The sequence below is a fragment of a genome, unplaced genomic scaffold, assembly GCF_019419815.1.
Source record: "Pyrus x bretschneideri cultivar Hongxiangsu unplaced genomic scaffold, Pyrus_bretschneideri_v1 Contig5, whole genome shotgun sequence".
Classification (NCBI taxonomy): domain Eukaryota; kingdom Viridiplantae; phylum Streptophyta; class Magnoliopsida; order Rosales; family Rosaceae; genus Pyrus; species Pyrus x bretschneideri.
The window spans coordinates 7,383,348-7,525,825 of NW_025999787.1; the positions used below are offsets into that span (position 1 = coordinate 7,383,348).

Here is a 142,478-nt window from a genome sequence, read left to right on the forward strand (position 1 = left end):
TTTTTATCAAAGATCTAACCAATAAAATTCCAACTAATGAATAACCCGAAGTGTACTAGGAAATTCTTATATTCTATCTAGTTAATTGGAAAGTACTATGTATGACTCTTCAAATCATGTGATAATAAGTGATGTTAGATGCAAAAACAAACATAGTTTTAATACTCTGGGATTTTTAATCGTTAGATCTTGATTATATATTGTATCTTTGATTAAAGATCTAACTTTGGAAACCCCGATGTATATTTGAAAATCCTTATTCTATCCTGGCAAATGATAAGTGTACTACGTATATGACTCATCAAACAAAATCATGAGATAATGAATGATGCTAGATGAAGAAAACACAAACAATATCCAATGGCATGATGAACTCTAAAATAACAATGATAGACAATTTCTAATGTAATATGGTACGTCACATTTGTCACCGTCGATATCATATTTCGCACGACATATACATATATCACTGATTGAAATAATTCAAAATTAAAGGAAGGTTATATCCATGTGATGCAGATCATGTCATTACATTGCAAAGATATGTTGGTAGGTTTATTGTATAACATATACAGATTGTATATGGCTCATCAGACGGGTATACCATGTCCGAACCGTCCGATTCACCCTCCCGGCTCTCCTGCCATGTTGACCCAGCTCTAAATTTACAGACAGGGCATATGCCTTGCCGGACGAGCCATGGAACTGCAAAAGAAAATGATAGGTTGAAATTAGAAAATATAAACCATATAACAAAATAGTCGAACGGGCCAAAGAACACCGCGTCAGGAAAGCCAGTATTAACAAATTTGGTGAGGAGTTTTTATAGTAGTAGAGAGGGAGGATGGAAGAAAATGTGTACAAGAAAATAATTCAAATTTAATGAATCATACTGATTGCATTATGTCCTGTTAATGATTAAAAACCACAAATCGATATGGGTAAATTCTGAGATTGTGTACTGTGAGACATCAAGAAATGCAGCATCATTCAACAAACTATGGTAATCATACAAATATTAAGGCTGGGAGAATGTTTGTGATATATCGTTAATACCAATAAGCAGAGGGTGTACCTGATGCAGACATTGCAAGCTACGAACTAGGTCCCCTCTGTTAACTTGCTCTAACCAATTCTGCATGTTAGCTCATTTTCTGATCCTTTTAGAGTCATGCTTTGTCAGCTGGAAAAAAAATGGAATTAAGGAATTGAAAGCACTCCACATAAAGTACACACAACACTGATGAGGTGCGCTATGCATTTGGGTCAGAAAGAACGGCCACAGAGAGAGATGCAGCTGCTAGAATATTATACAAAAGTAAACAGTTAAGCTACCCAAGCCGGCCATCACAGATTACACAATGTTTAGCCATCACCATCTAAGTTAGCGCCAAACTCCTTCTGCCGCATGGCAGAACAAAACTGTACACTGAAGCCTCGTTCAATATCTAAGATTGGATTGGACTGGATTGGATAACAACATTAAAGAAAGAAATGGATGCCAACTTTCATGGCTAGTCCATGTTCTACCTTCAACTTGGAGAAAATGGAGCCATCATCCATTTCCTTGGCAGCTAAAAAGGCCCGAGTATTAAAAAATGGAATGTGCTAATAAACTTCTCATAAGAATTCAAGGTTCGTAGTTCCTTTCCCAAGTCTCTTTGGAGGTAGAATGCAGCTCGTAAATATATAATTACAATGTAGTACCTTTAAGTGAGAAACTAGCTGTTTAAATCAAGAAAAAGTAACAATCACCGGCCAATATCTGCTCTAGTCTCTCAGAAAACAAAACTCATGGTTGCCAAACTTCAACGAATTCCTCTAGGCCATAGTCAAGAAATTACTCAAATTAGTATAAAGATAAGTATAGGGAAGCACTCAGGTATTCAACTATCACAGTCTGTATATCTTTCAAACTTGCAACGTCTGCCAAAGCTCCATAGTAAATCGGTTACTACACAAACAAAATGCAATATGTAAATATACAAACGTTCCCCGTTTGGTATGCCTGGCTTGAAAGTACCGAACCAGACTTTGAGTGATGGGTGAGGCAGGCTAAGGTGTGGGACGGAGCTTTTTCGACCCATGTATAAGCTTGGATCAAAAGTCTCCTATTTTTCAGATTTATGTTCAAGATTTGAGTCTCAGGTGGAAATTCAATTAGAGACATCAAACACGACTAAGACTCTTTTTCGATATAACTGATCACGTAATTAACATATAAAATATGATATTATGAGCAAGCAATTATATACAATCGAACAAGAATTTTTCTGATTGTGGGGTGACAAAAGTTTGATTAGAAAAAGAAATAATGCAAGAGCTCCCACAACTCAGCGGGGCACGTTGTTAGTGCCAATCAGCCAGCTATGCCACGAAAAATGTGAAGAAAAATGAATGAAACGTTATTTTTGCTACAAATGATGACACAACTCACAAGATATGGCACTGTAGATAGCTCAATTATTTGAGCCAGCACATATATATTACAAGTGGCATATTTCTTACATAAAATAAAGATATTTGTAGACTGCACACGGATCAGGATACTTTCTTGAGCTAAGAGTGAGGATCCTCTTAAGCAAGCTCATCGGACCATTGAAATTTTATTCAACGGCTACAAACAGGGAGCCTCTCTAAAAATTATAATAATTGTAACCGTTGGTTAGAATTTCAACGGCTCGATAGGCTTGCTTAGAAGGATCATCACCCTTAGTTCAGGAGAGGATCCTGATCCGACTGCACACCACCAACAATTCCATAATTTGGTGCTTTCCAGCCACAAATTCCAAATTTTGGATCACCGCTTTCACTTCGCACTAGGAGTCTAGGAACATATAGGTCTAGATGAAATGTAGAACCAATCATTATACGTTGTAGTTATCTGCACTTACAAAGAATATGAATGATTTATTAATAAGTGCAAGTTCGTAGTATCAACAATATTAACAATTCAAATACTTATTGGTCGCATATCAAACAACGTGTATATTTACAAAACTACAATTAACTGCAACATAAAAACACTTAATGTTATGGCATTTAAACATTACATCAGAGAAACACATGAGATATGAACACTGTCTGAACTATTTTTTTGTGAAGAGAAAAGATAGCTTTCATTAGACTATTGAAACATAACTTACAAGACAAAAGAGCTGCAAACAGAGGCAGCAACCTTAATTAGAACAATCTTCAATTAATAGATCAGAGATGAGCTCCCAGGGATCCTCCAACAACAAAAGCAACCACGTGGAGGGCACATTGCCTTGGAAATGGTATTAGTTTGGCGCACACATCGGAAGAATGGACTCCAGTGATCATAGCCATCATTGATTTAGTATCTTCCACAATAGGCCCAAAGTGGACAAATTAATGGAGGACTCCTTCAAAGCAGCAATAATCTGGAGAAAAATCGCTCTCGAGAGTCAAATTTTGTAAACCCATCCTCGCCGCCAAAGCCAAACCCTCTATAGGCGCAATAACCTCCATAAACAAAGGGGAAAAAGCATTTCCACCCCAACAACAGAAGCAGCCACAAAATCTCCGTTCTTGTGTCTTGATATACAATTCCAATGCGTCCAAACTTTCTGGCCTCATCCCAGTTCTTTTAAGAGATCGAGAAGAAGGAAGGGACAGGCGGATGGACTCTTGCCACCAACTCAGAACACGAGAAACGGTGTTATCAGGAGTGTCCGCCTTCCCCTTCCATAATTGATTATTTCTTGAAGTCTAAACAACCTACCAAATCATCCAACAAAAATCCAAGTTAGTGCCACTTAGGTTGTTAGCTAGATATAAACCACACTCTTTGATGTTCATTTGATGACGGTGTCCTTTTGGAGCATGACCAAGAGGAGAAGCCATCCAAACACAACATGATAAGCACTCCTTACAGTAAACAATTCTTTCTTTCTCAAAATATCAAAAAAATCTATCTTTCAGTTTGCTAAAGCTCAAAGGAATGAACCTCATCAAATCAACTTAAAAATCAGAAAACAATTAGTACATTAGGGGCCTTTTTCACCTCGAGCTACTTGCCATCTAGACCCTTTTTCAATAATAATTCTGGCAGCACATATACTTTTCCAACAATAGGAAACTTTATTTTTCACAGGGGCTTCAAGAAAAACTGAGGTAGGGAAATACTTAGCCTTCAGAACACTCGCCACAATAGAGGAACGATCTCATAGTAATCTCCATTCCTGCTTCTCCAAAAGAGTGAGATTAAAAACATACATGTGTATATTTGCAGGTTTTGATGAAGGGTACTTAGATCCGGTGATTATTTCTTTGTTCGGTGTTTTAGGTGACTAAATCTGGCCCTAGTGTGCTTCTGGTTGTGAGTTAGTAATTTTTGTGCTACGATGTCTTGTTCGAATTGACCACTCGGTCCTTTTCTTTAGTTTTGCTGCCTTGGTGGCTACTGGCGAGACGTTCGTGACGGCAATAACAGGAGATGTTCCAATCTAGAGATTGGGATTAGAGTTTTATTTTTTGTTTTTTTATATATTGGGCTGGGCTTTTGATTTTCAACTTTCCCCAAAGTGTTTTGGGTTATTCTGCCTTCCCTTGGGTTGGTATGGAACCTTCATTTTTTATTTAATGAATGTTACTTTTTCGACAAAAAAAGAAAAGCATACATCCATATATAAAGAGAACACAAAAGGTGAACTGTGTTTTTGATGTCACCAAGCTTCAACAAAAATATTTGTACAAAAATACCTTCAAGACGAAAAACTTCAAAGGCATCCCAAAATAATGCATCAAATAAGATAGGTGTATTTTCATCATTTTAACAGTATTTTTTTAATAGTTAATTTTTGTGTGCTGTTTTATTTTTATTTTTTAATTAGTACCTTATAATAGGCTAGCAATAATGTGATTCAATTTCTCTATTTTTAAACACGTTCAAAACATCTAAAGAGGCGTGTAATGCCGGTTATAAAAAGTCTTTCGCATGCTGATAATAATGTGATTAAATTAGTTGTCAAATGATTGTTTTTTTATTTTTAACAAACGATGTTATCTACACTAAGGGGGAGGGTGAGCTTAGCCTCACAATAGGCTAGCAATAATGTGATTCAATCAGTTATTCATTCAATATTATTTTCTCTATTTTTAAACATGAACAAAACATCTTAAGAGGCGTGTAATGTCGGTTATAAAAAAAGGTCTTTCGTACGCGGATAATAATGTGATTAAATTAGTTGTCAAATGATTTTTTTTTTTAACAAACGATATTATCTATACTAAAAGGGAGGGGTGGGCTTAGCCTCACAATGTGCTAGTAATAACGCGATTCAATCAATTTTTCATTAAATATTATTTTTTCTATTCTTATTGTAAATTCTATAGAGACCGATTTTATTATGTGAATTCAGCTGCTTTAATTGGTTTATGAGAGGTTTTTTCTAGCATGATCTATTATTCATTTACTTCAAATATTTGACTTTCTTTTTGTCATTTACGCATATAAATACATTTAAAATGTGTAAGTTGCGCGTAGCACGTCGTGATTTAAAAAATGGCATGAAGGCTAGTGTGTTTAAAACCAAGTCCTTTTTCTATGGTCAAAGGGTAAATATATTACCAATAAATAGCAATTACAAACATTAAGGTCCAAATACAAAGTTAGCACAAAAGAAAAAAAGGACCATTAAACACAAAAGGGCCCTAAGTAAGCTGCTTTGAAATGCGCATGAGCGCATGCATGAAAACTAGTGTGTTTAAAACCAAGTCTTTTATTTTATTTTTTTTTCAAAGGGTAAATATATGGGAACTTTAATTAAAAGCTCAATGTACTATTCACTTTAACGATAAAAATATATTTTTACACTAAAAAGTCAATCATAGGTACTATTCATTTTACCCTTTATTTTATCTTATCGTTAAAACTCAAAGTTTTCAATCCCATTTTCATTAGTTTTCCTTAAATATATTACCAATAAGCAGCAATTACAGACATTAAGGTCCAGATACAAAGTTAGCACAAAAGAAAAAAAGGACCATTAAACACAAAAGGGCCCCAAGTCAACTGCTTTGAAGCGCAACACACAGAAAACACTAAACAGTGAATCCCTAGAGAAGCTCCAGTCTCTGTAGCTACTGCCTCCGCCGCATCGCTAAGGCTCTACGCCACGATCAACACACTCCGTCACTGCCTTGACTGCCTACGATTCCACCAGCACAAACCCCATTGTTGAGTAAAAGAAAGGTCGCAGCATCCTCCTAGGACCACCATAACAACGATTGTCGCCACAAGACATAGAAGTCCACAAGAGAAAGATCCCATGGGCAACATCACCAACGAAGGCGAACAACAGGAATGACCAACAAGGGCCAACAAAGGTTGTGGTGTGAACACACAAGCCGAAGCTCTAAACATTCTCCCTAAATTCCGCGACAAATCGCGTAGAACACAAACTGTAATCGATCGAACTTGTAAATGAATGCAAAATTACACAGTTAATTAAGAATTAAATTTCAAATTCTATAATCTTCATAACACGCAGAACCAAAGATGCTTTGCTACAAATTGAGCCAATTTTGTACTACTTTTTTTATGAACACGGAACCCCAAACCGGCAAACCTGAAAGTTCTTCGAAACTCAGCTATAATAATAAAAGTATTTACACTGATGTATATTTCAATAAATTAATAAACCAAAAAAAAAAAAAAAAATGAAGCCAAAACTGTGGTCTTTCTAATCATCCAACACCCACGCCCTCCGACGACGGTGTACGAACCGCCCAAATACCGAACTTGACTGACTTCTAGTCAAACCCGGCCCGGATTCAGATTCCGACCCGGACCTCGAAGATGATGAATCGGAACGTAAACGCCCCCAGAACGAAGCTATATTACGAAAAGCACTCCGAATCCCGCGACTTTCGCTCCCTCTACTCCTCGATGCCCATAATACCCTTCTTGGAGCCCCGTTTCCATTGAAACCGCCGTCCATTTCCGTATACACAACCGGTAATTCCCTCTCGCCGGGTCTTCTGCCGCCGGAGAATCTCCCCACGGCAAATCCTCCGCCGGGTAATCTCCAGATAGTCAAACCCATCGTCTCTTCCTCGAGACCCGGATCCGAATTACGGTTGTTTTGGTCAGCGGGCAGCTCGTGTCGACAAACCGGGCACGAGTTACGCATTGAGAGCCAGGGGAGGATACAATCCGGGTGGTATATGTGCTTGCACGGCATTTCTCGGGCCTCCGACCCGAGTTCGAATGCTTCTTTGCAAACGGCGCAGTGCGAGTCCGACCCGACGTGGGTATCGGCGATTTGAATAACGGGCATAGATTCCACGGCGGATTTAGACGCAGGCGGGTTTTCAGGTCGGCCCAAACCGTTGATTTCAATCTGGGAGAGCTGTTCAAGTAAGCGGTCGAAGCCCGAACCCATTAAAAGCTCGGACATGGTGGGCGGAAGTGGTCGGAGCCCCGACCCCGCGGCGTCATTATAGTAGAGTTCGAATGTGTTGGACTCGGTATCGGCCTCGGTGCCACGTAAGACGATGACCGGGTTGAATAGAGAAGACCGGTCGCCGGAGGCCCGTCGTACCCGGCGGGAGGTCGGAATCGGGTTTTGGCCCCGTTCTTCCTCGTGGCGGTGGGAGGACGGGAATCTACGGCGGAGATGGTTCGGCTGCGGTAGCGGCTGTGGCATCGTCTCGATCTCCTCGAGGAAGCCGGTTTCGCAGTGGGGGCACAAGAGGGCGGAGTCCAGAGCAAACACGCGGACGAAGCGAGTGCATCTGTAACACCAATACGACGTCGTCGGTGGCGGTGAAGGCATGGCCATGGAGGTTTAGAGATCTGAAGGGGAAGAGAGAGAAAGAGTTCTAGTGAGAAAGGGAGAATGAGAAATGAAAGGTGGAAGGGAAGAAGGAGAGCATTTTATTGAGGTACGCGTGGGAAGGTGGAAAAGGACGAAATAGGGTTCGTTGCGTGGCGCGTGGAGTCACGGCACTGATTAAGTGAATAAACCACATAATTTGGGTTTTTAGTCCATTAGGAAAGTATTAAGACAATAATTAAGAGTAAATATCATTAAACACAACTGCTCCACTATTATAATTTTTATGATTTTTCCAAGTTGGAAAGAATATGAATTACCTTAAATTTTTAAATAGTTATTTAGAAGTATTTGTTTTATTCTTATTCTCAATTTTTCTATAAGTTGTTATTGAAAATAAATGACAAAAAACAAAAACGTGCATCGATTACCTTTGAGCGAAATAGCAGCTATACAAGCGTTACTGAGGATTAGGAAAATGAATTTGAGACCTTGAGTGCATGAGTTCTATTCGCTTAACCAACTATGCCTCAAACTACAACTCTTTTATTAATTTTAGTTTAGTTATTAAGACTTTGTTTTTCAACACTATTTTTTCCTATCTCTCTCCATTAGAAAAAAAAAATTATCACGAGATGAGATAATAAAAACACTATAGAAACTTTCAATAGGTTAAAATCTTGATTGTGTCAGACAAATAAAAAGGTTAAACCTTCTACATATATAATTTTTTTTTTTTTGAAAGAACTATTATCATTAAATTCAACTAGAAACATTTACATCATAAATCAAAACATTAAACAACTACTCTGACTCAAAACAATTCCACGTATGGAAGTCACCCTCTCGCGAGACAAAAGAAGCTACTAGATGTGCAGCCCTATTACAAACACAAGGAGTAAAAATAAATTCTAATGACCTTCTATATATATTAATTGAGCTTGGATTTGAAAATCAAAAACAAACATGAAGAATTTTAAGGAGAACAACCATGAAGAATTAAAAGTATATTCTCCTTTTCTTTGTTGGAAAAAATAATTTTCTCTTTTAGTTAAATAAGAGTACCTTAAGCAAAAATACTAAAAAATAATTAAATAATTCTTTAGTACTTTTCTTTTTATTTTATATGGATTAAGAAATTTCTTCTAAGCTACCATAAAAGTGTCAAGAGTCCAAGTGGGTAAATTCAAAAGAGAAATAGGCATGTGATTAAATTGATAAAGTTGAAATATGAACATAACGAGAAATTTAGTGGGGGTTGGCTGGCGCGTAGGTGCGAGACGTTGACTTAACACGTGGGACGCCGAGTTTGAAATTTAAATTGGAGACCAGTTTTCGGCAGGAAGATTCCGAAACCAAGGCGAAGGCGCGTCGGGGGTTGCCTTCACTCGTCTACGAAGACCACATCAAATCAGTGGACTCCATGAGATTGGGTCCCACTCCTTCTGTCCAATCATACTATTTTTAAATTTTATTTTATTTTTAAATTAGGTGTTGAGTAGAAATTCAATATTTTATTCACTAGAGTATTAGACCACATATAAATAGATAATGTTTAGTGATATTTCTCTTCACTTGTAAGTTTGAGATTTTAAGTTTGGCTGCGACAAGTGCGAGTCCGATATTATTATGGTTGGAGACTTTCTTAGGTGCTTCATTGTATTTGTTATTCCATGTGTTTTAACTGCTAATCTTTTTGTTTAAAAATACAAAAATCAAAAGCTGGTTCATTGAGTGACTTATGGCTTGTTTGAGAAGTGCTTTAAAAAAAAGTTTTTAAAGTCAATCTTTAGTAAAAAGTAATTTAATCTTGGAAAAACACTTCAAATGTTTTGGAATCCAAAAATATTTCCTATAAAAGCTCTTTTTATTAAGGTTTTATTAAAGAAAAATAATGAAAATGATTTGAAAAGTTTTAGTTTTAATAAAAAAATCATGTTATAAGTTTTGTTTAATGATTAGTACAAGACCCATATTAAAGTAGTCCAATCAAAAATTGCCCAACTATAATAAATTATGATTTGTCGATTTTACCCCATAACTTTTTTAATTGAGTTCCAAATTTTTGTCGTTAATGGGGTTCATCGTTGTTTTGCAGACCTTCTTCTTTTTCTTTAAAACAAAAATATAGATCCTCACGCTATTTAATTTATATTTTGTATTATTTCGTTAAAATGTGATCGTCGTTATTATTCATAGTGTATTCGAGGTACTATTTTTCAATTTTGCTTCGTCAATGGAGTCCATCGCCTGTTTCTCCAGAAAATAAATTTGAGATCTGCATGTTATTCAATAATAACGATGGGTCACTGTTTCTAGACTGTAAAAATAAATTGTTTCTGGATTTTAAGTAACAATGTTTCTGGAATCTAAGTCACTGTTTTTGAAATCTAAGTTACTATTTTTGGAATCTAAATCACTATTTCTAGATCCAAATGAAATAAACGCACTGTTTTTTAAATGTAAGCAAGAAAAGAAATAGTGAAATTCACTATATTTGGATTCAAAGCAAAATAAGCATCATGTTTCTTAAATATAATCAACTGATGCAAGAAAGAAAAGAAACAATCAAAGGTTAAAACATAGATTGTTTCTGAAATTTAAGTCACTGTTTTTGAAATTTAAGTCAGTATTTCTGGAATTTAAGTCACTGTTTCTAGATTTTTGTGACATCCCACATCGCCCAGAGGAGTGATCCTTAAATGTATATTCTCATCCCTACTTAGCGCAAGGCCTTTTGGGAGCTCACTGGCTTCGGGTTCCGTAGGAACTCCGAAGTTAAGCGAGAAGGAGGCTAGAGCAATCCCATGATGGGTGACCCACTGGGAAGTTGCTCGTGAGTTCCCAAAAACAAAACCGTGAGGGAATGGTAAGCCCAAAGCGGACAATATCGTGCTACGGTGGTGGAGCGGGCCCGGGAAGTGGTCCACCCCGGGCCGGGATGTGACAATTTTGGTTATTTTATTTCCAAATACAGTGTTTGTTTGTGCACAGACAAAACAAACACTATATATGATTTTTATTTTTTTTTCCAGAAATAGTGTTATGTTTTGGGTTCTCCAAAAACAGTTTTATATTTTGGTTCTTTTTTTTTTTCAGACACTTTTTCGTCCGTTTTTGTCATTAAACTTTTTAAAACTTGTTTCGGCGACTTTGTTCCGATGAATGCTTCATTTTTCAACTTTAATTTGGTTGATTTTGAAATGGGGGAATTCGATTTGATAGGAAGACAGGGAGTTATTATGGTGGTTTCGTGCTGGGTTGAGGTTGGTGAAAAGTCAGGTCAATATCGAATCATTTAGGGGTATTTACGGAAGTGTAGATTTGTAGCAGGTTAGGCTTGTATGTTTGACCAATGGACAATAGTTTTGGATGGTTTTTTTATTAAACTTTGAGCCATTTTGGTTAAATAACATTTTACGATGGTTTTGGGTTAAATATTTGTTGGCACAAGCCATTTTCATTATAACTCCTTTTTTATTATTTGATAGCATTTCCCAAACGAGCCATTAGTTTCATTGGTGACCTTCCTTAGAAATTTAGAATATAACCTTTTTTTTCAAACAAACGATATAATCTACACTAAGGGGATAAGGGAATGGGCTACGTCTCACACTGGGCTAGCCATAATATCAACTTCGATTTTGGCGAGAATCTAACCTAAGGCCTCTCACTTACATGTAAAGATGAATACTACTAGACTGTACTACTAAGTGGCAAAATATAACCCATTTTTCATCTTTTGCATGTGGTCCAATATCCTAGTGGATATGATGTAAGAGTTATGAACTCTCCCCTTTACCCTTAATAATAATATTTTAAAAAAAATACAGAGTAAGAGAGAACATGAGATAGATAAGATGAAAGTGAAGGAGAAATTAAGGTGTCTTTTCCTTTTCATTACATCAAAAAAGTCTGTCTAATTACATATTGACCCAGAAGTGAACAACTACATAATAAATAATGGGGTGTGATATCCACATACCCCATTTTACTTCTCACACACCCTTTTAATTTTCGGCCGTTAGATCGGATTGATTGAAGAAGATCAACGGACAGAAATGAACAAAGGGTGTGTGAGAAGTAATTTGGGGTGTGTGAATATCACACCCCTAAATAATATTTACAACTAGGGGTGCAACTTGGGTGGGTTGGAAGGTCAACTCAATCCTAACCCTTTACAATTCGGGTTAGGGTTCAGGTTGGGTTTCATTCGAGTTCATTTGGGCTCGGGTTTAATTGGGTTAGTGTTTACTTGAGTTGGGTTCGGGTTGCTCGACTTTTTCAAATTTAATCTTGTAACAACTTAGTTTCCAAGAATTCCTAAAAAAAATTAAGCCAAGTAGCCTTAAAGCTAGCTAACTTTAATTTCATAAATCAATCTACTATAAATATGTTGACTAATCAAAGCCTCTTATTCACTAAAAGCTTAAGTAATTATAAAGGGTAATTTATTAAAAAAATATATTAGAAAGGGCATTGGTTTTTGGACTTGGCTCACTTGGGTGTAGTATGAGTATTAATTAATATGGGTTACAATCTGGTTAGATTGGATTTAATTAGTGGGGTTGGGTTAGGTTGGGGATGGACGTGCAAATCATCAACCCAATCAATGAACGGGTTGAAATTGAGTTGGGTTCGGACGGGTTATAACTAAAAAAACCCACTTATTCGGGTTAAAGTCGGGTTCAAATTGGCCCAACCCAAGGTGCATACCTATTTACAACGATGTATTTTTATTAACTAACTTTTAGTCTAATGATATTCTCTTTTAAATATATAAAACATCCTAATTTAAAATTTCCTTCTCATTTTAACAAAAAGATGAATATGTATATTCTTATATTGTTACTATTCAAGATATGTACGTGATACCCAAGTTTGTCGGTATTGCGATAGGCTATAGTCTTGCGTTCCATAACGTGGACCTAGCGGCATTACAATACAAGTTTAGATACCAACAATGATGATAGGGATCTAATTGTTAATTTGGACGATGACATTCCAACTTAATATGAAAGATAAAGTATCCTTATTAGTTTTTTATTTATTTTAATCTAAAGTAATTCATTAAACAAAGTTTAAACGGACATATAACAACTTATACCGAGCTTTAAAAAGAACTAGCATACAAAAAGAACACCACTGATGCAAAGAAAACATGAATTTCTTTTTGCATCAAGCACAAAAATGATAAATAATAGATATGAATAACGAGTTTGAACCCAAAAGTAAATACATTCCTAATTGTTTCAACCAATAGTGGCCCGAAAGTAGCTAGCAGAGAAAAACCTAGAAACCTATATGAGGGATGGTCAGCCGCAACAGCTCGGAACTTAGGGGTGAGGAGCCACCACACTGCCAATATTGCACCACAAAATAAATAAAGGTATATGTAAGTTTTTGTTCAGATATTCTTGTTTGAGTAATGCTAGGTAAATTAAATTTGGAAACTAAATGATGTGTCATCAATAAAAAAAAGAAAAAATTAAGTTCTCATCCTTATTTTTCCTACTCTATTGATTAAAACCTTATTCATTTTCGGTTTTAATTTGCAACCATTTTTTTTAATTCGTGCTAATTTTCTTTTCAATTTTAATTTGTACGGATATGTTAATAGGAAAACTAATGAAAAATGGCTTGAAAACTTTGGGTTTTAACGATAAGGACAAAATAAAGGGTAAAGTGAATAGTACCATGATTGACTTTTTGGTGTAAAAATGTGATTTTTCATTAAAGTGAACAGTACCATGAGTTTTTTTGTTAAAGTTCCCATTATTAATTCCTTTTTGTGCCCATATTTTTTAATTTATTTGTACCCATTTTGATTTTTGCTAAATGTACCCATGCTAATTATATGTATTTATTTTATGTTTTAAAATATATCAATAGTTTTTTTTTTAAATATGTTAATAATTATGTGGGTAAATTATTTTTTTGCTATAATTTTTTTTTTTGCTATAATTTTTGTGAAGAACAATATTAGTCTAAAATTGATTTTTAAGTACTTATTATAATTAAAAATATTATTTGAATTTGTTTAAATTTCATAATTTGTGGGACATTAAATGCATAAATGCATTAATTAAATCTCTTAAATGAGGCTAAGGGCCTCAATCAAAATATTTAAACAAATAAGGTTTCAATCTAACAATTAGGTTGAGTAGGGACAGGAACCAAAATGACCCATAAAAAAATAAACACGTTAATCAACACTTAAGTAATAATTCAATCATTAACTTTCATGTCATTTAGTTTACAAAATTTGATCTACAAATTTAGTCTCCCTTGCATTACCCTTCTTGTTTTATTAGCATGAGATGTCACTTGATGGTGTACTCATGCCATGTAAGTTATTTTATAAGTTTCAGAATTCTTTTATGTGTACCCGAAACACAAGATGATACACCACATGTTATAACATAAGTGAATGACATGATTAATATGTCCTAATTTTAAGCTATATTTCTTAATGTCTCTCTACTTATATATCACATTGTATACCACATTTTATTTTATTCCAACTCCAAGTGTATTGAAAATCGCTCATTTGTGAGATACTGCGTTGATACAACAAGTATATGATCATAGGTGTGACAATACATAAGTTAAAATATAAGCTTAATGTAGGCAAGAAAACTAGGAAAAGTAGAATAATATGGTTGGTTGGATTAGAGTAATTATATGGTAATTCAATCATGGATGTACATTTTTGTGGGGTGACCATATCGGCTCTTGGAAAGTGATTATGATGCATGTTCTCCAGTACGCTCCCCTTCTTTAAGGGGTAAAGCAGAAGAAAAAATAGGGATGAATTTAGAAATATAAATATTAACATCATATATACTAAAACTGAGTTTTCCCCCGGCACTGTTCATCATCAGTGTCCGGACGGATTTGCCCTCGGTTTGTTCTGGGTTCCCACTGTTCTTTTCGTTTTTGTACGGTGAAAAGTCTGGGTTGCCCATGTTGGGCGCTTGTTAACACTATATTGTCCTTTAGTCATTACAAAAATTAGTTAGAGCAAGCAGTGGCAGAGTTAGAATTTTAGCTTAGAACAACCCAAAAGTCTGATTCTGAAACACTCTTCTAATCTTATAAAAATTACTTTATCATATGGTGAGTAGTCGGCCATTATCATCCTAATTATCCTCTTCCTTAAACCTAAACTCCAAGCATCTCTGACTTTCTTCCTTTCTCTCCCTCCTCCTCAAAGCTCACAATTAATGGATTGCTTACAATCCATAGGATGTCGGATTGGGCGCTAAGCCTACGGAAAAACCTCGAAAATTATAAGCATAACACTAAAATTTTATGCGTGAAAAAAATGTCAAGGTAGGCCTTAGATTATCGTGATTCCTTCATGGCTCCGCCTCTAAAAGCAAGTGTTGGATTGAAACTCAATCCATTCCGCAGTCAAACTCTTCCTCCTTTTTAATATAATGAGAATAATACTATCACTTGTAATAAAAAAAAACATCAACAAAAATATATATATATAATTTGAGAGTTGATAAAAGAAGGGGAAGAGTTTGACTCCCTAAAGGTTGGTAACACATCAGCCAAGAAACTTTTTTTTTTTGGTTAACTACAAGAAACATTATTAGGTACGACTGATTTGTCTGTTTTCTTGGCTTCCATCCATAAAAATCATGGTGAATAATTTTCAATTTGTTCAGTTGCATGCGTGAAAAGTGAAAATCGCCTGTATGTATACTTCATGCTAATTTGTAGTTAAAAGAAGAAAATTTTTAGTATATTAGAAACACGGCTTGATATACTAAGTATTATAATACAAGTGTTTAAATTTTTTTTCCATAAGCATCCGATCACTTGTATTGTTACACTTAGTATATTGACCATGTTCCCGACATATTGAAAAATTCTCATAGTCAAGCATCATGGTGCTTTACATGATAAAGATAAAAAGAACCATGAGTGCATTACTATTTTAAGATCCCCGTCCAAAACATTGCATATTCAACTTAAAATTTATGAATAATGATCATTATAGTAGAGAATACACGAGAGAAAAGATAGATAAAATATAGTAAAAGATGAAAGAAATGTAGAAGACATGTATATGAACGGGTACATATTAAGAGCCGAGCACGTCCATGCCCACTTAAGTTTGCAACTGTGAAAGGCGAGGCTTCGGATTTGGTGGAACTCGAAGTAGCTAGGTTGAAGGCTCTCTTTCTCTCTTTGAGTAGATTCTGCAAAATGAAAGGGATGGTCACGTAACACCATTTGAGGGGTTGAGTTTTGATCATTTAGAGCATGATACTTGACATTTTTGGTTTGTTTGGGAAGCTGATGTCGGGGTTAAGTCTTCAGTTTGGTTATCCCCCCATTGATTACAAATAAAGTCAAGGTGTAGATAGTTCAAATGTTGGATTTAATCAATATAAATCAACTACCAAAACAGTTTCGGTATTTTACGATTTGAAATATATGGCGTACAATACTAACATGTCTTAAATAATATTATTCACGATATTTATAAATTTCATGTTGTAATACTTGCGCATAATCTCTCATTCACGACATTACTTTTGTGTGAGTCGTTAAATAAAAGTATTTAAAAGCGTTGTGTGTCATATTTGATAATTTACACGACACATTTTCCTTCTCTTTTAAGGCTTCGAGTTATGTCATAAAGTGAATGTCCATATATTTGGGTCCCTAACTTAAATGGTCTACACTGTAGGTGGCAATGAAATAATAGAGATTAATGCTAAGATTGTGATTTAATCCCTTTATGTCAGCCTTATGAATGTGTGTCTTGAAATCCAAATAAGGTTGATTGAATCCTTGATAAACATATAATTATGATACCAAACTTGGAGACTAAGAAAGCTACTGAACGGAACCCTTTACATCAGCCTTATGAAAGAAACATGTAATTATGATTGAATCCTTTATATCAGCCTTATGGACAGAACCCTAGTCTTTTAGCCAGTATAAATGTTGCGGGAAAACAAACCATTCCCATTGAGTAGTTGTATAAGGCTAGGAGCTTGTAGTAGATCTTGATATTTCTGTAGTTGTTTTCGTGTTCCGATCGACCCAATGGTTGCTGTTGGAACTACTTTCAGGCCAGTCATCTTTCTTTCATTGTTGTGTTTTAATCGTATAACCATATCAATCTAACATCAAGTACATGTCTCTTTATTTGTTATAGTTATATTGTTAATCTGAACACTTATAAGTTTTACGATTTTTATCCCAAATGTCATTCGTATTTGATAGAAGAGAGCGTTTTGTCGGATGACTACTCAAATTAAAAGCACAAAACTGCTTAAAAAGCACAAAGAGCCTAAAAAAGCGAAAGTAAATATGATTTCTCAAACCTTTCCGATTGCCATTTCGTCTTTGAGTCATCGATAATGGAATTATGCTACTTTCCTATTGTTTTGGCCAAGAATAATGCTACTTTGAGTTGAGGCTTTCTCTAACTCTCATCACTTTTCCAACAAAAAAAAAAGAAAAAAAGAGGCAAAGTTGTTTGTTGGAAGAAAATACAGTGCTTTTTCATCCTAGTATTGGGCAAAAGCCAAAAAGCAAATATTCTCGTGACAAAAAGAAACACATTTTGCATATAAAGTCTTTTTTTATTTTTATTTTTATAGCCAAGTACCATCAAATTTGTTTTTATCGTTGAGTAAAAAAGTTTACGAGGAGATTGGTTACTTTCACCGTCCAGCGTTAAGTATATCCACAACTTCAAGGTAAAAGTACTTTACGCATGGCACCTAACTACCAGGCTATTATTGGTATAGATTTTACGTAGGAATTTCATAGATCACGCACCAACAAGAACTGCTGGCAGCAGAGATTGACCTTGAATTGGGGACTAACTAGTAACCACAAGCACGCTCTTACCAATTTAACCAACACTCATCGGCTAGTACCATCAAATTTGTTGGTTTGGGGTCTAAGTTGTTTGAAAACTCTAAAATAGTGTAAGATCATGGGACATGTGTAGGGCCCATTTTATTATAAATCCAATTTTACAGCCCAAACTAATTACAAACCCACATTTAGGGTTAACTTTGGGTATTGTCCAAATTTGGTATTGGGTAGGGCTGAGTTGTTTTGCAGTGTCACATTAAACCACAAAGCCCAAGTAAGTTAATCCAAGGCCCAACTAAAACCGTAGAGAATCTCACACACATTCTCCTCCGAAAACGTCCGTTCTAAAATTTTCAGACGAAAATAAAACGGAGGTGCATTCTTGGAAGAATGAATCGTAATTTAATTTGGGTGTTTAAAGAATGTGGATAATATAAAGTGGATGTCCGGAGAAATAAGAGCGCTCATAAACAATAATTTTGACAAGATAATTTAACTTCCTCTAATGTATAAGAAAGAAGATTCGACTTGAGTGCAACAAAACAGACATACTGCCCTGACTAAACTGACCACACGTCGGAAAAACAAGAATCAAGTATAAAGTGAGTTTGTCGGTCGCAAGGGCGATGAAAATGATCAAGGCCCAACTTAAACCCAAGGAGGCTAGGGTTTGAATATGCCTTCTCCTCATTTCTAGATGCAATCACAACCCTACAGTTGGCGAGCTATCAATGCAGACAACATAACTGAAGAAAGTAGGCAGAGAGAACAGAACAGAGCAGAGCAGATAATGTAATCAAAGTGTTCCACGTGACTTGGTCATTCACTTCAAACTAGCACATGACCTTTCCTTTTCTAAAAATAGCAGTAAAATACGGATTTGATCCTCTCGGAGTCCAAGGAGAGCATTCTTCTAATCAAACATTGTAAGTTGCTTGAATTTTTATCCAATGGTTACAAATAGGAGGATTTTTAAAAGTTATATTAATTATAGTCGTTAACTAAAATTCCAACGGTCCACACTACTTGATCAGGAGGATTCTCTCCTTATGCTCAGGAAAGGATCCAAATCCGTAAAATACCTAATTGCCATCATTTGCTGACACATAGAATGAATGATGTAAGACCTTTCCCTTCCCAAAGGGTTAGGGTTAGGGTGAAAATTAGGGTTAGGGTTAGGGATTTCCTCAGGCAGTTGGCATCCAATACCAAAACTGGCATACTTCAGGACTTGTCACGCCTCTTATTATACCCTTTATTCCTTTATGTACGGGGATTTATTAGGAGAGTAGATTCTTTCTCCTTCTATTTCTATCTCATTCCCTTCTCTCCTCTCACATATTATTTTTTGTCGTATTATCTTTATAAAAAAAATCAATATAAGATGTTAACATGGCTAAATTGTAACCGTTCAAATAAAAGAGGAGATAATTCTCCTCCATTATTAGGGGCTTTATGTTGGAACAATGTTCAATTTGGAGTAATATTAACCTTGAAACCATTTATATTAGAAAACTTTAACGAAAAACTCCCGGTATTATTCATTTTATCGAAAAATCACATTTTTACTTAAAGTTTTCAAGTATTTTTCATTAGTTTTCCTTTTATATTATGAAGTGCTTACTTATAGGGAATTTACTTTTCTTTTATAAAAAAAGGGAAAACTAATAGTAATTCACGGTTATTCACCCTTTTCGTGGGCCGGAAATGCTCACTAGCTTTGAGCCTCTAACCCAGGACTTCCCTGTCACATCCCGACCCGGGGCGGATCACTTCCCGGGCCCGCTCCACTACCGTAGCACGATATTGTCCGCTTTGGGCTTACTATTCCCTCACGGTTTTTGTTTTTGGGAACTCACGAGCAACTTCCCAGTGGGTCACCCATCATGGGATTGCTCTAGCCCCTTTCTCACTTAACTTCGGAGTTTCTACGGAACCCGAAGCCAGTGAGCTCCCAAAAGGCCTCGTGCTAGGTAGGGATGGGAATATACATTTAAGGATCACTCCCCTGGGCGATGTGGGATGTCACAATCCACCCCCCTTAGGGGCCCGACGTCCTCGTCGGCACACACGCGACCAGGGTTAGGCTCTGATACCAAATTGTCACATCCCGGCTCGGGCCGGATCATTTCCCGGGCCCACTCCACCACCGTAGCACGATATTGTCCGCTTTGGGCCCCGACTACGCCCTCACGGTTTTGTTTTTGGGAGCTCACTGGCTTCGAGTTCCATGGGAACTTCGAAGTTAAGCGAGTAGCGCACGAGAGCATTCCCAGGATGGGTGACCCATCGGGAAGTTCTCGTGTGGGAAGTTGCTCGTGAGTTCCCAAAAACAAAAACCGTGAGGGAATGGTAAGCCCAAAGCGGACAATATCGTGCTACGGTAGTGGAGCGGGCCCGGGAAGTGATCCGCCCCGGGTCGGGATGTGACAATTTGGTATCAGAGCCTAACCCTGGTCGCGTGTGTGCCGACGAGGACGTCGGGCCCCTAAGGGGGGTGGATTGTGACATCCCACATCGCCCAGGGGAGTGATCCTTAAATGTATATTCCCATCCTTACCTAGCACGAGGCCTTTTGGGAGCTCACTGGCTTCGGGTTCCGTAGGAACTCCGAAGTTAAGCGAGAAAGGGGCTAGAGCAATCCCATGATGGGTGACCCACTAGGAAGTTGCTCGTGAGTTCCCAAAAACAAAAACCGTGAGGGAATGGTAAGCCCAAAGCGGATAATATCGTGCTACGGTAGTGGAGCGGGCCCGGGAAGTGATCCGCCCCGGGTCGGGATGAAATAAGGACATATAATTTATCTCCAACTACAGCTCCACCCCGTGGTTGTTTAGGAATGTGGGATATAGTACTGTATAAGCAAAATTGTGACAAAATTACATGATGAATCACCGATAACACCAACCAGATTTCAGTTCGACTTTCTATTGTGACCAAGGCCCTTTCACTTCATATGCTACTCAACAGTTATCGCAAATAAAATTAATTGCCCGGCACAAAAAGGACAAATAAATGGACCTTGTATTCATTTTTACCTTTTGATAATGACTTAACGAGGGAATATCTACAAAAGCATTCGGTTAAAGGTAGGATGGAGAAATTTTTTATTGTTACGGGAATACGGATGGTACATGGCGTGTTTTTACGTAAGTGGTGAGAAATTTTACTTTTTAAGTTATTAACTTTTTAACACACATATCTCACCATGTGTATAGTGACACGTGATGTACCACCTTGAGTGCCGGTCACACTGAAAAATCTCTCGGATAAAGAAATTTTTTAAATCATTTCGAGTCTTTTGATTATCTACCTTATAATTCTTTATCTTGCAAATAAAGATACTGGTCTTCCTTGAATTGAAATAATGATTCTTTATGTATTTGTGACATCTGCACAAATAGAGATGTGCATAAAGATAAAAATTGGGTACATAAATTGTTCCCAAAATCCAAAGGAGTTCGCACTTCATCCAGTATGGGAAATAAGGTGTTTTTGGGTCATAAGAAAAACGAGAAAAAGTATAATTTCATCTGTATAATTGTAATTGAACAACGTTAGTCGTGTACATATGGAGTAGCATCTCCAATTGAGATGTCAAAAGATAAATGTTACTTGTTAATTTGATTGTTGATGTGGTAATGTCAGATTTTATCTTTTTCAAACACAATGTTTTTTTTTTTTTTTTTTTTTTTTATATAAATGATATTTGTAAAACCTATTTTTAAAAAGAAATCAGTTAAATTTCTTTTCAAGATTTATAATTGGTCTATTAATAAGACCCACATAATAAAATAATAGAAAAGTTAATTGAGTGCACATTTCTCATATGTTAAATTTGATAGCAAAAGACTCATAAATCAATCTATGTAGAATTAATATATCGGTTGAAACTTCTTTCTACCGTCAAAATTGATTGCGTGACATTTCAGTTAGAATTTGACATGTCCGTTGGAGATAGTTTATCCTTATCGATTCCAAGTCGTGTAATGTGTTGCAAGTTGAATTATCTCTCTAAATACCTTAAATCTGGCTAAAATAAACGATGTCAACAAAACAAGATCTTTCGCCAAAAACGTTGGTCTATTTTGTTTAAAGATATCGTTAATTGTGGACGATAATTTGTTGGATAATAAAAGAGAAACAGGTGAGATGCCCATTGCCCACCTAATCTCATAATTCATGAGCAAAGCTTGAAGAAATTGTTTTTTGGTCAACAATGTCATGCAACAGCAGAGGAAAGAGCCAAGTTATCGGCCAAAGCTGCATCTTTGGACCCAGCTGAGCAAAAGCCATGCAAAGCTACAAGCAAAATTGGCAAAGCATAACTTAATGACAAATTGGTTCAATTTGGTGACACATTTTTGGATAAGATAATTAAATATAAAAAAACAAAAATACAACCTTCTAAAAAACCAAATAAAAAACCAAAGAACAAAACTTGAATTTTTTGTAATGGTAGCCTTACCCCATAAATACAAAATAAGTACACACATTTATCAATAGGGTTTTTAGTTATGAGGATTATTTTTCAGTACATCAACGTAGATATACATTATCGTTTTAGAGAGATTTAATTGAAAACGTTGTTGGTAAAAATATTTTTGGAATTAATTCTTAATAAAGATGCAAGTACATTTTATAAAAGTAATAAAAGTGATTCCTACAAAAAGTACATAATTCTGCTTCATGTAGAAAGCAATTCAAGTAATTTTGAAATTGAATTTTTTTTTTTTTTTAAAATGCTTTCATTCATTATAAAAGTACTTCCAAATGAGTTATTGTCACATCCCGGCCCGGGACGGATCACTTCCCGGGCCCGCTCCATCACCGTAGCACGATATTGTTATTCATACGCCCTCACGGTTTTATTTTTGGGAACTCACGAGCAACTTCCCAGTGGGTCACCCATCATGGGATTGCTCTAGCCCCCTTCTCGCTTAACTTCGGAGTTCCTACAGAACCCGAAGCTATTGAGCTCCCAAAAGGCCTCGCGCTAGGTAGGGATGTGAATATATATTTAAGGATCACTCCCCTGGGCGATGTGGGATGTCACAGTTATTAACTGTGTATGCAACACATCGTTGTACTCTAGAAATTACAAATAAAACACTCATTGACAAAAAATTACTTGCTCATAGGAGACCTATTTAAAACTTATAATTAGATCAATTTTAGCGTGGATAAATGTAAATTTGAGATATGAAATTTATATTTACATTTTATTTACTTTTGCTTTGATATTTTCAACTTAATACGTGAGGCGTAAATTTGTGATTTTTATTTATTTTTTTCTCTTTTAACTTACGACCAAGAGTTTTTATAAATAGAGTAAAAATGGAAAAGAAAATCTAATGGAAAATCCAACTTATTTACCCATAAAGCAAGGGAGAATGATTTTAATATTTAACCTGGTAACTTTAGCTGGGCGGCGAACTGAACTTTTCCCTTTTTAACTACCTGCATATTTTGGCATCATGGATGAAGCAGCGAATCTAAATAAGCTGACGTGGCAGTCATAGATTCTTCTATTGAAGATGAGGAAATTTTTTATTTTTGTTTTTGAAATAGAAGGGGAGAGGAAAAAAGTGATAGAGAATGTGAGAGTAAGAAGTTTTTTTCTTTTTTAATTTTTTTTAATTAGAGATATGTTAGGATTACATATAGGTGAGATTTAAAAAAAAAAACAAAATTTGATTGTGTGAAATTATATTTTTGCCCCATATTTCTTATTCATGTTCTGTTTTAATTAGATGGATTAAACTGGTAATTTCATAAGATTTTAGTTGACAACTAGTGTTTTATTAATTAGTAGAGAAAATATTATTTTATTTAATATTAGAAAATTGTCATCCGACACTTCAAACTTCTTATTTAAAACTCTAAATTTTCTATATCATTAAAGAATAATACACTTATAAGGAATGTAAAATAAATTTTTAGAGTGCCAATGCAAGTCTACTGATATTATTTAATGTTTTTTTTTGTGAATTTCTTTTACAATTAAAAATTAATCAGTTATCACATGGTCAATTAACTCTATTTTTAGGCACATTAATTAATTATTTTCAAATATTAAAAAAAAAAACTTGAATTCCGTCTCCTCCTATTTATCTCTCTTCCTCTATCCGTGTTTCTTCATTAATTTACACGGTTAAAAATACGTTAAACATCCCTTCCTTTTCTCACCACTGTTCACACCACTACTTACCCTCCTCTCCTACATGCCAGCATTGGTTGGCCATCTTCTGTCTCCGTCAGTGTCGAAAATGTTCAAGCATTTGATGGAAAAATCTGATGTTCATTGTTTGTTGATTCAATTGGGTTCTTAAGTATGTGCCACAACATCAAATCATTAGTTGTTTTAATGACTTGTTTACTTATACGTAATCATAATAAGAGGAATTAAATGGAGAATGATTTGGAATGAGGTAGAATTAGAATTAGATTTCTATTGAAACTATTTACTAAAGTTTTCAGGAATCGAAGTAAGAACAATACTAAACCATGTAAACTATTTACTAATTTAAATGAATCAGAATGAAGATCGATGTGATTACTAAAATGCACTTATTATAATATTCTATTTTATATGATAATTCTTTTTATTTTTATTAACTTTTTCCCTTAGAGAACAAAATATGGTGTTGACTTAATTTGAATGCCAATCTTAAAATTTTAGATATAAGTGATACAATGGGGAAGAAAAATTCATTCCGATTTTTCCAATAACCTGATATTTAATTCATACCAAATTGTAGAGAATTTTAATCCATCGCTTTTTATTCTGATTGATCTTACGAATAACCAGATATTCAATTCACATCAAATTGTAGAGAATTTTATCCCTTTGCTTTTTATTCCGATTAGTTATACGTAAACGTGCTATAAATGTCTAAAATTAAAAAGAATGAACCAGAAGGGAGAGAAATAGGAGACATAATCAGTTCCCAATAAAAAACATCAAAATAAAAGAAGGAAAAATATATTTTTATAACACTATTTTTTTACTTTCCATTTTTGTTACTTTCTTTCGTGCTTTCTTTCTCTAACGCTCACTGTATTTAATCCGCTCCTTGAACTGCAACAAAACCCTAACAAGGGTTCTTGAAAAAATCAATCGCCGCCATGTTGATCTAGCCCGTCAGTTTCCCTCCATCTCTGTCTGTAAATCTCTTCTGATCTCGGACACCATTTCCTGAGCTTTCTCACTGTTTTTTTTTGCTTCTGTTCCTGTTGTTGATGCTGTTTCATGGGAAACGTGCTGAAAAATAAGCGGGTTCAATAAATTTTGAGATTGAAAGTCAGGGAAAGACAAGAACTTTATGAGCTCCGATTGTTGTTATAGGTCGATCGTTTCTGGGTTTGTGGGTTTAAGTTGAGTTATGAAGTGGGTGTTGGAAATTTTGGGTCTTGATCAGTTTGTTAGCAACTTTTGAGGTTGTAAATATGGAGGTTCTAGGTTGGAAGTTTTGATTTTGGGATTGTTTTAGGGTTTAGGGTTAGGTTTCTGGTAGTTGATGGTGATCAATTTGAGGTTTTGAGAAGGGGGTTAGTAATCATAGGTGTTTTTTTGTGTTTTTGAGAATGTTGTCGGAATTAGGAAGGAGGCCAATGCTCGGAGGAAACGAGGGTTCCTTTGGTGATGAATTCGAGAAGGAGATAGGGATGCTGCTGAGGGAGCAGCGTAGGCAAGACGCTGATGATCGCGAAAGTGAGCTGAATATATATAGAAGTGGATCAGCACCTCCCACTGTGGAGGGTTCTTTGAATGCGGTCGGTGGGTTGTTTGCTGGCGGCGGTGGCGGCGGGGGCAGCGGTGGCGGCGGTGGCAGTGCTGGTGCCGCCTTTTCGGAGTTTCCTGGAGCTAGGAATGGAAATGGGTTCGAGTCCGAAGAGGAGCTTAGGTCTGATCCTGCTTATATTCAATACTATTACTCGAATGTGAACTTGAATCCGCGGCTTCCACCTCCTTTGCTGTCGAAGGAGGATTGGAGGTTTGCACAAAGGATGAAAGGAGGAGGGAGTTCAGTGTTGGGTGGGATAGGAGACAGGAGGAAAGTAAATAGGGTTGATGAGGCTAGCGGAAGATCGCTGTTTTCGATGCCGCCAGGTTTCAACTCAAGGAAACAAGAGGGTGAGACCGAGTCGGACAAAGTGCGTGGCTCAGCAGAGTGGGGTGTTGATGGACTGATTGGTCTGCCAGGTGTAGGACTTGGTAACAAACAAAAGAGCCTTGCCGATATCTTTCAGGTGATTTGCATCTATAGTTGTGTTCAATCTACGATTTAGTACACGTGTAACGGAAGTTTGTGCTTTCCTAATGATCGCTTCTATTTGTTGATAACACTTTTAGTATCTCTTTGTATTTGTTCCTTGAATTGTCTTTTCTGACATTGATTGTTTCCATTGATATTTGAGATTGATATAATGTAGTGTTGGAGAATCTGGATTCTTGGAATTGAAAAGTTTCGTGTTAAGCATTAATATTTGTGCTTTGCTGCTTTTAGCCAGGATCGAAATGTTCTTATACTGAATGCCACCTTGTAACTTTATGTTAGTGACTTGATTGTGTACCTACTGTTTGTCCACTCTTTTGAGATGTTGGATATCGCGGAGGCTTACTGATGAATGAAAATTCTCCAACTAAGAAATTTAGTTTATTTATGTAATTATGGCAATTAGTCAGTCTTAATCGCACTCTCTATATGAACTGAGCTTTATGAATTATGTTGATGTCTACTTAGCAGTCCTCTTCATGACTGCACTGCTCATTTGTTAAGTTTGTGTAGTCGTTAGTCATGCAGCCATATGTTAAATCATCTTTTCCCATTTCTTTCTTTGCCTTCCTATCAATATTACTGTTAAGGTTTCACCATATAGTTCGTCTGGAACCTCTGTTGTTGCATAGTGATCTTACTTACAGTTCCTCATTTTTTGTTTTGGACTATTGTGCCGGTGCACAATTTTTTCTGTTTTGAATTGTGTTCTCTACTTCATTTTCTGACAAGTTAATGTTTGGTTGTCCAGGATGACTTGGGTCGTGCAGCTCCTGTTTCTGGGCATCCTTCTCGTCCAGCAAGCCGTAATGCATTTGATGACAATGCAGAATCTGTTGGTTCGGCCGAATCTGATCTAGCTCATTTGTGCCGTGACTTGATGACTTCTGATGCTCTACGATCTAGTGCAAATGGCCAGGGCTCATCTGCAGCACAAAGTATGGGCCCGCCTTCATCATATTCGTATGCTGCAGCTCTAGGTGCTTCCTTATCAAGAAGCACCACTCCTGATCCTCAAGTTGTCGCTAGGGCTCCTAGTCCTTGCCTCACACCTATTGGAGGAGGAAGGGTTGGTGCTTCAGAAAAGAGAGGCATTAGTAGTCCAAGTTCCTTCAATGGTGTCTCATCTGGCAGGAATGAGTCTGGGGATCTGGTGGGCGCATTTTCCGGCATGAACTTGTCTGCAAATGGTGTAAAAGATGATGAGAGCCATTTGCCATCACAGATTAAGCAAGATGTAGATGATCACCAGAATTATCTGTTTGGTCTTCAAGGTGGCGAGAATCATGCCAGGCAGCTTGCATACCTCAAGAAGTCTGAATCTGCGCATATGCACATGCCTTCTGCTCCACACTCTGCAAAAGGTTCATACACAGATTTGGGTAAGAGCAATGGCGGTGGGTCAGATTCCTCTGATAGGCAAGTTGAACTGCAAAAGTCTGCTGTTTCTTCGGGTAACTTGTACTCAAAAGGATCTCCCGCATCCAATCTTAATGGTGGGGGTGGCTTGCATCATCAGTATCAGCAAGTGGATCATGCAAACTCACCATTTCCTAACTATGGATTAAGTGGGTACTCTATGAATCCAGCGTTGGCGTCCATGGTGGCTAGCCAACTTGGCACTGGTAATCTTCCACCCTTGTTTGAATCAGCTATGGGATCCCCTGGAATGGATTCAAGAGTGCTTGGAGGCCGTATGTCCTCTGGACCAAACCTAGCAGCTGTTGCAAATGAATCACTTAATCTTGGTGGCTTGGGGAGTCCGATTGCAGGGAGCGGTCTTCAGGCTCCCTTTGTTGATCCTATGTATCTTCAGTACTTGAGGACATCTGAGTATGCTGCAGCACAGCTTGGTGCTCTTAATGATCCTTCTGTGGATAGGAACTACTTGGGTAATTCGTACATGAATTTACTTGAACTTCAAAAGGCGTATCTTGGAGCCTTGCTGTCACCACAAAAGTCACAGTATGGTGTTCCTATGGTTGGCAAGTCTGGTGGTCCTAATCATCAGGGGTATTATGGAAATCCTGCATTTGGTCTAGGCATGTCTTATCCTGGAAGTCCTCCTGTTATTCCTAACTCTCCAGTTGGACCAGCTACTCCTATGAGGCACAATGAACTCAATATGTGTTATCCCTCTGGGATGAGGAATTTAGCTCCCTGGCACCTGGATGGTGGATGTAACATAGATGAAAGTTTTGCTTCTTCACTCTTAGAAGAATTTAAGAGCAACAAAGCCAAGTCTTTTGAACTTTCAGAGATCGGCGGACATGTTGTGGAGTTCAGGTATCAACTACTAATAAATTTTCTTGTCATCTCTCTCTTTATGATTTCATCATATAGTTGGTTATGATAATTTTGTATTTTTATGAGCAGTGCGGATCAGTATGGGAGTCGTTTTATTCAACAAAAACTTGAAACTGCCACTACAGAAGAGAAAAACATGGTTTATCAAGAAATCATGCCTCAAGCTCTTGCTCTAATGACTGATGTGTTTGGTAATTATGTGATTCAAAAGGTAAATAATGATCCTTGCACACATGCTTTAGTTTTCTTTGTACTTGTTAGTGTATGATTCATGGTAATAATTGGTGTTTTTATTCAGTTTTTTGAGCATGGACTTCCACCTCAGAGAAGGGAATTGGCCAACAAGCTTTTCAGTCATGTACTGACACTTAGCCTTCAAATGTATGGTTGTCGGGTGATCCAGAAGGTAACAATAATTTATGACTAGATCTCTAATCAGCTTTTGACATATTGATGATTAATTGTTCAACCATTTGTTCTGGTAGTACCGGTAGAAACAACTACTGTATCTGTATGCTGTATCCTCTATATTTAACCATTAATTCCATTATTATGCTTTTGTTCAGCAAGGGAGGCTTGATAATAACTACATACCAACGCTCATGATCTGATTGATGTTAATGCTAGTAACTAAGATTCATGTGTTTATCCAAGGCTTGCTATGGTACGTTCTAGCAGTAATGTACTGTTATCATGTTCAGGCAATAGAAGTTGTTGATCTGGACCAAAAGATCAAAATGGTTGAAGAACTTGACGGTCATGTCATGCGCTGCGTACGTGATCAGAATGGGAACCATGTCATCCAGAAGTGTATTGAATGTGTCCCTGAAGAGGCCATTCGTTTTATTGTGTCAACATTTTTTGATCAAGTCGTGACCCTTTCAACCCATCCATATGGGTGTCGTGTGATACAGGTGGAGATACTTCATACTTTCTTTTCTTTTTGTTCTTTGATCTGGTAATTCTTTTCAACAAAGAACTAATGTGTAATATTCAATAATATTTTCATTTGGCAGAGAGTTCTTGAGCACTGCAAAGATGAGAATACAGAGAGTAAAGTTATGGATGAGATTCTAGGAGCTGTTAGCATGTTGGCACAAGATCAGTATGGCAATTATGTCGTTCAGGTTCATACTCTTTCTTATTGATGTACTGTTATTTGTGAACTTCATATTGGTAATGTTTGTCTTCTTTTTCCCTTTGGATATGAGCTTTTGTGCTACTTGTTTTGTGGGATACTGATGTTCTTCAATTATTGCTTTCAGCTTAATTTTTAAATATTGGTCTAAACATTTCTGTGCTACACATGCGGTTAAATCCTGACGTATCTATCTCTACTCCCTCTCATCCTTTTATTCTATTACCATGTCATTGTGAACTTCGTAACAAGATTTCTGTTCTTCTGGCACACCTCTGCCATCACCCTTTACCTTTATTGCTTTTTACGCATCAGGACATACTCCTCTGTTTCTTGCATTATAGTTTCATAGAACATATAGCTGCTAAGCCATCAATGTATTTTGATTCTTTATTTCTTCATCAACATGTATTGATTTTGTTTCGTAATTTTTTGAGTTTGAATGACAACTACAGTGGCTTGTTTTACCATGTACCTATGATTGGCACTAAGGCACTACTGTCAAGCAGTCCACAGCTTTACAAAAACCTTTTGGGGTTTAGCAGTTTTTCTTTTAGATGTTCATTTGTCCAGCTAAGCCATGAGCATGAAGAGCAACTATTCTCTTGCAGTTAAATTGAGATGTTGAGATTGAACTGAGACGATCTTTGCGTAGCTTGAACTTTCCTTTAACAAGCTCAAGTTTTCATTAGAGTTTAAAGAGATAATCTTTTCTTGAATATGAGCTGAGCTTGAATTTTATTCGTGCTCAAAAGATATTTTTCATGCTTATTAGGGACGATTGTTCAACTTGTTTGAATGGGAAAACTTTAGCAAGGTGAACTAAGTCAAGTTTTGAGCTGCATGCAGACCACTTGGCTTATTTTTTGTTTTTTATTTTTTTAACATGACTACTTGAGCTCTTTCTACAATCTGGTTTTTTGATATTTTATTCTTATACACAAGAAATTTTATTTTAGTGCCGTGTTAATACTTCTGACCCATGTTTTTCAGTATCTATATGTAAATGTAGATAGTCTTCAATGCTTTTGTCGTAAATTGCTTGATTTCTTTTATAAACAGCATGTGCTGGAGCATGGAAAACCGCATGAGCGCTCTGCTATCATAAAAGAATTAGCTGGGAAAATAGTCCAAATGAGCCAGCAGAAGTTTGCGTCCAATGTAGTAGAGAAGTGTTTAACTTTTGGTGGTCCTGCTGAGCGTGAATTGCTAGTGAATGAGATGCTTGGCACTACTGATGAAAATGAGCCTCTTCAGGTTTGCTACATATCTATGTGCATATTACGTACTTTAATCTGTTGAAAATAAGGTCGTGGACTCATTGTTTCTCTCTTAAGTGTAATTGTAAAAAGTGTATACATAATCATCACAGCCATTGGTTCCATCTATTGAATTTTGGAAGCAATTTGACAATATGTTCCTGCCATTTGAGATTTAGTTCTTGAACCTTTTTGGGTTTCTTACCAATATACTGCAAGTACTTTGTGATTAGCTGTGTGCATAGTTGTGCTTGTTAGTAGCGGTCGGAACAATACAACTGGTTGAGATTTATTTGGAAAAAAGTAGTTTCATTAGCCTATGGATCTCCATCGGGATTGAATATATCAGCCGTTGTACACAGGTGACGTAATATGGGACCCAAGTTAAGAACTTGCATTTTATCTGTCACGTGACTACAAAAGTGATCATATCTTGGGGTTTATGCGTACCTATTGTTTCCATGGCGGTTTTAAATGTTTTGAATTCCTTTTGCGTGACTAATTCTGATATTATTCTCCTTCCCGTATATTTTAGATATGTATTCTCCCGTCCTTGGCATATTGTCCTTTTTTTTTAATAATTTAACCTTATTATATGCAGGCAATGATGAAGGATCAATTTGCGAACTATGTTGTACAAAAAGTGTTGGAGACTTGTGATGACCAACAACGTGAACTGATTCTTTCCCGAATTAAAGTTCATTTGAATGCATTAAAGAAATACACTTATGGAAAGCATATTGTTGCTCGTGTAGAAAAACTTGTTGCTGCTGGGGGTAATCCTTCTTCTCTTTGCCTTTTTATATTTTTATGTCTGTGCACTGCAAATATTTTTATGACTTGCACATACATTCGCATAATATATATTGAATGCTAAAGGAGTTGATATATGGCTGCGTGCAAATATTTGTCGGTGCCATTTTTTTTTATACCTGCTACCTCGTAAGAGATCATGGAAGGAGAGTTGCCACCAATGTGCATGCCAACGTATGTCTCTTACCATGGATTGGGGTGTCATTCTTGGCTTCCTTTTCTCTCGTTTCTTCACTATGCCATATTTATTACTATATTTATCTTCGTATAGGCGATGGCTCATATATCTTAGCAAAGACACGTCTCCCTCCTATAATATCTGATATCGTTGCGTTCATGCATTCATTTATTCAATGCCGACATGACATCTTCACTATTGTCTTAACTGTGGTATGATTAATTCTTTGAAACTTTCTTACGGTAACCTTAATGGTTGCAGAAAGGAGAGTTGCTCAGTCTGCTCAGCACCCTGCTTAGGCGGTGTAGGAAAATAAAGTTGCTTGTACAGCTAACTGAGGCTAGTGTGTGTTTTCCCTCCCTTCGTTGTCGTCTCTCTCCCTCGTATCTAGAGCTACGACCAACTCTGCCTATCTTTCCGAAGACAGGTACGAGGCGGTTTGAAAATAAAGTTGTTGCTATGTACTGGAAAACTGTACATTGTGTAGTTTTAAAGCTTATACGTAGAGTCGAAGCTGGCTGTGCGTTCAGGTGATGAACACATCTGATGCCCCCTGCAGAGGAGATAAATGACTACAAGTTTTTTAAGGGTGTAAAAAATGATTAATGGTGAGGTAGTTTATATGTCGACGTGACTGTACAAATGTTGCCATGTGGAGAGCTGTTCATGATTAGGCGAGGCCACAGTTTTTTCTTATGAAGTGTATCGTAATGACTTTTTTTTTTTTATCACATAAAGTACAGTTTTCTATGGAAGTATAATGTTTCATTGCTATATATCTCATGTATTTGCTCTTTAATCGTGTTATCGCCTTGTCATTGTTCAAATGTGTTAGAATGTTTTGTTACAAGTTCATTTTGAATTGGTTTTTCCTGAATCTTCATCGGAAAACCAAGCCGAGCGTAGTGACGTTTTAGGATTCATACAGTTGACCTCACTTAGTGAGAAAAGGTTGAGGTTCACAATAACTACGTCCTTAGCATTCATATGCATTATGTTAAGAGACATGCGTCACTTTAGGGACTTTTGACTAGGGATGTCACTTTGGCGGTATGTTAAATTACTCGAAATGACAAGTTTGTACCACAACTAAGGTTTGCATCAAAACGAATTGTCAACTTCTTAACTCTACTATTTAAAATCTGCAGCAAATGTTTCAAAGGAATCTTACAAGGAGCAATAGCATTTCAGTCATCATCTTCTTCATCGATAGTAATCTTTTGGCCAAATCCTTTAGGGCCAGCTCTTGCTCTCACCCTCTTCTTCTTCCCGCTCTTCTTCTTGTTAGTTTCCTCGTCTTTCTCAAGCTTCTCTCTCTCCCTCTTCTGCAGATAATCCGTCACACCTAGGTAGATCACCTGCATTCAAAACCCACCCAAATTTTAGCAAAAACCAAGTTTCCTAAACCATTATTGTTTCTTTTAACAAATGATAGATAATCTTGAACTAAATTCATCTAAATTACTCTGACATAGATTCGAACTTGAGTGCAGAGTGGAGCAAACTGCTATAGTCAACTTGGCTAAGCCCAGGTATGCCTAAAAGATGAGTTTGGTAACAAATTTGAACTAGTAAGTGGCCCTGTAGCACAATGGTGGAAATGTGTTAAGCCTTGCATGACGGCTTGGGTTCAAACCTGTCGTTAGCTAATCTAACACCTAATCTAATAAAATCTATCATTTGACAACCGGGGGGGGGGGGGCAAAAAAAAAAAAAAAAAAAACAAATTTGAACTACAAAAATTAACATGGTTTCTTAAGTTTACCACAACGGTGATCCCAAACTACCAAGTTAATCAAATCCCATGTTCCAAAACCATAAATTTAGTCACTTAAGCAAACTGGGAGCATAAAAGGAACATGCTTTTTTGAAATTACCCCAATGGTGATCCAAAGCGACCAAATTCAGCAAACGAAGTTGCCAAAACTCTACATTTAGCAACTTAAACAAATTACAATTTAAAAAAAAAAAAAGACATGGTTTTTTGAGTTTATATATTACCCCAATGGTGAGGATGGAGAGACCAACAAAGGCGACGAAAAGAAGAACAGAAATGGCGACAGACACTCCTTCGTCACTAGAGGCCACTATCTCCTGCGCAGTCTCAAGTGGCACGGAGGCTTCTGCAGGCAAGGATTCAGCAGAGGCGGTGGCGCTGATTTGCCAAGTTGGGGTGCTTCTCTGGGTGAGATTGTCATTTGGGGTGATGAAAGTTAAGGTCCGTTTGGTTGTGGTTATTGGGGAGGATAAATGGAAGGATGGTTTCAGGGTTGTTCTGAGGAATTGGGAATGGCTTGGCTTGAGAAGATGGGAGAAGGTTGGTGATGGTGGGGATAGAGATACGGATGTGGTAGTAGCCATGGATATTTGCTACCACGTCTCTCTCTCTCTCTCTCTCTCTCTCTCTCTCTCTCTCCCCGCAAATGTGTGGGAATTTGGCCTTGTTCATGGAGGGCCTAAAGCCCAAGCCAAGAGAATGGACTAGCCGATGCCAAGTCCTAGCACAATAATCCCCCAAATCGAACTTTGATAAGTTCTTTTGAAATATAGTGATTTCCGCACGCTATTTTTTTTTTTTTTTTTTTACCTACTCTGTTGATTTTTAGATTTTGAATTGAAAAAAAAAATCAAGGGAGAATCAAGGGACTGAAATAAACATGGGTAAGCGGAAGGAGAAAAGGAATATGTGGAAATCATTTCCGTTTCCTAGTTGAGGTTTACAACTTAAGCTTGATAAACTTGGTAAACAGTGACTTAGGAGTTTAACATAATCGGGGTTGGGAATGCTACACCACGTACTCATGAATGAATGTAAGACGTTGATGCATAAACAACTCACAATCATCCACATGCAAGAACAACTAAGCCAGGCATGCATATTTTTGAACCAAGATTAAGGCTTAACATGCCAAAATTCAGCCCTAACTTGGATTATGAATGAACGGGTTTTGTATAAGTTAACAAATTACCCATATAACCATCCAAAATTAGGGTTTCAATTTGTCAAATTTTGCTCAAATCCACTCCATTTCTCAAGCTAGAACTAAAACTTGTATTCCCGACTCAAATTTAAATCAAGAACACTACTTATAATAACTAATGGGGAACATTTTTGCTCACCACCTTCAAGTGATAGTAATGTGAATCACTTTATTTATCATCGTTAAATGAATTTAAATTTCGAAATTTGTATAGTAGATAAACATGAATTTCAAAATTTGAACTCATCAAATAGTAATAAGTCAGGTGGTGAGCAAAAATGCTGTCTAACTAATACAAAACATGTAAACAGTCTTAATTGTATTTAGGGTATATAGTGCTATTCACACTCCTAATTTTACCTCCGACATATTTTGTTAATTTTTTGCCATTAATTTTCTTCAATTCGTTCAATCCAACAGCTAAAAATGAAAAGAAATATGTAAAAAACAAAAATAAATATGTGAATGCCAGGATTCAACTAAGTGCTTGTTTTGCCGCCGTACGATTAGGTATTCATCACCGTCAAGCTCAATACCTACCAAAAAGTACAGCTGTTCACCAACATCTCTCATTTCTCATTGGTCCATCCGCTTTTGAAATAAATTTTTCAAGAAAACATAATATTCACCATTAATTACCAAAAATACCCACCAAAAGCGCGAGCACTTTGCTTACTTGGCCCTACCCACCACACGACACAGCTCTCATTTCTTCCAATCGCCAAGGGCATTCCAATCATTTCAAATTCGGGTCAACCACACCGGAAATCGAACACGAGTGCCGAATCGTGAAACGTGTCAACAGATAAGAGCGAGTAGGATTGATGCAATGTGGGGTAGCGAGTGGAGAAGTAAAAGAAAAGGATGAGATATTTGGAAGATCAAAAATATCTGGCTAAGTCGTCCACGTCGGCGCAAGAGCGAATCAGATATTGCACTTTTTCTACCACAAAGCGTAGAAGAAAAATAAAATAATAAAAAGAGGAAAAAAGGAAAAAAAAATTCTATAATTTTCCCACCCGTTTTCTCACTTGCCAAACAGTCCTCCGAATCTCCCGGATTCTCCAATCTGCTTGTTCCTCTTCTTCTTCTCTCAATTGGTCTTCGTTTTTCTCCTGATTTTTCTCCCAACCCGATCCGATCCCGACACGAACAATTCTATGACAAAAATCTAAAAAAGCAACAAAAAAATTGAAAAGAAAAAAAAAAAAAAAGGAGAGAGAGAGATTGAGCTGTTTGCAAATGGGTGAGGAGGTGAGGATGAGTGAGTACGAAGGAGCTGGCAGCGGCGGCGACGACGAGGCGCGGGTTTCAGAGTGGGAGGCGGGGCTGCCGAGCGCTGATGATTTGACTCCGCTATCCCAGCCGTTGATTCCGATCGAATTAGCCTCGGCCTTCAGCATCTCGCCGGAGCCCTGCCGCACGGCCGTCGACGTCAACCGCGCGTCGCATAAGATGGTCTCGACGCTCCGCGGCGGCGCCCACTCCCAGGGGTTCTCGTCATCGAACTACAAGTCGTTCGACGAGAACCGCAGCGACGACGTGGTGGAGCCGATGGTCGTGGAGTTGGACGAGAGCGGTGAGAGGTACGGATCCGATTCGAGAAAGTCGCGGAAGGTCGATTGCAGTGCGGAGGAGGCGGATTCGGCGCTGAGGACCGAGAATTTCTCGCCGGACGACACGTCAGCGCGGACGCTGAAGCGGCCGCGGCTGGTGTGGACCCCGCAGCTGCACAAGCGGTTCGTGGAGGTGGTGGCCCACCTGGGGATCAAGAACGCGGTGCCCAAGACGATTATGCAGCTGATGAACGTCGAGGGATTGACACGCGAAAACGTCGCCAGCCACTTGCAGAAGTACCGCCTGTACTTGAAGAGGATGCAGGGCTTATCCGGCGACGTGGGGTCCTCCTCGTCGGACAAGCTTTTTGCCACCACGCCGGTACCGCAAAGCTTACGCCACGAGTCTGGCGGCGGCGGCGGTGGCGGTGGCGCTGGGGGCTCGGGTCAGGCGGGTCCGGGTCAGAGCCACGGAAATGGGCAGTTTTCGTTTCGGATGCCGTACCCGCCTGCCGGGATGATGCAGATGCCGGTTCTCGGGATGAGCCACGGGCACGGGCACATGGGCATGCCCGGCGGTGCGGGCAGTCACGGCGGTGCGTACCATGGGTTCGAGTCGCACCACTACAACATGGGTTCGATGGTTTCGTACCAACATGCTGGTTCGAATGACAAATGATAAATCTTTACACATTAAAGTTGAGGTGAGCGACTCTCTTGAGCTTGTGCACTGAATTTTTAACTTTGCAGTTTTATTTGATTGGATTAGAGTGCTGGGAAATCAGGATTTGATTCTATCATTTGCTTATCTTATTTGACTGGTTCATGCTTGCCTTATTATATTAGGCCTCATTAATTGAACCTACGGGGTTCGATTTCTCGAAAGGAAAATGATTTCCGCACTCCCCTTTTCTCTCTCCTGGCTCGATTGAAGAATGAAGGTAAATCAACGGACAAAAACATAGGGAGAAGTGTAGAACGAGAAACGGGAGTGCGGAAATCATTTCCATTCTTAAAAATGCGCAGTGTATTTACTGATATAAACCCAAATTAATGATATCGAGAACTAGGCAGTTGAATAATCTTCAGAGTGTTTCCCGACCTGTGTATTATTTGACATCGTAAGTTTCGAATGATGATAGAGTTTGCTTCTTGAATTTCCAAATCCATTTCCGCACCATCGTGGACGTAGAATCTCGTCTCACTGCATTTAAGTTTATGCCTCATAGAACAAAAGAATTGAAGTAATGCCCTTCACTTTTTATGGGATTGAAATGGTGTTTTCCATGTGATATCATTTGGCGTGCGCTGGTCTCGTCCATTTTATTTGTCACTTGTTCGAGAAATAAGTGTTTATCCCATTTGTAGGGATCACAGCTCATAAGCTTGTGTATCTTTAGCAATGATTTATGGCAGTTTCTGGGCTTTGTTGCTGTTGCAGCTAGTTTGTGTATAAAATGCAGTTTTGTATTGATGAGTGCTGTTGAAATTCCGATTATTAAATGTATGTTTTTGTGTAGATTCAGAAGTTTCAGCATGTTGGTTAAAGCTAACTCTTCGAACTCAACCTGTAAGCTTGCTTGATTGGTAATCCCGAACCTGACAGGCACGGGAAGGGTTCTTAGGAATTATGTGGAGAAACTTTAGAGGCATATGGGTTTTGAATGAATAGCCAATGTAGCAAAACTCCCCTCATTAAATTTATACTCCTCTTCCAAGTTACGTAACAGTGGGAGGTTTGCTCCTAGTCTACATTGTTGACACCGAGGGCGTCGAGCACATCCCTGACCTGTTCTTGGTTTATATATTCTTTGTATCAATAAGGTATTAAGCCTTTTCTTTCCAGATTCAATGGAAAGAAGTCAATAAAGATATTGCAATTGTCTGTTACCTGTCCTTCAATCCTGGGTTGAACGCTTTTATCACCTTTTCACCTCCCTTGTCATGTATGGCGATGTGTTATGTTCCGATATTACGTAAATACATTTGCAATTGCTTTAGTTAACCTTTTACAGTCTCTGCCTTTGTATGATGATCTTCAGAATAGCGAGTATCTTAGCCAATTCTCCTTGTTTCTCTCGGTTAAAGCTTGGGTTTCTGTCGCATAATAGTACTGGTAGTTCATTCGGGGTACATGGATCCTTTGTAAGTGTAGGTTATGATTTTTTTTTTCTTCTTGGACTTGAAATTGATGTTTATTGTACAATTTATGCGCATCATTTGCAGATTGTTTGAAGATAACTACAGAGAGACTTCATCAGATAAAGCGGTAGCTTTTACAACGGCAGTAAAATGGCGGATACCTACCCACAGTGGCAGAGAGCGTTCGTAACTAATTCATTGTTTAAGTTATGTTGTCAACTGAAATAATTCATACTGTACCTCTCTACAGATTGTAGTTGAGATCTTTTGTATTTCTTCTTCTACACTGGCTTTGTTCTTAAAATCCTGTCGGGCTGAAACCTACTTGTATGCGGTGAACAAACATCGGTGAGAAGATGTATTTGTTTTGATGATCAATAGTATTTAAATTCATGTTATCATTCTCACTGTTATCCAGCTTCTCTTCCCTCTGCAGGCATAGAAAAGATCAACGGTAGCTCCGGCGAAGAAAGTGTGATTTATTCGACGATCGCTTGCCTCAGAATTTGTTCAAAATCTTCCTTCGAGGGCCTTTCTCGTATATCAGGCAGCTTCCATCCAACTGCATCCCGGAAGTTTCCCTATCTTGTTTCTCTTCATCATTTTCTTCAACCTTGCAACATTCCCCCAATTGCCGGAACCAGCATATAGACTTGACACTAGCAAACTGTTTCCTGCACGTTCCGGCTCTAACTCCGACAAATGCTTTGCCGCTACTTCAGCAAGATCAATACTCCCATGATTCCGACATGCTCCTAATAAGGCTCCCCATACGAACAAATCTGGCTCCATCGGCATTGCCTTAATCAGATCATAAGCCTCAGGTGAGTTTCCCTTCTCGACCTAGAAGATCAACCATGCACGCATAATGTTCTAGTCTTGGCACAATCTCATACTTTTCTTGCATCAAACTGAACAAGCTTTCTCCAAGTTCAATCATTCCAGCATGACAACATGCGATGAGAACTGCTATGAAAGTCAGGTAATCGAGTTTCTTGTCATCCTCCAACTTCATCTGGTTGAAAAGCTCAATTGCTTCGTTGCAATACCCATGATTCGCGTATCCAAAAATCATCGAATTCCATGTTACCAGTGCTCCTTTTAAACATCTTGCAAAACAATGCTTCTTGCTTCGTATATGAATCCGCATTTTGCATACATGTCAACAAGAGCACTCCGAACATACACATCTTGTTCAACTCCTATCACCAAACGCGTAAGCATGAACCACCTTCCCAGACTTCACATTCGTCACACCCGTGCAAGCAGGCAAGAGGCTACTAATTGTATTCGAAGTTGGACACAATCCATGACCCAACATTTGCTTAAATGTTCGACAAGCCTTATCGTTCTGAAAATTCTGCACAAACCCGGATATAACTGAAGTCCAGGATACCACATCAGGCTCGATTCCATTAGAGCGCATCAACTTCAAAAGCTTAGACGCCATTGCTTCATCGCCCTTCTGCGAAAACCCAGCAACCAAACTGTTCCAAGTTATCAAATTAGGCTTTATTCCCTCGAGCTGCATTTTCTCCACTAAACACAACGCGTCTCTAGCCAAACCGTGTTGAGCAAATCCCGAAACCATAGCATTCAAAGCCACCAAATCTTTCTCCACCATCATATCAAACAGCCGATGCGCCTTCTCTACACTCCCGTTCTTCGAGTACACATCAATGAGAGCACTACTAACAAAAGCATCGAATTCAAACGAGAACCGGAGCACCACAGCGTGAAGTTTCTCGCCGGTTTTAACATCCGAGAGGTGCCCACAGGCTTTCAAAACACTGGGAATAACAATCTTGTTATCGCACAGAACGAGCACATTGCCTGCTGATAAAACCCACAACGAGCACAGGCTCCAATGAGAGCAAACTAGCGGCGGATGTTCGTCTGGGGAATTTTGTCGAACAGTTTGCGGGCATGGACTATTTGGCCGCAAGAAACATACAAAGCTATGAGCTTGGAGGCAAAACGGGTCAAACCGGCCAACCCATTGGTGATTAAATGGGCGTGGAGTGCTCTTCCCGAGTGCAACTGTCGATCACGAGCGTAGGTTTCGATCAGATTTGTGTAGAAATCGGGTGATGATTGAAATGGACGGTGGATGATGCGGTTGCTCTGCTGAGCCGATGGGAGTGCTCGGACTTTGGAACTACCCATTACATTGGAACAGCAACTGTAAAGCGCGGGGAATAACCAAACTACCGTTATATCAGAAGATTGAAGTGAAGAGTACAGGTTACAATTACAATTTGCTTCAAAAGTTAAAAAGAAAATTGGAATGTCTGTCTCGAACTATGATTGAATTGTAGTTTTCGTCTATGAATTAAAATTCGCTAAAATTATCGCATAATTTAGAGTATTGGTCATTCATGACAAATTCGTAAAATGTGAAACTCATACGAGTCTATTTTAAAGAGCATACTAAAATTACATAATTACCTCTTTTGACGGAATTATCACAGAATTGACGTCAATGACCAATACTTCACAATTGGTGAAATTTAGATAACAATCTACGCATGTTACAAGAAAGAATTATTGTGAAATACTGGAACATCGTCACGCAATATAATTAATCTACTCACATGAAGTTACAAATTGCCTATTAATAGATTATCCTAAGGCCTAAAGCATAAACCGTTCGATTTAGATTGTGACATGTGAGTTAGTTGTACTATTTAACTGTATTCTAGCATTACAACACAAATGAGAATATAATATAATTAAAGATCATTTGTCATAAAATTCTACTATACTCTTGTGTATATAATACACACAAAAATTGAATGTTTCAACGTGCTATACACAAATACATAAAAAAGGTCAAAGACTAACTCACTCATTAAGCGACTACAAATGTTATTCATTTCAATTTTTCACCATAATGCTTTATTAGTTTATAATACCGTCACTGCGTCGCAACAATTCTATCCCCACAAAATAGAAAGTGGGTCCACATTTCCAAACAAATGATCCAAAATCTTGGCCGTCGATTTACTCTCCATCCATCTCTCTCCAAAACGTTGGAAGCTCAAAACAGAGCCACCAATGGAAGCAGCACAACCCAACTTCCAAAGCTTCACATTTTCTCAACCATAATCTTCCAGGGGACATGAAAGTAACTATCAAATTTCTCACAAATTCTTCCCCGGACGAACAATGCATGGATTGGCTCTCCTGCCTCTAACTCCTCACACCCTCTGTTTCTTCAACCTCCCTCCTTCTTCTTCTTCTTCTTCTTCTTCTTCTTCTTCGAGATCTCTGCTTTTTCTGCAAACCCGACTCGAATTTTCGAAACCCGTAACCAGCTTCTCGAATTTGAACCAGAAACGGCGGCGTTTTGCTACCGTTTTGAGAGCGAGTCGCAGAGAGTCTCCTTACCAGGTTCTGGGCGTGTCTCCTTCTGCAACTGATGTCGAGATCAAAAGGGCTTATCGCAAACTTGCTCTTAAGTATCACCCCGATGTTAACAAAGAGGTAATTAACAGTTTACGGATTCAAACCCATAACTTATATTTTTGTGGGGTTGTGGAATTGCTAGTGCTTTAGCTGCAAATTGAAGGTTTTTAATTTCTGGGTAGTTTTTTTTTTCCCTAATTATTTGTGTGATGATATAATTTTTAGGTGTTTAATTTGATTTTGTGTTCATTAAATCTTTGCTTACCAAGTTTAAAGGATGCCAATTCATTGGAGGAGGCAGTTTCAATTTTATTTTTTTGGAGTTTGGTTATAAACTATGCTTGAGCTAACGGAGGACTTGGCGCAAAACTGAGCGCACTGTTGTTCTAGGTTTCAAACAGCCAACCCCATTTAGTGGGATGAGGCTTTGTTGTTGTTGGTTATAAACTATGTTATTTGTTGGTTACTCATTTGCAGAAGCTTATGTTATATTTTAGTTACCCATTGCAGAAAAGAGTTAAGTATGTTATTCTTTAGTTACCCAATTGGGGAAGTTAAGGATCTTTCATAACTGAGTATTATGATGTTTCTGGATTAGAGAAAATGAATGCAGAATGATACATTCTATGTGGTATCACCCTTGTTGCCTTGTCGGGGGATAAACCTCAGGCTTATTGCCAGAGGTACATTCTCTCTCTGGGAGGGATTGTGTAGAATTATGGCTCCTTGAACCCCTAGGACCGATTTTAGCTGCTACCATGTAACTCCTTGATTTGATTCATGAATAACAGTACAGTGTATATGGGGTTATAACTATCCCTTTTGTTGAAAGAATCCTATGGTGTTAAGGATTCTGTTCTTACAGACTGTGACAACAATCTTGAAATGATTCCACCAAACTCCAAACAAATGATCCTAGGATATGCTGCTACCCGAATCGTATTTTGTGATTTGTGGCACCAAGCCAACTGTCGAGGCACATTACGTTGTGTGCTAAACTGTGACATGTGATTCATGCCCTTCCAAATTTCCGGTTGCCTGTAGTGGATATGAATTGCTGTTTTGAATCTGTTTTTTAGCTCATCCCTTCTATCAAGAGTGCTTAGCAAGGGCTAGTCCTAAATTTTTTTGTTTGTACAGGAAAATGCGCAGGAGAAATTTATGCGGATTAAGCATGCCTACAATACATTGCTGAGTTCCAAATCTCGGGGAAAATACGACTCTAATTTCGGATCTGACTATTCCTATTCCTCTACTCAAAGAAACCAGAGCAAGAAGTCTCAAGATGAAGAGGAGTTTTACGGATTTGGTAAGAACTTAGTAAACTTGTGCATGAACTCTGCTGTCTTCTAGAACTTTTTTCATTATGAATCAATATAGTCCAATACTATATATGTTCCACTCGAAACATGTCTGATAATCCGTCGGACAAAGATGTCATGCTTCCTGTGACATTGCAGTATCAAACATGCAGTTAATCGGACCTTCACTCGAAGGATCTTTTGGTCCAAATGACCGTTTAAATCTCAACTGATTATCTGTATAATTGTTAAGACACTGATGTGTAGTGTCTTATATGGACCAAAATATAGCTTGGACCAATCTATATACAGGTGTCTTTAGCACGTTCTTATTCTTAAGCCCTTCATTGTGCAGGTAATTTTTTGAGGGATGTTCAAATTACAATAGGTAGATTTGTCCTCTCTGTGAGACATCATACAGGCCGTAATGTTTGCATTGCATTGTCCTCAAATCTCAACGAGCCATTTAGTTTTCCTCTTTAATGCAATTAAAATTATAGTGGCGTCATGGGTCTTTTTTGGTACTGCAGAGGACTTCTTTAAAGACATCCAAGAAGAATTCCAGAACTGGGAAGCGAGTGCTTCGTCACAAGGAAAGCCAAAGAGTCTATGGGAGGAACTGGGGGTGAGAGATTATTAAGTTCCCACTATACCTGTCTTAAAACGCAATTAAACTAAACCATCTTTGCGGCCATTTGAAGTTATGACTTGCAAATGCCAGTGTTTCAACGTGAACGTTTACCAACGAAACCTCTCTTATAGTTTGGATTTACACTTTGCAGGAGATTGGAGAAGAACTTGTGGAGTTTCTTGAGAAAGAACTCAACATAACGGATCCAGAAGATGGAGCAAATAAAAATGATGAAGGCAATCCTTTCAGAAGCTCCGGGGAACAGAGAACAGGTAATGTTGGTCAAAACGAAGCTGGTAAGGAGAGCAGCATAGAGGATAATATTGATGAGATAGAAGCTACTCTTGCTCGGTTAAAAAAGGAATTGGGATTGTAGCGTAGAAACACGGCATCACCGCGTCAATGCTTTGTTGGAAGCATCGAAGATGAAGCCTTAAAATCATATTACCGCACTTTAGCGGAAAGCAAAGGTTGAGAGAAGGAAGGGAGAGATCGATCGATGGGGGGTTTGTTGTATGGTAGATGGAGACTGGAAGTATGAAGGCGGAAAAGAAGATGCGCTTGCTGAAGTACTTCATTATTTTTTCGAAGTCAAGTTATTTCATCAAAGGGTATAGTTTATATAGTTTATATAGAGTACGAGTCGATGTTTATAGTCTCTTGGGCTTCTGTTTGGAGCTTGTGCTGAGATCATATCTTGTAAAAGAATCAACAAAGATGAATGAAATCAAGCGGAGTACAAGTTTCTTGTGCTACAAGCCTGCTCGAGGCGTATGTGTTCAACGCAGCTGCTCGTGCAACTCGCAATTATAACGGTTGATCCATCTCTTTGCTGCAGAAAATTGGAATTCAGATAATTTTGCAGGCAAATCAAGTTTTGAGTTCTTTCCGCTCATGGCTTGCAACAGATGAATCAATCAAGCCGGCGAAGGGAAGTGATAGGGAAAACAAAGCCGATAAGGGGAGCGGCATTGAAACGTGACCTCACTCCAATCCTTTGTTTAAGGCATCAAAGATGAAGCCTTGTTCCTATTGCCGCACTTAGGCTTGTTTACTAATCCTAATCCGTAATCAGAATGGGAGGAATTGAATTAAGTAGAAAGCAAGCGTCGAGAGAATCTAAAAGGGAGAGATTCCGGAAGGGAGACCGGAAGTTTAAGGGCGAAAAATTAAGAGGGAAAGAGAGACTAGAGTAATGAAAATCAAGTGGTTGTATGGCATTCGGATTTAGAGTAACGAAAATAATAATCCTAAGTCTCCCATGCCTCTTATTAGTTGCAACTGCGTCAGATACAAGCATAAACAATTCTCACTCAAGTTGAATTTATGTTTATCAAACCATTCGAAACGAATTGCGACATAAATAAAAAATCGTTGTTTCGAAAAACTAAAGGCCAAATTAGCAAAACTGAAAAATACTAGCCGCATCTCAAAACCTCTCGCCGAAACGGAAGAATACCGCACCTGTGCCAGAGTTATGATCGACGGCATACTCAGCTCTTACTAAACCTAACTTGACGCCAACGCCATATGCTGACCCGTGACCCAATCGCCTGTATACCTCTGTAGGGTTACCCTTGACTTCCTTGGACGTTCCTAGATCATTTCCGTGCTCTGCAAATGCATATACATGTGTACCTTTCACAGGTATCCGTAGTTCAGCAGCAAGCTGGAGATAACAATGGGAAAAGAAATCAGCTAATCATATATCGTAATTTTTGTGTATGGGGAAAGTCTTTCACTGCCTATGACATCATATCGAGGACCGAGTTAAATGTTCAAAAGTAGTTCCCACCTCAAGGATATTTCTAGCTGCTCCTATCTCGCCCATGTTGTAACCCCTGACAGAATATGGACCGCCAAGGGTAAATGCATCATAACTTGGAAGGTCTCCTATACAGCCACCATAATGTCCGTGAAGTACAAGAACAGGTGGTGGTGGTTTACCAGCACCTTCCTCAACTTCCTTCAGCTGGAAAAATCTTGTTAACGTTAGCTGGTGACGGTTGAAGAAGGGAAAGTTGCTGCCAACACCAATGCCTTGGTCAACCTGCAATTTCATACGAAAAAGTATGCAAGTTAACAAAGTCTCTAGAACATGTTACACTGACAGGTAAATAGAAAAACAACAATTCTAGATAAGTCTAAAACAAAATTCATGAGAACGGCTTTCCCTTTAAAACATTTTTTTCTTTCCCCGCTTGTTCTAAAAGCTACACAGTACAAGATATGAGGTTACCTGAAACACATTCCTCTGACCAACTATAGCTCCATTCACAAACTTGGTGTTATCACGGGTGATATTTGATTGTAAAAATGCCAGGCGGTCAATGCCTGTACCGCTGAGAGTTGTTGGAGGTCCGTCTTCACTGACTCCTCCACTTGGCAATACTCTTTGGCCGTTAGAACAGACATGACTGCGTTCATCACGTGTAGTTATCTCTTCCATTACAAGTCCATAGGTGAATTTGCTCTGACGGGTGAAATTCTGGTAGGCATAGGCTATCAAGTTAGGTAATCATAACAACAGTAAAAATAAAAATGACAAGTACCTCTGTTGAATAAATCATAACGGACTACATCAAACATTAAGAAAAACAATGAAAATCACCTCTGTTATATTAGCCTTAACTCCAGCTCGATCAACCCAAATAGGGGGAACTTCATCAGCCCCTGGCCCACCAGTAAAGACTGGACTTAGTTTTCGGCTGTTGAAGCAGCTTACACGGAGAGTACGATTGCGGGGATTGTACACGCCATCCAGATATGGATGCACATACTCAAGCTTAAAAGAAAGATCATCCTGAGAGATAAACCACATAAAAGACATGATACCAGAATTTATGCAAAGGTATTAAACTATCAGTTAACTTAGATACAGAATGGGTATACTCTTGGTAAGGCAAGATTACCTGAGGATTCAAGAAGTTGCTGGTGGTTATTGATCCCAGAATAGACCTATTCAGGCCACCGAGATTCCGATGCTCAAATGTAACAGTTCCACCAGGCTCTAGTGAAGCCTATACATACAACATACAATACAATCAGAATTACAAAATTGAAACCTCCAGAATCTTCATGATTGATTAGCAGAGCAAAGAGATCACTTTCCACATACCAGAGTCGGATAACCTCCGCGTCCAGGAACAATGTTCCATTCCGTGTTAAGTTCAGCTGTCTTCTGTTCTAGTTCTTTTAGCTTTATTTCAACAATTATCCCTCCTTCGTTCTTCTCATCAGGCCGTGGGTTCACTTCAATGTTTGAAAACAAAGCTAGGGAATTTATGTTCCTCAGAGCTTGTTTCCCTGCTTCTATGTTAAAAACATAACCCGGTCGAAGCTAACATTCACCAAAGAGTTCAACGAGTCAATAAATCACCCCATTGCAAATTGGAAAAATACATATGACTAAAGAAACAGGCTATCTCATAGCTAATCATGTAAACGAATATGCAATTCAACAAACAACCAAAAACCGATTAAATATATAAGTAATACATTTCGTTTAAGGGATAGTATAAGTACCTGCCTGGGCAATTCTCTCTTCACCACGGGGATCTGAGTGTTCCCTTCCACGATATTCCCGAGCTTATCCTGGAACTGAATAAGCAGCTGGGTGATATCCCCTTCTACAACCTCACAAACCACCTCCTTGGTATTTAAATTCCCAAAATTCACAACTTGTGCACAAGCATACCCTTCATCCTGATACCACTTCTGAACCCGGTCTCGAATCTTCTGCAACAGCCTCGCACTCACCTTTCCTTGTTCTCTCAACATCAGCAGCACCTCCCTCTGCACAGGCGCCGGCAACAAACAAGGCCTCGCCCTATCAATCCTTCTCTTGTAATCCTTCTCCTGGTTCCGAAAATACTCGAGCTTTTCCTTATCGGTCATGTCCGGGTCCATTTCGATGGGCTTCGACTGCGCCATCAGACCCACATTGATGCACCGGAACTTGTCCGCTGACTGCCATGTGCTCTCTGTGAACGAGATTGTAACGCCTAGAGTCCCATCTGGGTTGGTCTTCCCTTCCAAATCGACCTTCTCGAACATCCCGCAGTTGGCTAAGGTTTCCAGCTCCTTCTGCAACTGGGCTTTGGTGTAAACGCCGCCGGGTCTCAGGGATACCATTTCGAAGAACGAGTCTTCGGTGCCGACGGTGCTCCACCGCCGCCGATCGAAGAACAAGATCTCGGAGACCTTGTATTTCTTGAACCCACTGAGCTTGTTGAGCTGGACAACAATGTTGGCCGGTAACCCATGCGAGTCCCACTCTTGGGACTGAGGCTCGTCCGCAATGGCCGTCTGTGACCCAAACAGAAGCCTCTTCAAAACCCCACCAAACCCATCTTCGCCGCCGCCGAACCTATCTCCCCCTCCACCTCCGCCTCCAAACCCACCTCCGCCACCGCCGGAACTTCCGTTCCCGGCAAAAGATCGCAAATTTAAGATGAGGGTGACTGTGGAGGCGGCTGCGAGAGCTTTGGAGAGCGTTTTGAGGGCGGTGGAGGAAGGTTTAGGGTTTTGGGAGAGGGGCGAGGGGGTACTAGAGGACAGGTGACATTTAGTGACTGGTCGACGGCTGTTAGAAGCGGCGGCGGATGTGATGGGCGGGGAAAGGGTGCGGGCGGAGGAGGGGAGGACCGTGGGCTTGGGGTTGAGGTAGGCGGAGGAGGGCGCCGCTGCGAACATTTTGTTGGGGTGCAGCAGCGGAAGAATGTCGAGAAGAGATAAGGCCCCTCTCTAACGAAAAGAGGGGTTTATTGGGTTTGGACTTTTGGACTTTTGGGTGCGTTTGGTATGTCTTCGAACTAAAATAAGTGGGACTCGCCTCGACTACGAGACCCTCCAAGGTTCCCTAAAGCAGACTAAATCTAATTCCAAGGTTTCACTTGGTATTAAGGAGGACTAGAAGGCCGACATCCAATCCCCAAGTTTTGCTCAATGATATCCAGTACCTGCTTCTTTTGTAGCGTCGTCACCAGGGTGTCGTAGTGCTTGCACGTGCTGGGCGATACCCGAAGGTGACGAAGCCATTTTAAACATGCATACAAATAAAATATATGCAATTAGAATCATTATACCAAAGCAGGAACGTGTTCAAAGCATGCTACTACTAAGAATAATATGGTAGGATTACTAGGAAAAGATACGAACAAGGGAATGGTACCTACACTGAGAAAACTTGAGGATATCAATGTTGAAGTGTCCTGATGCCGAGATCATGTGCATCAATTCTAACTCCTGAGGGGGCGCAAAAACAGAAAGGTGAGTGGACCAAAGCTGTTACACCCTACCCCCCAATTATATGTATAATTTCGTAATTTTCCTAAAAGTTTAATGGAATTATCAATTTAGTCCCTAGTTCTTTACTCAATCAAGATCTAAAAGTGGGATTTTTCTCGGAAGAGGATCCCTCCTTAGCTCAGGATGAGGATCCTTCTGACCACGAAATCTGGGCCGTTCAATTTTAATCCAACGTCTCTAAACAGGGGGTCCCTTAAAAAGTTATAATAATTGCAACTGTTGGATTAAAATTGAACAGCCCGAATTTTGTGGTCAGGAGGATCCCCATCCTATGCTCAAGAGAGGATCCTCTTCCATTTTTCTCCACCCTCAAACTGCCACATGGCAGTACCCCAACTCTCCCCATTTCTCTCTTTCTTTCCCCCACTCCGAGACCTCATTTTCAACTCTTTCTCTACACTCCCTCTCCCTTTCTCGAAACCCTCTCACTCTCTCACCCCTTAACCCATACACACTCGAGCATCCACACCTCCCTGACGTCAACAACATCATCATCATCATCATCACCCCGTCATCTCTCTCTATCTCGTCGCTGTGAGACACTGCGAAACCCAGGAAACACTCCGGCGAGATTCCTTGTCTTTCAAGTTAGGTAAGCCTCGGGATTCCCTCTCTCTGTTTTAGGTTGATGTTTGAGTTCGATTGTTGAGAGATATACTTGTTGTTGGCAAGGTTTAACATGAGATTGGCTCGGCCGTTTCATGGCAAAACTCAAGTAACCCTTTCTTCCCCTCGAACTTACCAATGTTTTAATGCCTACATCGGAGTCTAAGGATGTGTGTGACAGGGGGCCGGAGTTGGGGAAGCTCCGGCGTTGCTCCTTCTTCAAACTCTGGGCCTTTAGGCGTTCACCCAAGCCCAAACCCTTTCGCTAGGCCTTTCATGCCCTTTCCAGACCCTCGGGCTTTAGGCCCGTTATTGACCCAGCGCAAAACCCTTATCCTTTTTGTTTTTATTTATTTTTCCTAAAACCTAAAGTCCCTTTGGGCCATTTCTTCTAAAAACCTAAGCCTTTAAAGGCTTAAGGCCCTCGAGCTGTTTCACCTTAGGCCCTTGGCCTTTATGGCCAGGCCCTAAACCCATTTCCCTAAACCCAAGGCCCAAACCCTAGGGCCCAAACCGGACCTTAACCCTAACCTTAAACCAGCCCGACCCAGTTTGACCAAACCAGTTGGCCTGTTGACTTTGACCCGGACATGTTGACTTTATGGTCAATGTTGGTCGTTGACTTTGACCTTTAACCGTTGACTTTTTGGGTTTTCGTTCGGGATCCCTTCTATGCTAATTTCGACATCCTAAACCCATTTTCGATGTCTGTTTTCCTAAATTAATTCGTTTGAGTATAGTTTGACTAAATATACCCTTTATATGCATAGGTGCGATTCATAGCAGCAATTCCGTTATTCGTTTTTGGAACGGTGTTGCACCAACGGTGTACAGTGAATAGTCCTCTTCTAAATGCATGTTTTAATAGTAGAAATGCATACATGAAAAACATGATTTAATGATTACGTTTTATGAAATAACATGCTTATTGAGGCTAGTTTGAATTATTACTATTTTTCCTATAACCCGTGTTCTTTATAGAATATATGATGGATGACGATAGAATATCTAGAACACGTTTAGAACACCTCTTTATAGTATAAATGATGTATGACTGTATACTATGAAGTTGCCTTTCAAATAAATGTATGTTCAATGGTTTTGTACTTACCTAGTGGTCCCTATTCCGCTACGGGGCGAGGAATAGATTCCATCCCGGGCGACGGTTACGGTGTTGGCATAGGGCCTGAGGGGTTTTTCCTCTAGCAATTGGCACAAAGACGGGAGCTGACACGAGGCTTGGAAGGATATTGGACATTCACTAGTGATTATGATATATATGAGTTATGATTTGAGACATTGCATGACATGCTAGGTTTCGGAAAACCTATTTTTATTATGATGTATGTGTTTTCATAAAACTTGGGGGTTAGTATGTTGATAACTGTTTCATTATATATATATATATATATATATATATATATCAACTTGGTTCACTCATATTTGTTTTGTGCCCCCTTCAGGACCTAGGAACGAGGATTACGAACTGAGGTACGGGCATTTCCCTACCAGTGATATCGTGCTATATTCTCTTTGCTTCAATGTCTATTGTAATAGCACTTCTTTACCTTAAATTTTCGCTTGTACTCTGTATTTGCATTATCTTAATATTAAATTGTTAGCAGTTGAACTTTAGTATTGTGTTATTCGTCCCTATTGCACGATTAGTCTCAATTTATATGCATGTTTCACATGTTCTCAGCATTTGCATAAATTAAATGGCTTTCGTCACCCTTCGGGTGTCGGCCAGCACGTGACCATTCTGATATCCCGAGGACATCGAGGTCGGGGTGTTTCAAAATTTTATAATAGTAATACTAATAATAGGGAAACATTTTATTTCTATACATAATAACCCTCTGTTTTGAAAACACATATATAATACAACATATAGGTTTTATGAAAAACCCTAGTATGCGATGTAGAACATTCGTAAAATATGTATATAAACCAGTGCTCATAAATGGTAATAACGCCCGAAGGTAAATCCGTAAATCTCATCAGTGAGGTACTCAACTAGGGGTATCATAGTCTCCCGAAGGCAGTAACTGTCTAGCACCCGAAGGTAAAGCTGAATAACATGTCCATCACCCGAAGGTGAAGCTGTATAAAATAGCATACATACACACCGACACTAACCGTGGCTAGTGAAGCTGTTCAACACTACTTTCGGCAATAAAGCTAGAGGTATATCATATATCATATCTCACTCCTCCTCATCAACTATGTTCTATGGCCATAGACATCGATACCAGTGGTGTTTGGATGTGTCGTATGATAACCCACTAGATAAGTACCAAAAACATATCTCAAAACTCGTATCAAATTCGGAGCTCATTAGCTCAAAGTTACATCATAAATCCAAGATAGATAAATCGTATTCAAAAACCATAAAATAAATCATAAGTATGAAAATCCGTAAAACATATTATAAATCATACTCCATTGATAAAATATGCAATGCATGCTAGGCTAATATTTTATAAAAATATATAAGTTATGAAGGGGTCCACTCACAAATATTTTATTGTCTAAGAGCTGCTCGAACCAGCATGAACGAGATCAGCTCCACCGATGCACCTAAAAGCACATATAGAGACCATTCAGTAAAACTCTACGAAAATGATTGAATTTGGGAAAACGGACGACAGATTCAGATTCGACACGTCGAAAAACCTAAGGAAGGACCTCGAGTTCCCCTCACGCATCGTTGCATGAGCTGCCACAAGGTGGCGGCTTGAAAGGCCATATGCCGCCACACACACCGCCATACGTAGGCGACCGATTGCACCCGACTCGCCAGAAAATTCAATAACTCCAAAATTTACAGGAAAGAAAATCTCAATGAGAGGAACAATTTTCATACCTGGGCTGATGTCCAATTCGGTTGGGAAATGACCTAAAAACGCCTCGATCCGCCAGAAACCCTAGAATTGGTGTTCTCAATTCGACCATAAAACGAATTCTGACGCCCCCAAACTTGTTTGGGCTTTGTTCCTGGGTTCAAGGTGAGTTGAATGAGGGTGGTGGCTATCATCGGAGTTTGCAATATTGATGAAATCGCGCGCCATGGAGTCTGGGGACTGACGTGGGTGTTCGTTGTGAAACAATGCTCAAAACAGCTTGGGTTTGATGGATAAATGAAGATGGGAAGTCTTTAAGTTGATTTATGGTGGTGGATGGCTACAATTTGTCGAAAAAATCGAAGAAAACCGCCAGAAAGCTTAAAGGGAAACGGGCCGGGTCACGCGGGTCAAAAGGGGTCTGGGTTAGCTGCTCCTCAACTCCTTCCTTTCTCTCCTTTCTCTTCTTTCTGATTGGGCAGAAGCTTCTCTCATTTCTCTCATTTTTCTTCTTTCCCCTCTGTCTATCTGTCTCATTTCTCTTCTTTCTTTTCATCACAGCCACACATGTGGTTCATTATATTAATGCTCTAGCAATCTGGAGCCTTCCAGATTTATGGTAAAATGACCATTTTGCCCTCAACTTTGTTCATTAATAACTCATTCGTTATAACTCCAATTTTGATTCCGCTTGCGCCCACACGTTCGTCACGACGAGTGCTACGAGGATATGACAAGAAAACAGATGTTACATGACACGACAAGGTGATAAAAAAAAGTCAATGCATTTGCCTTGAAGGGCATTTTCATAATTTCACATTTTAAAATTATACAAACCATAATTTTTTGGGACGGGTTATTACAGACATTATGTCCAAAATGGGCGTGTCGGTGGAAAACCTGCTGACGCTACGAGCCGAGAAGCGGATCGAGAGGTTGGCCATGGCGGACACCCACTTCCAGGTTGAATTTTGAGTCCCCAGTTGAAAAATCGCCTTGAATTTGAAGAACGCAAATGAGCGACAAGTCTTCAAGCTCTATTGAAATTTTAGTGCTCTATTTTTATTTGGGTTCTTCTAATTCATATGAGTGGTAATTCAATAGAAAGTTGAGTTCCCAGTTGAAAAATTCGAAGGGTTTTCAACTGGGCTTTTGGGTTCGATTGATTTATTGGAAAGTTTTGTTTTTGGGTTGAGAGAATGTAAAATTTGAGGATTCAAATCACGTTTTTGAGAGAATGTACCATTTGGTTGCCAGGGGTAGTTGGATTCTGTAGAAAATTTTGATTTTGGGTTCAATTTCTTTGCATTAGAAAATTCTAGACAAAGTTTTGTTAACAAAAACTTTTTTTTTCCCTTTTTGTCCTTAATTTTGCTTCTTAGTCCAACTCTGCATCAAACGCTTGACTAAGTCAATCCTGCTTAGTCTAATATAAACCAGTTCAGCTTAGTCTATAATGTTTGTCTAGTCCGAGATAGTTCGGTGCAACAAACGCACCCTTGAAGTTTTGAGTGGGTGAGGACAAGTTTACTCAATCCCTCAGTTGTTGAGTCTGTGACTCGGTTTTTGTTCAAGTTCCAAGTTTGGAGTAATTTTTTCATGTACCCCGTATTTGAGTACTCCACGTGTTATAAAAGAAGTGAATGGAAAAAAATATGAGTAATGTTAGAAAGACTCAATTTGTAGACTAAATTTTGTAAATTAAATAATATGGAAGTTGATGATTTGATTATTACTTAATCGTTAATAAACGTGCTCATTTTTTATTGGTGACATCTTATTTGGTTTGCTAATTTAGTATACAAATTTGGTCTTCCTAGCATTGCTAAAAATAATATATACCATTCTCTCCACTATATTATAAAATGTAAAATACCGCTTGAGTAACAATCACTTGAAAAAGTTTCTGTTTGAAAAATAACTGAAAGAGTTTTAGTGAAATTAATTTAGGGTGCCAAAAACATTTTAAGTGTTTTTAGAAAGTACCAGATATGTGCTTCTTATAGTAAACACTTAAATTTTTTATTTAAACCCACTGAAAATTTTATTAAAGATTAATTTAAATACATTTTAACCAAATAGTATTTCAAAATCAGCCCAATATTTTAGTTTTGAACAGGGTTTTTATTTTTTATTTTTTTCGCCCTTTAGGTCAAAATTAGTTGGGATTGGAGTGCAGTGCAATTTGGTAGTGGGCGAGATCCACAATGCTTGTTTACGGAATGGGATTTTATTGTTAATTGTGAAATCATGTGGGACTATATAGTCTAGTTGGGGTTTGGCTTGCATGTTTGTTTGTTTTTATTTGTTTTTTTTTATTTATGTTATTCTTCCATTTTTCTTTTAAATTTGGTCCAAGATCATATAGGTGAGAGTGGGAAGGGAAATCGGTACTATTAGTGATACTTTTTTATCTATTTTGAAAGGAAAAATGTATAGGTACAACTTACTTAAATAACAAACTCAATAATTAATTATTGTGATGAGCTAATGAGTGGCTTTAGCCCAAATCTCATGCCATTATAGTAGAATCGTTGTATAAAATATAAAAGAAGAATGATGGGTGAGAGTTGAATGTGATTCTTTTTGAATATCATTAACCAATACCTTGTTATTTGATATCTTCTCTTTTCATGTAATAATTAAAGACAACTGTTATTAGCACTCCATTATGGCACCTTTACTTAATAAGTTTCTTCAAGAATCCATTATGTATAGCATCTTTGTTCCCAAATTTTCTATGCTTGTTTGCCCTTTGGAGCGTTATATATGCAACCATGTCTTTGTGCCTTCCATATGCTCCATTGGTTCTCTGTACAGGAACGAACATCCATCGATAGTGTATTGATCCCATCACAAATGTATTGTAACATATTGCTAGGTTTTGTTTTCGACAACGACAACAACATATTATCGACGACATGACATTCTGTTCTTGTCTTCCTTACAATAGCCGGACAAGCAATAGCTAGTATAATAGTTAAAAAGTTAAAACGAAATAAAGCATGTATTTCCATGGAAATGCAAGCGTAAATTACAAAGGTAATATCAGTAACCCAGCAAACTATATATTTATTTTCTTCTGACTTCAATCACTTCATTCGTACTGACAGCTACCATTGTCACTCCTTGCTGTTGGGTCAAAGTTTGCAGCTGTTGGATCAGTGCACCCTTCTGCGACTGGTACTTTAACTTGTTGGGCTGCCTTTCCTGCATGCAGTGGTTAAACAACACTTCAACAAAACTACTCCAATCGAGATAACGCTCTTAAGACAAGTAGTACTAACTGCGAGCACCAACTATTATCTCAACTAATGTGGCACGTAACGCGAAGGTTACTTATTCATTGTAAATAAATGGGGTTCAAAGTCAATCCAAATATAAACGAAATGTTGCCACATTAGTTGAGATTTTAACAGGTTCGGATATGAGTTAGTGCGTCTAGGTTTATTTTCGTATCAAGACAAAGAGTGCATACCATAGAATTCTCCTCTGCTAATGGAGTCCTGGTTTGCATCTCCGAGGGCTGCATCAGCCAAGTACTTGTCAGCCAGTTGGACTCTCTTCACATTGTCTTGCTCCTGAACAAGCATTTGACCATAGCTAAGGAGCTTCTCCAAGGTCATCTGAGGTTGCTCGAAAGTCGGGGGACCTTCTTTTGAGTTCACAAGCTTCTTCCCAATGCCGTCGATACCAACACCCGATGCCCACTTCCTCACTTCATCATCGTAAACTCGAGCCCTCAGAGCACCGAAGAAATCTGCAGTAAGCGATACAAGAAGTTAGCATGATCCTTTTTTTTTTTTACCAATCTTTAACCAAGCAATGCTATGTATCACATTTATTTGTTAACTGAGTAATGATATTTTGTATCACATTTACTGAGTACATCTCTAATAGATACGCTATTCAAGAAATATAAATTATATGCAAAATTACTACAACAACAGTATACTTACCAATGGATTGACCTGGGAATGTGTCAACAATCTTGACAACATCTTCGTGGGACACATTGTCAGGCTTGAAGATTCCGGTGCAAACACCGATCCGGTCTTCCCTAGTGGGAGCCCAGTAGAACTTCTCCATACGACCGTCACGAATGAGAGGGGCATACAATGTGGAGAAATCGTTACCAGTGACTATAATGGGGACTCTAGGATTCTCTTCCTTGTTGTACATACCGGGAAGCTGCACGTTTGTCGGGTTATCAGCAATGTTCATGAGGGTGGCATTCACCATCTGGTTGTTCACAGTGTACTGTGTGGTTCCACCCATCCTACCGGCACCTGCATCGAGATCATTGATGAAGAGGGCACACATTTTTCCTTTCCTGATGATGTCTGCAGCCTCACGGTACCTTTGCCTGATCAGTTTCGCGGGCTCTCCTGCGTTCCCGCTTTCTAATTCTCCAGCACTCATCATGATGGGGCTGAAATATGATCACAAGGTGTAATTAAAACAAAATGAATTGAAAATATTACTTCATTTTTATGTGATTCTTCATTAAAAACAAAAAAAACTTTCGTCAAGTTTACGAACTCACGTAATTCCCATCTTGGCAAACACAAGCTCACACTGGAAGGATTTTCCCTGACCTTTTCCTCCCCATATACCAAGAATGAGAGGAATCTGATACAAATTCAAATGAAATCATCTCAGCTGTCAAAACTAACAATCAAGGAATTCTACCAAAAAAACAAAAACCAACAATCGAAGAACAACGTTTAACTGCGAAAGTTAAGCTAATTATACTACTTGAAAGGAACAAAAGTTTATCTAATTTGGTAAATTCTGCAAATGGCATGGCAGATGACATGATGATATCTCATTTCTTAGTAGTTAGAACAAACATGAGAAAGTTAAGTTGATGATAATACTACTAGAAGCAACAAAACTATTCTCGAATTTTAGTCACCTTGTGAATTGCATATGGCGGATAACATGATAATATCTTACTTTTTACTCGTTAGAATTAAATAAGCTTCGAGATCTGTCAAATACGAGCAAATGAAACAGTGTCATATCAATTAAAAACCGAAGTTTTTAGATTTATTTTTTTGTGTTTGTAGCGTTATTCATACCTTAATGTTAGGCAGGCTCATGAAGTTTTTGGTTATGTGAACCACAAGCTTGTCCATGAAGGCCGGAGCGATGTAAAACCCATCCATGTTGTTGTCAAAGTTGTATCTGAAACACAAATCAAAACCTTACCACAAATCAAATTCAACCTCCAAGCATCCATGAAACAAAAAGGAATTAGTTTCAACATTTGCTCGCTTACTCTCGAAGTCCAGTGCTGATGTATTCGTATGAGCTCATGACAGCATAGTGAGTTCCAGTCCCCTGGGGAGCTTGGAACACAGAATCAACCAAACCCTTTCCTCTTGTTATGTCTTGTTGGTCATCGGAAACGTCGTAGGCAAGGCCCTTCCATCTGTCCTTGTTGGTTTGCTCGTCCTCGTCGATTTCCGCATTAATTTTTAAGTTGCCTGCAGATGCTACCTTCTGGTAGGGGACTCTTGAGATCACTTTCTTCAAACTGGTGCCCAAGAAGGCCGAGCTTCCGGAACCAGAGCTGATCAAGCTCACCTGGATCGAATATATAACATAACTTTGGAACCAAGAAACTCGGAAATTCATCAAAACAGAATCACAATTAAACTTCATTTCTTTGCATTTAGATTAACCTTTGAGCAAAATCCTTGTAAAAAATATAATAGTTAGTGAAAAAGAGAGATGATCTCGTGCAATTTTTTTCACCTTCTATGCACCCAGTTCATTTAAGTCTCTCGATTCTTGAGTCAAAGAGACTAGAAATAAACATGAATGTGCAAGAAGAAAAAAGTTGATGGAAATCACCTCTCATGTAAAGATACTTTGAGTTTGAGGTATCACACGGACAAATAAAAGTAACCTTTTTGGTGTTTTGGAATAGTATAAAGAAAACAATATAGATATGGGAAGTTATTTTTGTACAGTTCTTTATAAAATTAACCCTCGGCTTTAGCTAGAGTGGACAAATCAAATGAGAATTAGCAGACAAAAGCAAGCGAAGAAGTACATAAAATAGAAACTGATGGTGTCAAATCACTACATGAAGAACTGTTTTGAACGTAAAAATTATGTGACACAGAAACTCAAAAAAAAAAAATAGATAGAATATGACGGGAAACAATGTACCGGCGTCTGGTTAATGGTTCCGACGCTCGAGACTGTGTGCATGGCGGCCATGGATCAAAGTGGTGTCCTGAGACTGAGGAGCTGCGACTACAAATTAATGTAACAAAGCTGCAGGTAGTGATAGGTGCATATAAGGTGAGACCAAAGTGTGATGAAAACATGCGTGGTTGTAAAAATTCTGAAGGCCACACAATGGGGATTAGCTGAGTGACACGTGGCTCTCTGTGGACAAAATAGGATAATCCTACTTGGCTTCATCCTACTTTACAAACATGACAAAATACACAACAGTTGAGAGGATCAGATTTAAGCTTTGCTTCTTCACCTCAGAAAGTGGATTGGGTTTTGAGACCCTTTGTCTTGAAAAATAATGCACTATTAAGTTAAAACATTGAGAGTGTACTCACATGGAAGAGTCAAGCAAACTTCATGTCATTGATGTTCAACCATACAAAATGCGAGGTTTTAGAGTTTTAAATGGAAAATGATTTCCGCACACTATTTTTCTTCTTCTACACATTTTTGTTTATTTTTGTTAATTAGTTTTTTCTATTTATTTATTCAATTTAAAGGTCAGATGTATATAAGAGTACACAAGAGGAGAAAATGTGTATGCAAAAATCACTCTCTTCCGTCTAAAACATATACGTGTGACAATGTGTTTCTCTTACACGAAAGTAATGTCTAACAATCCTTCATTGCTATTGATTGTACAAACTCTTCATTGTATTCACAGTGATTTGAGACGTCTTGTGATTTTGGGGTTTCAGACTGCTTTTGTAAGAGGCACTTCTTCTCATAGGCACCTTCCAAGTTCATTCTAAAAAGGTAGTTAGAAAAATTTCCTAAAGAAGCACCTTGCTTCTCTAAAAAGCATTTCTAGAACTTATAAACACGTCAAACATAGTCGGAAACACTTTTAGTTGGCATAAAACTCTTTTATTCCTCCCGTGTAAAGTATGGAGTTTGCAATGTCTGCAACATTATTTCTCCGGACAGTCGCTATGCTTGAGACTGACTTCAAAATGTTGTAAGATTATTATTCTCAGTTGAAATGTTGTATCCATAAAAGCTCAAACTGAAGTTGCGTTGGGAGTTTCTAGTATCACAAAAGTTGAAAGAATCTATCCAACTACAGCTGCTAGTTCACCAAGCATTAAAACATGCGTCCTCGTCTTAATAACAGACGCAGGAATGCTCAATATTTCTTGGGGCATTGCCTCTTCCACCACAAAGCCTTCGAACCATCAAAGGTTTTGGCCAGGGGGTTAGCATCTATTCGAGAGTTTTGATTTTATTTCCTCCTAACTCAAGCCTTTGGTTTCGGGGACAGTCAGTACAACGAAGATAAGAGATAACAAGGCGAGAGCACCGAAGAGGATGAAAAGGTTATCTGCTCCTAGCGCCTCCTGCAGAATTAGCAAATGTTAATGAACCACTCCTACACCAGTCAGTTTAAAGACTTTTAACTCATGAGATATCAGAAAACCTGCTTGAACTTTGAAAGAACTAGATTGGCATCATTACGAAGAAATAACGTGGGGAGGAGGCATCTATGCATACCTTCAGCGGCGAGAATGCAAATGTCACAATCGTATCTGAAGCAAAGTTCGTAAGATCAGCAAGACGTGTGAGTAGATCTTACTCTTAAACAGATTAATTTTATTCAACACGAATTTGACATCGTACAATTGGTCAATTATCAGTCTTTACTTTTATCTCCTTTAATTAGTAAGTTGAGTAACCATCAACGCGAATTTGACACGACACGGCATATCCCTAGCTTTATCTCCTTTGGTTCATTTGCTCCACCAAGCTTGGGGCACAAGCCAACGCCTCAGTGCAAATGACCGTTACGAAAATTCCGTTTTTCCAACCGTATGTCCACCTCCATACCCGAACCCTTAATTTTAGCCAAGAGAGAATTAGTCATGATTAAGCACCATTACTATCTATATCTTTTACGTTAAATTTCCTACCCTTTATAAACCTCTACGTACAGTAACCCTAACTGTCTGATCACAGAGACAGACCTGAATTTCTACGGAAATTTCGAACAAGAATTTCGAAAAAGTTTCGTAGAATCATCCGAAACAATGGAGAGTTACAATGCTTGCAGCGTCAAAGCCGACACAGGGAAGGCTCCAACTAGGTTACAACAGCGTGCGCCAGCGTCTCTTCACCTTGATCAAATTGCAAGCACTGCCTCGACCAACCCTTTATCAAACGATGACGCCACAATGACGATCCCATTACTGTCTCCGGTACTCATTCCATCCCCGCATCCAGTGGCAGTGGCGATGGAAAAAGCCGGTGATCAAAACGTGAGAAGTAGTATTGCACCGCCTTTTCCTGCTGCAGGCGGGTGGCAACACCCGGCTATGGCTCCTTTTGTGGATCCCTCAACGTTGTTTGCCATGTTTCAAACCCAGTGCATGATCGCGAACCAAGCGCGGTACTGACATTTAAAGAATTCGACCTGTATGCATTGAGTTTTCGGACGAAAATTAATGGATAGGGCCTGTGTTTTGATAGGGCTTTGCCTGCCTGCTGCATTGTGTAGAACAGAGTACAAATCATTCTCAAACATTAACCTGCATTTCTCCACGGTTTCTGATTATATTTGACTTCATGATTCCGTTTTGTTTTTCGTTTTTCTCCTACCTCACACTTTGTCTTCAAAAAATTTCAAGTTACTCTATCAAAACCACCCAAAAAATGGAAAATGAAAGCATAGAAACCACAACGTTGCTGCTTCAGAACCTCGGGTGTTTGATCGGGCGAAATAACACATCATCTGTTAACCTGAAGCAAATAAAAAAAAAAAATCCGAAAGAAAACAAGTTCCTACGGATGCAAGCTTGAACAACACTATGAATGCAGAAATAAACGCTTGAGCTACAAGCCCCTTGCTCAGTCTAAACTCGTTGTCTAAAAAAAAATCATTGCAATAAGTCTACATTTCCAGACTCGAAGCTCCAAAACATAAATGAATCACGTCGCATTTCAAACCAAAAAATGGCGTTAGAAACGCAGAGTTACCAACTGCAAGTAAGTCTTAAACATAAAAATTACAGGGGGCAGAGTACTTCCCGAAGATAATAATCGAATTGCATTGCAAGTAAACCAATTTAATGCAGTTGCATTCCATCAAAGAAATATAAAACGTCCGTACGCACGAGTAGCCAATCCCATTTTTAAAAGGCCAAAAAAGCTCATCCTGTATGTACAATAGGCCAACAACATCCATCCCATATTCTTTAAAAACAAAGTATCTAGCATTGTCTTTCTCTTCCCCTCAACCTCTCTCATAATAACAATTCATAAAGAAAAATTAGGAAACACCCGATGATATCATCTCGGACTTGCTTCACTAGGGCAACTGCCGCTGTTTGCCAAAATAGGCTTTCTCCATGAAATTCAGAATTCAAATTCTCCCGTCGCCTGTAAGAGCCAGCATTCCAAAAGAAAGGTCATGAGGATAACAAGTGCAAAAGGAATGAAGAACATCAAACCCTTTAAAGTACACTTTACCTTGTTGAAGAGAATATCCTTGTTGTTTATGTGCATAATGCCGTCCTTCAATGTGCACTTCCACTTGCTCTTGGTGCGCGTTACCTACCCAACCAAACACACGAGAAGACAATTGTTAATCATATTGGAGAAAGAAAACTGAAAAACCTATATGGAGTCTAAATATTATAGTACTAATGCTGCGGAGAGAGACCTTGTCAAACTGGGCTAAAACCAAATGTGCTGTGTTTAGCTCATCGCCTTGGTCCACATCATCCAACTCATCGTCATCATTTTCATTCAATGGGGGCTCATCATCATCATCATCTCCAACATCATTTTGAATAACCGGGGCTGGAGTGCTCACTGGTATATCTGGAGGTTAAAAAATGATGAGAGGAGTAGGCTTCAACACCACAGAGATGGATTTATGACACTTAAAACTTATCCACTCCTACGGTAATCACAATGTTCACAAGTTTATCACTAGATTACCATGGGGAGCAGGTGTGCTGGCAACATTGTAGTCTTCATTGAAAGCTCCTTGATAATTGTATATCTGTAGGGAAAGGGGAGGAAAAGGCAACAGTTCATAAGTAAAAGAAAATTATCATATACTAAGAACAGATCCAGAGCAGATCAGAAAGAGGGGCATTGAAAAATAGCTGGTTCATCATCCTTAAACTTTCAAAGCACGTAGCCAACGCAACACAGCTTATTGGATAAATAAAAGATATGTATGTATCCAGAATTTATACTTCAGAGAGTTTAGACATCAAGTCAATGGTTAAGAGATACTGGCTAGTACCCGAGAGAGACTGGCTAGAGTCCAGAACCAAATATCAACAACCAAGTAAATCCCTCGAGCTAATTCAAACAAGAGAAAACAAAATCCAAGTTCCCAGTACTCTATCTAAAGAAAAAAACATGCACCATTTTTCCTTGACCATTGATATCACAGTCGACTCATTTCAGGCTGTAAACTACAAGTTGAAAACTTAAATATAAAATAAAAAACCACCAGACTTATTCCCATACAATATTTCAAGTTAGGGTCCTCCAGGCAATAGTGCATCACATGGGCGACACTAGAAATGCCCAATGAAAATCACCCTGGTGGGCCCTAGAAGAAATGAACTTAATACCATGTGGATCACTTATCCGATATTAAACTGACAAGGACATATGGTACACTTGACCTTAGCCAAAAAGGTAGAGAAAGGTATTTTTGCTATACGGTAGAAACCTCCACCAGAAAAATAAAAACAATACAAATTTGATGCGGATTCCTATATTAACTCTCTTTTGTTTGCCAAAAGGATGGAAAATCAACCTCCGTAAACCAACACAGCAGTGGCATGCAGATTAATGGTGGTCACTTGTATGTGTTACTCTAACATTATATATTATAGAAGGCAATTTAGACTACATAAACACACAATTTCGAGCCACGTGTGAAATTTTCATAACAGTTCTTACATTGGGAGTAGAAAGCTCATCATAAGGATCAGGGATTGGTCCATCAAGTTGAGGAATCTTGAGAGTAGAACTTCGTACACGAGTTAACATCTCACTCCATGTACGGCTGGCAATGGATGAGCTCCCTTCACTGACCTGAAAGTTTATCACCATTAAATGATTAAATAGCATATAACAAAAAGTAAAAATAAATAAAGGCAAAGCGTGCTGGTTTAGAAGTGTTTTTCCATGCTCTGAGTAACTTGAATTCATAAAGATAAAGAAACAACTATTAATAGCAGCAACAGTGTACTACTCCGACAAAAACATAAAGATATGACCAGTCACATGCCATTGTGAAGCGCAGAAAATAGTCTTATCTAAACAATGTACTAAGATTAAAACACACAGGCCTCCTGCCTGGAATATTTGCAGCATAATGGCTAGCTAGTTACAATTGTAAATTCTAACCTTATTTAATTGATCCAAAAGAGAAAAAACAACAGTGACCCCAACCATAATTTACAGCTACATAGATGAACTATAGTCCTTTGACATCAAATGACACCTAAAACATACCTTTCAGGAAAAACTAATAGACCCCAAAGGAGAAATCACTTGCAAAAGAAAATTGCAGTAACAGTGATCATAATATATGAGACCATTTGAGTCCAAGTCCTAAGTCAAACACCAGGTACTGTGACAAAACCTACAAAACTAGCCCAGAAAGACGAATATCTAATATAAATGAGGAAATGGCCTTCCAAAGTGAAGAAAATATGCTTTTTTCCTTTGAGTATATTCCCATTAGAACCATTCATGATTTTTCTATCTTTCAAGAAATGCTAAGGAGACTCTCTCAAAGTGGGACTCTCCATGGACTCTCTCACACCTCACAGTTTAACGTTAGTTTTCATGCCAACATTATAAAACATTGTGCCAAAAACATGAGGTGGTAGAGAGTCCATGGAGAGTCCCACTTTTGAGAGTCTCCTTAGCATTTCTATTTCCACTTTCAGCACTTTATGATTTTAATATCAATTACCACTTTTAGCACGTCCTACTTGCGCCAACATTCACCGGAAATTGAGCAATTCCACAAGAACAACCTACCTCATCGTTGCCATTATTGACCAAATTTCAAGCATTAACCATTTTTTTCTTTCAACACTTGCAAGGCCATCAAACCCAATGGAATTTTTCATAAAATACACAGATAATTTTCCATTCAAATTTTATGCTCCTCCAATGAGTGCACAAATGAAGACAAAAAAATTCATATAGCCAACCGTTTCATACTTAATGAGAAAAGTCTTTTTTCCACTTTAAAAACAAAATTTGCTGAGCAAATTAATTTATAAAACAATACAAAACCAGAGGGTCCATCGACATGAAAGAACAAATCAAGAATAGAAAATGACAAAACAGTCTCAAACAATCAAATTTCCCCCTTATCTTATAGCTCCTGTAGAGGCAGACTTGCTCCAGATAACCTTTTAATCCTAACAACTGAATTGACCTATAACTCGCCAAAGGAAAAAGAACAAAAAAGAAGAAGAATCTCAGCTTCACGAAATGAAATCAGAGAGGGAGAGAGAGTTCTGAATGATCACATAGGACTGTGCAATGCCATTTATTCCATAACAGTTTATGCATTTAGACAAATACAGCCTAATTGGAGCCTTTCGAGCTTTTTTTTTTTTTTTTTTTTTTTTTTTTTTTTTTTTTTTTTGAGAAGAAACAAAAACAATTTATTAGAATAATAACATGAATTACAAAATAGTGGATAAGAAATCCACCATCTAGAAAAACTAGCTAAGACCTCTCAAGTATATCTATTTACAGGTAACATAACCTCAACCAAAATCATTTTACAGCTGCTAACATATCCCACACTATATAAGAGAATAATCCCTGAACTCATTTGAAACTGATGCCCAGAGGGCTGCCCAGTCTCTTACTCTACCCCATAGTCCTGCTACCCCCATTCCATTATAATCCTCAAAAACTCTTCTATTATGCACCAACCCAATATTCCAAAAAACTGCCAACACCAAACAGCCCCACAAAGCTTTAGCTTTCCTCCCCTTTCCTAAAGCCTAAAACTTGGTGCTTAGAAGCTCGAACCAACCCTTTGGAATGACGCAACTATCTCTAACTTCCTGAAACAATTTCCACCACAACTGTATTGAGGAAGAACAAAGGAGAAAAACATGATTAACACTCTCCTCCTATTATATCATCCACAACCATGTCCCACCAAAATATACAAGTCACCTAAACATTTGAGTGCAGTTGAAGCATGAGATAATTTGTAATTCATTGGATAAAGAGTCTCAGGTCACATTTTCTTCATATTTTCAAACGCCAGTAATCTAGTCTTAGATTTTACAAAACATAGACACCCATCTAGAGATTCAAATAAATAAAAATCACTCATACAATGGATGAATGTTAAAGAAAAATAGAAGTTGGTATGACATCATGATCATCAGACCGTCCGCACCAATCTTGTCAGAAAGTGAGGGGGAAAAGCAGGAAAGAAAACAAACCTCAATCTCAAAAATCTCAGGTGCAGCATCTCCAGCTCCATCTTGCTGGGGTATATATCCACCAGCTTGATACTTTGCAGGAAAATCTTCACGTTTTCGCTTTCCAGAATTCATCTGGAAAAAGTCCTAAAATTTTCTCCAACATTACAATAATGACCAACTATAGTGGTAATCCAACGACACCATCTCCATGGCAATGACCAAGTGAACCAAAGCCATTCAGAACTCTTTAATCATGATTTTTCTTCGTACCCAGAAACCCAGTCATTTTTCTGCTAAATTGAATTGTAAATAATAGTAGGGATTACCTGTGTTGAGGGTTGATGAGAGGCCCCTCTATCCGCCTCATCCCGCCCTTCCACGTAAGCTACACCAATAAAATGTGAATTACTACAGAACTTTTGAAAGAACAGCTATATACAACAATACGCTCCAACTTACCAATATTAACATCAAGAGGGGGGCGGTGGTTAATCCAAGTAGATGGAGGTTGCTGCAAACAGAACAAAGATAATTTAGGTTCTCTTATACTATTACAGTATTACTGGAAATTTATTATAAGAAACGCGTGTAAAGAGAGAGTACAAACATAAATTACATAAAGCGATGTAATTAGAATCACCGTAATATCCTTACCTTTGCAATTTATTATAACTCAAGGAATGTTTGATATTTCATATTTATTAATTAGCAAAGAGAGTGCGTAGTAGTTGTTTATTAAACAGCGAAACAGCTAAATCTATTTGAAATCAAATTTAGATACATTTATAGTAACCGGTGAGAAAATTTCATACTCCCGCAATGCATTTAGAAAAATAATAACTGCATACACCTTATAGGTTCCAATTGAGTGTTTACCATGTAGGGGCCAGATCTTCCAGTTTTCAACTCTGCATTGACACCACCATTGCTACTACCAGACTCATTTGCAGAATATTCACTACCTCCGGTAGGGATGTTATACATGTTGTCACCAGTTCCAGGTAGAGGTGTTGGAATTGGGGTTGCAGGAATTGGGGTTTGCAACGGCGTCTAGCATTACAATGAACCCACATCAACCATGTGTTTTAAGCAAAGGTTTTGATTACATAGAAAAACAAGACACAGCAAACACTCACTGGAGGGAAGAGCATCTCAGCAGTGGGAGTTTCGTACTCCTCGGTCCCTTCATACGGTACATTGAGATCGTGAACTGGAGTAACCCCACTGCCAGGCGTTCCCTTTGCCGCCGACCTCTCTATAGGATTATTTACTACACCAGCCTGCACCGTCTTCGCCTCCCAAGTCTGAGATATACCCCAAATTTAAAAATTAGCTATAACCGAGCTCATAGCTGCGTTCCAACAAAACAATTAATCCCCTCTTATCATTCAAAACCATAGAAATTGATCGGATCGAACTCGAGAACCAGTCCTCAAGAAAACCCTAAATCCATCAACACAATAAAAGAAAAAAAAAAACCCTAATTCTGAACCAATATCCGAAATTCAAACAATCGAAACGAAAACAAAAACTTGAAGATGGAAATCGGAAATTAAATTTACTCCTTGAAGCTCCTTCAGAACGTCTTCCCCGGGGCCGTTGTTCATGAACTCCTCGCGGACCTTGTTGATGACATCCTCAATAACACTGACGTAGACACTGCTCGTGGAGGCCGCCATTTTTAAAATCTCAGCTCCGCCTACCTCCGATTCCGTCAAAAGCAAAATCGAATCGAAGATTTCCCGGTAGAATTGAGGCAGAGAAATCTTCAGCGCAGATAATCGATACCGGTTTGAAGACCTAACATGCAATTAGGTTTGGGGTGTGTGAGTGTAAGGGAGAGGAGAGAGAGACAACGGCGGAGGATAGAGGGGCGAGAGCGAGGAGGGAGGGAGGGAGGGAGGGAGGGGGAGGGGGAGGGGGAGGGGGAGAGAGAGAGGGGCGGACGAGAACTGAAGATTAAAGAGTGGAATATAAATAGGTTTGCATCCGATTACATGAATGGGTCCACGTGGCGAAATCTGCACGGTCCTGATTTGGGCGTGAGAGACTAAGAGCAGTTTCAAGTTTCGACCCGTACAATTATTGTCCAAAAATTGAAAGAAAAAGGAATTCTCCTAGCCATCCAGAAAACTATGGCAAATGGTGGGCACAATTGTGCCCGACTACCCAATCAGGCAAGAATTGTCTGACTCTGCATCCGAGTGGTTTCACGTCATGCTGACATCAGTCATGTTCAAAACTCATTCTGGAAGTGATGGTTGGGTTAGTGGAGAGATGTTGGCTGGGAATTTATTGTTGGGTTTGGCTTTGTTTTGGTGATTTTGTTGTTAATTGATGACTTTGATGAAGTGCACGATGTCGAGGAGGACGAAGACAAATAAAAAAAATGAGGTAGAAGATGGAGAAGAAAGAGGGGGATTCGTAAAGATTAATTTTTTTAATATCAATTGTTCGGACAATTCATTTTCAGGATAAAAATACATTTAGGCAATTACCATTCACTAAGAGAATAATTGTTTATTTTCCAATTGCTTGGCAATTATTAACCTAAGGGGGTGGAACTGCTGTAATACCATCTCTAATAAAGAAGGTTAAAGGTCAAAGGGCCAAAACATGTCCAGAATTTGACAAAACTCATCTCCACTGAATGGCTGGTTAAACTTCAATGGAGTCCACTAGACCAAAACTTGGCAACAAAAGGCATCGAGTTGGCCAAGCTTGGCCTTCCACTCAACCCGTTTTTTGGGGCCTAGCAGTAGCTGTTGCATATCCACATTCAAATCCAACAACTGAACTTGGAATAATCCAAAGACTACCACATTAGGAAGGCCCGTTGCTAGCTGACGTCAGCTAAACATTAGATTTTTTTTTTAACGCAAAATTTAAAAAAAAAAATCATAATTTTCCTATCCATACCTATCCCATAAATTGCTATAAATAGCTATATTTAGCTCCTTCAGATGAAGATGGTATATGAATATAACCTAACATTGTTTATTATAAAGTTATTTTGTAAGACTATAATTCTGGACGGGCTATGTTTAGCCTCTTTAGTTGGAGATGGCCTAAGCATAAAGGTTATTCTCCATAGGCTATGTAGTTTTTTATATTGTTGTGATTTTGGGTTAAGTAGGAATAACCACTCAACTTTTAGACGTGATACTAAATTGGTCCATAACCTTTTAAAACATTCTAAATAACGACCTAACATTTTGAAAAATGAACACTCGGTAGGTCACTAGTGTTAGCTGATGATGTCATAATTGTTAATTGATAATGTTCTTAATGTTAAGTGACGAAGTGGACAAAAGTTGAAGCTGATTCACTAACACATCATTTATGAAGTTCTGGATCCCCAATGTTGAATACAACGATATCATGTACACTGGTTAAAGAATGAGTGCAGTCACATAATCGATTAGCCATAATAATTAGTATTGAATTCACACTCTACAGGAGTCGACTTTAAAATCACTCACTAACTACTGAAGAGAAATACCACAAGATTGTGAAACGAAGTGGCATTATCGATCATTATTTAGATAAGGGCAAAACCGTTCTTATTTCAAGTATGTTTACTTTCATTTTGTATTTAGATGAAGAAATTGTTAATTAATAGAAGTTCTAAAATGACGGAATTTAAATCTCCATCATATAAAGTTCCGATAATTATAAATTATCTTGTTGCGTGAAATTTTCAAACGATGAAAATTATAAATTCTAATGTTTGGCTCTTGAAATTCATTGGCAATTTCTCAAAATTTTGATAGATTTTGTTTCTTGTCGGTTGAATTGTATGACATACAAGTCTTTTACATCATCTAATAAAAAATTAGAACAAAAATAATAATAATAATAATAAAAAACATGAAGAAAACACAACAAAAAAAAAAGTCACTAGTTCATCATCCTGTTTTCCTCTTCATCTGTAGGCTATAGCACGCTTTCGTCTAAATGTTTGAACCTTTTATAATAATTTAGGAGATGGAGAATTTCGAATATATGATGTATTGGTGAAAACACAACACTCTATTTACTAAGATACTAGACCAAATACAATTGATGTATGTATACTTAATTGTATTCTTTTTCTTGCTGTAGAATGTGTGAGAATTATGCCTTATTAGACTCAAAACCGAAACAGAGAAACTAATAGACAATCTATTACTTACCACAAATTAAGCAACTGAACGTATACAAACTAAATAAGTGTACCATTTCATTTGAGTATGGTCAATCCATTAACCAAGAGTTTAAGTATCCACTACAGTTTTAAGTATCAACTATGCATGTGTATAAGTTTATCTTACATTGTCGGTCTTAAGCCCGGATAAAGGAAGAGGAGAAGAAGGAACGCGTAAGGTAGTCAACAGCTGACACTCCGTTTTCGCGTCAAATTCCTATGATAAATTAGTATGCGACTAAAAACCTTCAATCTGAGATTGGGATTCTAATATTCAATCCGAAAATCTTTTTCCTCTCTGCTGTAGCTCTTCTTAATCGATCATTATTACGAGAAACAGATTTCTGGCTCGGTGGAAATTAAAGAATGACGACCCTTCTGATGAAAATTAAAGTCGGAAATTTGGAAGCTCAATTTCTACACTTCATTTCATGATTTTCAGTCGAATTATCCACATGCCCGTTCAAGGCCAGTCTAGTACTACTCTCCTATTGCCTTGATAACTTCACCGATCACACAGAGAGAGAAGGTATCCTCCAATGCACGAGGTGTTATAAAACAATGGAGCATCATTTGAAAACTATAGTGAGCGAGGTACCTCGTGCCCGTCGTGAATGCTTTGAGGGCTTTCTTGTTATCTGCTTCCGAGAGTACTCGTGACTGAAGCGCCCGATATTGACGCAGTAATTTGTCTCGGTTCTAACGAATGGGCTATAAGTTGCTACATATCAGTTTGGAAGATATGTTAGGCAACGAAGAACGTGTGAAGGAATCTACTGTCTTGAGTTGCAGATGGTAAAACCAATTGAGGGATCTACTAGAGGGGAAAAATAAGACAGCGTTTTTCATCATTGTGACTTCAATATCGTCGAGTTCCGGATCCAAAATCAGTGAAAATATAACCCTGCATCCAGTTCGCAAATAAAAAGTAAAATAAAAACAAAAATAAACGAAATACAAGATTGAAAAAAAAAAAACTCTCTTGTACAAATAACCAAAAATCCTTATAGGTGTACATAAAATAGTAGAACTCTCAAATCCCACTTCTAACACAATACCTTCTCATCTAGCCCTAGTTTTGTCAAACAACCACTACCCTGCCCAATGAGTAGAATATATAATATGTCACCTAAGCGATGCCGTTTGACACACTCTAGAAAGTAGAGTAATTATATAAAACCATATATCATATAATTCCATATCTCATTATCTCTTCACATGCTAGTTATACTTCATAGTATGTTAATGCAGGGTCCTTTTCAACCCCAAGAGTCCAAGGAACACCGAATCAAGGAACACCAGCCCAAGGACATAGGCCCAAAGGAAGGCCAATGCTCGACAAGATTGAGAGGACGGTCTCGAGGGCTATAGAAGATTGCTAACAATCTAAATTGTCTATTAGCGACGAGGCCAAGTGCTTCCCATAAAGTACTTTTTGACCTCCAAGGGCAAGGTGGTGTACATATAGCTTTATAGCACGAGGTCCCAGGAATAGAGAGACATGCCTACTTAGACATCAACTGGAGGCTATCCAAGAGAACAAAAGCCTATGAAGGGACATAAAAGCTGACAGATAAGGCATTTGGATGCGGGGTCCCACCAACTTCATATTTGAGCAAGGCGTTTGGCATGAGTTGTCTCAAGAAAGCATGCAAGTGAATCTGGATAGGTTTCACTTCGTTGCCACGTGCTGGCCAAAGAACGAAGAGGCATCTAGCATATCAAATTTACGTATTCGGCGCATTAAATGTAAAGGCGGTTAAACGTTTGAGCTTAGGAACTTAGGGCTCTTTGAGGGGCTTATATAAGGAGAATGGATACTCTTTATAATGGGGTTGGACAAATTGAGAGAGAAAAGAGACTGTGTTAAGCCCTGAGTTCTTAATAAAAGAAGGATGATACTTCTTTGAACTCGGGGCTCGTTAAGTCCATAATATACATCTAAATTTAACAGAAAAATAGACGAAGTTAATGAAAAAACCAATAGTACAACACATTATTAAATTCGAAGTCTTAAAAAAAACTAATATGTAAGAACTCAATTTAATTATGGATAAAATTCAGAAATCATTTCTACAACTGGAAACATTGGTAATAGTATACTTTCTCAAATTTGGGCATAGGGCCGTTGGCCCAATACAGTCTCACAATTTATAAGGTCTCTCTCGAGTCTCTCGTACCGACCCTATTCCTAACCGTGAGAATAAGTTCCCCCACTACCCACACACATGGCGTAAAGCTCAACTACACACCGGCCGCTCTGCTACCATCTCTCTCTCTCCTCGATCTTCACAGAAAGCCTTCAGCTTTCATTGTCGCAGACCCTGAAAATGTCTGGTGGGTTCTTCAGGGTAAGTCGAATTGTATCGGATTTCGACTCAATTAACTAACCCAGATCTTCAAATTCAGAAGCTTTAATTTTTACTGATTGACTTATTGGATTGTGTTTGTTCAGGGTACGTCCGCCGATCAGGACACTAGGTTTTCCAATAAGCAAGCCAAGCTACTAAAATCTCAGAAATTTGCGCCTGAATTGGAACATTTGGTTAGTCTCTTAATTTTATTTGTTTGAATATAATCGAAATTTGAATTTGCATATAAATTTTGTTAATTTTTGAGAATTGGGTATTGCTTAAGAGTTGACGAAATCGGGTTTGACCAATTGGTGTGGTTAATTGTGGATGAATTATGTGTTGTAGGTCGATATGTCGAAGGTGAGTATGGATGTTATGCGCCCGTGGATTGCTAATCGGGCAACGGAGCTTCTTGGGTTCGAAGATGAAGTTCTTATCAACTTTATTTATGGTCTTTTGGAAGGAAAGGTAATTTATTGCTTAGCTGATAGGTTTACTGTTAATTATGGCTTTTCGTTAGTGCATAAGTATGTCTAGTTAATAATGAGGGTGAACCATATGATTTCCCATAGTGATAAATGTTGTCATAGCCCTTCACCTAGATGTCAACTTGTGTTAATTTTGATTATTGATTGATTAAGATTTGTTGGTATGAGATCCCTGGGTCTGTGCATTTGTGGTTAATAGTTATGTTGTTTGAACTGCATATGTTTGCTACAATTTGTAGGTGAATGGGAAGGAAATTCAAATATCACTTACCGGATTTATGGAGAAAAATACTGTGAAGTTTATGAAAGAGCTTTGGACGCTGCTTATCAGTGCACAAAACAATGCTAGTGGTGTACCTCAACAATTTTTGGATGCCAAACAAGAAGAAGCACGGAAAAAGAAGGTTAGTATATTTTCAGTGTCACATCAAGTTCCAAGTCTGTTGAGATGATACAGCTTTATTAATGATATTGTGTTATGGATTCTTGCAGGAGGAGGCAGACAGGTTTGCAAACGAAATTCAGAAAAAGAAAGAGAAGGAGAGGATAGATCAACAAGAGATGTTGAAGATGGTAATAATATTTCATGCTGGAGTTCCATTCTCTAGAGCTGGGTTGTTTTGTTTTAACTTCCGTTTGTGTTTTCATGCATTCAGCTAGCTTCTGCAATTATTTGGGTTCATTCCTTTTCCTCAAACTACTGTAGGAAGGAGGGGCTGGTAAGAAAGCTAACAATGCTGCATTGGAGCCAAACACAAAGCATATGTCACCAAGGGATTCAAATGATCGTTATGAGGATGAAAGAGGAGCTGAAAAGAGGAATGGTGTGAAGGCAAGGAACAAGTAAGAAATTTGGAATTGTTTTACCATTCATTAGTGTTGTTGTTATGTGTGCTGTATAACTATGCTTTGCACTTATGCATAACAAACTTTTCCGTGCATTATGTGTGCTGTATAACTATGCTTTGCTTTGCTCTTATGCTTAACAAACTTTTCTGTGCATGGGAATTATTGAATTGTTTCTTTTCAGTACAAGTAACCATTTGTCTAATTATACTATGCTTCCTTGTTCTTCAACTATATGGAATACTGTAGCCATATCGTTTTGTTGTCTACACGATTCGATGTGAAAGTTCTCTCACTTCTTTTGTTAATTTTATTGTGTAAACCCACAGTCGTTCTAAAGGTTATACGTGTAATCTCCTGCAGGGTTTCCAGATCTCCAAATTCAGAAAATTCATCTTTGTCTCCTCGGTAATTATCGTGACTATCATCTTCCGTCATTAATATTAAATATACTGCTTGGTTGCTATAGAGCAAATAAAAATTTGGATTTCAGTTCTTTTAAACGAAGGTCCGCCTTCTAGGTCTATCAGTAGGTCACATTCTAAGCCAAAAGTTATCCGAGTATGTTTTGTTATTGAAAATAAAAAAACTCTCGTAATTTATTCTCTTCTGGTTTAAATTTCCTGTTTTGATTTTCATTTCTTAACTAGACTAACATTTTTTTTAGATATTGCATTTATCAAGAGTTTCTCATATATACATTGATAATTCAATTTAGATTTCCTAGCTTTTTCGGGTCTCACAATAATTATAATTATTTAGTGAAAGACACCGATCACAAAGTATTTCCAAGTCGCCAAAAGCATTGAGACGATCCATTTCTTCTGAAAGTGATCGCTCTCCACCAAGACGGCCTATTACAACTGTTCGGAGGCATTCACCTGAGGGATCAATCTCCCCGAGAAGAAGATCACCTTATTCCAGGCAAAGATCTAGATCAAATTCCCAACAAAGATCACCCTCTCCATATCGGCGTAGAGTACGTTCTCCATATTGGCGTAGACCCTCACCTGTGCGGCGCCGCAGATCACCCTCACCTGTCCGGCGCCACAGATCACCCTCACCAGTCAGGCGCCGCAGATCACCCTCCCCTGTGCGGCGTCGCAGATCACCCTCCCCTGTGCGGCACCACAGATCACCCTCCCCTGTCCGGCGCCGCAGATCACCCTCCCCTGTCCGGCGCCGCAGATCACCCTCCCCTGTCCGTCGCCGCAGATCACCCTCGCCTGTCCGGCGTCCCAGATCACCCTCGCCTGTCCGGCATCGCAGGTCACCCTCACCTGTGCGACGTCGCAGGTCACGCTCTCCTTTGCGACGTCGCAGGTCGCCCTCTCCTTTGCGACGTTGCAGATCTCGCTCACCTGTGCGTCGCAGATCACCCTCACCTGTACGACGGTCTTATCGAAGATCCCCATTGAATACACGGGATAGGTATGTGTCTCCCTTGCAGCATAGGTCACCAGTTCGTAGCAGGGGGTCACCAACTCCTCTGCATAGGTCTCCGTCTCTGCATGATCGAAGTTCATCTCCTATTCAGCATGATTCCCCTTCGCCAATCAGGAGAACATCAAAGCTTCGAAGATCTCCCTCACAATCTCCTCAAGAAAGAACCAGGTTTATATAACTATGTTTTTTTAAGAATTCTGTTTTTTTTTTCCCTGACCCATAGGCTTTTGTTTGGTGCATTGCATGCCAGATTTAAGCACATTAAAAGTTCTGTAGTGGTACTCATTTTGTGAGATTAAGTTATGGAGAGCTTTCCTTGTAGGGGCTTCTGTTGCATATTGTCAATTAGTTCTTAGCTACCTGTTTAGATAATTTTTTTTTATAAGGCATGTTGAGAAAAACAGCGATCTTATAAAAAACAGTGTTTACAGATCCCTTGAAAAAACTTCTCCCGTGCCACACCGGTCTAGCTCGCATGGGTCATTGCAGAGGGAATTAAAGAATGGGAATGATTCGCGTAAAAGAGCAACAGATTTCTTGCCATCACCAGAGAGGTCTTGCATACTCTCAGAATCTCAACCAGGCGTAAGAAATTCTAGTGAAGAAAGGAGGTATACATCTTGGCTGCATATTTGATTCATATGATCTCACAACGTTAGTCTTTGATTATTTTATTAGTTTTGTACTTACTATTTCATGCTGCATTAGAAGAAGTTTGTCTAGCCCAGATGAGAGTCCAGTTAGACGACCAAGGGAGCAAATGACTCGGAATGTTAGCTCAAGTCCTCCAAGGAAACTAAGAGAACAACTTCGTCGTGGAAGTCCTGACACAAGTGAAGAGTAAGAACTGAACTATACTAGGTTCATTTGCATTTGAAAATTTATCAGAATATTGTTGATATACTCTTTGTTATCATTTATCATGGTATTATTCAATTCAAAATAAATAAATTATCATAGCATTAGAAGATTTTCATTCTTTCAATTTATCTTTACTAATTTTGGATTTTTTGGTGTGGTATCAGCAAGCCGATAGTTTCTCCTGCTAAGGTTCGTAACAAGGAAGAGTACTCTAAGAATCGCCTGGGTAATAAGGACTTCAGAAACAAAGAGCAGGAGATGAAGAGGTAAATATGCCTGCAACACATTTTATAATGCATATATGATTTTACTTGGATGCACTTAATTTGTAGGTCTGACATTGTTACACTCCTGACAGTGGGAAATCTTCTGGGAGGGGGGTTCCTGAAAGTCCTGATCAACAACATTCCCCGACCATATATAAGGACTCTCTACATGGTGAGATGCAAAATCCCAATGATGGTAGAAAATCTGATGAAAAGAACCGCTCTCATTCAAAAAATTCCAAGGACAGTGATCGGCATCGCAAACTTGGATCCGTGCACTCATCAGTTGAAAAGGTTGATCCTAGTAATCGAAGTGGTACTGTTGATTCTGGTTCCGAGGAAAGTGGAAAACGCAGAGGTGGGGATAAGGGAAAAAGAAAGAATAAGAGATCAGAGAGGCAAGAAGTTACTTCAGAGGATGATTACAGCAATGATTCTGAAATAGATGAGAGGAAGGATACTAAAAGGAGAAGGAAAGAGGAAAAGAGATCGAGGAAGGAGAAGAAGCGCCGAAGACGCGAGGAGAGACGTCGCAGAAAAGAAGAACGTCGTGCAGAGAAGCTGAAAGGGAAGAATTACAGTGGTGCTTCTGCTTCAGATGGTGAACATGTAGGCAGGAGGGAGCTTCATTCAAGTGACAATGAAGAGACGGAGGCTGTTCAGAAGAAACTTGAGATTGAGTTACGCAAGAAGGCTCTCGAATCACTTAAAGCAAAAAAGGGCATTAGTCACTAAATTTGTTTCTGTGTTTGGACACTGTGATGTTTAATCTTTTTAATTATATTAAGAAATAACATTTCAGATTTGGTAGGAGTATAATTTGTTTGAATGTGAGTATTTCTATGTTTTGATTACTGTTTAATGTAATCTGTGTTTACTGCTGGCAGCTTAAGTCGATAAATGAGGATTTCCTGAGCAATTCTCTTGAGTTCAACTTTATGCAGACCTTGCTGCTAGATTTTCTGGTAATGGTTGTCTTCTGTGAATTGTGAATATGATTTGTTGTTTTGTAGGATGTCATCATCATATGGATGTGGAGTATTGGTTTTTGTCTGATTTTGATTTTGAATTGGAGTTCTAGTTTTTTTAGTTGTTGAACACTTGATTAAATTTTGTATTTGGGCATTGTTAGCTTGTTTGATGTGCAAAGTTGGTTATAATTTTGGGTAGAATTTGTTCCGGCCGTATGATTGGTTGACATTATTTGTTTCTTACAACGTAAAGAATCTGAAGGTCTGTTTCATTGATGAGCATTTACTAAAACTAGCTTCCTGGTTAATTGGTAGATGAAATTTGTGTCAACTAGGTATGAACTACTTGAGCAGATCATGTGCAGATTCACATTTTGACCATTGATTCAGGTAAGCTTTTCTATGCCTTTACGGGCTCTTTTAGAGGAACAACTCAGTGTCTCTAGGGGAATCCTCTTTCTCCCTCTTTCAATCTAATAATCTCTCTCTTTTCCCCTCCTAGTTTGTATATTGTTGTTACTTTCTTACTTCATTTGTGTTTAAATTTTAAGGTTGGCAGCTTGAGAGTTGTTCCTGGGACTAATTTATCTAAAATAGTCCGACGGTGCTGTGGTCTGGATTTGTCCGGTCCTGATGTTGATACCAGCTATAAGGTTGATTGGGATGGTAGTCACATTTAATTTTGATAGGAAAACTTGTTGCTTGGATAATACTCTTCTGTCGTTGGGCAGTACCGTTGAAAAATTGTGATTTTAATCGTTCATTTAGACATATGGTATGTGAATCTTTGGCTGCAGTTTTTACTCTCATTTCCTTTCAATAGTCGGTCATAAGTATTTTCTGCATCTTGGCATGGATTTCATTTCATTTTCAGAACTACAATGACACATCTATTTTGATGTATTACCGCCATTTGCAAAAGGATTTGTTTTGCGGTATATCTACGCTTAAGAAGCTTAAGAATTAGCATTTAAGTAGCAGATTGATTGTGTGAGTTTTGTTGGAGATGTGAAGCATGGAGTTGTATTTGTAACGTGTTGTCTGACTTAGCATAAGTAGATGCGGCTTATGGTTATGGACTTGGATGCTGATACCAACCCTCATGGAAGGGGAATGAAGGATGAGAGCGCATCTGTTTTGTAGTGAAGATCTTGGTGAGCATACTAGTACGCGATTATATTTTGCTTGCCAGATTGTGTTTAGGTTTTAGGTGGTCTTCGACTGAAAATTTGTTTACGTGTTCCCTGAGTTAATATGTTTTCTGGGTTGTCCTTTTTGGTTTCCGACCCTCACCCGTCCATCCTTCACTTTTCGCAGGTAGTACCTAGCAAAACTCCCATTCAATAGGTTGTTTTCGATTTCCCTGAGTTACATCGATCTACTTGCTTTAGGCTTCGAGTCTTATGGTACTTCTGTTAAAGAGCAGATAACCTCTTGCCGGAGATTTTGTTCAGTAACTGGGAATACACACCTGTGTGTTGGCATCTCCGGTGAGAGACAAGATTTTTGCTATCCCACCGGCGTGTTGCCATTAAAGTTCCCGAGATCTCTTCTTGCTCACTCTCTTATGGTGCTTCAACGAAACTACCAATATTATGGACATTAAGTTATTTAGACCATATTATGGAATTCAAATCCGCTTCAGACTGTGTTCCGAGGCGACGGACCAAGGAATTCAGGTTGTTCAAGAGAGAAAGAGATTTGAGTTGTTTTTTGTATGAAGTGGGCCAGTGAATGTGCCAATGAGAGAATTTTCTGGTCCATCGGGTCTGGATATATTCAGAGAGGATCTGAATTACATACTATGCATCCGCGGGCCATGCCTATCTTATTATTTCTGTGGAATATAGAATTATCATGGCTCTATGTCATTTTCTGGAGGTTCAATCCGCCATTAAATTCTTGGTGTCCAATTTTCCTCAAGTAGATATCCCGTGCCACATGGCGCCATTTCATTCGCCTGCTTCCATACCCTCCCATCCAGATAATATTCGTGCCAAAGGCTCGTACTGTGCCGGAGCCCGTCATGGATATGCAAAAAATCTGAAGTGTGAGGGAAAGAGCCACTCTTTGCATCAATGGCTCCAACTCTCACTTCCAATTCGTTTCTTCTAACCTCCACACCCAACCCATCAAGAGCAACAAACCTCAAGAACCCGAGGCTCTCGGTCTTCGCCAAGAGGGCAGGACCCTTGTCTGCGTTTCGGTTTGGTAAGTCCGGGGACGATGGTTCAGTGTTGGACGAAGGACAAGCTGATGACTCCACCAATTCCAGCCCTTTCCGGTTTAATTTTGGCAAAATGCCCGACGTAAAGTCTTTGGTCCCCGTTGTGAGTCGGCCTTCTTTAGGTCTCTCATTCGGGAGCCAAAGAGCGAAGGACCCTGGAACTGTGTTTGTTGCTGGAGCAACCGGGCAGGCTGGGGTTCGGATAGCGCAGACCCTTCTGCGTGAAGGTTTTAGCGTACGGGCTGGTGTGCCTGAGCTTGGTGCTGCTCAGGAGTTGGCTCGAGTTGCTTCTAAATACAAGGTTAGCTTCTCAAACCAATTTTATGAACAATGTCAGTTGAAACAATGTCGTACCAGACTTTATAATGCTCACTTCGACCACGGGACTGATGTAACGTTGTCTAAAATTAACCATGATGATTTTTTTGACGGGAATTATAACGCCTTCTTAAACAATGAAATCAACATTAAAAGTATCGATTGCTTTAGTGGTAGAAGACTTATCTTTCGCTGTGCAAGCATTTTGTACACTAGATCATATCAAATGATGAATCAAAACGCCTCAACGCGGTCGAATCCGTCTTCCAAGATGCTGAGTCCATTGCCAAAGCCATTGGAAACGCCAGCAAAGTAGTCGTCACCATTGGCCCTGCCGAGAATGGTCCAACGACGGAAGTCACCCCATTTGACGCCTTGCAGGTGATTCAAGCTGCCCAACTGGCCGGCGTTGGCCATGTGGCGATAATCTATGATGGAAACTCAGTGGGATCATCAACGAACAATGTACTAGATGGCATATCTTCATTCTTCAACAACCTCTTCTCGCGAGCTCAGTCGTTGACAGTCGCTGAGTTTTTGCAAAAAGTCATCGAAATGGACGTTAGCTACACCTTTATAAAGACAAGCTTGACGGAAGATTTTTCGCCGGAGAGCTCTTATAACATTGTTGTGTCAGCTGAAGGAAGCGGAGGTGCAAACGACTACAAAGTAATGTAATGTAATGTATGCAATATTAGTGTTATGCTTTCGTTTTTATTTTTAGACACTAAACTTTTGTAGTTTGTCCTGATAATATTGAACATTACACTACTAGGTAGCCAAGTCTCAGATTGCAGCCCTGGTGGCAGATGTTTTCTCAAATACTTCCATGGCGGAAAATAAGGTACACAAAACTGAACACATTGCAGATCACATCTTTCGCCAATTGGGCTCTATCTATCCCATCCGGTTTGACCGTTGTGATAAATGTGATCGATCAAACATTACTTCTTTTTTCTTCTTCCCATATGTGTATATTCAAAGTTATTACATACATTGATTGGTTACTAGTATATAGTATTTTTCCGTTGGCTTCCCTATTGATTTAAATTATTTATTTTTATGATTGGCAAGGTTGTGGAAGTATATACCGATCCATCTGCACCCATAAGGCCTGTAGATCAGCTTTTCGGGTAGAACCCTAGTCATGTTTTCTTATTCAAAAAATTACTTTATATGGAAGATTTTTCTAACTGTGGTGCATGTTTTATTGGCTTTATATAGTACCATCCCTGAGGATGGAAGAAGGAAAGCTTATGCAGAAATGATTGCGAAGGCAAAGGCGGAAGAAGAGGCAATAATAGCTTCCGAGAGAGCCCGCGAAGCAGCTGAGGCGACGAAGAAACTTGAAGAAGAGGTAAAAAAGCTGACCGAGCAAGAAGCTCGCGCCTCAAGTTTAGCTGAAGATGCTCAAGTGAAGGCTGATACTGCAGGGGCCTCAATAGATGGCCTTTTGAACAAGGCAAAAAACATTGGCACAAGGATGTCGTGGGAAAAGTTTAGCACACAAGTTGTGGATACAGTTCAAAAGTCCATAGAGACGCCCAAACCAAAAGTGCAGATTGCGACCGTCAGAGGACAGTCAAGGGCTCGGACTTTATCTCCGCAGAAAGCAGTTTCCAAGCCAGTTTCAACTCCAAAACCAGCTTCTTTGAAACCTAAGGAGCAGCCAAAGCCTAAAGCTGAACAAACAGATGCGAAGAAAGAAGTGAGGAAGGTGTTCGGGGGCTTGTTTACGCAGGAAACTGTGTATGTTGACGATGAGTGAGACGATTAATTACTTGCCAAGTAATAGTCTTTTCAGACTATTTTGGTAAGGAATGTGTAGTAGATTGTGGTGTTATTGAAATTTGGAAGATGTTTAATTTTACACGAGTTCTAGCAAATAATTTTTGTACTGGTTAAAGTCTTTTCTCAATGAATAATGAATTACTCTCTTTCGACATCTTCTCAATAATCCAAACCTTAATTAAGTGAACATTTGCAAAAACACCATACGAAAAACAAATTGCAGAAACTTATGACCTAAGTTACACTAAACTTAAAGCAGACGCGGTCCGTTTAAAGCACTAAAAACACAAAACTAAAGTGAAACATAACGAAATCAAAACACTTATCAAATGATTCCGGATCAATTCCAAAACTTGGAATACATACGGTGACGTATATATTAAGATCACATTTCCAGTTGTCTGGTGCTGATTAGGTGCCACTAAACTCAAGGAAAATGTTTTATTAGTCATAAACATTATGTTATAAAGTTGGCTCTTCCATATCAATATCTTATAATGCATCACTTAGCACTGTCTTCTCCAAATAAGAACGACTTTAGTATTAATTGACCCTTCCTTTGAGGAACAAGAAATTGTAGCTTGCTAACAAACCCTTTAGCCGGAAAATCGGCTTAAAATTCGACGGGAAAAATATATTTTCTTGTAATGATATGGAAAGATTATAGTACTAGGAAACACTTTAGCAAACGACACTTAATTGCCATGGTAGTAAAATTTATTACTTGTAAGTTTTGTTAAGTGTTGACACACACGCAAAAAAACATGCTAAGGAAATATTTACAGATTGATCATCGGGAACTCAGTGAAAAACAAATTAAATAAACAGAAAAAGTTCATAATTCTTTGAAACCCTAACCCATAATAAGGTTCATCAGAGCACTCAGTCACATTAGCTGTGATATAAAATGTATTACGTTAGTGCCTCTAGTATTACTCATTAAGAAACAGTGTTTCTCCTCAAATGCTTTTCACTAAAAACTTTAGTTTGAAATTACTAAAAGATGATTTAGCCAAATTTATTTTGGGTCTTTAAAAAAAATTATATAGATTATTCTAATTTATTTTTAGGAATATTTTTACCTAAAAATTATTTAAATTCTGATAAATAATAAAAAAGCACTTACCTACCTCATTCTTACACATATGCACCACATGAAAGGACATGGAAAACCACACATCCTACCCCAATGCATAGGTGGGCAGAGAAAAAAAAAAGGAAGAATTGTTTGATGAAAGTGAATTTTGAGTGGATGTTTGAACAAATATATAGGTATTTAAAGAGTTTTTGGGTGGATTTGATTTAAATATTTTTTTAATTGTTTTAGCCATTGGATTTAATTTTGGGTTGTTAGATCTTTTTTTTTATTGTTGAATTTGCTTATATTTGATTTCAACCATTGGATTTAATGCATTTATAAATTTGACTCTTTTAAAAAAAAATGATTCTAGACCATTAGTTCAACCAAAGTGGGTCTTTTGATAATAAAAATAGTCATTCGTCTTTTCTTAAGTGGCCGACAGCGTCAGCAATTGAGTCTTAACCCCTAACTTTGGCTCATTTGCTAGGTTAAATTTGGCCCAAAAATAAGTTTTAACCAAACCTCTTTTTAGCCTAGTGATTGGAGAAGCTTTGAGTGAGTTTAAAACTTAAATTTTGAGTTTTAACCCAACAATTGGAGTTTGTCTCATAATTAAAACTTCAAAAGATATCTAAGTCATGAAGTTGAAGTTAATAGGTTAGGCCATCTCCAACCGAAGAGGGGCTAGAGAGCTCCTTTTAACCCTATAACCCTCTAAGAAATTAATATTTTAATGAACAGTATCATGCCATTTTTCTTACCATCTCCAACCAAAGAGCCAGAGGGCCATAGGCCAAACATAGCCTTGTGACAAAAACCATTTCCAATCGAGGGGGCCAAAGGATCATAGGGCCAAACATAATTTATTATTTTAATTGAATTAATATGGTTACTTAAAATTAAACTACCTCAATAATTTTTCGAGATGGAATGTTAATAATTTTTCGAGTTGGAATCTCAATAATTTTACATCTCGGATTTTGAATGCCACATGTCAATAGGTGAGTAACTTTGTAGATTTCTTGTCAATAAGAAATCTCAATAATTTTAGGTCTCGAATTTCTAGTCTCACGTGTCAATATGTGAGTAACTTTGCAGATCATTAAGGAACCGACAAGAGGGTGGAGTCGAGAAAAATTGAACTCCATCATGATGTTGTGCATCATATTACACAACATGATTGTGGATGATGAGCGAGATGGGTATATTGATGGAGAGTATGATGACGACCAAGAGGATCCAAATAGGTTAAGAAGGGCTTATGCAAAAATATATGATGGGCCTAATTCGCATTTGAATCCAAGAACCGGTAATCTCTTTAAATAAGTACATGAGGAGCTATAGAATGATACGTTCGTGTGCCACAAACAAGTACCTACAATAGGATCTTGCTGCACATCTTTGGGCTAAAAGAAGCATGGACTATGCGTTTAAGTTTTATATTGTTAAATGTTTTTTTAACGTTGTTTAATATTGTTTCATGTTGTTTAAGTTTGATGTTATTTAATGATCTTCCATATTGTTTAATGTTGTTTAATGGCTTAGGTAGTTATAGGAAAAAAAAATTAGAATTTTTTAGTTTTTATATTTAAATTTTGTCCCAAAAAAAAAAAAAAAAAATCAAATCCAATAGCTAATTGGCGTCAGCATGATGTTAGCTAGCTGTTGTTAGCTGGCATCACGCTGACATCAACTAGCTGTTGCATTCAAATCCTGGGCTGGTTGGATTGGGCTAACCAGTTGGCCTAATTTGCTATTTTTGGCCCGATAGGGCCCACAAGTCTTTTGGCCTAACCCTCGATTGGAGATGATTTTTGTGTCATTTCGGGCTATTTTCGACCCTCTAGCCCTCTAGTCAGATCGGTTGAAGATGGCCTTAGCTCCAGCCTATGGGGCTCCATATATATGTGCGTGTGTTTTTACAATGAATTCGTTGAGATATCACCAAACAATTGACCCACAACATCTTTTGGAGATGCAGTAAAACAACAAAAACTTTATTTTAAAGAGCCAAATTCAAAAAAATTATTTCCAAGAAAGCAAAATAAATAGTCACTCTTTAAATTTAAAGAGCAATTATTCACTTGTTAAATATTAAAAAAAAAAAAACAATAAAAATCAAGGATGGACCCTTAAGCAAGGAAAATAGAAAGAAAGAGAAAGGTGTTCTAGAAAATGAATGGGTTGGGTTTAAATTGTTAATAATAAAATATTCAAAGTTTGTTAAAATAAAAATTATTGGAGAAGAAAAGTTAAACTAAATAGCTAATATAAATTCTTGACACTGTTCATTTGATAGTTTAACATAAAATTTAAAATTTCTCTTGGAGACGCTCTTACGGAAAAATACTATAGTTTGCTTGTCAAATGGGTTATCAATTCAGCTGACTTCATTTCTCTAAAATTGGGTTCTTCAAAGAACTATTAGGAGACAAACGGTGAGTGTTAAATAGCAATACAACCAATACCCTAACTACACACAGATACGGAGGAGGATTCTCTCTTTTCCTAATCCTACTGTAGGTTTTTCGGTCTGATTTCAGTCCCTAATGTGGTTTTGGTCAGTTCAGCTATGGATGCCTTATCAGTTTATTGTATAATGACAATAGTTTCTTTTCTTATCAGTCCCCATTTATTTCGAAATTAAAACTAATTAAATTCAATCCCAACACAGTTTCCCATGTTTTTATTTCTTACTCTTCCATATGTTATATTTGTGTATTCATCAACCATATATTATCTTATCTTCTGATTTGAACACTAACATATAATAGGATGCCCTTTGCTTTGATAACTTAAAAGTCAAAGCTTTTGTTCTATTGGGATGGTTCTTGAATTATATCACTATTTGTTATATGTATATGGAGTAATGTTAGGGAGATTAAATTTGTAGATAAAATTTTATAAACTAAATGATATAGAAGTTGATGATTGGGTTTTACTTAAGCGTTGACAAACGTGCTCATTCCTATTGGTGACAAATCATATAGTTTGCAAATTTTGTCTACAAATTTAGTCTTCCTATTATTACCCATGTACATGTGTATAAACTGTGTACTTTCTCTATTAATGTCAGGTGTAAGAATATTGTAATATTTTAATGTGGCTCACGTGATACAATTTATGTTTGATATACTCAGGCCATCTTCAATTGAGGGCTGGCCAGAGGGCTCTGGTCCTCCAAGATATTAATATTTTAATGAACAGTATATGACCATATTTGCCTCTATCTCCAACCAAGGGCCAAAGGGCCAAATCTAATTTATTACTTAAAAACTACAACTTAAATTCAAATCCAACGGCTAAGTGACGTCAGCTAGCCGTTGGTAGATGACGTCATGCTGACGTCAACTAGCTGTTGGATTTTAATTTTTTCGGGCTATAAATAGGGTGGATATTGGGTTATAATTCACACAACTTTAAATTCAATCAATTTCAATTCAATCTTTTTCAATTCAAGTTTGCAATGAATTCTAACTTTGGATCATCTTCGGATTCCAACTGAGGGTCCTTATCCAATTCCTAATTGGAAGAAAAATGGATGTGGATGAGACGAGAAGATGAGGAGTCTGATGAAGAAGATGAAGCATGACGCAACGCACAAAACATAGCAGCAGAACGATGATGTAATTTGTCAACAAACTGCGCAATAACCTGAATGGGGTGGCTCTGTTGCTGGTTGCTTTTACAAACCACAAAATAGAGCGATGATGCATGCCAATCTAATGAACAACTACTTCAACCCCAACTCGGTGTACACAGAAGAGGATTTCAGATGTCGCTTCCGGATAAGGCGTCATGTCTTCGAGCGTGTACTTTGTGATGTCCAGCAAATCAATCCATACTTTTGACAGAAGCAGGACAGAGCAGGCCGCCCTGGTTTCTCACCTCATCAGAAAGTTATTGTTGTACTCTGAATGATGACTTATGGCTCCCCAGTTGATTCAATGAATGAAACCCATGGTATGTTTGAGTCTACATGCCTTGAAACTCTTCAACAATTTTGTGTCATAATTGTTCAGGTTTACAAAGATGAATACCTTCGCTAGTTAAATCAAGAAAATCTGGATCGGCTTCTTCGCAAAGCTGAAGACCGTGGGTTTTCGGGCATAATAGGGTCATTAGACTGCATGCATTGGGATTGGAAGAAATGTCCCACAGGATGGCAATGAGGTTTTTGAGGAAGGTCGAGAAAGCCAACTGTTGTGTTAGTGGCGGTTGCCTCGTATGACATATGGATCTAGCATGCTTTCTTTGGAGTCCCTAGATCCGAAAATGACATTACAGTTCTTGGGCATTCACTTTCTTCAATACCCTGACGGAAGGTAAAGCATCTCAACTTGACTACCACATCAACGGTCGTCATTATAATATGGGCTATTACTGGGCAGATGACATCTATCCAAAGTGGGCGACACTTATCCAAGCAATTCCAAACCCTAGGAATGACGCCGAAAAGTTGTTTACCTTACACCAAGAGGCATACCGGAAAGATGTTGAGAGAGCTTTCAGTATTCTACAAGCACGGTGAAAGATCATCAGCGAACCGACAAGAGGGTGGAGTCGAGAAAATTTGGACTCCATCATGATGTCTTGCATCATATTACATAGTTGAATCCAACGGTAACTAGCCGTTGAATTTCAAATTTTGGAAACCATTCATGTTGGTTATATCTGACAGGAATAAGTACTATTACTGTCGGTTATATCCGACAAGAAATTCGACAAGATTAATCAAAATTTTGGCCTAACCCGGGGCTGGCTAGCTGGATGGATTGGGCTAGCCGGTTGGTCCTTTCAGATTACGTGGGGCCCACGAGCCCTCTGGCCTAGCCCTCGGTTGAAGACGATTTTCGGGCAATTTTCGGCCTTCTGGCCCTCTGGACCATTCGGTTGGATGTGGCCTCAGTTAATGAATATTGTTTTTGAAACAATCTTATTAGTCAAATTATAAGAATTGGTTTCCTATTTTATTACTGTGATGGGTGGTAATTAATTACGGGCTTCATTATAAAACATTTCATCTGTTTGCATATAACATTGCGCATACCCATCTAATGTGTACACTAATGAAAAACACGTATTAGGGTTTTAATGTGCAAGTAAAGATAGAGAGAGAAACCTATAATTTCCTCCATAATGGCTCATCTATGGATCGTTCAAGGTAGAGATTGTAGATGACCTTATGTAATTTATGTATTCCGCAAGTAATAGTTTGTGAAAGTCATGAAGTTCAAGATCTTGGCTCATAGATTAGGTCTTATGATTTTACCTAATTTTAAAGTTTACATCAGGCACAACGAGATGAAGTTTAGGAGAATGATTTACATGGAACGGATTTACTGTTGCCACAGTATCTCGATCTAATAATACAATGCTACATATAAGTTTCTCTATCCACATGACATTGCATTAGTAAATCGGGACGCCATGTGACAAAGCTATGCTGTGGTGAATCCATTTCATGTAAGTTGCTCTCGAAGTCTAAAAATGCTTACAACAATCAAAATACATAGCATATATACATAGTATATGACTGTAGATATGGGAGAACAAAGTAGGGAGTTTCAACATAGATGTAGAATAAGTGCTCGACTATTGACTATGAATATCATGGCAAGTAAATAATGTGAGGTCGTGGAGTGTTGTCTCACATGAGAAAGTTAAGGGACATTGTACATGTTCATATTAAGAAGTTCAATTAGTATTCTTTTTTATTGCCAGTTGATTTTTAGGTGAATTGTAAACTTCTGTTTTATGAGATTAGAGAGTATGTTTGTGCACATTTGAAGCCTAACGTTTGCATGTATTTAGTAGTTAAAATTGTTCACTATTAAGATCAATAATTTTGTCATACATGTAGGGGCATTTAAAGATGTGGAATGTTGTCCAACATTGAAAAGTTAATGGTCCTTGCATGTTCTTTTAATACGTTTGACTACTTTCTTATTGCTGATTAGCAATAAAATATATCAAAACTAACATTATTCTTGATTTAGGGTGGAATCTCAACATATTTCACATATTACTTTTGCTTTGTTTTGTTCTTGATACTTTCCTAATTACCTCTCCATGTCAAGATATGACATAAATTTTACAAATTCTTCAATAAAAAATAGAACTTTTTCTACTATAGACAGCATGCTAGCTTAGAGCATCTTCAAGGAAGATATCAAATTTTAAACATAAAATTTGAATTTAACGGCCTACGTGGCATTTTGACATTTTTTAAAGTTTTGTTCTCTATCTAATATGTCAAATTAAACTATTATTTTATTACACTATTTTCTTTTCATTTTATTTTTATTTTTTAAACGCGAAACGAAGCCCAGCCCTTCTTTCTGGACTTCTCCTGATCGTCTTCTTTCTCTCTTTTTCTGAAACTTTGTATATCCACCTGCTTCTCTTCTCCATCATTCTCCTGATCGTCTTCTTTCTCTCTTTTTCTGAAACTTTGTATATCCACCTGCTTCTCTTCTCCATCATTCTCTCATCTCAATTTTTTCTCCTTTCGTTGATGATAAATTTAAAAGAAAAAGTAAAACAAAAGGATCGCTGCAGGGAAAAAATTGATATTTATATTTTAATGGATCTGGATTCGCAAGATTGATGCAACTTTCCCTAGACAGAACGGTGTGCACAGACGAGAACACAAATTAATTTCATTGTTGAGAAAAAATCCAACTATGAAGACCACGGCGAAGAAGGGAGGAGCAGATTTTCTTTTTCAGGGATTGCAATGAACATTCGAGGGCTCTTGTCTGAGCTACGCTGCGAAATGGAGAAGGACAAGCGGCGATACTCTTATAAAAGATAAAAATAAACCTCACATCAGATTTACGTTTAGGTTTAAACGCCAAATCAGCAATCTTTACCCTTGGGTTTTAGGTTGAGATTGTGAGGTTTGTTTCTGGGTTTGGTTCCCAAAAAAGGGAAGAAGAAGGATGAGCGGCGAGTGAGATTTTAGGTTCCAGTGAGAGAGGAAAGTTGGAGATTTGATAAAAATTTAATAAAAAAACATTTAATAATGAATTAAAAAATATTTGAAACTGCTGTCAAATTTGGCAGCAAGGAGAATACATGTTATTCCATGTTATGCCACATCAGATTTGGCTACTCGGTTGGAAATAATTGTTGGTTTTTTTTCTTATCGTTATTATTGATTTGAACATTTTGACATTTCATTTGAAGATGCTCTTACTATTTTTCTAGATTTTTAAAAAGCTTATGTTAGCATATTTCCCAGTAATATGACCAATATCAAGAATTCATTCGTCAGACAACCGGATGATAGCTTTTCATGCTCTTCTTATCCCAATTCTTACATGCTCTTCTTACTTATTACATGGAGTTATTAGATCCCTAAATTGTTTGTGCAGAAGTGTACACTCCATTGAGTGAGTAACCAAAAGATATCGAACAAGAACTATAGAATTGATTGAAATTTTCCTTTTAACAAGTGCTAACCAAAATAGAGGAAGGACACTAAAGCAAAACAATGTATGACGAGCCAGTTCAATGTACCATGTAAAGACATTGAAAAATTCAGTCCTTTTACAATGCATATGGTAAGTAATTGCCCGTTTAGAAATACTTTTAAATGGTTGAAAGTATTTTTGGTGAAAATATTTTTGAAACCAATTCTTAGTAAATATGCAAGTAAATTCTGGAAAAACGATTAAAATGTTTTCAGCAAGAAGCACATAAGTGGTGTAAAAAACAATTCAAATGCTTTTAAAACTCAAAAATATTTTCTCAAAAAGCACTTTCAATCATTATAAAAGCACTTCTAAATGAGCCTTAAGTCCTTTTGTAATCCTACTATAAGTACATATTCATGCTAATGGATACACACACATATACGAATTGCTAATATGCTTGCCAATTAAAATGATTAATGGAAAAAAAAAATTTAACATCTCAAAATGTATATAAGTACACACACGTGTGTGTGTGTGTGTGTGTATATAGAGAGAGAGAGAGAGAGCGGTATTCAGACAATAAGATGCTGAGTATTTTAATTACACCGTATATATTGACAACATTATTTGCACAATGTATGTAGTATTTGATATGTATGCGCCAAGAAAAAGAAAATCGATAGAACTTAAGACAGGCATAATATCAAATAATTAGTCCATGTATTGGCTACATTACTAAGCATATGATTCTAATTTTTTCCATCATCCAAAGCACCAACTGGGTCTTTCTCTTAATATGCATCCTTTTGCTTAACTTGAAGATCATGGAAATTTAACTCTTCCTATATCTCCTCACATCCTTTACAAAAACAAGAATTGGCAAGTCATGATTTTTTGAGATGTGGGCAAGCATACAGCGCGCATAAGCCTTGGCTACATGCATCTGGCTACGGTTCTGTCAAATGTCTTCAGCAACATCGGACATTTGTAAACCCTAATTTCTACACAACAAAGGCACATGCGTATATATAGCTTTTTCATATTTCCTTGCATACTGATTCAATGTATTTATAAACACGGTCTATCAATCACTAAAAGGGAGTTTTATTCGCTTCAATCACTACTTTCAGTTCCTCGATCGATCATTAAGGCTAAATAATGTATATAATTCGGTCAAAGTGCATACGCTTTGAACCTCATAAATATATAAAATCTGGAAAATCTTCGGTTTCTTTATTAATTTTGAAGATTTGAACAATTAAATTGAACCCTTCCCAACAACACAAGGTTAATTATGTACGAACTCAAATGAAAATTCGATACACAATACCAATATATTAAGAATCAACAACATAATGAATAAATAAATTAAAATGTATAAACATGAAAGATATTAAGATACCGGGATTGAAATAGAGTAATTTCAGATTCATCAGAAGAACTTTCTTGTAGTATTTGCCGTTGATGACGACGAATTTTGAGGCTCAGGTCCTAGTCTAAGCTCAAGGTCTAACTCCGAACCTGATAACTGCAAACTCTTTTCAAGTTGATCCCCGCGAACTTGTGGTGTACCTGGATTTTGATGATCTTTGTTATGTGATGGTGTTTGAGAAAGCAGTGCGAGTTGTTGCATAGTGGTGTCACTTTCTTCACTGAGAAACCAAGGCCATGGTGCCCTTATTGTGTTTCTGTCAATATCACGACCAATAGGCTTATTGTGTTGCAAAGAATTGATGGTAGGGAGTATTGGAGAGTACAAGGATGGCATCTTTGGGATATCCAAAAGGTTTTGTTTTTGTTGTTGTTGGTGGTGGTGTTTAGTTTCGATAGTATTAGATGAGGAGACTTGCTTGAGCTTGGCCTTGTCTTTTCGGTGAATGTTCATGTGCCCTCCTAAAGCTTGTGCATTAGTAAACCCTCTTTTACAAAAATTGCACTCATACGACTTTGCTGCTTGTTTGTTTGCTCCTTCTTGTTGTTGATCATCCGATGTCATCACCTGGTCTGAATTTTCTTGATTTGCCCGACTAGACTCCATCGCCAAAACCAAACAATTAACCGAGAAAGAGTGATGAGAAAGAGAGAAGGGAGAGATGGAGACAGGGAGAGAGAGAGGGATAGAGAAAGGGGGAGAGAGAGAGAGAGAGGGAGAGATGGGACAACTTGTTGGTAGCGAAGAATTATATTTATTTAGGGGGAGAAGGAAGGCCTGCATTCTAGATATTAATTACCTGGAAATTATTTAATTTCTTTCATAGTCATAGCATGTTACGCAATTTCAATTGTACCAAGGACAAAAAAATTACAAAACTTAGTCATGTTAAACTAGACTTGTTACTCTCTAATTATATATATACACACACACATTTGAAAAACAAGTATTTTGGTATGTTTGGTCTTAATTATATATTTATATATATATATATATATATCACTTCTATTAGTTTTTGTTGTATTATGGTGGGATCATTATACGTTTGGATACCTGTAAAGAAACCAACAAAATTAATTTGTATCTTTTCTTTTATATTTATTTCCAACTTGTTTTGCCTTTGGTGTTTCATAGTGGAACTAATTTAAGCACATATATATGCTTTAAATTATATATAGAACACATATAAAAAAACTAGTCACTTTTCTTTCTTTCTATTTTGGATGAAGTGATAACAACTCTTAGACAATCCCCACATAATGATAAATAAGATGATTTTGAATCAGCTTGATATGATGACTTCAGTCTGGTTCTTAATTTGTTTCCTTGTTATATCGATCATGGCAAGAAGTATTACTAAAAATAAGTGCCATTGTTTTTTTTGGAGGGGGAGCGGGGTGGGGGATTGTTTAATAGTTGATATACTTGACAGTTCAAATCACATAAGATCTTGCTCTTTGAGATTATAAAGAGAACAAAGGAATTATTCTTATTGTGACATGAGATTTTAATTAGCACTTTTTGTGTGCGCTTAAATTATTTACAAAAATTATATTTATAAATATTATTGACAAATATCTTAAATTTATTATGCAAGCGTGCCAAAATACTAACTACTTTTTTTTTATCTAATGACACGTCTCTTCTTAATATTAAAATTTGAATTCTACTGATACATATATTTTTAATGTTAGAATGGTGCCAAATTTGAATTCTAAAATAAAATAGTAATAATACATGCATGCATGAGTTATCAATGAATTAAGATTAATTGTAGGACATAATAGTATGAGAATTCTCATTGATGATGACAAACTTGTCTAAAAACATCACCACCTTAATGTTTGATTGATTCCAACTTTTCCATTTCAACAATTGTTTACCACTTGTGGAGTCCTAGTTAGGGTTTTGGCCGACCAGGCTGCAGCCATATGGTATCTACAGTGTTATAAATATATATATTGCCGTTTGACAGCCAAAGCCTTGGTAAGACTTTGAAGGTAGGGATGATTGTGAGCAAGTCGGCCAAAGTCCGACAAGTGAGTCCAACCTGGTAGTAAGGTTTCATGTGTCATATAATGTAATTAGCACTCACAGAAATGAGAAAAACGAAGCTGGCAATTAGATTTAAGTTTTCATAATAAGAACCAACTGGCATCATCTCAGCCCTAGATATTTGCCACGTGGAAGCATAAGACCGATAGTTGTTTGATTTTTCTTTAAAATCAATTCTTAACGAATACACTTAAACTTTTATAAACTCTTTACATGTTTAATTGTTTGGTAAGGAATGTGAATATAAAGGATTGAGGCTGAGAATGAATGAGTATGAGATAAACACATTCTTTCAAAGAGATCTTGAATTTTCAGGTGACTCTAAGGTGTTAGTAAACAAAGGATATGAAATGAACATGGTTTTATAGACTCTCTTGGACTTTAAATGAATACACTATCAAACAATCATTTAAAAATCTGATTGAAACTCGTAAATTTGTTAAAGAATAAATATATAAGATCTCTCAAAGAGCCCAATTCAGTCACCCTGATTTGACTTATTTTGTTTCTCTGTCTTCCAAAATTTGGTTTGTTTAAAAAGGGATTTGGAAAGCCACTAAATACTACAATCTAATGATATTTCTCTTTATTTAGAAATGAGAGGTTTTAGGTTCGAATATCTTGAATGACAAATTTGATGCCAAATTAAGCTGTATATTATGTGACTTAACTCAACTTTTCCTCCCCTAATATAAAAATATTGATATACTAAAAAAATAGGGTTTGGGAAGCACTTAGAGAATGTAGGCTTTTATTTAGGCTCTTTCATGGCCCATGGGTAAGACTTAAGAGAATTACGGCTTTTGTTTGCGCTCTCTTTTATGAGAGATTCATGAATTGAGTAATGGTTCTTACTGGAGGAATTTCACTTGTCTTTGCTGAAGTTGTTTTTTAATATTTTTAATTTTTACTATTATTAGGGGGATGAGGATAGTTCGAAATTATTACAATAATTCAGGAGAGGTGGGAATGTTGAACATGGTACACATGAATAAAAACCCAACGTTCTATCCACTAGGATATTCGATCACATCCGGCTTTGGTGAAGTTGATCTAAGGAATGTTATGGAAAAGCACCAAGGCTAACCTTTTATTTGATTGTTTTCCAACTAATTGTGTGACAAGTTCAATAAAAAAAAGAAAGGATTCTTCAGATATAGGGTTAGGGTTAAATTGAATTTGAAGGGGAAAAGTTGTATTTGCCATATATTCCAATCATAATTCTAAGAGGAAAAGTAACCAGATCATAATCTTCATTTTTCTCATATTATGGTTATCAAACAATTAAAGAAAAATGGAGAAAAAAATGACAAAACTGATGGTGAGAAGAACCGAACATTATACGGAAACAAAAAGATGAGTAAACAATGGAATTCAGATATTTTCTGCCAGAAAAGCGTTGCATCCTGTTCGCATTGTCGTTCTCTTTGAAACGGTGTGTCAAAGGGTCCAAATCGAACACCAGGGCTCAAATTTGTTATGTTTTGACTTTGATGCTAATTTTATGTCTTTTTAATTGTTTTTTTGTCCTTTCAACCATCTGATCCATCTGATTCACATCACTAAGTGTTGATGCCTCAAAATACAAAGTCATGGCTGAACTTGGTTGGTTCAAGTCATAGCACTCGTGCTAGTGACAGACTCAGACCTGGATATCCAAGTGGCCCCTGCAATCAAGGTATGTTGGTCGAAACTTGAAGGGGACGAAGCCATAAAGTGAAAATGACGTGGAAAAATATGAATAAATTAAAGTAAGATATAAAAAGAATAAAAGACTCGAGTGCGTAGTGAGTGTGATGGACCATAAATTATAATGTATTATGTAGGTAATGGAATCCAAAGCATCTAAATATCCACAGTTGAAGTATACAACATAACACATCTGAAGTTGTTAACTACAAAGTTAGTAAGAACAATCCCTACACTGATGAGGAAAGATTATGCCACCACGGCTCGACGTCAAAAACCCCAAAACTTACTAAATCTTGGAGGGGTGTAAAACAAAAAATACGAGTAGGTAAAAATAAAGATTTCTAAAAATCATTTAAATTTTTAGAACATACTAAGCTCCTGATGCAAAAACCTGTATAATAAGAATTAAAATCACACTGCATATAAGTATGAAAAAACAAGTATTGATGCGGAAACAATTATTCCACAAATTCAAGTAAATATCCTAAATCCTCAATATATATAAAAATCAGAAATTATAGTTCCAAAGTATCATATTGTAAACCGCAACACATAGGGAATACCATGGCATCAGTGAAAATCAAGTATAACTGGAAAACAGGTTTAACGCAATCATCAATAAAACAGAAATGGTATGCCCATCAGATAATGCAGACATACGATCTCATGCAGAGTTTTTTGACATGAAGATGTTGGGTATATAAATCTACGCTCTAGCAATATTACATACCGTAGGAGTTTGAGACCCTCTTGTCCCACATTGGTCAACAGTATTTTTTCACTAGCCTTTATATAGGCTTATTCCTTATTCTTAGTAATTAGAACTTGGACCATTTGGAAATGGATTGAAAGCTTGGGCCTTATGGTTGTGTGGATTAGGCTTGAATATAATATAGCCTAAATACAATTAATATTAATTAATCAAGACTAAAATTAATCAGATTCATTAATTTTAATTTTCGGATTAAGTTTTTAATTAATTAATTAATTAAAAAACGTTTTGATTAAAAGACACAGATATTAGAAAGAGTTGTGTACTTTCAAATACACTGAACATGTATTTGAAAGGGTGTGAAACAACCTATATATTTGCAATCACAGTATCCAAGTGAGATCATCTTTTCTTCCTCTTTTTCTTCCGTACGAAATTTTCAAAGAGTAAGCACACAAAACAAATTCCCTAGAATTCTAGAATCCAGTGCGGGTTGTAGAATTAGGTAGTTGAATCCTGGTCGAGCAGACGTTGTAGAACCACAAGCACAAGAGTGAGACGAAAATACTGTTCGAAGGACATAGCTTTTACACTAGCCTCTACCTTCTGTGATCAAGTTAGTATCATTGATATTCTTATATTAGTTTCTGTATTTATTGTATAATTTCATTCTGCACATCAAGTTTTTTTGGTTAATAAAATATTAGAATTTCAAGTTTTGTTTATTTCTACCATTTTTTGTTTAGTTCTGAATTGTTCTCCAACACATACACGTGCAGCTGGCGCTAAGCGCATCACATACAAATCCTAGTTACATCACATACAAATTCTAGTTACATCACACAAACTAGTACAAGCTAACACCTACAATGAATTCAATGCGTAACAATGCATGTGAACATACATATGAAGTTGATCCTGACACCAGACAATACTATAGACATCGTGTAAGCATACGTGGTGCACGGATAAGTCATATATAAACATGCCATGGATAATCTCTCAAATCACAAGTGTCACAAATCATAATTTCGTACAAAGGATTTCATAGTAGCAAAACGTTCCAAAGTAGGGTTCACAAGATTATAAATCACATCGTCGTCAACACATAAAACACTTGCATTATCTAAGTAAAAGTAAAGCATGATATAAAAGTATCATGTAACAACAGTTTTGAAAACATATATGTATAATATAGTTTAAAGGCAAAAGCCTATACATATACACCGTACGGTCGTAGCCGCCATGTCTTGCACGCTCTTGTATACTCGAGATAACTTTCCTAAAGTAAAAAACAACCTTTATTTAGTAGCTCAAATACTATAAAGATTATTGGAAAACAGGGCTCGAACTATCATTTCTAGCGCATGAAAGCCAGTGTTCGACGCCACAGCACCGCGCAGGCGGAAGGTCGACACGCGCCACCACACATCTCCATGCGTTGGCACGCGCTGGGAGGTGGTTGGCATGCGCTTCCCTCTCCTTCCATCAATTTGAATTTAAATCCCACATTGATGAGTGAAGAGATCTTGAATAGGCTATAAATAAGTTGGGCTACTACTCATATTACCTATTGGTTTTATGGTGGAATCCTAACTTTCTTCACGGTATCAGAGCAAGTTGTCTCACATGTAAAGCTCAACGGCCACACGCGCTCCACGTTATCCCATTTGTGTTTGCTAATTAGGACTTATCTTTGGGGTTTAATTTTCTAATATTATTCTTCTCACCAAGGAAAATATATACAAGATTGATTTACAAGAAAAGAAACATCAAATAATATATTTCCTAATTACAAGCAGATTACAAGGACCCAAACAAGTAACTAAACTAATTACAAAAGGTCAACTCTCCAACACTCCCCCTCAAGTTGGTAAATAAATGTAGTGCATGCCCAACTTGACGAGAGAGTTGTAGAACGCTTGACTTGCAACAGCTTCAGTTAAGATGTCCGCCAATTGATCCTCTGACTTTACGAACGGGAATTGAATAATATTCCCATCCAACTTCTCTTTAATGAAGTGTTTGTCAACTTCCACATGTTTCGTGCTATCATGCTGGATTGGGTTGTGTGGGATATCAATAGCTGCTTTATTATCACAAACCAAATTTGAGGCCAACTTTAAAGGACACTCGAGCTCATCAAGTAACCTCCAAAGCCCTAATAATTCATATACTCCTTTGACCATACCCCTGTATTCCGCCTCTACACTTGATAAAGCAACCACTTTATGTTTCTTACTCTGCCAAGTCACTAAATTACCCCCCACAAATGTAAAGTATCCAGATGTAGACCGTTGATTAGTAATGTTTCCCGCCCAATCTGCATCGGTATAACCTTCTATCTGGCAATGATCATTTTTGAAAAACATGATGCCTTTCCCGAGGAGGACTTTAGGTATCGTACAATGCGTTCAACTGCACATATATGTGTATCACTCGAAGAATGCATAAATTGACTAACAACACTTACTGCATATGCAATATCAGGCATGGTGTGATATAAATAAATTAACCTCCCAACTAACCTTTGATAATGATCTCTGTTAGTGGGAACTTGATCAGGGTGCACGGTAAGATGGTGATTTTGGACAATGAGGGTGTCAGCCGGTTTACAATCAAGCATCCCTGTTTCAGCTAACAAGTCCATAACATATTTTCTTTGAGATAGAAATATAACCTGTTTAGATTGAACTACTTCTATTCCAAATAAATATTTCAATCCACCAAGATCTTTCATCTCAAACTCGGTTTCTAAGAAATCCTTTAGCCTTGAAATTTCGTCTTTATCATCACCCATAACAATCATATCATCCACATAAATAATAAGTGTCGTCAATTTCCCCATTCAACGTTTCAAGAAAAGTGTATAATCGGCATTGCTCTGCCATAATCCATATTTCCTTATAGCTGTCCAGAACCTACCAAACCATGCCCACGGTGATTGTTTTAGTCTATACAATGCTTTATTCAACTTGCACAATACTCCGGGTTGTGAAACCGATGCATAACCAGGTGGAATATCCATATACACTTCTTTAATATTACCATGTAAGAAAGCATTTTTCACATCAAATTGCTGTAATGGCCAATCTAAGTTGGCTGTCAATGAAAGCAACACTTTTACCGTATTAATCTTTGCTACCGAGGCAAATGTAGTTGTATAATCAACACCATACGTCTGAGTGTATCCATTGGCCACCAATCGTGCTTTGTATCATTCAATGGACCCATCAGCTTTGTACTTAATAGTGTACACCCATCGACATTTGACTTTCTTCTTTCCTCGAGGTAATGGAACTAAATCCCATGTTTGATTTTTCTGAAGTGCATCCATTTCTTCCTCCATTGCCTTGGTCCATTGATTGTCAGATAGTGCCTTCTTCAATGAACTTGGTGTGCTATCATTGGATATTTGTTGTACTAAAGCTTTGCCGGGTTCTAATAATTTTTGCGACGACATATAGTTAGCAATATGGTATTTAGAGCCTTTCATTGTTTCCAGTGAATATCGATTGGGTGGTTTTCCTCGGTTGTGCCTGAAAGGTATTTGATAATTTGGAACATCGGATACATCAACAAGGATAGTAGAGCTTACCTCAGGAATATTTGCAGGAGTATGGTCATTTGGTGGTATTATATTTGGAGATGAGAAGGAGTAGTATCGGTTGAAGTCTTAGAATTGGCAAGTGGTAGCACTGTTGTTGTGGGTGAGGACGGCACTGCCGTGCCTACTGTTGGTTCTGTGGGCAGCATTACTGCTGCCGTTGGTTCTGTTGACTGGGCTGGCAGTGTAGCCGCTGTAGGCTTGGCTGCTGGTTCGGCTAATGGCAATGGAAGATCAATGGTAACACTCATGGGCCAATCATTCTCATCATGCAGTGTCTCCCCTTGAGGAGTAGGATTGGAAAAAGCCGAAGGGTAATACATCTCGGACTCGGAAAAAGTAACATCCATAGTAACACACATTCGACGTGAAAGAGGGTGGTAACAACGGTATCCTTTATGATGGAGTCTGTACCCCATAAAAATACAATGGAGAGCACATGGATCAAGTTTCGTCCGTTGATTCTTATGAAGATGAACAAATGCAACACATCCAAAAACTCGAGGTGGGAGTACCAAAACAGACGATAGATGCATGAATGTAGCAATGACTTGTAAGGGTGTAAGAAAATGTAACACTTTGGATGACAGGCTGTTGATAAGATAAGTGGCAGTTTGAAAAGTAACATAGAAGTGGGAAACATGCGCCCCAATCAAGAGTGAGTGAGCCATTTCTAAGAGATGGTGATTTTTGCGCTCAGCACCCCATTTTGTTGAGGAGTTTGAGGACAGGTAGTTTCATGCAGAATTCCGTGATTAGTTAAATAATGTGAAAAATCATTATTAACATATTCACCGCCATTATCAGGACGCAAAATCAGGATTTTAGTAGAAAGTTGTGTTTGAACCATGGTGTGTAAGGTCTTAAAAGTCGAAAATACATCACTTTTATGCTTAAGAAAGTATAACCAGGTCATCTATGTGCAATCATCTATGAAAGTTACAAACCACCTAATACCAGATGAAGTAGTAATCAGAGATGTTCCCCAAACATCCGAATGAACAAGACCAAAAGGAATAACACTTTTATTAGAATTCAACGGATAAGAAACATAGTGACTCTCAGCAAGTATGCAAGTGTCACATTTAAAGTCTGAAATTGAACAACCAATAAATAAATCTGGAAACATATGCTGCAAATAACTAAAAGATGGATGACCCAAATGGTGATGCCATAACCATATCTGATGCCGCTTGTGATCAATGGCTCCTTAGGCGAGATTGACTCGTCGTGTACTGACATCATCCAAAAAATAGAGATCCCCCTCTTAGTACCATGCCCAATTATCTCCTTTGTGATAATATCTTGAATAAGACAAAACTTTGGATACATTAGCACACAATAGTTTAATTGTTCAGTAGCGTGGCCATGAGACATCAATTTATGTTTTAGTAAAGGTACAAGTAATGTATGAGGCAAATAAAGGGTTGGCGTGAGGCACGCGATGCCAGCGCCAATTACCGACGAGGTGACACCATTAGCATTAGTAATATTACGTCGTTGTGGAACGGTATCATAAGCTAAATCAGTGGGATCATAAGTTATATGGTATGTGGCACTGGAGTTAATGATTCATCCGGACTGAGTATCATCACTATTCATATTAAAAGCATAACCACAGTTATTTGAGGACTCCAGAGACATATCAGAAGAACTCGAAACAGGAGAAGGATCATCCTGAGATATCAAAGATAGTTGGGATACAAAGGTGGCAAGATTGGCTTGCCCAAGCTTGGCTTGCTTGTCTCGTTCCTGTTGTTCCGAGGCTTCAAAGGTTCCCACCAATCAAGATAGCCGTGTAACTGAAAACAATTATCGTGGCCATGCTTTTCACTACCATAGTAAGTGCAATCACCAGCCAGGACGGGTGGTTTGAGACGAGGATGACAGTGACCCATGGTGGGCTGTAAGGCCATCTTAGCAGCAAAGAGTGAGCCATGTGCTGGGCTCAAGGCAGTAACCTAAGGTTGCAGTCCTAGGCTCTGTGCAGTTGGCTTCTCGAAGGCGCAGGGATGAGTGGACTCGCGGCTCGTGCTGCAGGCCAGCCACCATTGTTGTCCCACTTAGCAATTGTCCTCCGATATTCATAACAACATGTCTCATTCCTTCCTAGCAAACATAGGCAAAGGTTTATTCGAGGGAAGGAATGAGCTCAGTTCGTAGAATATCACTACAAATTTTATCAAACATCTTATCCAATCCTGCAAGAAAAGTGTAAACACGATCCGTTTGAACAATTTTATTATAAATTTCAATATCAGTACCGCACTTCATTGGATTGGGTTAACGATAATCAATCTCTTGCCACAAAGATTGAAGAGCACTATAGTATGTCTCAATCGATCGTCCATCTTGCCTCATGCAAGAGGCCTTACAGGTAAGATCATAAACTTGAGATATATCAGAGCCGTCATAATATGTGCGAGCAAATGCGTCCCACACTTCCTTTGCCGTCGGTAGTCGAAGAAAATACCAAATCAAACTGTGTTCCATATAATTGATGAGCCAACCCTACAATGACGTTCTCCGTACGCCACTTGGTGAAGGCCAGATCGTCGGTAGATGGCTGGGGATTACTCCCAAACAAGTAGCCCAACTTGTCTTTTCTAGCAACGAACATTTCAACAATTTGAGACCAAACTCCATAATTATCACCACTGAGTTTGATGCTAATCGAAGTAGTAGAAGAATCATGATGGACAATCTATGTAACAACTTGTGGTAGAGGTGGGGTAGGATTCATGGTAGGGTCAGTTAGGGTAATAGTGTTTAAGGTTGCAGTGTTTAGTATAGTAGTAAAATCGGTTAGGATGGGGTTATTTCCACTGTGGAGTGGTGGTAGGTTCTCCATGAGAGGGTCGAGTTTGCTTGAGGTAACGGGCAGAGCAGAAATCCTAGGATCTCTACTCTGATACCATGCTAATTAGGGCTTACCTTTAGGGTTTAATTTTCTGATATTATTCTTCTCACCAAGTAGGAAAATATATAATGTACAAGATTGATTCACAAGGAAAGAAACATCAAATAATATCTTTCCTAATTACAAGCTGATTACAAGGACCCAAACAAGTAACTAAACTAATTACAAAAGGTCAACTCTCCAGCAGTGTTGTCCACGTGTTAGGCTTGAAAATTTGCCACACGTGAGGAGGTGTAGGGCTTATAAGAGGTTAGGCTACTTGCTATATTGCCAAGGGTAGCCAAACTTATTTGTAAGTCCATGCAAAATCCCTTATTCTATTAATGTGAGATTCATTCTCCACAATGATAAACCATTTCTGGCATCAAATGGCGACACTTTCTTCTGGCATTTGTAGATTGAAGCCTTCCCAATCCAATAATGTCATGTAAGAAGATTATGACCAGAAACCGTTGTTCTTGGCATGGACAACGGAGAGGTCTTCGTGACGGTTAATGCAAGTGATGTGAGACAAGTATTTCATAAACACAAGAAATCGTCTTTAGACCACGATTGCAAATCATCTCAATTAGAACACAATTACCAAATGCAAGTTTTTACATCACCTTACGCTTCCCCATGCCTTCACCCTCTACAGTTTTCACCTCTACATCTCCTTGTCCATGGTGGTGGTTGCTCAGTGTGTTCTTTGTCTCTTTAGGTATAGTTTAGGGACGTTTGCTACAATTTAGCATAGTAAGAGTTATGCAAGAGACATGTATCTCAATTCATTAGGCGTATTTATCTTTTATACATTCAAGGTTATAGGTTTGATTCTTTGTTCTTATATTAGCTTGTAAAAAAAAAAACAATAAGATTGATTTAAACTGGAAATTTCTTTCAAGATGAAAAGTTCTTCATGTGCTCCAAGTATACGCCGGTGACATATGATTGTTGAGTCGAGTCCACATACATCTAGACTGGCAACCTTTATGTGCTCAATAATAACGCTTTCACCTGTTTCAGCTTAAAATTAAGCGAAGGGTGATACTAGAGAGACCATTTACTTGAATCATATTTTGTAAACCACATAATGTGATAGTTGATGGTTGAACTCATTCTTTAAATCATTAAAGAAAAAATCCAACTATCAACCGCCGCATCATATATATATAGTTTACAAAATATAATATAAAAGCATGATCTTCCTACCATTTTCCTTAAAACAAACACATTTGTTTAGGGGCTTGTCAAACTCAAAGCAATGCTAAACAAACTTGGTGGTGTTGGTAGATCTTAATAGAATTTTTTTTTTTTACTATTTGAACTGGCTATAACTCATGGTTCTTTATCGGGTTTGTGGAGTTTAGCAAAAATCATCTCGAAATGAGTTAGACATGCATATTGCACACGTAAGATCTTGCGAATACTTTAATCTGTTTTGCAAAGTTATACAAAAATAATTTTAGATCATATTTTTGTGTCATTTTGTTGCATCATGGCATTCCGAGAATGCTTTGGCATCCAAAAGTAATTTTATTGTTTTTATTAGCATTAAAACTCCAAAAAAATTGAGCTTAGAAAAAAAAAAAAAAAAAAAAAACTCCAGTAAATTTACTTATATACAAGACTCACTAAATGAAAGGGATGCCTATTCACTTATTAGAATTTTCTAACTTATTGGACAAACCACGACCACAATTATATTATCAGAAAAACTGGGAACTATAGTCGTAGTTCAATTTTCTTTAACCTTATTTGCGATGCACCATAAGTTTTTTAAATGGCTGTGTGAATCCACTGAGGGCGCCCACCTCATGACTTTTCCAAGTAATCATTTTGGATGCAGAAGATTTGATATCTTTAGTAGTGGATTGAGTTGAAAAATCAATATTCCTCTCACTTATCTTTTCATGCAGTTTCATTCGGGTTCCTCAACTCCCACATATTCTGTTCTTATCATCTATTTCTTAACGATTTTTTTTCTTTGAATTTGGTCCCCTTCTTCTACTCACAGCATATTTCAGAGTGACCTCAATACATAACTGTTTGCCTGTCTCAAATAAACTATATATTGTTGCATATGAAGCAGCATGTAATTATAGATTAAAAGTGGGTATGCATAGTGGTAATGATTTTGGTATATAATCCAAAATTACAGCGCCGTTCATTGATAGCAATATCATCCATACTTCCAAGCCAACTAAGAGCAATTCCAATGTGTAAGGGCTCCCCATGGCAATTGGCAATTGAATCCTTTTCACTGAATAGTAACTGTTTTTAATGAACAGTAATTACATTTTGCATCTCCACCTTTAAACTAAATAACCATGGCAATAGCTAATAAAATATTAGTATTTTTTATTTTATAAAATAATAAAAAATAATTTTATTTGTAATTTTGAATAGAATTTTTAACCGGTATCGTTATATCACGTGTCATTATCCGAAAGTACAATTTTTGGTGATAGATTTCGATAAGATTTTTATCCAATTCCGTCGCGCCACATGTCGTTACCTTTTTAGAATCGTTGAGGATAGATTTCCGACAAGATTTTTAACCAATCTTGTCGCGCTACGTGTTACAATCTATTTAGAATCTTTGAGGATAGATTTCGATAAGATTTTTAACGAATCATGGCATGCCACGTGACATGATCTACAACCTAATCATTTCTTTTTTCTCCGAATAACCCACCATCCATCCTAAGATATCACACACATCAAAATCAAAATCTCTCAAAATCTCTATCCTTATACATAGATTCTCCTTCCTTCTTATAATGTCTTATTCAAGGATGTTTTGGGAAATCGATAAGTAAGAGAAATAATTGTTTAAGCAAGGGGAAGAAATGTTCAATCTCCAGGAAGGAGAAAATGAGATGGAAGAGGAAGAGGATGAGGAGCGTAGAATGAGAGATAACGAAGCAAGAAACCAAAGAGCCTCACATTCCCATCGAGTAATCCAAGCTATGGCTAAGATCTCCAGGCCCAGGCGTTTTGCAAACATTAATAGAAGTAGGCAACGACGAGGTAAGGATCTCATGGACGATTATGTTGACCATAACAGTGCATTCCCTGATGCGTACTTTAGACCTTGTTTTAGAATGCAACGACATTTGTTCAATAAAATCATGATTGTTGTTTGCAGCCATGATTCTTACTTTATGCAAAAGAAGGATGCTTTTGGTGTCATGGGGTCTCCTTCCTGAGCTAAAAAATTAATGATGTCTTGTGGATGCTTGCATATGGAGCATCTGTTGACCAAGTGGATGAGATAGCAAGGATGGGAAAATCAAGCATCTGCATACACGATGAACAATTCCAAAATACAAATATATTGTGCTCAAGACGCCACTAAAGAACCCATGCAATACGAGCTATTAGAAAGGGATGGATGTTAAAATGAAAGGTTCATTCAACGATATACTTCACTCCAATCCTCATACTATCACAAAACCCGGCAAAGTGACCTGATAGAGCACTTGTGGAGATTGAAACAAGCTCAAGAAACTTAAAAACAAGCTTGTGGTGGAAGAAGAATGCTCTTAGTTTGTTTGGTGTGTTTTTGAAGTTCATTTAGTGTGTTTTTTTGTATTTGGTATGTTTATGTAATTTTATTTGGTGTTTTTTTTTAAGTTTATTTCTCGCAACTGCATCTCATTACCCGTAATCAAATCATGAGTAACTTCAACCCAGCTAGAACACAATGCAACATCTTCAATAAGCGTCCAATTTGTACCTGCATCATTAGCCTTTTTTTTTTTTGGAAACAAAAGTATATAGAAACTTTGAGAGAAAGATTGGAATGTGGTTGAAAGTATTTGAGAAAATATGAAAGTGTGGTGTAAGGTGGAAGATAAAGATAAGGTATTTATAGAAAAATAAAATCTTTTTTTTTTTAATTTTAAATTTTTTTTCAGATTTTTTTATTAATTTTTAACATTTTTTTATTAACTTAATTAATTTCTACCGTTGGATTGTAAAATATTTGAAATCCAACACTTCATATTGTAACACGTGGCATAACGGTAACATATCAGATTTTTTTAAAAAAAAAAATTAAAACCGAAAAATGTGGACCATTGATCTGGAATCAAATGGCTCAAATTGTGCCATGTCATCTAGCCCTTGGGGGAGTTTTGAAATTTTTTTTGACTGTTGGAAATCAAACGGTGTAGAAAAAAAAGCCGTTGAAATTCAACGGCCGAGAGGCTGCCATGTTGCACCCAGTAACGGCTACAGACAGCCTGTCCAGCGTAGGCCCCATCACTTGCAAACCCTGTCGGTGACGCACCTCCACGCGCCTGACGTAAATTTTTTTATAACATGGCTGACGTCAGCTTGCATCACTCTCCCCTCAAGTGCTCAAACCTTGGGTTTGTGCCTGAACTTTCCCTCGAGTTCCCCCTCAGCCCAATAACCCAAATGGGCTAGAATCACTTTGGCAGACGATTGGGTTGCTGGAGCAGCCTGTCCACATGACTAAACTATATATTGTCATATGAAGCAGCATGTAATTATAGATTAAAAGTGGGTATGCATAGTGGTAATGATTTTGGCATATAATTCAAAATTACAGCACCGTTCGTTGATAGCAATGTCATCTATACTTCCAAGCCAGCTAATAAGGAGTCAATATGCACATATAGGTAGAGATATCCAAATTGTTTAGAGCAAATGTGCTTTTTGAATTTGAATTTCTTATTACAATTTTGATTAAACTAAGTTTAACTTCGCTTGTATAAAAAATAAAAAAAATAAGTCTTTACTAAAACTTTTTTCAACAAATATGATAAAATTCGCTAACATTAATTCCTCAACATGTACGTCAAGTCTGCCACATCAAAACAAGCAAATAAAACTGTGTGCTTTCTTTTTTGTTTCTTTTTTTCCCTTGTTTCTTTATGGCGTAATAATTTTTTGGTGGACTCTAGCAACCGAAATCATCATATAACTACAAAGTTCACCGCAAAGACTAGTAGCACTAGTGGTTATTGTGTTTGTATTGGGATTATCAGGATCCAATCAGCTATCAAGTGGGTGCGTGAACAGCTGCCCCGTGTAGCTTGTCCTGGTCACCCACTATCTGATAATAATCAAAACCAGTGCTAATAGCAGCATCACTAGTATTTTGCGTGCAGAGAGATTAGATATTAGAGGTTGGAGATTACAGAGAAGAGAGAGAGAGAGAGAGAGAGAGAGAGATGAACAGCAGAGACAGAAGATGGTCGCTTGAGGGAATGACAGCTCTTGTCACTGGTGGAACCAAAGGAATTGGGTTAGCTTCTCTGTATCTGGATAATTAAGACCATTAATCTTTGAAATTGTTATTAATACTTCAAAAATCTCATTTCATACTTTAAATTTTCTATAATTAGAAAGAAAAATACACTTGTGAGGAGTGTAGAATGAGATTTTTAGAGTGCTAATAACAATTCTCTTAATCTTTTTTAATTTCAAATTTTCCTTTACATGCAATGTAATATTCTCTTTATTTCTTCTTCTGTCCCTTGTTTTCTTCGATCTATTTTACAATTATGAGTTTGAATCAATTTTACGAGAGAATTAGACTATCAGTCTTTGAATTTTGACTAAATTGGAATTTTGCTCTGAATTTTGACTCAACTCCTTTTAATCTCTAAACTTAAAGTAATTTTTTTTTATTTTGGGTAATATTGGTAGAACTTCCGTCTAAAATTAAGGACAAATAAGAGAAATTAAGGACAAAATAAAGAATAAAGAAATGAGTTAGCTATTAAGAACATTGCTCTACTAACAAGTTCATAGATGAATGCCAACAAATGTTTAATCTCCAATTTAACTAAAATTCAGGGGCCAATGTTTCAGTTTTTTCTTAATTTTGCTGCTCTATTTTAAAATTGATAATGTAATTATACAGGTATGCTATAGTGGAGGAATTGGCAGGGCTAGGTGCAATTGTGCATACTTGTGCCCGAACTGAAGTTGACCTCAATGACTGCCTGAGTCAATGGGAGAAGAAGGGTTTTCAAGTTACTGGTTCAGTCTGTGATGTGGTGTCAAAAACCAAAGAGAGGAGCTTATAAACAAGGTCTCATCACTCTTTGATGGGAAACTTAACATCCTTGTAAGTACAGGATTCCTCAATTAATTGAAAGAATAATTTCAAGGCTTAATTATTGCAATGCCCCCGAAAGTATTTTTGAATCTCACTTTACCTTCCGAAAGTCATTTTGACCCATTTTGGCCCTTAAACATATTTTCATGTACCATTTTGCTCTCTTCCATTAGGTCTCTTAAATATTCTGTTAAAGATGTTGAAAGTTTTGGCAACAATTTCATCAAAGATAATGTTAGAAGTTAATACAACGGTTGGCATCTAGAGAGGTCAGTACATGATTAAGTTAGAAGATTAATGCGTGTTCATGAATTTGAAGGTTGAGATGAGTTTAGGGATGAACTCATTAGAAACAAAATGAATATTCAAATATTAGTCAATTGTCCATAAGAAGACTTTTCAAGTAATTAAGCGAGTGTAGGAGTAAGAGATGCACCGATATTTAAACAATTAGATTAAAAGTATCAAATTGTACAATAGAAATGTAGCCGTTCAATGAACCAAGCATTCCGTACACCGATATATTATAGAACTTTCACAAAGTACCACTCAGTTTTGGCTTTATTATTGTTTTGTTATGGATTTTTTGTCATGGAGAAAATTGAAGTGGTAATTTGGTAGTAGCAGACAAGATGTCTTGGATCCTATATAGTTTGAGAAAAGTCAATTTTCAGGGAAAAATTAAGAATTTGAAGTTAGTAGAAGTTAATTTTTCTTCTCTAATCTATAATTGTCGTCCAATAATAATTTGAATCAACAAAGTTGAGACCATGATAGTATATGAAATTTTTTATATTTATGCAGGTGAAAACCAGGCATCACATATGACAGTGGCAACTCCTTTTCTCTTTGTCATTAGAAAAGTTATCTTCTTTTCTTTTTTTTTCTCTTTTCTTCGTTTCTCGCTATCTCTTTGTTTCTCCTCCTACCAGATGAATTTAAGATTTATATCCATGTTTATTCCTGAGTTTCAATTTAGAATTAAGGGTTGAAAAATAGGGAGAAAAGAAGAGAGAAAATTTGGGATGGGTGGGGTGGACGGAAGATATGGAAGATGGAGGGGGACAAAAGATTTAGAAAGGACTGAGGGATGAAGAGACAAAATTAGGAGGTTGATGGACAGCTTGATTCGTTTTTCATTTAAGTTTTTTAAATTTTTTTCTGGTCTTTTTTTTCTTTGATTACAAAAAATATAAGATAAATTATATTTTATCCTTTCAGATTGGGGATCAATTTCAATTTCTTACAACATTTTAAAATATTTCAATTTCATACATTTACCTATCATTTTATTTCAATTTTATACAACTGTTAAAGAATCTATTAAGTTAACCGTTAAGTGATGACGTGACAAATATGAGGTCCTTATTTGTATTGACGTGACTGACATATTTGTAGCACGTGACTAAACATTTAATGAAAATTTTAAAATATTAAAATAATTAATTAAAGAAAAATAAATTAAAAATTAAAAAAAAAAAACCACCCGACAGCCTTCCATCCCCTCCACCCGAGCTTCGTCTTCCCCACCCCGTTCTCCCCAGCAGAGCCCACCCTCAAATCAGACACACTCCCTCTCTCTCTCTAATCCTAGCTCCAAAAATCCAACATGCCTCCGCCCCATCAGCCTCACTCCCACTCTCACCGCCGTTCGATCGACCCCAAAATCTGGAGGGCCTGCGCCAGAAACTCTGTCCAAATCCCCTATCCTCCTCTCCAAGCCTCTCATTCTCTGCCGGATCTCCGCCCTCCACTTCCTCGCCGTCCCCACCACCGACGAGGTCTTCGCCATGTTGCCGGAGTTCTTTACAGCTCGCCGTCTTGCGTCCCTCTGCATTTCAGATTTCATCGATGCAAATCCAGAAGCTCTGTGCGTGAAAACAGAGAAGTGCGTTGGTGGGATAGAGGGACATGTGCAGTGGAGAAATAAAGGAATGGATAAAACCTGGCAGGTTTTGATTTGCAGGGATAGAGGGAGATGTTTGCAGTGTTCTGATATGTGGTTTTTCAGAAGAGAAAAAGATAGAGGGATAGGAACTGCCAGTGGCCCCAACGGCGAGGAGTTTGACGCGGACGACGACGGGGATTCAGAAAGACAGGACGATAAGGGGAGTTTTGGAGATAGGGACTAGAGAGAGAGAGAGAGAGAGAGAGAGAGAGAGAGGGAGTGTGTCTGATTTGGGGGTGGGCTCAGATGGGGAGAACGGGGTGGGGAAGACGAAGCTCGGGTGGAAGGGATGGAGGGGTGTCGGGTGAGGAAGACGAAGGTGAGGTTCTGGGTTATTATTATTATTTTTTTTTCTTACTTTTCTTTAATTATTTATTATTTATTAAGTGTTTAGCCACGTGTCACAAATGTGTCCATCACGCCAGCATAAATGAGGATCTCATATTTGCCACGTCATCACTTAATGGTTAACTTAACAAATTTTTTTAACGGTTATATGAAATTGAAATAAAATGACAAGTAAATGTATGAAATTGAAATGTTTTAAAGATGTTATAAAAAATTAAAATCGACCTAAACCTGAGGGGTAAAATGTAATTTATCCAAAAATATATAAAAGGAATCATTTTTAAATGGGCTTTCAGAGTCTTTTTATATAAGGTTAAATTTGGTATTAAAAATTTCATGAAAAAGTGCGTGGAAAATAAGATCATGGGGTGACATATCAGCACTCATAGTTAACTGGATAATTGTGATGATAATGGTTGTGATAATTAGTCGTCCAATCTATGGAAAAAAATTGTTGTGTTTATGCTAAACCTTTCCAAAAATGTGTGGCTGTAGATAAACAATGTGGGGGCTAACAGACCAAAAGCAACACTAGAGTACACAGCTGAAGATTACTCATTCTTAATGAGCACCAATCTTGAATCTGCTTACCATTTGTGCCAACTTTCACATCCTCTGCTCAAAGCTTCAGGATCTGCTAACATCGTTTTGTTGTCCTCCATTGCTGGTGTGGTCTCACTAAATATTGGAACTATATATTCTGCAACTAAAGGTGCTTAATTATTTTCCTTATATAGTTTTGAGCTTTATACGAAAACAAAATCAATGGATCGTCTATGTTGTAGTGGACGAAGAAGTTGTGCTAGTGTTTAATTAGGTTGTTGCTAGGCCTAATAAAAGGCTAGAATTGTTAAGGAAGGAGGAATTATGTATTTTGAATGATTTTATGTAAACAGAGACTAGTTCTCCATATGTTTCTTGGGTCTAGTTGTGCTTGAGATTTCAATAATCCTCCCTCTGTTTTCCTCCCCGCATTAACAATCGAGCTTAAATTGTGTGGCTTTTCTATTTGTCTCTCTCAGGTGCAATAAATCAATTAGCAAGAAACTTGGCATGTGAGTGGGCAAAAGATAACATAAGGACTAACAGTGTTGCACCTTGGTTTATCGCCACTCCTCTCGGTGATATGGTAAGATCATTATCATCACGTGCTTGTGCATGCTTTTTTATTTTCATTTGTTTTTAATTTTAAATACAACCGATATTGGGAAAGAAAATCGAAACCGGACCTAAGGAATATAGGTGAATTCTCCTAACCACTTACATTCCAAGTTTTTTACATCTAATGTCCTTAAGCATGCTTTAAATTCAATCCCGTCGACAATTCATTAATAGGATATTTCAAAAGTCCGTAATCAAATCAGAATAAGAAGTTGGATTGTGACTAAAAAACAAGTAGGAAACACAACACTAGTGGGGCTCATACACAATGAGGAATTCAACTCTTGATTTTGAAAGAATTGGATTTGTTTATGTACGTTGTCCAATATTATAGTGGATAAGGTGTTGGGTTTCTACCCATATGTCCTTGATTTAAAATTCCCTCTTTTCTAAATTATTGTAATAGTTTCGAACTCTCCATTTCCCCTAATAATAGTAAATTAAAAAAAAATGGATTTGCTAGTGGGAGTAAGAAACAAAACAAAAATTGGGTTTCTACCCATGTGTCCTTGATTTAAAACTCCCTATTTTTTAAATTATTGTAATAGTTTCGTAACTCTTCATTTCCCCTAATAATAGTAAATTAAAAAAAAATGGATTTGCTAGTGGGAGTAAGAAACAAAACAAAAAAAATATATGTATATACTTTTATCCATTATGTATTTATTGGGTTAGTACTGTAAGTGAAGTAATTGTGAATTCACATTAAGAGAATAACCATGCTCAAATTAAAATCAATGTTGTAGGCCTAAATTTAACTGAAGGAGAGAGAGGGAAGTGACATCAAAGAGATAAAAGAGAGGTATAGGAAAGTTCTGTGTTTGTTATTCCCCTTATTTTGTGTCTTTAGTTATAGTACAAACAAAAGGCTTACTTGCTCTACAAGTAAAAAAATCCTAAGATCTTCTCGATTACATAAGAAACCTAAACACAATCTACTTGGATTTACACTAATATTTATTTATTGAAACCTATCCATTTTTGCATTTAAACATGACATGTTACCACTTTGTTTTTTTATACTTTATTTTCCGTTAAACTTTGTATCACCAATCAAATACAATTAATTCATTTACTTTCCAGATTTTCATAAGATCAGTTAGATCTAATCAATTCCTACATTTTAGGCAAAGCAAACTTTGATTAGTTCAGACCAAATGTCTATTTAACACCTAATGTATCTATTTTGTGCAATTGAAGTCACTCCTCTTCCTCTTTGTCATCTTTTTACTCCATGAACACATGCCTCACCAATTTTGGACTACATAATGGGTACAAATTTACAGTACTTTTTTTATGAGTTTAGAATGTACCCATATATGAGTTGAATGCATTTTTTTGGTCATATGTGTATATTCTATGCAAAATGTATCCATATATATGTTGCACTTTTTGTTTTGGATCCGTGTCATGAGGACCAATGTTCTGTGTACATTGTTTTTTTTTTTTTTTTTTTTTTATGTGTTTAGAATGTACCCGCTTGATTGTTGGTAGATTAATGTTATGTTGGTTTCAAATTTTACTGTGCATTGTATGCCTTTTATATTTTTTTAGGGAATAATTTATTACAAAACTTGAAGTCCATAAATTAAGGAATCTTAAAAAGAAATAGTTGATATGGAAATACATTAATATCAATATGATGCGATGCACAAAGTCAAAGTACTTTGATAAAAAAAAATTGAAAACTAATAAGGTTTCTGTGAAATAATATTGATAACTAGAGACCACATCTAAAATCTCCTTTTATTTTTTTATTGAAGAGCTAGACAAGTTATTAAACAATTACTGATATATTACATCCATTCTCTCTTCTGTACGTGCAGTTTCTCGGGAAGGAAAAGGCATTGGAGATGATAAACTCTCGGTGCCCTTTAGGACGTCCTGGGGAGCCAGAGGAGGTGTCTTCGCTGGTAGCATTTCTATGCCTACCTGCAGCTTCTTACATTACTGGGCAAACTATTCTCGTTGACGGCGGGGTGAGTGTCAATGGCATACTCTTCCAAGGAGTATGAATTGGAAACATGTCTCATCTATCGAATTCCAAAGTGGTTGTGCTTTAAGCTTACGTGAAAATAAGCCTAATAAGGTGATGTTAATGTTCTAATGAAATAAGTAAATAAAAAGATCGCCAACCATTTGGTCAGCGTCTAGTTTTCACTCTATTTAAGGAGCTTTAAAACCTCGTTAGTACTGACAATTGGTTTGAAACTGTAATGTATTAAATGGTTTTACTCTAATTATATTAAGATCTTTTGTGATTAAACTTTTTATGTTTGGTTAAGTAGTTAACTTGTGACAATATCGGTGTCTGATTTTTTAGTAGTGCCCGCTGCAGTCCCTTTACAAAATCTTGACAGGAAAGAATGTCAACTTTCAAATTTTGTCCAAACTTAAGTAGAAGATAGATTAATCATCAAAAAAAATATAATCCCTAGAAATTAATATCCATTTATTCATTCAACATTTATTAAAATATAGTGAGTTATCCAATCTAATCATAGGCATAAACGAAATTCAAATCACAATGTGTGAGTACGTATACGAACAGTTTGATGTTTTTATTTTTGTTTCTGAAATGATGCTCATCTCAACACATTTTTTTTTTCTGCAGCAAACTCATTCCACGTTATCTCATATTTTATATATCCAACTTCAACTGACCCATCCAAAGATTACATAACCCCATATTAATATTGTTTGAACAATTTGTTTGTCAAGTATTCTCAAAACTTCATATGTTTCGGGCTTTTAATAATAGAAATTTTAACAAAAAGTTTATGGTACTGTTTACTATAACGAAAACTCATATTTTTATACTAAAAAATCAATCATGATACTATTCATTTTACTTTTTATTTTGTCCTTATTGTTAAAACTCAAAGTTTTCAAATTATTTTTATTAGTTTTTCTTTTAATATATTCTTTTTTTTTTTTTTTGAGAAACATTATATATCGAGAGTTATTCTTTTGTTTTTTTGGTCAAATCCTTTCCCAAGAAAGGAAGAAGTTATATTAAAAAAGATAATTACAAGCCAAAGGCCCACAAACAAATATTGACAATACAAAAGGGACCACCTGAACTATCTTACAAAAGTCCAATCCAAAGCCCAAAAAATGATACAGAGCTCTGGAATATTCTAGTGTGCTTCCACTGCCGCAACAGTGCTTTCCGATCATCCAAAACCAAATACCCAAATTGACGCCACAACTCCCACCAATCAGCACCGTAGAGAAGAAACGACGTGCAACCCTATCTTCCAGCTACGATCGCCACACCAGTCTCAGCCAGAAAATGAAAGAAGCCCATGGAAATACCATGGACAACACTGCCAACAAAGGCCGATAGAGAGAAGGAGGTGGTGTTGGAAACACCCGACCCGGCGTAACCGGAACTCTACACAACTTCTCAGAAGAGCGCCTCAAAACGCCATGAAATCTGACAACAAACAGGATTAGAAAAGGTCGTGGACGCCCATAACTAGTACCGGACTAGATAAAACGGGAAGTAATGGGGAGAGAGGAAGCAAAAGGAATGAAAGGAGGAAGGAGAAAGAAAGCGGCCAGAGCATCCACCGACCCTCGCCACGGCAAGGGCCGGCGGCAACGATATCATCGGGATGGAAGCTACTCACACTAAAGGTGGAAAAGACTCTCAAGAAGAGAGAAAAAACTCATACTCAGAGAGAACCCTACGGCCTTGTTTTACTTTGTCCTCTTATATATCGAGAGTTTATGAACACATATTCAAGTACAAATTCAAACGTTCAAACGCGGATGACGTATTAAAACTTTAATGGAGTTGAAAGTTGTCTCCATCTCTCTATATTACTTTCCATTTGTTTTCTGATTTCTAGTCCCAATAGCGTCTTTGAAATACTGGTCCTTTAATCTTCAATTCTTTATATGGTCAATTTGCAAGTAGTCCAATTATTTTACAAAAATATTTTTTAATGTCAAATTCATGTTCTTAACACATTTTTTAAATAACACGCCTTGTTATATTTGATGAATTTTTGAACTTAACATATGAGTGAGTCTTTAGTATGTTATATTTTAGAAGTTCAATTTACTTTTGAAATTATCATGATCACACATCTCTCCATACTCGGCTCATCATGCATTATAAAGTTAAGCTGCATATGACATTAGTGTTTTTTTTTTTTTTTTTTTTGGTCGAAAATAAACCCAAAATCTTGATAATTGTCATTAACACTCTTGTTTTTCTCTTCATTAAACGGCCTAAAGTGCATTTGATAGTTCGAAAATGGGTCCAAACAGTTATGCATAAAAGAAAATTAATTCAAAGAAGGGCAATGACTTTCACACTTATATAGTTATATAGACTGTAATCTGTATGCATCACCTCGTTTTTGCCCTTAATTCCTTTTTAATTAAAATAAAACTAATGAAAAGGGTTTGAAAACTTTGAGTTTTAACAATAATGACAAAATAAAGGGTAAAGTGAATAGTACTAGGATTAACTTTTTAGCGTAAAAATATGGTTTTTCATTAAAGTAAACAGTACCAGAAACTTTTCGTTAAAATTCTGTTTTAATTAATTCAATTATATGACTAAAAATAAAATCAAGAGTGTCAAAGAAAATAATGTGCCAAAATCATTTCTTAAAAAGAAGTACTTCTACGTGGGCCTGAAGAAATTCATTTCATAGCCCAACTTCTAAATCCAACCTAAAAATATATCAGGTAATTCGGGTCCATTTGCCGTATGGTTAGAAAATGGAAGAACGTAGAGTATATTTGCAAAGTTGATGTCTAATTTTACCCTAAAGATGTGACGTACAAACGAATAAAAGGTTATGCTTTCAACCTTGATTTAGGGCAAAATAATATATTGGTTGACAACGATGGATCACCTATTACATGAGGTTGCTTTCATGGTGAAGACGAAGTGGTGGATACAAAGAGAATGATGTGTAACTTGGCTCAAGAAAGTGACCCATCAAGTGAGCAAAATAAAAAACACATACACGGCCTAACGAGGAACAAAGTCCAGAAAAATATAGGTGTTAGGTCACATTTTGGAAACCCAACAAATCTTTCAGTTTTTATATGTGATTGGGATGTAGCATACTGATAATCTTGTTGAGTGGAATTATTCATTCTTGAGAAAATTTACTCTAATGATGTGCGTATCTATCTCTTTACATTTTACGAATATGGTTACATGAGCCTAGAAAGTTACGAGACAAATAAGTACAAAGAGTGTATGTATGTACTTTCACAAACAAAAAAAGTGTGTGCTAATGTACACCGTTATATAAGCCTAGAAAACTGAGTTCCTCTCCTAATTTAGGTGGAGCTGGATTCATCGTGGAGCTAGGCAAAAAGTGGTTCGGTTCCATCACTTGTTTTTACAATAATTCTCTTTCATTTATTTTATTTTATCAAATATCAATGAATTGATACCATGCATCTTTATCCCTCAAATGTAGTCTGGTGTGAAAATCAGTACTCGAAAAGAAAATTGTACTGATTTTTTTGTGTGTATATGCACGATTAATTTCTTTTGGGATATGGTTTAGGGGGCGGAAAATTGGAAATTCTGACAAGTATTTACTTGAGTTAGTTGGAAAAGAAAACCGAATTCCGTAACTAATACATTAATTTTGAATTCTTGATTACGATAATTGTCTTAGACATGGAAGAGAATTTTATGAGGATTAATATTGAACGAGAATTTTTCTTGCTAAAGAGTACAAATCATCTTTTATTAAATAGTGTTAAATGAAAGATTGTATGCAAACGTTTTACGAATATTTGTTGATGATTTCATTTGATTATCATTTTTATAAATTTGGAAGAAATTTTAAACTGAGATGCGTAACTAATTACTTTCTTCGCAGTCAAAGATTGTCGATGTAGTGTTTGTCAAAGACTCTTTTGCAATTTAGTAAATGCACTAATCGAGAGGGGGGAAATACAAGTCTTGAAAGTTAAGGGTCTTTTCTTCTGTCTTGTAGGTTTCCGGCCATCGTTGTTCCATATACAGAGGTGCCAAAATTTGGTACTAGTACTTGATAGAAGAGTGATTATTGAGAAGGTTGGAAATGCTATTTCATCTTTGTAATGGTAATCACCGTTCATGTATGCTTAGTGGAATCACTGCAACTCCCGAGGACATAGTCCAATTTTGGAGGTGAACCACATCGTATCTTGTGTTCTTTGTGCTTGCTTGTTTCTTAACTTAGTTTTCTAATTCAACTTGTTTAGTGCGTGGAGATTCCTCACATATATAATACTTGAAAGACATGCCAATTAATGTACACTCTAGTTAGTGTTTTTTTTTTACTTTCAAAATAACTAAATGCCGTTTTGACCATATGGTTTCATGTTAGAGAAAGAATTTGAAGTTTTTTCTTAAAGAAGGTCCTGCAATGTAATTCTTTTAGGAAGTCGCTCAAGTATTTTTCCCAAATGTACATGCAACTTCATTAAAAATGTCGATAGTGGAGCACTTTTACTAAAAATGCTTCTAAGCATAAATGCTTTTTAAGGAAGCATGTTTGAATGAGCCTCTAGTCATTATGTGCATACCAATTTATGAGGTTACAATAGACTCTCGGTCCACGTTATTACATCATATAAGCGGCAAAATTTGAAACAAATAAAGTAAATTTCAGGATTACATCATGTAAGCGACAAAATTTGAGAACTTGAATGAAATCTATGCGTATTTTGGAGGAATTTGAGAAGGGGAAAAGGATAAATTTTACAAAAAAGTGGAACGTCATGGAAAAGGTTGTATAATTTAGAAGGTTGTCGATTGAGCTAAAGATTTTAAAGAATATGCGCCCTTAACGCACTGCAACACTAGACAATCATGACAAATGATCAAGTATCCATAATAAATGTTTCAAAAAAATTTATTAAAAAAATTAAAATTTCATCTAAATTAACTTTTAAGCATTTATGTCAAATGTTTTTAAAAGCGTTTTATGTTTTAGCCATTCTAAAGTCACTCCTAAATAGCCTGTTTGAAAATGCTTATGTAAGAAATTTTATGAGGATTAATATTGAACGTCAATTGCAAGTGGCTATTTACCACAGTGGTGGAAAGGTGTTGAGGCTTTGTAAGACGGCATTAGTTCAAACCTCATCGGTGACTAATCTAAAAAAATCTATCGTATAACAAAAAAAAAATTTGTTGAACGTCAATTTTTCTTGCTAAAGAGTATAAATCATCCTTTATTAAATAGTGTTAAATGATAAATTGTATGCAAACGTTTTACTAATATTTGTTGATGATTTCATTTAATTATCACTTTTATAAACTTGGAAGAAAATTTTATTACTAAGATGCGTAACTAATTACTACTTTCGCGGTTAGAGAAGTGTCAATGTAGTGTTTATCTAAGACTCTTTTGCGACTAAGTAAATGCACCAATTGAGAGTGGAAAAAAAATACAAGTCTTGAAAGTTAAGGGTCTGTTTTTTCTGTCTTGTAGGCTTTCAGCCACCGTTTTTCCATCTACAGAGGTGCGCAAATTTGGTACTAGTACTTGATAGAAGAGTGATTTGTGAGAAGGTTGGAAAATGGTAGTTCATCTTTGTAATTGTAATCACCTTTCATATATGCTTAGTGAACCACATCATATCATGTGTTCTTTGTGCTTTCATGTTTCTTAACTTAGTTTGCTCATTCAACTCGTTTGGTGCGTGGAGATTCCTCACGTATGTATAATACTTGAAACACATGCCAATTAGTGTACACGTTAGTTAGTGTTTGTTTGTAAGTACTTTTAGAATAACTAAATGCGGTTTTCACAAGATGCATTTTGGTTACAAAAAGAATTTGAAGTTTTTTCTTAAAGAAGGTCTTGCTGTGTAATTCTTTGAAGAAGTAGGTCAAGTGTTTTCCAAAAAGTACTTGCAACTTCATTAAAAATGTCGATAATGGTGTGCCTTTACTAAAAACACTTCTAAGCATAAGTGCTTTTTAAAGAAGCATGCTTTTTCAAAAGGCGCATGTTTGAATAAGCCTCCAGTCATTATATACGTACCAATATGTGAGGTTATCATAGACTCTCAGTCCACGCTTTTACATCATGTAAGCGACAAAAATTGAAACAAATAAAGTAAATTTTCAGAATTACGTCATGTACGCGACAAAATTTGAGAACGTGAATGAAATCTGCGTATTTTGGAGGAATTTGAAAAGAGAAAAAGGTTAAATTTTCAAAAAAATGGAACGTCACAGAAAAGATTGTATAATTTAGAAGGTCATCGATTGTGTTAATGACGTTAAAGAATATGCGATCTTAACGCACATGCAACATTAGACAATCATGGCGAATGATCAAGTATTCGTAATAACTGTTTCTGTAATTCATCAGCGTGCACATGTGCCTTAACCGATGCTTTGGACATTATCGATGACTCATGTACGACTTTAAGCAGTTGGGTTGAGATTAGTATGAAAAGGCGATCCAAACAAAAAAAAAATATTGTCGCATCTGAAAAGCTAGAGAAAAAGTAAATAAACCTTAAATAATGCCCAATCAATTATGCGCGACAAAGATCGAGAATGTGAATAAGTTTGTGTTTATCTGGGAAGAATATAAAATGAAAGGAAAATTATTGAAAAGAGTTTGGAAACTTTAAGTTTTAACGATAAGGGTAAAATAAAATGTAAAGTGAATAGTACAAGATTTGACTTTTTAGTGTAAAAATGTAATTTTTCGTTAAAGTGAACAATACCGCTGACTTTTCTTTAAAACTCTCAATGATGAAAGCTAATTTAGCCTAAAGTGAAAACGATAGAAGAGGTTTTCGAAGAATTTATGAGACTATTTGCGCATGTTTCTCTAAAAACCACCTCAGGTCATAAGTGGTTTTAGTGAAAGCTTTTCTATTAGATTCACTTCAACTAAAAGAACTTTTTAAGTTTTCATGTCAAATATTATTATTAACGTTTTTAGTTATCTAAAAGTTATTTAAGCTATCCCAAAACCACTACAAATGGGGCCGTTAGAAAATGCTTATGTAGGAAATAATTATGTTTATAATGTTTTTCTTGAAGTTTCTTTTGTGAAGCACTACCAAAAAAAAAAAAAAAAAAAAGGTCGGTAAAAATCATTAATCTATGGGTGTATTCAATTAAGTTTTGAAGAGTTTTAAAAGAGTTTAAATTACTCGAAATCTCAAGGTGAAAGGCTGAATTTGTTAAGACTTAAAATACACTATGAAATCCCTCTAAACCCTCCAATCATCCACTTTTGAAATCCTTTAAAACTATTTCTTCATTGAATACACCTAAACTTTTATCGACTCCTTTACAATTACTATTGAATATACCCAAATTTCTAAGAAATTTCATAAGATTCTTTAAAATCCTGATTAAATACAATCTGATTTCTATGGACTTTATAAAATCTTTATAAATTATGACACTTTCATAAAATTGTTTAAAATTCTGAATGAATACCATGAATTCTTAGACTTATTTAAATTATCATTACGAAGTATCCGTAATTAGTATTTTCTTTAGTTTGGCAGCATGCATATGTAATTTAGGATTTATGATGTTAGTGAAGATTCTAGAAATGTCTTAGTGACTTACATACGCTTGGTTAAGATCAATATGAAGGCGATCTAAACCGAAAACATTTGTCGCATCTAAAAGGCTGAAGGAAAGGTAATTAAATAAGGTGCAATCAATTTTAAGCGACAAAGATCGAGAATGTCAACAAATTTGTGCTTATTTAGGGAGAATCCAATAAAAGAGCTAATTTAACCATAGCAAAAACGATAAAAGAGAATTTAATTGAATTTACAAGACTCTTTGGATATGTTTCGCTAACACATTTGGTTGTAATTGTTTTTTGTAACGACCTGTTCCGAAATTTACAGAAATGGAAGAGTATTTTTCGTAATTCCACTTTGGGCTAGATATTTTGACATGTGTTTTTAGGTCTTAATAGGTGTGCCCAAGGGGGCCCACCTTTTGGTTTTGTCCCCCGGCCCAAACTCCTCATTCTCTCTTCCCTCCTCTTACCATGACTCAATCTCCCTCCCTTTCCCTCACTTTCTCTTTTTCTCTTTTTCTCTCTTCCCTCTCACCATAGCTCTCCCTCTCCTTTTGAGCTGCACGCACACAAACAACCATCCCAACCTCACCAACTAGACTTGATGATCTCGAAAACCTTAGGCCAAACACCGTAGAATAACAATAGTGACAGAGTCATTGTTCATCAACCTTTCCCAACAAGCTTCGGTGGTTTTTATGTATTTTTCTAATGTAGGTAAGCTCCTAGAAACCCTTTGGATGTGTTTTAAGGTTAGATCTAAGCTTGTTGTAAGTTGTACATACGTGTTAAACGTAGAAAATAGCTCCAAGTAGCTTTTCCCAGTTTTCTGGCCAGCACCGCCACTTCCGAGGCATCTTTTTGACCAAACCATAGCGAGTTAGCCATCGTGCAAGGTACCTTCTCTTCATCTCGTTGAGTACTACAACTTTGGTTTTTGAATCACTTGATTTGGTTGAGTATCGAATAAGTTATGGGCATTTGAAACATTGCCCAAAAACCAACCAACCAACCATTGGCCTGAAACCGGGTCGACCTGACCTAATCGCCTTGAAACCCAGACCCAAGCCCAAGTTGAAACCCGGCCCAACCCAGATTCCTTTGGGCCAGGCTACCGCGCGTGGGTGTTTGCCTTGGCCAGCGCGTGGAGCACATGCACCTCCACCGGAGGTACTATGCTCTGCCACCATCGACGGCAGTGCATACAACTTTTTCGACCAACTTTCCGACGACCCAAATTGGCGCGTGGTGGCCTACTTATGAACGTGATTTTATGATATGACGTTTTAGTTACTGAGCTCTGATTTGAGATATATATATATATATATTAGAAATATTATGTTTATGTTTTATGTGCTTATTTAATGGCTATTCATATGATACTGTCTACGGGTGAATGATACTTATATTGGTTTCAATCGGGTGTTTGGTTGGTGGCTTTGGCCAGAAGATATTTATATTGGCTTTGGGCGAGCATGTGTAGGTGGCTTCGACTGGAAGAGTTTTATATGCCTTCAGGCGAGTGAGGAGTTTTATGTGCCTACGAGCAATTGATATTTATATATGGCTTCGGTCGGGTGTTGTAGGAGCTTACCGGTGAATAAAGGCCATCGAGCGAATGAAGTGTTCCATGTGCCTTCAGACGAATGAAGATTTATATTTATATATATACACACGCACACACTTTGGTGCTACTACTAAGCACATTAAATACAATATATGTTTAATGAAGTTTTATGGCTTGCTAGGGTTTTCGAAAAACCTATTACATATTAGGCTATACAAGTTTTCTAAACCTAGGGGTTAGTATGTTAAAGATTAACTGTTTTAGTATTACTTACATATATATACATACATATATATATATATATCAACTTGGTCCACTCATGACTCATGTTTTGTTTTGCGCCCTTTCAGAACTTAAAATTTAGGCGTACAATCATGGCATCAAGGGACTCCCGCATCGGCATCTTCGAGTCCTCTCGGTGTAGGACCCATCCTTTTATTCATTCAATTTTATATTATTCCTTTTTAGTATCTCAGATTAGTTGTATGCTCTCAACACGTTCCACAATTGCATATTCATTATAAATAAATTTATAAGTTTTATTTATGTCGGTTAATTGTTTTTAGTTTTCATGCATCCCAAAATGGCTTCGTCACCTTCGGGTGTCAGCCAGCACGTGCCTACCCTAATGTTTGGAGAATATTAAGGGCGGGCGTGTCACTTTTATTGGAAGCTCTTTCACTAGGATCACTTCAAAAAATTTAATAAAAGGAATTAAAATTTCATCTAAATTAACTTTTAAGTATTTATGTCGAAAGTTCTTAGATATCTAAAAGATGTTTTAGCCATTCTAAAGTCACACTTAAAAGATCCTGTTTGAAAATGCTTGTGTATGAAGTATTATTAAAAGCGGTTTTACTTATCTAAATGTTGTTTTAGGATTTTTATTTTTTTTTTCAGAAACACAACAAAAAGAAAAATTCAATAAAAAACACTTGAACTATATGGGTGTATTAAATTGAGTTTTGAAGGATTTTAAAAGAGGTATACATGGAACTTGATGGAGTTTAATGGACTTTCGTAGATATTTATGTGGATTTTGAGTTAATCCTTTCAAAAGCTCGGGGCAAGAAGTCAAATTTGTTACAACATAAAATACACTATGAAATTCTTCCAAATTTTCTAAAATCCTCCATTTTTTTTATGAAGTTGTTTAAAATTAAATATTAGTTGAATACACCATATTTTTTTAGACTCTTATACAATCATGATTGAGTACAATCAAATTTCTAATGAGTTCTATAAAATCCTTATTAAATACATATAAATTTCTATTGACTTTTATAAGCTCCATCTTAAGTCTTGAGACTCTCATAAATTTGTTTAAAATACCGAATACCACATAATTTTAGCCAAAATAGTCTTGAGATTGTCATAACTGCTTACTTTGGTTCCCGAGATTTAAAATCGATAGAAATGGTGCACCATTAATCGTTTTGGTCATTCTGTTAAAAATCTCCTTTAAATAAGACTAAAATTGTGAAGAAAAAACAAACTTTCAAAATTTATCAAATCATTTTAGCACATTGTTTATTAAATTTAAGATATTTTTGTCATTTGTGTCCTTATTTAAAAGAGCTTTTTCATGGATGACCAAAAGAATGGATAGTGAACAAACTAAGCGACCACTTCTATCGATTTCAAACTCAGAGACCAAATTGAGAAATTATCTAATCTTAAAAACTATTTTAACTAAAATGCCAACTTCTAAAACCCAATTGAATAGACCCTAAGGCATCTTCTCAGCTATTAACAAGGAAAATCTAGCCAACCTATAGGCTTTGCAACTAATTTCGTCTAAAATGTGAAAATCCTTTGCCATAGAATCGTTTCAACAGCAACTTACAAAACTATTAAACAAGAACATATAGTAAAATAATTTGATTAAGAATTGTAACATCACACGCACCATGTACACATACACACACAGACATGTATACATACACGTGCACGTACGCATACACGTACACTTATAATAATACCAAAAGAACCCAAAGGCATCATCGATAATACACGTACACATACCATAACACCAAAGAACCCAAAGGCGTCATCGATCAGCTTGCCCCTGAAGGAACTGAGTTGATATCACATTCTTCTTTTCTTCCAAATCACATTATTATAATCAATTCAAATTTGCTCTTGATAGAATCTAGAGATATACACTTATGAAAGAACTACTCAACTAACTAAAATAACAGAAAGTTCTAGCTAAGTTTTATCTTTTGCAATACTACCCTTATTATCCCCCCTCAAACTAAACTGAGGTGTGTGAAGTGAAAGTTTGTCTCGAAGAAGATGGAATCGAGTCTTTGAAAGAGACTTAGTGTAGATATCAGCAATCTGAGCTTGAGTACTAATAAAATGTACAGAAACAGCTTTGGAAAGAACTTTTTCACGGATGTAGTGATAGTCAATTTCCACATGCTTTGTTCGGGCATGAAAAATAGGATTCTTGGCTAATGAGATAGCTGAGATGTTGTCACACCAGATTTTGGGAGGACATGGAAGTTGCAGACCAGCATCAACCAAGAGCTTGCATATCCATGTAATGTCAGCTGCAGTGTTTGCCAAAGACCAGTATTCAGCTTCAGTAGAAGATCGTGGGTTACAATATCTTACTTGGTCTCAGCCGGATCTCTCTTTCGCAATAAACTTAGTTTGTCAGTTTATACATCAACCTCGAGAATCTCATCTTCAAGCAGTGAAATGAATTTTGAGATATCTCAAAGGCTCTCTGGAGCTTGGTCTCTAGTTTCCCAAATTCTCCACTTCTCTCAGTATCAATGCCTTTTCTGATGCAGATTGGGCAGGCTATCACCTAGATAGGAGATCCACAGGTGGTTTTTGTATATTTTTAGGAAGTTCACTCATTAGTTGGAGTGCCAAGAAACAACCCACAGTCAGTAGGATCTGTCAACAATGGGGATTCATGATCCAAAGATGAAGTGCTAAGTGGAGTTGCACATGGTTTAGCACCAAGCATATTGGACTTCTTAAGTAAGTCAATGATGTACTTTTTTTGAGAAATAAAAATCCCCGATGATGAACGTTTGACCTCAATGCCCAGAAAGTAATGAAGAGGTCCCAAATCTTTGATAGGAAATAGATTGCTGAGTTGAGAGATAGTATCCTTGCAGGCTTGAGGATTTGGACCAGTCACTAGTATATCATCAACATATACTAGAATGAAGACTAAAGATGGACCCTTTTTAACAAACAATGAATGGTCATTTTTGGAACCGGTGAATCACAAAGAGGATAGGGCAGTGTATAACTTCTCATACCAAGCCCGAGGGGCTTGCTTAAGACCATACAAGGACTTATGCAGTTGACAAACATGGTAAGGTTGAGTAGAAACTTGAAAACCTGGAGGTTGAATCATGAATACAGATTCTGATAAGTTGCCATGTAGAAAGGCATTACTTACATCCAATTGATTGAGGAACCAATTGAATTGAGCTGCCAGTGTAAAAAGCAATCTAATGATTACATGTTTAGCCACGGGACTAAATGTCTCAGTGTAGTCGAGGCCTTGTTGCTGGTGAAACCCTTTTGCAACTAACCGGGCCTTGGACCTATCAATTGTCCCATCTGGTTTCCTCTTGATTCTGAAAACCCATTTGCATCCTACCAGATTTTGAGAAGGATGTGGTGGTATTAGAGACCAAGTACCAGTGCTACACAATGCATTGAACTTTTCCTGCATGGCTTGTCTCCAGTGCAGATGTTTAGAAGCTTGAAGATAAGTAGATGAAAGATAGTCTTGGGATAGGTGAGGTGGAAGTGGATGTTTAGTTGCAGTATAAGCTTTAGACTTTACAATTCCAAATTTTGATTTGGTTTACATAGGGTGAATATTGGTTGGTTGGTTGGATTGGGAAGATGAAGTGTGACTGATAGAGTGTTGAGGAGTGGAAGGGTTAGGGGTGGGAGAGAATGAAGAAGGTATGGTAGATGAAGAAGGAGATATGGTAAATACTGCAGGGGTTGTGGAGAAGGTTAATGATGTAGGAATAAGGTTGAAATGTGAAAGTTGAGACATGGGTAGATTTGAAGAACTGCAGATATGATGAAAAGGGAACTGAGTTTCATCAAAAAGGACATGCCTAGAAATATAAACCATCCGAGTGACAAGATCCATGCATTTATACCCTTTGTGTTGTAAACTATATCCCAAGAAGACACAAGGTTGACTTTTGGGTGCAAGTTTGGAACTGACATAGGGTTTGAGCCAAGGAAAACATTTGCAACCAAAGATCTTAAGAGAGGTATACTCTGGTGGTTTATGAAAAAAAGATTCCTATGGAGAACAATGTTGTGCGGTGGGAAGCCTATTGATGAGATATATTGTTGTGGCAAAAGCATCAACCCAAAACTCATGGGGAACTTTAGAAGCTACAAGAAGAGTTCTTGCTGTTTCAACAAGATGGCAGTGCTTTCTTTCAGCACAGCTGTTTTGTTCTGGAGTACGAGGACAATTGAGTTGATGAATAATGCTATTATCCTTTAAAAACTTGGAAAACTGAGTACTTAGAAACTCTCCACCAGAATCTGATCTCAGAGTAACAATTTTAGTGCACAATATGCTGGTGAGATTGTACCGCCGGAAGATCGGAGCAAAGAGAGCGCTCCAGGTGAGGTAATTAGTGGTGGTGAGTTTGATTGGCACCATAGAACCAATGTTCTGAATCGTAATAGAGGAAGGTATAGAAACAGCAGAGGAAGTGATCGGAGAAACAATGTCAGAGGAATGAGATGAAGAGTCTGCTATGAAGAAACAATGACGGTTAGGGTTTGTGCGAAGAGGCGGTGCAGAAGCGGTTAGGATCGGGAGAGTCAGTAGACAGATGGCGATGAAACCATGATAGAATCTAGAGAGAGAGATTCTGTGAAAGAAAGAAATGTAGAGAGAGAAGTAAAAAAAATAAATGTGATTGTATTTCACTTAATCAATAAGATTACACTTGATGCTTATATATACACTTATGAAAGAACTACTCAACTAACTAGAATAACAGAAAGTTATAGCTAAGTTTTATCTTTTGCAATACTACCCTTATTAGTTCTGACCAAACCTAATTGCATGTACTACGCTTCAAACAGAAACGACGTTGCAAGTGTATTTGGTTGTAATAAGTTGTATTATTTTCTTTGGTCAATGTCCTGAAAAATTCTATTGGTCATGATACGTGTATATAAACTATCAAGTGCACCGGTGGTTCAATATCCTATTGGATAACGTATTGAGTTTTCATCCATGCACTTCGAATTTGAAATTCTTCTTCTCTGAAATTATTTAATAATTTCGAATCCTCTTTATTCTCTTCATAATACTAAATATTTTCTTTAAAAGAAAAAAAAACCTATTTAGTGCATCGTACGAATACCAACGAAACAAAGTAATTAAATAAAATATGAAGGGTGTATTCAATTAGAATTTTGAGGGATTTTAATTCTTTTAATGAATCTACGGGTATTCAATCAGGATTTTAAGTGATTCTCTGAAATTTAAGGTGTTAGAATTTTAAGATAATTTATTAAAATCCTTAGAAATTCGGGTGTATTCAATTAGGATTTTAAAGAAGTTTATAATAGTCTAGGTGTATTCAATTAGAAATTGATTTTAAAGAATTTGAGAAAGTTGAAGAATTAGAGGGAATTAGAGAGATTTCATAGTGTACTTTAAGCATCCACAAATATTACCTTTCCCCAAGAGATTTCGAGGGAATTGAATCAAAATTTTATATGGAATACCTACAAGTCAATTAAACTCCATAAAAAATCATGAATTTATAAATTTATTAAAAGCTCTCAAATTTTCAATTGAATACACCCCTTAAATAAAAACTACGGCCTGTCTCTACGTATATATGGTCAATAATTTGATACAAAATATTGACTCTCTGCGTAAGCTTGTAACGGATTTTCAAAGATCTTTTTGTCTTTGGCCTGTTACTTATTGTGATATTTAATCAAAACTGAAGGAGCAGAGATACAGAGAACACAGAACAACTTTAACATTTCCGAAAGGAAACCAAAACCTAAAGCTAACATTTAAACAATAGAAACCGAAACCCAAAGCCGTCGGAACTGAAATTTAGTGCCAAAATTACAATTTCCAATTTTCCATTCTAGATCCAAATATTCACTTTCTTTTCGTCTACTAGTAATGAATTATTTATCTCACTGCATAGTAATGAAATTTTCTTTCTCAACCAAAATTAAAAGAGAGTTAAAAGATATTTTTGGCTTTTATAAAAATAAAATTATGCACAATAAAGTAATTTTGCACAAATTAAATTTTACAATTTTTAGAAACATCATCTATATATGATCTTAACAAATCTCTAATTCAAAAAAATTAAAAAATTAAAAAATTAAAATAAAAACACAAAGACTCATCCACGTTCTCTCCTTCTCATTTAAAATCAAAATAAAAAATTGTCCACACAAAGTGTCTATGGGCATATGAACACACATGCTAGTATTACTTATCTAAAGGAGTTTTTAGCAATTAAAGTTTATTTTGCCCTTCTCATAAATATATTTTGTTGTAAAATATCAAAATTTTAAAAACGATAATCCTCTTTTAGTTACTCGTATGGGGCTCTGTTAGATAAAAATTTTGGGAGCATTTTACCATCCTAGATCTTAGTATATATTCACTATACAATTAATAATTTGTCATATTTTTTTTACTTAATCTTGGTTAATTTTTTCAAACTTGAAAAAATAACATGTAATGGACCTAGTAACAATTAAATATATGAGAAGCATACACTACAATTATGGTGGTGAGCTCCATAGATTTTGAGTTGCCAATGTGTCGAAACCCCGGTTCTTCTGCAGAAACAGAAAGGCGTGCAGCTGAACCTAAAATCCCTTCCTCTCTCTCTCTCTCTCTCTCTCTCTCTCTTGTCTCTCTCTGAGTGCATGACATAAACAGAGCCAAATGTTACGCTTCCCGAGCTCGGAAAACTACGCGCCGCTTCCCGCAACCCTCCGCGTGTGACTTATCTTTCCAACCCACTACTCACCCCTCGCAGCCCACCACGTAACCCAAAAACCCGAGCAAAACTCCTTCATCATAACCGACATACGTGTCCGAACACAGCAGCCACGTACTGAAGCCATTGCATGCATGACGCTCTCTTCCAACCCTCTTTGCGACGCGTCCTACATCCAAACCCCCTACGTAGCAAAAACAAAGACCCTACGAGTACGGTTTTGCTTTTTTAGGGTTTCATGACTTCAATGTCGGAAACAGGGTTCTGATTAAGCCGACCGAATCGGATCGGACCGGACCGTTTCCTTTGCATGAACGAAACCATCAGCACTAACTAGGGTTAGTTAGTTCAGTTTGGCCTCTTTATCACGTGGCATATTTGGGTACAACAGATTGACAGCGAGGTTTTATACGTGGAGATTTACTTAAAGGGTTGTTACAAGCTTTTGTCTTGGCCCCCTCCTCGATGGTCCGAAGTGCACCCAGACAGCGTTCTCCACGTCGTGCTATGGTGCTTGACCATGTGTTAAACAAATCATGTCTGGTGAGTATTATATGGCTGCCTAACTCGAACTACTATAACTTTCTTTGATTTAATTGTGTTATAGGTGGAGAAATTTTATGGTGTATGCCATTTTTTACGTTACGTTTGGTAAGGAACACAAGAATTCATAATAGAACATTGATAAAATTAAATAAGTTTTATATTCAGTAATTCTACTTTTAACTATATCGAGACTTTTATAATAAAAATCTCACACTTTTCTTGCTGTACAGGTGGTACAATGCAAGGTGGGAGACATACGGATGTTGATGGTATGGAAAGTTGTCCGTCACTATGAAATATTGACATGTTATTAATCTACGTGTTAGTAAAGATGATTAAGTTTTAATAGTTTTTCGACTTAGGATATATCCATAAATGTCTTTGCTAGTACGTTGTTAAGGAAAATGCTTACAGAGACAAAATATTTTGCGCGACGTTATACTCTCTCTCTCTCTCTCTCTCTCTCAGGTCTCTCTCTTGAACACTCTGCAACGAACTAGACAAAACAGAACCATCGTTTCCGATCCGGAGGGTTTTCCCGGCCCCTGATCTTTTCTTTAATTTCTTATTATCTTAGCTTTTCGGAAATAAGGAGTTTTATTCTCTCATCAAAACTGTTTTACGTGTTTAATTCTGGTGTTAATTAGCCGAATTTTATTGCTCGGAAATGAGTCCTCTCTTCACAACTCCGTAATATTGTAGATTTTTGAGTTCTCCCAGTTTCAGAAAGTTGATCATCTGATTAGGTGTTGATCCTTTAAGATCTGTGGAATTACGCAAAATGCTTGACATTAATTTTAGAATTTTCATTGGGGTTGGTAAGATCTGTTTCTTACAGATCAAGAAGGAGAAGCTGGTGTTATTGTGAGTTTTAGTGCTTTGAACTCGGTGGAGATGGAGTCAATGTTTGGATACTCATCAGAGTGTCGGGAGGAAGCTGAGTTGTATGCCTTCTTTTTGGTGTCGTTGTCTCTCTCTCTCGAATTTGAGGCGAGTTGCCGGCCACTGCCAAGTTCCAAATCTAGCACTATCATTGCGCGCTGAAGATGCTGATCATTTATCACCTTTTCTCCTTTGGATTTATTTATTTGTTTCATTCTGAATATCTGGTACTCGACTTTTACAATGCAATGCGAGGGGTCTTATTGACTGGAGTTGCATATTCTGTATTTGGTACAAACCCTCTTGTAGTTAGGGTTGTTGTACCTAATATCGAAAGTTTTAAGTACCAAGAATCCCACCATGTTAATCTAATTCAACACGACAAACATTCCTCTACATATAATTCTTTTCCATTAGAACAAACTGATATTCTTGATACTTAATTCATGTACACGACCTGCTCTAAAAAAATGTACAAATCATTGAAAATTCTGGGATAAAGTTTTTATACAATGAATTTTTTACTCTTCGAAACAATTAAGATTTAGTTTGAAAGAGACATTTTTAGATTCCTAAATACACGTAAGTTACTGTCAAAATCCAAAAAGAAAGAGATTTAATACTTTATGAAGAATATGATATTAAAGTTTGCAAGCGCCAAAACACTTGAAACGTGTTCCCTGCTTTGGATGAACGAGAGATACGAGATTGCGACACGCGCATTGACTATGACCCTGTCTCGACAGATATTTTCGTGTATTTTTGGAAACACAATCTGGTACATTATATGTCTAATATATTATTAGATACCTTGGAAATATGTTTCCGTTTATTTTTAAAACAAACAAAACAAAATTTTACGAAGATTCTTTTAAGGTGAAATTCTTTATAATTTTTTGTTCTTTTACAATTTAAAATTAATTTTTGTAGCAATATTATAAATTATTGTGCCTAAATTTGAGTTAATAGATAATTTATAGGGATATGGATTCTTTCCGGATCCATGCATCCTAATCTTAGAGATCTATCAATCCGGACTATTAAAATTTGATTAAACTGTTACAAACAGAAATTCACTTTAAAAGTTATAATAAGAGAGGTTTAACAAAATACTTTCGATACTATTCATTTTTAACTAAAAATCACATTTATAATTTTTCTTGGTACTATTCATTATATTTTTAAAAAAGACTTTTCATTAAAAGATAAGTTTTTTTGAACTTTTCGTTAATTTTTCTTTATAATAGCTATAATCGTTGAATCAAAATTCAATTGTTTGAATTGATGAATTTCTAAAATTATGATGCATGGATCGTGAGAGGATCCATGGCCAGTTTCATTAGCATTTTTCAGTAGAAAAATCTTTCCTCCATTAGATATTCTGGAGGGGTCAACGACGTAGACACCTGGTCCCACCTCTCCATTCATTCTCCTCTACGTAGAGCCATTTGATTGGACCACATGTCCCAACATGCATAGAAGTAAAGAAAAATAAAAAGGAGTAATTGACGTTTATCACAGTAGGAAAGTAACGAGAGTCATGTATTCTGGTACAACTTCATTATTACCAGAATATTTAACAATTATTTCACCAAACCGAAATGATTATAAAATACAAAATAATTTTAACCTCAGCATGTTGAAGTAAATTACGATAAAGTAAAATTAGGATTCAAAATAAATGATTTTACACAATCATACAAGAGAAAATATGCATTTTAAGAGGAAGTTAATAAAAAAGTACAAACATTTTCGATTAAATTTGAGAGTCGTTCGAACTCAATAAAAACTCCCAACGCAAACAGCAAGACAAACTACACTAATATCAAACATAACGTCAGTAACATTAGGTATGACGATTTATTGATATATATATATATTTATATTTTAGATATCTTAAATTTAAGTTTTGAGACGATAGTTCATTATTTTCTCTTTTTGAAAATAATAATAATTTTAGAGAGAATAAATTGATAGATAAAATTTTATAAACTAAATAACATTAAAGTTGATAATTTAATTTAGGATTTAAGTGTTAATAAACATACTCATTCTTAATGAAAGACATATAATTTAGGTTATAAATTTAATATACATATTTGAGTAATACTATGGAAGCTAAATTTATAGACTAAAATTACAAAATAAATAATACGTCATCAATAATAAATAAGCATATTTATCAACGTTTAAGTGATAATCTAATTATTAATTTCTATATCATTTAATCTATAAATTTAACTTTCCTAACAGCATTCTACATATTTAGTATATCTAACATTACTTTTAAAATAAATATATCACTGAATGATTGAAAATATGATGATTTTACGGGAGTAATAACCACGAGAATCAAAGGGTATAAGTACACAATACTGTACAAAAGGTGTGGGAAAATTGTTTTATATTTAATCAATGTGACAGTTACTTGTCATCTTTCACAAAATAGATAGAGAAATGTGAAACCGGATCCCCTTCGGACAAAGAAACTGAGGTCAGGAATCAAATGATCCGGATTATTGAAATTTAATCTAACATTTATAATAATTAACTTTTAAAAGGAATTTCTATTTGTAGTCGTTGGATCAAGTTTCAATAACCCGAATCATTTGATTCTTAAGCTCAGATTTTTTGGATCCGGTTCTGAGAAATGTGAAAGAGATTGTTTGGAACTTTTTGTCACTTCACATTTTACCGTAAAATTTATTACGTTATGTTCAAAACATGATGTGTCAGAGAATTTATTATTGAAAGAGCTCAGATTTTACCGTTAGTTCTCAATATCAATGCTATAAAACATTGGATCGAAAATATGAAATGACAAAAAATACTGTAGTTAAAAGAGCCTTGTTAAGATTTATCAAATAAATATGATATTATCTCTGCTAATTAATAAAACACTCATTATCAACTAAAACCCTACGAAATTATCAATTTAACCCCCTCTAATTAAAACAGAATATGAATAAGAAATATGGAGTAGAAACGTAATTTTACACAACTAAATTTTGCTATTTTTTTTTTCAAAGCCTGACCAACATGTCATCCTAACGAATTTCAAATTTAAAAAAATTAAAAATTAAAAAAACACTTTCCACTTCCACATTCTCTATCACTCTCTTCCTCTCTCCTTCTATTTTAAAAATAAAAATAAAAAAAATTTCACACACTTTATGTGTGCCTATATACTAGTAAGTGATAAAAATACGTGATGACTATTTTTTTTTTTTCAAATGGTAAGTATTTATATTAAAGGAGAGGAGAGTGGTTTACTAGCTTTATAATGAATTAGTAATAATGTGATTCAAATTTACTTTATTAAAAATTAATATTAAAATTTATTACTTATAAATGAAAATGAATACCTTCGTACAATACTTAACTTTAATCATCCCAATTTAGTGAAAGGGAGGGACACATGGCTACACCTGGTGAAATTTCGAACGGAAAACGAATTTAAAAAACTCGAGAGAGACCACGCACAGGACCACATGCGTGTCAGGAAAGGAAGCACCCTACTGTCTTGACTGTCAGTTGTTGATTCGCCCACGTATCCCGCCCTCCCCGTAGTAGGTACACGTGTTTGGTCTTGACGGACGAGATAACACCTATATAAGAAGATCGACGGTGGAAAAATTTACGAGTCTGTTTAGGCAGAAGAGTAGTACGTCACGCACCATTTGTTCCTGCCCGGCTTGCCCCTGACGACCTCGGGCAAGAGAGAGAAGCCAGATCCCTACGTAAAAAGCTAAGGTGGGCCCGGTGACTCAGGTAAATATCAGCGGGCCCGGTGATCCAAGTAAATAAATATTTCATTGTGATCGAAAAATACTATGTTACGTGTTTTTATATACATAATAAAAAATTTAATATTTAAGTTGCTAACTTTTTAATTAATATATCTCATCCTCTGTATGTTAACGTAAGAGTATAAAACTTTATATTTCGATCACACTAAAAAATCTCTCCCTAAGCTCATGTGCGCTTTATAATCTCCTCTCATGAGCGCGCCAGCTTTCTATTCCAATTAATTTTCTCAAAATAAAATAAAAGATTTCCCCATTTTCCAGCTTCATGTATTGGCAATTTTGAAATGGCGGAGACTTGCTACGGAGTTGTGAGCGAAAGCGACTCGGCGTCGAATGCCTGCGAGACCGGTTCACGAGCTGCGAGGCGGAGGAGGATGGAGATCCGGCGGTTCAAATTCGTCTCCGGAGTGGCCCCACCGGCGCCGGAGTCACCTGGAAAGTTCGGAGCAGCACAAGAAAGCCGCGTCCCGTACGATGTCGTTGCCTTCTCGGGAGTTGGAAAGCGCCCTGCTGTGCTCCGGTTCTTCCGACGAAGAGAAAATCCCCCCGAGTCAAAAGAAGTCAACGAAGATCCGAGCGTCCACGTCATCGAACGTTACAGAAGCTTCGAGGGAGATGCTCAGGTACGGGCTGTCCTCCGTATGCGGCCGCCGTCGAGATATGGAGGACGCTGTGTCCGTACACCGCTCGTTTTGCCGACGCATCCGAGACTCCGCCGCCCAGTTGCATTACTTCGGCGTCTACGACGGCCACGGCTGCTCACATGTACTTAAAACGACTCCATTCTCCTTCTTCCATAAACGACTTTTAATTAATTCTTGTTTGAAATTTATTTGGTCGTTTTGCATTTTTCCCAGGTGGCGACGAAATGCAGAGAGCGGATGCATGAGCTGGTGAAGGAGGAAGTGGAGAGCATGGAAGACTGGAAGACGGCGATGGAGAGGAGCTTTGTGCGGATGGACAAGGAGGTGGTGGCGTGGGGCCGCGAAGGCGGCATCGGAGTGAGCAACTGCCGTTGTGAGCTTCAAACTCCGGAGTCGGAGGCTGTCGGATCCACCGCAGTCGTCGCAGTCGTCGCTCCCGATAAGATCGTCGTGGCTAACTGCGGCGACTCGAGAGCCGTGCTCTGTCGCAACGGCAAGGCCTTTCCTCTCTCTGTTGATCACAAGGTCAATTTTCTGTTTGGCTGCTGAGAAAAATGTGGAATAATACATGCGAGTCCACTTTGTTTCGATGGACCTGCGTTAATAACTTTTTAAATTTTGTTACTGTAACAGCCGGATCGCCCCGATGAGTTGAATCGGATCCAGGAGGCGGGTGGGCGGGTCATATACTGGGACGGCCCACGGGTTCTCGGAGTTCTGGCGATGTCAAGAGCCATAGGTACGTAAAAACTATAAAACGTCCCCAGCCGAAAAACCTTGTGGAGACGACCTTCATTCGACAGGATAATGGCTATCGTTTTCTTTGCAGGCGACAACTACTTGAAGCCGTACGTGAGCTGCGTTCCAGAGGTGACGATCACGGACAGGACGGTGGAGGACGAGTGTCTGATCCTGGCGAGCGACGGGCTGTGGGACGTGGTGTCGAACGAAACGGCATGCGGGGTGGCGAGAATGTGTCTCAGAGGGAAACGGGCGGCTAGTGCGATGGAGCGCGCGTGGGCGGAGGCGGTGGCGGAGGCGGCGTCGGACAGGGCGTGTTCCGACGCGTCGATACTGCTGATGAAGCTGGCATTGGCCAGGCACAGCGCTGACAACGTGAGCGTCGTCGTGGTGAACCTCAGACGCAACACGTAGACAGTCTGCGCTGCTAGCTGACATGTGGCAGGGGAGCCTTTATTTTTTTTTTTCCTTTTTTTTATATTTTGGAAAGTCTAGCTTTGGGTTAGGTATCTTTAGTTTTTGCTCAAGGTTAGGTAACTTTAGTTAATCCTATTGGGTCCGGGGGGTTTTTCTTTAAAAAAGGTAAAGAAAGAGGTCTGTCTTGCAAATTAAGGAAAATATGCCGACCGGACCGAAAAGCTTTCTTTGCCTGGTGTCTGTAGCGTTTTTAATGGAGTCCGTCTTCCTAAAAGCCCGACATAAGTTAGAAGTTACTTCTAAATTCGGGGTTAGTAAACCGGTTTGTAGTCTTATGAAGTATATATAAATGTTGTCATCGGTCTTTTGTTTCGTTATGTGTTTTGTGTGTGTTGAAAGTAATCATTTTGATCGTTGAGTAGAAATCGATAGTGTGTGGAGAGGGTATTCCGATACTGAATGCAATGTGTGGAGAGGGTATTCCGATATTGAACGCTGGTGGCCAATTTAGAGGGGAGAAGGGATTCCGATACTGATTTTGATATTGAACGCTGGTGCAACGATAAATGCTAAGGAAAACTAATGAAAATAACTTGAAAACTTTGAGTTTTAATGATAAAGACAATAAAGGGTGAAGTGAATAATATCATGATTGATTTTTTAGTGTAAAAATATGGTTTTTCGTTAAAGTGAACAGTACCTGTGAATTTTCGTTAAAACTTCCTAAATGCTATTAGCCACGAACTTTTCAATTCTGAAATGGTTTAATTTGGATATGTGAGATTCCAAAAGTAATCGTTGAACTTGTAACTAGATGTTCTCTTTTACAAATGGAGCCAACTTGGGAAGTTAACGATACTAATTTAAAATTTCTTTTGGTACGTGGTACCGTGTGCTAAGTTGTAAGTTCACTGTCTCATCGATGTACTTGAGAGGATCTCCCATTTCCTCTTTATGATTGTTGTCATCTTTTCTGTGTCGTTACCCACATCGACTTGTTTGGTGCAATTTTTTCAACAAAAAAGATATTTTACTTTAATCTAAACAGGAAGGGTAGGGTTTTGAATTTAGAATGCAGTGTATCAAAGAGGAATGTCCTAACCAACACTAAGGGAATACTTGTTTGGTGCATTTAAATTCCAGAAAATATTGTACTTTGAACGACAAGCAAATTAGGGTTTGCTCTAGAGAGTCACTGTACCTCCATTTGAGGCTGCGAAAAACTTTTGTGAGATATTGGAGAATTGGGTTGAAGATCTATGAAATCGCTTCGAAAAAGGAACATCTCCTGTATTTCGAAAGGCGAAGACAATTACAGTAACTTTGCAAACGTACGTACATTGACAAAAATTGCGATGGTAAATAAAATTTGAGCATAGTCATCTGATAGAACTGCTTTCGTGGGCAGATCTTCGATTTCCAATTGATGTTTTAAGCCAAATCGTTCAGTATCTCTAGTATTATGATTTTGTTCGCTTTGCTGCGGTCTGCAAGACTTAGCCTGAAGTTGTTCTTGATCATGGGATACTTCCTATGTCGGGCGCTGAATTATACGCCATGGCTAGTGACTCGAGGTTACTTCCAACATCTTGGAAAGCTGGTTATTCTTTTGCTCTGTGATCTCTCAACTATGCAAACTTACTCGATCGGTCGGAAAATTCATTGAAGCTGAACACCCACGAACACAAAACCAAATTCACGGCTGCTCTGACTACTTCTGAGTGTGATTTTTTCGGTTGGGAAAAATTACAATGATGACTGTACATCACAGTTCATGTAACCTAAAAAGCAATCAAAAAAATTTACTGACGTTGTATATTACTGCATTAATTGACTTCTTTTAACTTACATGCAAAAACATGTTCCTACTGATATATATAAGGCACCCCTGATAAGTGTAGACATCAAATAGAGTGTGAGTGTGTGCCATGTCAACTAAATATAGTTGAGAATTGTTAGTAGTTAGCTAAGTTGTTAAAAGTTAGTTAGAGGTGAGCTGTCTAAGTGTAAAATGCTATATATAGCATATCTTGTAAACATTTACATTTTACGAAATGCAATCTGAAAAGTCACAGCCGCTTCTTTCATTCCTCTCTCTCTCTCTCTCTCTCTCTCTCTGCAATTCTTCACACACAGTTCTTCATTTTCTTCATCTGATTCATAATAGTTAATATGGTATCAAAGCCAGCGATTCTGCTGTGGAGTTACCGGGTCGTGTTTCTGATGAAGTTTTGAGGTCGAAATTGGGTTCTTGGGTGGTGCTGATCGAAAGTGCTTTCTGGGTTTCTGGCGATGGTATTTTCTGAAGGTGTTATAGTGTGTTTTGGAAATCTTGATCTTAGGTGAAAAGTTCTGAATTTTTCCCTTTCTACATCTGCTGTGATCAATTCTTGAACACTTAAGCCAAATGGAATCTTTGTTTATGGGTTCTTTCTTGAAATTTTTCTCTTTGGTAGTTTATTGCTTGATTTAACTAGATAAATAGTTGTTAGTCACAAAGCCATTAGTAGCTAAATATTGTGGGCACGAAGCCATTCTCTGTAAAGATTAGTTGATTGAAATTTGTGGGCACGAAGCCATTTATGTGAATTTCTTTAAAGAGTTGTTGAAATTTGAGGGCATGAAGCCATTCTCTGTAAAGATTAGTTGCTTGAAATTTGTGGGCACGAAGCCATTTTTGTGAATTTCTTTGAAGAGTTGTTGAAATTTGAGGGCACGAAGCCATTCTCTATACAGATTAGTTGATTGAAATTTGTGGGCACGAAGCCATTTCTGTGAATTTCTTTGAAGAGTTGTTGAAATTTGAGGGCATGAAGCCATTTCTGTGAAAATTAGTTCAATTTCTGTGGACGTTAGTTGAAATTTGAAGCATTTCTTGATAATATGTGATTCTTGAAGTATTGAGAAGACTTTAGTTTCTTGATAAAACTATAACTCATGCAAATAGCAACGACATCTTCTTCTGTCAAAATTGAAGAGCTTTTGGGAATGTTGACAATTAAGTTGAATGACAAGAATTTTTCGAAATGGGTCTTCTAGTTCAAATTTGTTCTAAAAGGATATAAGTTGTTTCATCATTTTGATGGGTCGACTAATTGTCCAGCAAAATTTGTGATTAGCACTGATCATGGTGTTACAAATGAAATTTCTGATGAGTATAAAGAATGGGAAGTTGTTGATCTTGCTCTCTTGAGTTTGTTGATTGCTACGTTATCTGATGAGTCAATTGAGCATGTTTTGGGATCTAGGACTGGTCATGAGGCTTGGACTAACATTCAAGATAGGTATGCTTCCATTTCTAAAGCAAGGGTGAAAACGCTATAGACTGAGTTTCAAACTATGCAAAAGGTGGGTGACTCTATAGATCAATATTTGTCTAAGCTTAGAAGTATTAAAGAACAGTTAATTGTTGTGGGAGAATTTGTGATTGATAATGATTTCATTATTGCTGCTCTGTCTGGTTTACCAAGGGAATATTCTGTTATTAGAACAATGTTCTTTACAAGAGACACTACTATGTCCTTAAGGGAATTTGGAGAGTAGCTATTATGTGCAGAAAGAGAGGCTGAGTCTGTGGTGAATGGCTTGTCTTAGAATTTTTCTGGAATGTATGTGTAAGGGAATGTTACTAGCCTCTACTTCACATTTTACAAAGGCTCAGGGGTCTTCAAGTAATTCTAATAAGGTTGCATATAGTACTTGAGGGATTCTTACACAGATTCCAAATGGAGTACCAATTTTGCAGTGCCAAGTCAGGTAGAATCATCATCTAATCATGTTAAGCATCCACCACCACCACCAATGCATGCTATGCATCCACCACCACCAATGTCATTTTCTTCAAATCCTCAAGCAGTGTATCCATCACCATTTCTTGCTAGTCAATTCCCTATGGTGCAGCCTCAACCTCAATTGTACCCTGATTTCTCTAATGCATATGGTTTTGTTGGTAATGGTAACTGTAGATCATCAAACTATGGTGGCAATCATGGGAATTCATCTAGTGGAAGACAAAATGGTGGAAATTGGCAATCATGGTCTGGAAACACTGAAACAAGGCCAAATATAGTTCCTGAATGTCAGATATGTTCCAAGAGGGGGCATATTGCTCCAAATTGCTGGAAGAGGTCTACCAATCCGAGTTCAAGTGGATCAATTCTTGAATGTCAAATATGTGGCAAATGAGGACATAGTGCATTAGATTGTCACCACAGAAACAATTTTGCCTATCAAGGTTCTGCACCTGCACCTACACTGACTGCTATGCAAGCTCAAGCTCCATCCAACTTTCTTCCCAATGATTCTTGGATCATTGACACTGGAGCATCACACCACATGACAGCAGACCTGAATTCTTTGCAACAAGTTTCTACATATGAAGGCAATGACAAAATCACAATAGGCAATGGAGAAGGAAAAGGTAACCAAGGCTGTAATATACCACGGAATGAGCAGTGATGGGAGAAGGTTCAAAGAAAAGCCTTACAAGTAATATGTCTCCACAAAACATCATATTGTAGATATTCCAACCAAAGGCTTGCATGGTCCAGCCTTCTTCAGACATTGCTGCAATCTCAGGCTTGGCAAACCCAGCTGAGATTAAGGGGGGATGACAAGTGTAGACATCCAATAGAGTGTGAGTGTGTGCCATGTCAACTAAATATAGTTGAGAATTGTTAGTAGTTAGCTGAGTTGTTAAAAGTTAGTTAGAGGTGAGCTGTCTAAGTGTAAAATGCTATATATAGCATATCTTGTAAACATTTACATTTTACGAAACACAATCTGAAAAGTCACAGCCACTTCTTTCATCCCTCTCTCTCTCTCTCTCTCTCTGCAATTCGTCATACACAGTTCTTCATTTTCTTCATTTGATTCATAATAGTTAATACCCCCTCCTCTCTCGCGTTGATTGCAAGCGAAGATGGTGTCTCAAATTACAAGATTACTTTTTGGAGAACTGGAGAACCCGAGTTTTCCCGCTCCAGCCAATTCCAGGACTCCAAATCA

General features: G+C 37.3%; 14 protein-coding genes and 2 pseudogenes across 21 annotated transcripts; 8 read left to right on the forward strand and 8 right to left on the reverse strand.

Moving 5' to 3' along the window:
* Nucleotides 1–6,472: 6,472 nt before the first annotated feature.
* Nucleotides 6,473–7,823, reverse strand: LOC103954275 (E3 ubiquitin-protein ligase RDUF1). Its single transcript, XM_009366088.3, has one exon. The coding sequence runs from the start codon at nt 7,806–7,808 to the stop codon at nt 6,708–6,710; it is 1,101 nt and encodes a 366-aa protein (XP_009364363.2). The 5' UTR covers nt 7,809–7,823; the 3' UTR covers nt 6,473–6,707.
* A 17,050-nt stretch (nt 7,824–24,873) lies between these two features.
* LOC103954274 (pumilio homolog 1) lies at nt 24,874–32,407 on the forward strand. Its single transcript, XM_009366087.3, has 9 exons — nt 24,874–25,910; nt 26,688–28,222; nt 28,313–28,454; nt 28,542–28,649; nt 28,945–29,157; nt 29,260–29,370; nt 30,444–30,638; nt 31,242–31,416; nt 31,893–32,407. Exons 1-9 carry the CDS (start codon nt 25,245–25,247, stop codon nt 31,928–31,930), a joined length of 3,183 nt encoding a protein of 1,060 aa, XP_009364362.1. The 5' UTR covers nt 24,874–25,244; the 3' UTR covers nt 31,931–32,407.
* Nucleotides 32,408–32,742: 335 nt separating this feature from the next.
* On the reverse strand, nt 32,743–34,128 carry LOC103954273. Its single transcript, XM_009366085.3, has 2 exons — nt 33,633–34,128; nt 32,743–32,989 (listed from the first exon to the last, which is right to left on the reverse strand). The coding sequence occupies exons 1-2, from the start codon at nt 33,990–33,992 to the stop codon at nt 32,819–32,821; spliced, it is 531 nt and encodes a 176-aa protein (XP_009364360.2). The 5' UTR covers nt 33,993–34,128; the 3' UTR covers nt 32,743–32,818.
* A 1,424-nt stretch (nt 34,129–35,552) lies between these two features.
* LOC103954272 (transcription factor PCL1) lies at nt 35,553–38,711 on the forward strand. 3 transcript variants are annotated; one of them, XR_007252582.1, is made up of 3 exons: nt 35,553–36,872; nt 37,695–38,313; nt 38,395–38,711. XR_007252582.1 is itself a non-coding variant. In XM_009366083.3 (2 exons), exon 1 carries the CDS (start codon nt 35,855–35,857, stop codon nt 36,845–36,847), a length of 993 nt encoding a protein of 330 aa, XP_009364358.2. In that variant the 5' UTR covers nt 35,555–35,854; the 3' UTR covers nt 36,848–36,872; nt 38,395–38,711. The 3 variants fall into 3 exon arrangements, 1 of the variants encoding a protein (XP_009364358.2); XR_007252581.1 differs by having other exon boundaries at nt 35,554–36,872; nt 37,689–38,313; XM_009366083.3 differs by lacking the exon at nt 37,695–38,313 and having other exon boundaries at nt 35,555–36,872.
* On the reverse strand, nt 38,321–40,683 carry LOC103954270 (annotated as a pseudogene).
* A 729-nt stretch (nt 40,684–41,412) lies between these two features.
* Nucleotides 41,413–44,437, forward strand: LOC103954269 (chaperone protein dnaJ 20, chloroplastic). 2 transcript variants are annotated; one of them, XM_009366080.3, is made up of 5 exons: nt 41,413–41,796; nt 42,859–43,027; nt 43,375–43,407; nt 43,550–43,644; nt 43,802–44,437. In XM_009366080.3, the coding sequence occupies exons 1-5, from the start codon at nt 41,479–41,481 to the stop codon at nt 44,024–44,026; spliced, it is 840 nt and encodes a 279-aa protein (XP_009364355.2). In that variant the 5' UTR covers nt 41,413–41,478; the 3' UTR covers nt 44,027–44,437. The 2 variants fall into 2 exon arrangements, with proteins under 2 accessions (XP_009364355.2, XP_009364356.2); XM_009366081.3 differs by lacking the exon at nt 43,375–43,407.
* A 458-nt stretch (nt 44,438–44,895) lies between these two features.
* On the reverse strand, nt 44,896–48,452 carry LOC103954268 (protein TOC75-3, chloroplastic). Its single transcript, XM_009366079.3, has 7 exons — nt 47,176–48,452; nt 46,769–46,990; nt 46,563–46,670; nt 46,262–46,453; nt 45,890–46,138; nt 45,446–45,700; nt 44,896–45,319 (listed from the first exon to the last, which is right to left on the reverse strand). The coding sequence occupies exons 1-7, from the start codon at nt 48,343–48,345 to the stop codon at nt 45,080–45,082; spliced, it is 2,436 nt and encodes an 811-aa protein (XP_009364354.2). The 5' UTR covers nt 48,346–48,452; the 3' UTR covers nt 44,896–45,079.
* Nucleotides 48,453–55,228: 6,776 nt separating this feature from the next.
* On the reverse strand, nt 55,229–58,749 carry LOC103954267 (ribulose bisphosphate carboxylase/oxygenase activase, chloroplastic). The gene is made up of 7 exons (XM_009366078.3): nt 58,593–58,749; nt 57,694–58,001; nt 57,494–57,599; nt 56,956–57,041; nt 56,369–56,841; nt 55,888–56,169; nt 55,229–55,619 (listed from the first exon to the last, which is right to left on the reverse strand). Exons 1-7 carry the CDS (start codon nt 58,641–58,643, stop codon nt 55,507–55,509), a joined length of 1,419 nt encoding a protein of 472 aa, XP_009364353.2. The 5' UTR covers nt 58,644–58,749; the 3' UTR covers nt 55,229–55,506.
* Nucleotides 58,750–60,596: 1,847 nt separating this feature from the next.
* On the forward strand, nt 60,597–61,693 carry LOC103954331. Its single transcript, XM_009366149.3, has one exon. The coding sequence runs from the start codon at nt 60,689–60,691 to the stop codon at nt 61,052–61,054; it is 366 nt and encodes a 121-aa protein (XP_009364424.1). The 5' UTR covers nt 60,597–60,688; the 3' UTR covers nt 61,055–61,693.
* On the reverse strand, nt 61,682–68,019 carry LOC103954266 (transcription initiation factor IIA large subunit). 2 transcript variants are annotated; one of them, XM_009366077.2, is made up of 11 exons: nt 67,660–68,019; nt 67,234–67,401; nt 66,974–67,147; nt 66,557–66,608; nt 66,424–66,482; nt 66,116–66,229; nt 63,585–63,719; nt 62,601–62,664; nt 62,320–62,480; nt 62,127–62,210; nt 61,682–62,036 (listed from the first exon to the last, which is right to left on the reverse strand). In XM_009366077.2, the coding sequence occupies exons 1-11, from the start codon at nt 67,774–67,776 to the stop codon at nt 62,013–62,015; spliced, it is 1,152 nt and encodes a 383-aa protein (XP_009364352.1). In that variant the 5' UTR covers nt 67,777–68,019; the 3' UTR covers nt 61,682–62,012. The 2 variants fall into 2 exon arrangements, with proteins under 2 accessions (XP_009364352.1, XP_009364351.1); XM_009366076.2 differs by having other exon boundaries at nt 66,116–66,241.
* On the reverse strand, nt 63,150–63,331 carry LOC125470493 (annotated as a pseudogene).
* Nucleotides 68,020–72,461: 4,442 nt separating the features above from the next.
* On the forward strand, nt 72,462–78,311 carry LOC103954265 (serine/arginine repetitive matrix protein 1). Of its 4 annotated transcripts, none has more exons than XM_048569600.1 (14): nt 72,462–72,634; nt 72,739–72,828; nt 72,983–73,105; nt 73,365–73,529; nt 73,618–73,698; nt 73,832–73,968; nt 74,335–74,379; nt 74,734–75,585; nt 75,840–76,028; nt 76,126–76,257; nt 76,443–76,544; nt 76,637–77,509; nt 77,831–77,905; nt 78,067–78,311. In XM_048569600.1, exons 1-12 carry the CDS (start codon nt 72,614–72,616, stop codon nt 77,277–77,279), a joined length of 2,580 nt encoding a protein of 859 aa, XP_048425557.1. In that variant the 5' UTR covers nt 72,462–72,613; the 3' UTR covers nt 77,280–77,509; nt 77,831–77,905; nt 78,067–78,311. The 4 variants fall into 4 exon arrangements, with proteins under 4 accessions (XP_048425557.1, XP_048425558.1, XP_048425559.1 ...); XM_048569601.1 differs by having other exon boundaries at nt 77,851–77,905; XM_048569602.1 differs by having other exon boundaries at nt 76,129–76,257.
* A 947-nt stretch (nt 78,312–79,258) lies between these two features.
* LOC103954264 (protein PLASTID TRANSCRIPTIONALLY ACTIVE 16, chloroplastic) lies at nt 79,259–81,997 on the forward strand. The gene is made up of 5 exons (XM_009366073.2): nt 79,259–80,043; nt 80,277–80,729; nt 80,836–80,904; nt 81,135–81,193; nt 81,285–81,997. Exons 1-5 carry the CDS (start codon nt 79,594–79,596, stop codon nt 81,826–81,828), a joined length of 1,575 nt encoding a protein of 524 aa, XP_009364348.2. The 5' UTR covers nt 79,259–79,593; the 3' UTR covers nt 81,829–81,997.
* A 9,788-nt stretch (nt 81,998–91,785) lies between these two features.
* On the reverse strand, nt 91,786–92,391 carry LOC103954263 (zinc finger protein 11-like). Its single transcript, XM_009366072.1, has one exon. The coding sequence runs from the start codon at nt 92,389–92,391 to the stop codon at nt 91,786–91,788; it is 606 nt and encodes a 201-aa protein (XP_009364347.1).
* Nucleotides 92,392–107,735: 15,344 nt separating this feature from the next.
* On the forward strand, nt 107,736–114,573 carry LOC103954262 (tropinone reductase homolog At1g07440). Its single transcript, XM_009366071.3, is given in 6 exon segments — nt 107,736–108,031; nt 108,653–108,795; nt 108,798–108,859; nt 111,642–111,858; nt 112,169–112,275; nt 114,134–114,573. Coding segments are annotated over 6 exon segments (792 nt in total). The 5' UTR covers nt 107,736–107,957; the 3' UTR covers nt 114,323–114,573.
* A 21,216-nt stretch (nt 114,574–135,789) lies between these two features.
* Nucleotides 135,790–137,843, forward strand: LOC103954260 (probable protein phosphatase 2C 24). Its single transcript, XM_009366070.3, is given in 5 exon segments — nt 135,790–136,103; nt 136,105–136,434; nt 136,527–136,838; nt 136,947–137,052; nt 137,143–137,843. Coding segments are annotated over 5 exon segments (1,224 nt in total). The 5' UTR covers nt 135,790–135,953; the 3' UTR covers nt 137,469–137,843.
* Nucleotides 137,844–142,478: the final 4,635 nt, after the last annotated feature.

Excerpts from the sequence above, each read along its gene's own strand:
- LOC103954264 (XM_009366073.2), top strand. The coding sequence starts at position 79,594 with ATGGCTCCAACTCTCACTTCCAATTCGTTTCTTCTAACCTCCACACCC. Across the intron at positions 80,730-80,835 it reads GAGGTGCAAACGACTACAAA|GTAGCCAAGTCTCAGATTGC; the intron begins GTAATGTAATGT and ends TTACACTACTAG. Across the intron at positions 81,194-81,284 it reads CCTGTAGATCAGCTTTTCGG|TACCATCCCTGAGGATGGAA; the intron begins GTAGAACCCTAG and ends GGCTTTATATAG.
- LOC103954275 (XM_009366088.3), bottom strand. The coding sequence starts at position 7,808 with ATGGCCATGCCTTCACCGCCACCGACGACGTCGTATTGGTGTTACAGA.
- LOC103954274 (XM_009366087.3), top strand. The coding sequence starts at position 25,245 with ATGTTGTCGGAATTAGGAAGGAGGCCAATGCTCGGAGGAAACGAGGGT. Across the intron at positions 25,911-26,687 it reads GCCTTGCCGATATCTTTCAG|GATGACTTGGGTCGTGCAGC; the intron begins GTGATTTGCATC and ends TTGGTTGTCCAG. Across the intron at positions 29,158-29,259 it reads ATGGGTGTCGTGTGATACAG|AGAGTTCTTGAGCACTGCAA; the intron begins GTGGAGATACTT and ends TTCATTTGGCAG.
- LOC103954265 (XM_048569600.1), top strand. The coding sequence starts at position 72,614 with ATGTCTGGTGGGTTCTTCAGG. Across the intron at positions 73,699-73,831 it reads AACAAGAGATGTTGAAGATG|GAAGGAGGGGCTGGTAAGAA; the intron begins GTAATAATATTT and ends AAACTACTGTAG. Across the intron at positions 74,380-74,733 it reads AATTCATCTTTGTCTCCTCG|TGAAAGACACCGATCACAAA; the intron begins GTAATTATCGTG and ends ATAATTATTTAG.
- LOC103954266 (XM_009366076.2), bottom strand. The coding sequence starts at position 67,776 with ATGGCGGCCTCCACGAGCAGTGTCTACGTCAGTGTTATTGAGGATGTC. Across the intron at positions 66,609-66,973 it reads GAAGATCTGGCCCCTACATG|CAACCTCCATCTACTTGGAT; the intron begins GTAAACACTCAA and ends TTCTGTTTGCAG. Across the intron at positions 66,242-66,423 it reads CTCATCAACCCTCAACACAG|GACTTTTTCCAGATGAATTC; the intron begins GTAATCCCTACT and ends AGAAAATTTTAG.
- LOC103954268 (XM_009366079.3), bottom strand. The coding sequence starts at position 48,345 with ATGTTCGCAGCGGCGCCCTCCTCCGCCTACCTCAACCCCAAGCCCACG. Across the intron at positions 46,139-46,261 it reads TTAAGGCTAATATAACAGAG|AATTTCACCCGTCAGAGCAA; the intron begins GTGATTTTCATT and ends TATGCCTACCAG. Across the intron at positions 45,701-45,889 it reads GTCAGAGGAATGTGTTTCAG|GTTGACCAAGGCATTGGTGT; the intron begins GTAACCTCATAT and ends ATGAAATTGCAG.
- LOC103954269 (XM_009366080.3), top strand. The coding sequence starts at position 41,479 with ATGCATGGATTGGCTCTCCTGCCTCTAACTCCTCACACCCTCTGTTTC. Across the intron at positions 41,797-42,858 it reads ACCCCGATGTTAACAAAGAG|GAAAATGCGCAGGAGAAATT; the intron begins GTAATTAACAGT and ends TTGTTTGTACAG. Across the intron at positions 43,028-43,374 it reads AGAGGAGTTTTACGGATTTG|GTAATTTTTTGAGGGATGTT; the intron begins GTAAGAACTTAG and ends TTCATTGTGCAG.
- LOC103954272 (XM_009366083.3), top strand. The coding sequence starts at position 35,855 with ATGGGTGAGGAGGTGAGGATGAGTGAGTACGAAGGAGCTGGCAGCGGC.
- LOC103954267 (XM_009366078.3), bottom strand. The coding sequence starts at position 58,643 with ATGGCCGCCATGCACACAGTCTCGAGCGTCGGAACCATTAACCAGACG. Across the intron at positions 58,002-58,592 it reads GAACCATTAACCAGACGCCG|GTGAGCTTGATCAGCTCTGG; the intron begins GTACATTGTTTC and ends TATTCGATCCAG. Across the intron at positions 56,170-56,368 it reads ATTCCCAGGTCAATCCATTG|ATTTCTTCGGTGCTCTGAGG; the intron begins GTAAGTATACTG and ends CGCTTACTGCAG.
- LOC103954331 (XM_009366149.3), top strand. The coding sequence starts at position 60,689 with ATGGAGAGTTACAATGCTTGCAGCGTCAAAGCCGACACAGGGAAGGCT.
- LOC103954273 (XM_009366085.3), bottom strand. The coding sequence starts at position 33,992 with ATGGCTACTACCACATCCGTATCTCTATCCCCACCATCACCAACCTTC. Across the intron at positions 32,990-33,632 it reads TCTCCATCCTCACCATTGGG|GTGATCTACCTAGGTGTGAC; the intron begins GTAATATATAAA and ends TTTTGAATGCAG.
- LOC103954263 (XM_009366072.1), bottom strand. The coding sequence starts at position 92,391 with ATGGAGTCTAGTCGGGCAAATCAAGAAAATTCAGACCAGGTGATGACA.